The sequence below is a fragment of the Lipophrys pholis genome (genome assembly GCF_963383615.2).
Source record: "Lipophrys pholis genome assembly, chromosome: 18".
Lineage (NCBI taxonomy): Eukaryota > Metazoa > Chordata > Actinopteri > Blenniiformes > Blenniidae > Lipophrys > Lipophrys pholis.
In genome coordinates this window covers 13403578-13543603 of record NC_137646.1, presented here as the reverse complement: position 1 = coordinate 13543603, position 140026 = coordinate 13403578, and the positions used below count along the sequence as shown (strand labels likewise).

Below are 140026 nucleotides of genomic sequence, written 5' to 3'. Positions count from 1 at the left end.
GTAGTGGTTGGAGCAGATGTTGTGGTTGTTGGAGTTGTAGTTGTAGTTGTTGGTGCTGATGTTGTAGTGGTTGGAGCAGATGTTGTGGTTGTTGGAGCAGAGGTTGTGGTGGTTGGAGCTGTAGTTGTAGTTGTTGGTAATGATGTGGTAGTGGTTGGAGCAGATGTTGTGGTTGTTGGAGCTGTAGTTGTAGTTGTTGGTGCTGCATTTGTGGTTGTTGGAGCAGATGTTGTGGTAGTTGGAGCTGTAGTTGTAGATGTTGGTGCTGATGTGGTAGTGGTTGGAGCAGATGTTGTGGTTGTTGGAGTTGTAGTTGTAGTTGTTGGTGCTGATGTTGTAGTGGTTGGAGCAGATGTTGTGGTTGTTGGAGCAGAGGTTGTGGTGGTTGTAGCTGTAGTTGTAGTTGTTGGTGCTGATGTCGTAGTGGTTGGAGCAGATGTTGTGGTTGTTGGAGCTGTAGTTGTAGATGTTGGAGCTGTAGTTGTAGTGGTTGGTGCTGCTGTTGTGGTAGTTCCAGCTGTAGTTGTAGTTGCTGATGTTGTAGTGGTTGGAGCAGATGTTGTGGTGGTTGGAGCTGTAGTTGTACTTGTTGGTGCAGATGTGGTAGTGGTTGGAGCAGATGTTGTGGTTGTTGGAGTTGTAGTTGTAGTTGTTGGTGCTGATGTTGTAGTGGTTGGAGCAGATGTTGTGGTTGTTGGAGCAGAGGTTGTGGTGGTTGGAGCTGTAGTTGTAGTTGTTGGTAATGATGTGGTAGTGGTTGGAGCAGATGTTGTGGTTGTTTGAGCAGATGTTGTGGTTGTTGGAGCTGTAGTTATAGTTGTTGGTGCTGCTGTTGTGGTTGTTGGAGCAGATGTTGTGGTAGTTGGAGCTGTAGTTGTAGATGTTGGTGCTGATGTGGTAGTGGTTGGAGCAGATGTTGTGGTTGTTGGAGTTGTAGTTGTAGTTGTTGGTGCTGATGTTGTAGTGGTTGGAGCAGATGTTGTGGTTGTTGGAGCAGAGGTTGTGGTGGTTGTAGCTGTAGTTGTAGTTGTTGGTGCTGATGTCGTAGTGGTTGGAGCAGATGTTGTGGTTGTTGGAGCTGTAGTTGTAGATGTTGATGCTGAAGTTGTAGTGGTTGGAGCAGAGGTTGTGGTGGTTGGAGCTGTAGTTGTAGTTGTTGGTCTAGAAGTAGTAGTGGTTGGAGAAGATGTCGTAGTTGTTGGAGCTGTAGTTGTAGTTGTTGGTGCTGCTGTTGTGGTTGTTGGAGCTGTAGTTGTAGATGTTGGTGCTGAAGTTGTAGTGGTTGGAGCAGAGGTTGTGGTTGTTGAAGCAGATGTTGTGGTTGTGTGAGCTGTAGTTGTACTTGTTGGTGCAGATGTGGTAGTGGTTGGAGCAGATGTTGTGGTTGTTGGAGTTGTAGTTGTAGTTGTTGGTGCTGATGTTGTAGTGGTTGGAGCAGATGTTGTGGTTGTTGGAGCAGAGGTTGTGGTGGTTGGAGCTGTAGTTGTAGTTGTTGGTAATGATGTGGTAGTGGTTGGAGAAGATGTTGTGGTTGTTGGAGCAGATGTTGTGGTTGTTGGAGCTGTAGTTGTAGATGTTGGTGCTGAAGTTGTAGTGGTTGGAGCAGAGGTTGTGGTTGTTGGAGCTGAAGTTGTTGTTGTTGGTGCAGATGTGGTAGTTGTTGGAGCAGATGTTGTGGTTGTTGGAGTTGTAGTTGTTGGTGCTGATGTTGTAGTGGTTGGAGCAGATGTTGTGGTTGTTGGAGCTGTGGTTGTAGTTGTTGGTGCCCTTGTCGAAGTGGTTGGAGCAGATGTTGTGGTTGTTGGAGCTGTAGTTGTAGTTGTTGGTGCTGCTGTTGTGGTTGTTGGAGCAGATGTTGTGGTAGTTGGAGCTGTAGTTGTAGATGTTGGTGCTGATGTCGTCGTGGTTGGAGGAGATGTTGTGGTTGTTGGAGTAGATGTTGTGGTTGTTGCAGCTGCAGTTGTAGATGTTGGTGCTGAAGTTGTAGTGGTTGGAGCAGAGGTTGTGGTGGTTGGAGCTGTGTTTGTAGTTGTTGGTTCTGATGTTGTAGTGGTTGGAGCAGATGTTGTGGTTGTTGGATCTGTAGTTGTAGATGCTTGTGCTGAAGTTGTAGTGGTTGGAGCAGAGGTTGTGGTGGTTGGCGCTGTAGTTGTAGTTGTTGGTGCTGATGTTGTAGTGGTCTGAGCAGATGTCGTGGTTGTTGGAGCTGTAGTTGTAGTTGTTGGTGCCGATGTCGGGGTGGTTGGAGCTGTAGTTGAAGATGTTGGTGCTGATGTAGTGGTTGGAGCAGATGTTGTGGTAGTTCCAGCTGTAGTTGTAGTTGTTGGTGCTGATGTCGTCGTGGTTGGAGCAGATGTTGTGGTGGTTGGAGCTGTGGTTGTAGTTGTTGGTGCTGATGTTGTAGTGGTTGGAGCAGATGTCGTAGTTGTTGGAGCTGTAGTTGTAGTGGTTGGTGCTGCTGTTGTGGTAGTTCCAGCTGTAGTTGTAGTTGTTGGTGCTGATGTTGTAGTGGTTGGAGCAGATGTTGTGGTGATTGGAGCTGTAGTTGTACTTGTTGGTGCAGATGTGGTAGTGGTTGGAGCAGATGTTGTGGTTGTTGGAGTTGTAGTTGTAGTTGTTGGTGCTGATGTTGTAGTGGTTGGAGCAGATGTTGTGGTTGTTGGAGCAGAGGTTGTGGTGGTTGGAGCTGTAGTTGTAGTTGTTGGTAATGATGTGGTAGTGGTTGGAGCAGATGTTGTGGTTGTTGGAGCTGTAGTTGTAGTTGTTGGTGCTGCATTTGTGGTTGTTGGAGCAGATGTTGTGGTAGTTGGAGCTGTAGTTGTAGATGTTGGTGCTGATGTGGTAGTGGTTGGAGCAGATGTTGTGGTTGTTGGAGTTGTAGTTGTAGTTGTTGGTGCTGATGTTGTAGTGGTTGGAGCAGATGTTGTGGTTGTTGGAGCAGAGGTTGTGGTGGTTGTAGCTGTAGTTGTAGTTGTTGGTGCTGATGTCGTAGTGGTTGGAGCAGATGTTGTGGTTGTTGGAGCTGTAGTTGTAGATGTTGGAGCTGTAGTTGTAGTGGTTGGTGCTGCTGTTGTGGTAGTTCCAGCTGTAGTTGTAGTTGCTGATGTTGTAGTGGTTGGAGCAAATGTTGTGGTGGTTGGAGCTGTAGTTGTACTTGTTGGTGCAGATGTGGTAGTGGTTGGAGCAGATGTTGTGGTTGTTGGAGTTGTAGTTGTAGTTGTTGGTGCTGATGTTGTAGTGGTTGGAGCAGATGTTGTGGTTGTTGGAGCAGAGGTTGTGGTGGTTGGAGCTGTAGTTGTAGTTGTTGGTAATGATGTGGTAGTGGTTGGAGCAGATGTTGTGGTTGTTTGAGCAGATGTTGTGGTTGTTGGAGCTGTAGTTATAGTTGTTGGTGCTGCTGTTGTGGTTGTTGGAGCAGATGTTGTGGTAGTTGGAGCTGTAGTTGTAGATGTTGGTGCTGATGTGGTAGTGGTTGGAGCAGATGTTGTGGTTGTTGGAGTGGTAGTTGTAGTTGTTGGTGCTGATGTTGTAGTGGTTGGAGCAGATGTTGTGGTTGTTGGAGCAGAGGTTGTGGTGGTTGTAGCTGTAGTTGTAGTTGTTGGTGCTGATGTCGTAGTGGTTGGAGCAGATGTTGTGGTTGTTGGAGCTGTAGTTGTAGATGTTGATGCTGAAGTTGTAGTGGTTGGAGCAGAGGTTGTGGTGGTTGGAGCTGTAGTTTTAGTTGTTGGTCTAGAAGTAGTAGTGGTTGGAGAAGATGTCGTAGTTGTTGGAGCTGTAGTTGTAGTTGTTGGTGCTGCTGTTGTGGTTGTTGGAGCTGTAGTTGTAGATGTTGGTGCTGAAGTTGTAGTGGTTGGAGCAGAGGTTGTGGTTGTTGAAGCAGATGTTGTGGTTGTGTGAGCTGTAGTTGTAGATGTTTGTGCTGAAGTTGTAGTGGTTGGAGCAGATGTTGTGGTTGTTGGAGCTGTGGTTGTAGTTGTTGGTGCCCTTGTCGAAGTGGTTGGAGCAGATGTTGTGGTTGTTGGAGCTGTAGTTGTAGTTGTTGGTGCTGCTGTTGTGGTTGTTGGAGCAGATGTTGTGGTAGTTGGAGCTGTAGTTGTAGATGTTTGTGCTGAAGTTGTAGTGGTTGGAGCAGAGGTTGTGGTGGTTGGCGCTGTAGTTGTAGTTGTTGGTGCTGATGTTGTAGTGGTCTGAGCAGATGTCGTGGTTGTTGGAGCTGTAGTTGTAGTTGTTGGTGCCGATGTCGGGGTGGTTGGAGCTGTAGTTGAAGATGTTGGTGCTGATGTAGTGGTTGGAGCAGATGTTGTGGTAGTTCCAGCTGTAGTTGTAGTTGTTGGTGCTGATGTCGTCGTGGTTGGAGCAGATGTTGTGGTGGTTGTAGTTGTTGGTGCTGATGTTGTAGTGGTTGGAGCAGATGTCGTAGTTGTTGGAGCTGTAGTTGTAGTGGTTGGTGCTGCTGTTGTGGTAGTTCCAGCTGTAGTTGTAGTTGTTGGTGCTGATGTTGTAGTGGTTGGAGCAGATGTTGTGGTGATTGGAGCTGTAGTTGTACTTGTTGGTGCAGATGTGGTAGTGGTTGGAGCAGATGTTGTGGTTGTTGGAGTTGTAGTTGTAGTTGTTGGTGCTGATGTTGTAGTGGTTGGAGCAGATGTTGTGGTTGTTGGAGCAGAGGTTGTGGTGGTTGGAGCTGTAGTTGTAGTTGTTGGTAATGATGTGGTAGTGGTTGGAGCAGATGTTGTGGTTGTTGGAGCTGTAGTTGTAGTTGTTGGTGCTGCATTTGTGGTTGTTGGAGCAGATGTTGTGGTAGTTGGAGCTGTAGTTGTAGATGTTGGTGCTGATGTGGTAGTGGTTGGAGCAGATGTTGTGGTTGTTGGAGTTGTAGTTGTAGTTGTTGGTGCTGATGTTGTAGTGGTTGGAGCAGATGTTGTGGTTGTTGGAGCAGAGGTTGTGGTGGTTGTAGCTGTAGTTGTAGTTGTTGGTGCTGATGTCTTAGTGGTTGGAGCAGATGTTGTGGTTGTTGGAGCTGTAGTTGTAGATGTTGGAGCTGTAGTTGTAGTGGTTGGTGCTGCTGTTGTGGTAGTTCCAGCTGTAGTTGTAGTTGCTGATGTTGTAGTGGTTGGAGCAGATGTTGTGGTGGTTGGAGCTGTAGTTGTACTTGTTGGTGCAGATGTGGTAGTGGTTGGAGCAGATGTTGTGGTTGTTGGAGTTGTAGTTGTAGTTGTTGGTGCTGATGTTGTAGTGGTTGGAGCAGATGTTGTGGTTGTTGGAGCAGAGGTTGTGGTGGTTGGAGCTGTAGTTGTAGTTGTTGGTAATGATGTGGTAGTGGTTGGAGAAGATGTTGTGGTTGTTGGAGCAGATGTTGTGGTTGTTGGAGCTGTAGTTGTAGATGTTGGTGCTGAAGTTGTAGTGGTTGGAGCAGAGGTTGTGGTTGTTGGAGCTGAAGTTGTTGTTGTTGGTGCAGATGTGGTAGTTGTTGGAGCAGATGTTGTGGTTGTTGGAGTTGTAGTTGTTGGTGCTGATGTTGTAGTGGTTGGAGCAGATGTTGTGGTTGTTGGAGCTGTGGTTGTAGTTGTTGGTGCCCTTGTCGAAGTGGTTGGAGCAGATGTTGTGGTTGTTGGAGCAGAGGTTGTGGTGGTTGTAGCTGTAGTTGTAGTTGTTGGTGCTGATGTCTTAGTGGTTGGAGCAGATGTTGTGGTTGTTGGAGCTGTAGTTGTAGATGTTGGAGCTGTAGTTGTAGTGGTTGGTGCTGCTGTTGTGGTAGTTCCAGCTGTAGTTGTAGTTGCTGATGTTGTAGTGGTTGGAGCAGATGTTGTGGTGGTTGGAGCTGTAGTTGTACTTGTTGGTGCAGATGTGGTAGTGGTTGGAGCAGATGTTGTGGTTGTTGGAGTTGTAGTTGTAGTTGTTGGTGCTGATGTTGTAGTGGTTGGAGCAGATGTTGTGGTTGTTGGAGCAGAGGTTGTGGTGGTTGGAGCTGTAGTTGTAGTTGTTGGTAATGATGTGGTAGTGGTTGGAGAAGATGTTGTGGTTGTTGGAGCAGATGTTGTGGTTGTTGGAGCTGTAGTTGTAGATGTTGGTGCTGAAGTTGTAGTGGTTGGAGCAGAGGTTGTGGTTGTTGGAGCTGAAGTTGTTGTTGTTGGTGCAGATGTGGTAGTTGTTGGAGCAGATGTTGTGGTTGTTGGAGTTGTAGTTGTTGGTGCTGATGTTGTAGTGGTTGGAGCAGATGTTGTGGTTGTTGGAGCTGTGGTTGTAGTTGTTGGTGCCCTTGTCGAAGTGGTTGGAGCAGATGTTGTGGTTGTTGGAGCTGTAGTTGTAGTTGTTGGTGCTGCTGTTGTGGTTGTTGGAGCAGATGTTGTGGTAGTTGGAGCTGTAGTTGTAGATGTTGGTGCTGATGTCGTCGTGGTTGGAGGAGATGTTGTGGTTGTTGGAGTAGATGTTGTGGTTGTTGCAGCTGCAGTTGTAGATGTTGGTGCTGAAGTTGTAGTGGTTGGAGCAGAGGTTGTGGTGGTTGGAGCTGTGTTTGTAGTTGTTGGTTCTGATGTTGTAGTGGTTGGAGCAGATGTTGTGGTTGTTGGATCTGTAGTTGTAGATGTTTGTGCTGAAGTTGTAGTGGTTGGAGCAGAGGTTGTGGTGGTTGGCGCTGTAGTTGTAGTTGTTGGTGCTGATGTTGTAGTGGTCTGAGCAGATGTCGTGGTTGTTGGAGCTGTAGTTGTAGTTGTTGGTGCCGATGTCGGGGTGGTTGGAGCTGTAGTTGAAGATGTTGGTGCTGATGTAGTGGTTGGAGCAGATGTTGTGGTAGTTCCAGCTGTAGTTGTAGTTGTTGGTGCTGATGTCGTCGTGGTTGGAGCAGATGTTGTGGTGGTTGGAGCTGTGGTTGTAGTTGTTGGTGCTGATGTTGTAGTGGTTGGAGCAGATGTCGTAGTTGTTGGAGCTGTAGTTGTAGTGGTTGGTGCTGCTGTTGTGGTAGTTCCAGCTGTAGTTGTAGTTGTTGGTGCTGATGTTGTAGTGGTTGGAGCAGATGTTGTGGTGATTGGAGCTGTAGTTGTACTTGTTGGTGCAGATGTGGTAGTGGTTGGAGCAGATGTTGTGGTTGTTGGAGTTGTAGTTGTAGTTGTTGGTGCTGATGTTGTAGTGGTTGGAGCAGATGTTGTGGTTGTTGGAGCAGAGGTTGTGGTGGTTGGAGCTGTAGTTGTAGTTGTTGGTAATGATGTGGTAGTGGTTGGAGCAGATGTTGTGGTTGTTGGAGCTGTAGTTGTAGTTGTTGGTGCTGCATTTGTGGTTGTTGGAGCAGATGTTGTGGTAGTTGGAGCTGTAGTTGTAGATGTTGGTGCTGATGTGGTAGTGGTTGGAGCAGATGTTGTGGTTGTTGGAGTTGTAGTTGTAGTTGTTGGTGCTGATGTTGTAGTGGTTGGAGCAGATGTTGTGGTTGTTGGAGCAGAGGTTGTGGTGGTTGTAGCTGTAGTTGTAGTTGTTGGTGCTGATGTCGTAGTGGTTGGAGCAGATGTTGTGGTTGTTGGAGCTGTAGTTGTAGATGTTGGAGCTGTAGTTGTAGTGGTTGGTGCTGCTGTTGTGGTAGTTCCAGCTGTAGTTGTAGTTGCTGATGTTGTAGTGGTTGGAGCAGATGTTGTGGTGGTTGGAGCTGTAGTTGTACTTGTTGGTGCAGATGTGGTTGTGGTTGGAGCAGATGTTGTGGTTGTTGGAGTTGTAGTTGTAGTTGTTGGTGCTGATGTTGTAGTGGTTGGAGCAGATGTTGTGGTTGTTGGAGCAGAGGTTGTGGTGGTTGGAGCTGTAGTTGTAGTTGTTGGTAATGATGTGGTAGTGGTTGGAGCAGATGTTGTGGTTGTTTGAGCAGATGTTGTGGTTGTTGGAGCTGTAGTTATAGTTGTTGGTGCTGCTGTTGTGGTTGTTGGAGCAGATGTTGTGGTAGTTGGAGCTGTAGTTGTAGATGTTGGTGCTGATGTGGTAGTGGTTGGAGCAGATGTTGTGGTTGTTGGAGTTGTAGTTGTAGTTGTTGGTGCTGATGTTGTAGTGGTTGGAGCAGATGTTGTGGTTGTTGGAGCAGAGGTTGTGGTGGTTGTAGCTGTAGTTGTAGTTGTTGGTGCTGATGTCGTAGTGGTTGGAGCAGATGTTGTGGTTGTTGGAGCTGTAGTTGTAGATGTTGATGCTGAAGTTGTAGTGGTTGGAGCAGAGGTTGTGGTGGTTGGAGCTGTAGTTGTAGTTGTTGGTCTAGAAGTAGTAGTGGTTGGAGAAGATGTCGTAGTTGTTGGAGCTGTAGTTGTAGTTGTTGGTGCTGCTGTTGTGGTTGTTGGAGCTGTAGTTGTAGATGTTGGTGCTGAAGTTGTAGTGGTTGGAGCAGAGGTTGTGGTTGTTGAAGCAGATGTTGTGGTTGTGTGAGCTGTAGTTGTAGATGTTTGTGCTGAAGTTGTAGTGGTTGGAGCAGATGTTGTGGTTGTTGGAGCTGTGGTTGTAGTTGTTGGTGCCCTTGTCGAAGTGGTTGGAGCAGATGTTGTGGTTGTTGGAGCTGTAGTTGTAGTTGTTGGTGCTGCTGTTGTGGTTGTTGGAGCAGAGGTTGTGGTAGTTGGAGCTGTAGTTGTAGATGTTGGTGCTGATGTCGTAGTGGTTGGAGCAGATGTTGTGGTTGTTGAAGCAGATGTTGTGGTTGTGTGAGCTGTAGTTGTAGATGTTTGTGCTGAAGTTGTAGTGGTTGGAGCAGAGGTTGTGGTGGTTGGCGCTGTAGTTGTAGTTGTTGGTGCTGATGTTGTAGTGGTCTGAGCAGATGTCGTGGTTGTTGGAGCTGTAGTTGTAGTTGTTGGTGCCGATGTCGGGGTGGTTGGAGCTGTAGTTGAAGATGTTGGTGCTGATGTAGTGGTTGGAGCAGATGTTGTGGTAGTTCCAGCTGTAGTTGTAGTTGTTGGTGCTGATGTCGTCGTGGTTGGAGCAGATGTTGTGGTGGTTGGAGCTGTGGTTGTAGTTGTTGGTGCTGATGTTGTAGTGGTTGGAGCAGATGTCGTAGTTGTTGGAGCTGTAGTTGTAGTGGTTGGTGCTGCTGTTGTGGTAGTTCCAGCTGTAGTTGTAGTTGTTGGTGCTGATGTTGTAGTGGTTGGAGCAGATGTTGTGGTGATTGGAGCTGTAGTTGTACTTGTTGGTGCAGATGTGGTAGTGGTTGGAGCAGATGTTGTGGTTGTTGGAGTTGTAGTTGTAGTTGTTGGTGCTGATGTTGTAGTGGTTGGAGCAGATGTTGTGGTTGTTGGAGCAGAGGTTGTGGTGGTTGGAGCTGTAGTTGTAGTTGTTGGTAATGATGTGGTAGTGTTTGGAGCAGATGTTGTGGTTGTTGGAGCTGTAGTTGTAGTTGTTGGTGCTGCATTTGTGGTTGTTGGAGCAGATGTTGTGGTAGTTGGAGCTGTAGTTGTAGATGTTGGTGCTGATGTGGTAGTGGTTGGAGCAGATGTTGTGGTTGTTGGAGTTGTAGTTGTAGTTGTTGGTGCTGATGTTGTAGTGGTTGGAGCAGATGTTGTGGTTGTTGGAGCAGAGGTTGTGGTGGTTGTAGCTGTAGTTGTAGTTGTTGGTGCTGATGTCTTAGCTGTTGGAGCAGATGTTGTGGTTGTTGGAGCTGTAGTTGTAGATGTTGGAGCTGTAGTTGTAGTGGTTGGTGCTGCTGTTGTGGTAGTTCCAGCTGTAGTTGTAGTTGCTGATGTTTTAGTGGTTGGAGCAGATGTTGTGGTGGTTGGAGCTGTAGTTGTACTTGTTGGTGCAGATGTGGTAGTGGTTGGAGCAGATGTTGTGGTTGTTGGAGTTGTAGTTGTAGTTGTTGGTGCTGATGTTGTAGTGGTTGGAGCAGATGTTGTGGTTGTTGGAGCAGAGGTTGTGGTGGTTGGAGCTGTAGTTGTAGTTGTTGGTAATGATGTGGTAGTGGTTGGAGAAGATGTTGTGGTTGTTGGAGCAGATGTTGTGGTTGTTGGAGCTGTAGTTGTAGTTGTTGGTGCTGCATTTGTGGTTGTTGGAGCAGATGTTGTGGTAGTTGGAGCTGTAGTTGTAGATGTTGGTGCTGATGTGGTAGTGGTTGGAGCAGATGTTGTGGTTGTTGGAGTTGTAGTTGTAGTTGTTGGTGCTGATGTTGTAGTGGTTGGAGCAGATGTTGTGGTTGTTGGAGCAGAGGTTGTGGTGGTTGGAGCTGTAGTTGTAGTTGTTGGTGCTGATGTCGTAGTGGTTGGAGCAGATGTTGTGGTTGTTGGAGCTGTAGTTGTAGATGTTGATGCTGAAGTTGTAGTGGTTGGAGCAGAGGTTGTGGTTGTTGGAGTTTTAGTTGTTGGTGCTGATGTCGTCGTGGTAGGAGCAGATGTGGTTGCTGCTGTAGTTGTGGTGGTTGGCGCTGTAGTTGTAGTTGTTGTTGCTGATGTCGTAGTGGCTTGAGCTGTAGTTGTGGTGGTTGGAGCTGTAGTTTTAGTTGTTTGTGTTGATGTCGTAGTTGTTTGTGCTGATGTCGTAGTTGTTGGTGCTGATGTCGTAGTGGTCGGAGCAGATGTGGTTGGAGCTGTAGTTGTGGCTGTTGGAGCTGTAGTTTTAGTTGTTGGTGCTGATGTCGTAGTTGTTGGTGCTGATGTCGTAGTGGCTTGAGCTGTAGTTGTGGTGGTTGGAGCTGTAGTTGTAGTTGTTTGTGCTGATGTCGTAGTCGTTTGAGCAGCTTTTGTGGTTGTTGGAGCTGTAGTTGTCACTGTTGGTGTTGATGTCGTAGTTGTTGAAGCAGGTGTGATCATACGTGCTGATGGAGTTTTAGTTGTGGTTGCAGGTGTTGTGATTGCTGTTCCTGTTTTAGTGGTAGAAGTGGAGGGTGTTTTGGTAGTTTGAATCGCAGAACTTTGAGCGGTTTGTGTTGATGTTGTTGTGGCCGTAGAAGTCGTTGCAGCCTTGTAGGAAACCACCATCCTTGTTGTTGCTGAATTTCAAATTCATTTAAAATGCTAATGAGCAACAGTGAAACAGTTTGTGTTTTTTCAAATAAATGATATTCTTTAGCGTTAAATGACAATGAAAAGAGAATCTTACTATCAGTGTTTTTAAAATGAAGTTGCTCACCTGTTAGTATCAGGAACATTGATAGTAGTAATCGAGGATCCATTTTGGCATATCTTAAGTCTGTAAAAAAACATCAAAAACAAAAAAAACAAGCCACACAGGTTTGTTTTTTTCAATAACTTTTACAAAACATACTCTCCCATTGATTTTCTTTTTTTTAAATCAGTGCTGTTTCAGAATATAGCTCATTGTTTTTAACTTTTGATAAATTAAAGACTTTACATTCTTCTTTTTTGTATTACTTCATCAATATTTTGTGAATCTGCTTTATTTGATATATTTTTGTTATTTTTGAATTTGACACATTCTTAAGAAACCCGTTAAGTGTTCAGGATGTATTCCGCAATTCATATAAACCTGAAGCTATTCCATATTATACTGCGCTACAAAATGTATGTTGATGTCGTCACATATTCATACTTTTGATGCCACATACCAGTTTTACAATTGTTCTGCAATTTAACACACACACACACACACACACACACACACACACACACACACACACACACACACACACACACACACACACACACACACACACATATATATATATAAATATATATATATATATAATTATAATTATAATCATAATAAAGTATTTACTGAAACTATATATATAGTTGAAATATAGTATATATCAATAAATACTTTATTCAGCTTCAGGTTTATATGAATTGTGGAATACAACAATGAGCCATATTCTGAAACAACACTGATTTAAAAAAAAAGAAAATCAATGGGAGAGTATGTTTTGTAGAATTTATTGAAAAAAACTCAACCTGTATATATATATATATTTATTGAAACTATACACACACACACACACACACACACACACACACACACACACACACACACACACACACACACACACACACACACACACACACACACACACACACACACACACATAACCTAAAGGTGTCTTTCTTTGAAACCTTCAAAGAAAGACATAGTCACTGCAAGTATTTCTATATAACATCATAAATAACTCAAAGCAGTTACAATTGAAATCATTCAATCGTCACTAAAACATATATTTGTCACTGAAATGAGACGGTTAAAATGGTTTTCCTGAAGTATCTTAAAATAGAAATGGAGTGCTGCATTTCAATGGCGAGAGTCTTGTGGCATTTGATGAAAATCAACTACAGTTGTTAAGTAAAGGCCGACAGCCGAAAACCCTCTGTTCACTTCAAGACTTGAAATCACATTCACATTCCGTTCTCTTTTGTACAACGCTTTAATATCATTGTGGTATTGCATTGCTGTCCCATCAGTATTTCTTATGGTATTGAATTACAACAGTATTTTTCAGACAGTCAATCTGCAATAACATCAAGTATGATTTTTAAAAATAGAAACACTCAAGTAGAATGTTGTTGTGCCAGTAAAGAAGAGCGGCAGCGGAGCCTTTTGTTCACTGCTGTTTCAATAAATACTTTATTATAACTATAGACAAATAATAACTACCGCTGTCAAACTGTTTACGCTATTTGATAGGTCATTATTGTGCCATTGATACACAACAACAAAAAATGGACGCGCACTTTGTGTCTGATATAATACTGTATATAAACAGTGTTGGAGCTACTAATAACCATCTAGGTCATATTACACTTGTTATTCTGTAAAGTTGGAAAGACTCAGACGGTCCCTGCTGTGTGTCCAATGCGCAGGGACCGTCTGCAAATGACAAAACCGCTGCAATAGTGAAAACAGAAAAATAACGAATAACGTCACCAAAATCTCTGCAACATTCACGTGTCGTCACTTATAACTATAAGGATTTTTTTTTTTATCATGTTAACTGATTTTTGTTGTTGTTGTTGTTGTTAGTAATTAAATTCAATCTTTTTACTTTAATGTACAGTCGACCAATTAAAAACTCTGCTTAACCATCAGAGGTCCGGCTGATCCTACCACAACGCTTGGTTTGACAAAAAAAACTTTCTTTTATCAATTTGAACATTTTGGTTTAAATTAATTAATTAACACTAAAACCTTGTAAGAAAGTGGCTTTTTTTTTTTTTTTTTTTAAGTTATTTCCTCGCATTTGTCAGGACTGAGGGTGTCACTCTGAACAGTTTCTTGGTATGCAATATTCATGTGGTTTGCTTCTCCTTGTGGAGGAAGTCCTATTACTAGACAGTATTATGTATTTGATCAAACTGCTGACAGTAACTAATAATATATCATATATTATATTTTCGAAGTAACTTGCCTAAAATTGTATATGAATAGCAAATAAAATGTCAAATGAAATAAAAATGTGTATAGTATTGGAAGGAAATAAATCATTTATGTCAGATATTGTTTTACCACTCTTTGAATACATCTGTCTGCATGTTTCTGTAAAATGTAAAATTGTATTAGACTATCAACTGTATGTTTGAATATAGTGCCTTATTTGCACTTGTGTTTTATGGGACGTTTTTTAATGTCTACAATAATAAATCATGACATTTTCCAGATTATCATAACTGTAAAGCAGCATAATTATTTCACCATTGTCACTCTAATCTGATCCTTTATTCTGTGACTCTCATTAGTTTCCATTACATAGTTTTGTAAAAAATATGAAATTATGGCGGTTTCGCTTATAAAAGCCTGAAAATGATAAATTAACAACATATGAATAAAGTATACATATCGCAAAAGAAATGAAGTTATCTCTGCTCACCCATCAAGACAAAGTTTTGCTTTTTCCCGTATTACCAGTCGATGCGATTGTAAATCCACCTCATGTAATTCTGTCACTAAATGTCAAAGCTCAGGTGGGTGATTCCCTCTTATATTCATTTTGGTTACCGCCTGGTGACGTATCGAGGAGAGTCAATTTCTCAAAAGTTGTCAGTTTCTTGGCTGGGACACCGCCTACACCTTCTGTTGTCTGGTGGATTAAGGAACAGTAGGAGATTTTTGACAACTTAAGACAGATCTGAGGGTGTGAACTGAGCGAGCACAAAGTAAAAACATGTACAAGGAAAACAGAATTCCCAAAATATTCACAAAAATCAATGATTTTGGCGGGGGGAGGGGGGGGGGGGGGTTATGTGGCGATATGTCAATAGATATTTGATATTGAAGTATGAAGCAGCATTAGTTGTTGACTCATGTGGGAGGCATCCAGCCTCCAGGGAGTAAACAATAGAAATGACAGAATGATTTAGTGCCTTAAAGCTCTTCAAAGATGTTATTAAATAGGTCATCAAATTTCCATCTTTCCTGCTATTAATGTTTTCTTTTTCTGTTTACTCGGTCTCTGGTATTTCAAAGGCAAAGTTACTCTTTGGGCTTTAACAAAAGGTCATACACACTCATAGATAGTCCAACGTCGTCGGCAAGGCGAGTTACCTCAACGTTGCTTTAGTGTATTGTTGCTATCAAACAATGCCCAGACAGCGCAGATGATATTATGATTCATGCAAGTCTTTAATAGAATGGCTATTTCCTCATGTTGAGAAAAGGACAAGGTTGTTTTCACACTCCATGATAAAAAAAAAAAAAAACAACCAAAAAACCAACAACTTCCCTAAATTAGGATTCATACTTTTGTTGTTGTTGTTGTTTTTGTGGTAAAAGAGCTCGGTCACAATTTGGCCAGCGGAGAGTAAAGAAGACATTTTTGTGTCCCTGACAATGATTCCAGTTTACCACCCATCATCTTATAAACTCAATGTTTACCTGCTTCACAAATATTAACGTGTAATTCACAGCTGAAGATATATTGAATGGCAAATATCCGTTGATGACCCAACTAAAAACACCAAAATATTTGGATATGATCATTCTTTGATTATATTGGGTAGTTTTTTTGGTTGACTGATATACACTTGACAATTGTAATGATGTGAAATATTGAGTTTTCTTTGAAAATGTCGATATAGAAATACACATTTTAAAGGATCCAGACTATATTTTTTATGAAAGAATACTAGATGCTATAGAATATACGCATGCTTTATTTTGTGTGTTTACAAATTATGTGTTTTTTTGATTCCAGTGTTTTGTTGAAAGTGGCTGCCTTCATTTTCTTTTTGTTTCTGATGTTTCAGAGCTTCTTTTAGAGTTATGCGGCTCCACCTTCTGGTTTTCCCACTTCATGCAGTTCATCGCTCTCTCTCTCTCTCTCTCTCTCTCTCTCTCTCTCTCTCTCCTTACAGTACAGCAGTTGAGTCTTCTTCTGCTTTCTTTTGTTTCACTTTTCCCCTATTTAACCACAACCTCTACTACACACATCAGGTCAAGCCAATGAGATTTTCACTCCGAAAAACAAATGTGTGACCGACGCTAAATTAAAAAAGAAAAAGTTCACGACACACTAACGCTAAGATTTGTAAACCCAAAGCTGCACCGTTTAATTCAAACAGAAGAGTCTTCATTCATTCATTCATTCATTCATTCATTCATTCATTCATTCATTCATTTATTCATTCATTCATTTATTCATTCATTCATTCATCACATGGAGACGGAGTAGGAGCATTTTGAGAATGTTCCACCATGGGAGCCATTTTTGTATTTTTTTAAGTTGCTTTTTTTAACGGCTCCAATCATGGATATGGATTGTCTTACATAAAAATAAAACAAGCACCATCAATACGGTGCACATGCATATCCAAAAGTAATCTACTAATATACACTAGTTGTGGTTTGAGTCTCGCTCTTCACATCTATGCTAATACCATTTTCTTTCTGTGACAGTCACCTTTGGCTTTTTGATACACAGGAGTGAACAAAACATGTGTGCCGTTACTTTAAAGGTGGTGAATACTTCGCAAAAACTCCAACGCATTTATGAGCAGATTCCCGCAGTTTTGGACGAGCTCAGTGTTGGTCACATATCCACCAGTGTAACTGTTGAACTTACTGTACTTTTCCCCTTGTGACCAAGAGCCATTTTGTACGAACTAAAAGCCTCGTGTCGGTGTGACCAACTGTGCAAAACAGTAACTGTATTTCCGAAACGACCATTATCGCTTTGAGTCAATGGTTTGGTTTTAAAAGTGATGGTTGAGCCATTCTGAACAGAATAAAAATCACAGCAAATATCCTTGATGTAACAGCAATTTGTGTTTCTACTCCTTGTGTAATCATCTCCAGTGTTTATCACAAATACAGCTTGTAGTGAAGGGGCAGATATGTGAATATTTGAACAACTTTACCATTTTAAACAAAATAACCTTGGGCATATGGGCATAACGCTCGAGATCTTTTATTAATGTGAACACAATCAACTATTTCAGCGAGTCAACCCAGGAATTTCTTAAATGATTTGCACTTTGGCATCAGTTTCTGCCTCTTAGACAAACAAACACTATGTCAACTTCTGGCAGTATTTGTGTTATAATGAACTGCATCTTCAAAGTACTCGCTAAGATACTGTTACATAAGCCACCTAAATCTGTGACCTGGTTGATATCCGTGCCACACCAGATTGGCAACATTCTTGAGTTATTGGAAATATATTTTCAGAATTAAACTCGGTAAAGCATCTCACGAGAGACCAGTTTTCCAAGTGACCTGCTCTCTTACTTACTGAAGTCATCTGGGCTCGGCTTCCCTTTTTCATGGCTTTAAATTGGATAACGCAAAATAAAACGGCTGGATTTTGGAACTTTTGCAACCGTTCCCCTTACTTTGTTAGAAAGGATTTTCAAGTTTACAATCTGCTCTTGTGTGTGTCATGACACTGATTTAATGAGTCAGTAAAGCAGTTTCTAGAGTAGAAATACTTTAATAATCGTCTTTGCTTCTCAATTCACTTCTGTCACCCTCAAACAACCAAACATGTACATCCTGTGGAGACTGTATGTTCCCCGACCATTTCATTTAAGACAAACTGAATTCCAGATCAGAGGAGTGAAACCGGATGTTAGGCTGAATGATGCCTTCAACATGTTCTCTCATAGCTTGTTCTTTTGTGGAGAAGCCAAGAGAAGGTGAGGTTGCCGGGAGCAAGACTATGGCACGGTTAAAAACACGGTGAGGAGGAAAACTGAATCCAGCAAATTTAAGTTGGAAAGCAAAGCCTGGCCGTCTTCATCCCCCCCACACCTCCAAAGTACACAGAGAAAAAGCTCCCCAACATCTCAAGACATCACAATGGTTAAGTAAAACGTTTTGGTTTTTTTCCCCTCCCGGCTTTAAAATGTACGAACTCTGCTTTACATCTGTGTTTTTCAAAGTAATGAAACACAACATTTGGTGACTAGTGCACTTGCTGGTTCAACACAATCCTGGTTTGCAATGGAAGAAGACGAGGGGATCAACATGAGTGTCATGAAGGCTCGATGGATGATGATTGACCGTATTCCCAGCCAGCAGGTTCTCCGGGGTGGAAATGACTCGGTACTCCCGAGCTGAAATTGTAAACAGCAAAACCTGCTCATTTTGTTAAAGCCTGACTTTTTCTCTTTGCAGGGTTACCTTCATTTTTAAATAAAAAAAAAAAAAATTCTTTGTCAATGTAATATCTGTCTATGCAAGAAGATTCACTATTTTGACCTTGTCTAAACACTGATGTTGATTAACGTGTATTGTACCTAAATATGAAGAAAAACTCCTATTATGCAGGATTAATAAAGTCTGATCTTGTCTTACATAAAAATAAAACAAGCACCATCAATACGGTGCACATGCATATCCAAAAGTAATCTACTAATATACACTAGTTGTGGTTTGAGTCTCGCTCTTCACATCTTTGCTAATACCATTTTCTTTCTGTGACAGTCACCTTTGGCTTTTTGATACACAGGAGTGAACAAAACTTGTGTGCCGTTGCTTTAAAGGTGGTGAATACTTTACAAAAAATTCCAACGCATTTATGAGCAGATTCCCACAGTTTTTGACGAGCTCAGTGTTGGTCACATATCCACCAGTGTAACTGTTGAACTTACTGTACTTTTCCCCTTGTGACCAAGAGCCATTTTGTACGAACTAAAAGCCTCGTGTCGGTGTGACCAACTGTGCAAAACAGTAACTGTATTTCCGAAACGACCATTATCGCTTTGAGTCAACGATTTGGTTTTAAAAGTGATGGTTGAGCCATTCTGAACAGAATTAAAATCACAGCAAATATCCTTGATGTAACAGCAATTTGTGTTTCTACTCCTTGTGTAATCATCTCCAGTGTTTATCACAAATACAGCTTGTAGTGAAGGGACACATATGTGAATATTTGATCAACTTTACCATTTTAAACAAAAAAATGTTGCCTCAATGAGGAGTTCAGAGTTGTTATGGGCATAACGTTCAAGATTTTTTATTTATGTGAACACAATCAGATATTTCAGTGAGTCAACCCAGGAATTTCTTAAATGATTCGCACTTTGACTGACATCAGTTTCTGCCTCTTAGACAAACAAACACTTACTGCGTCAACGTCTGGCAGTATTTGTGTTATAATAAACTTTGAAGATGCACTTCAAAGTACTCGCTAAGATACTGTTACATAAGCCACCTAAATATTTGACCTGGTTGATATCCGTACCACACCAGATTGGCAACATTCTTGAGTTATTGGAAATATATTTGCACAATTTGCATGACCTCCACCTCTGGCTCTGCCTAGTGCCAGCGTTATTCCCTTCCCCCTCCCTCCTTTCCTTTTTCTCAGGTGGGCGGGTGCTGCAATGCTGTGTGAGGTGTGGAGTGCAGTCATCTGATAACCTGAGGGCACTCACCTGAGGCAGGGTATGGCTACACCAATCAATTCACCTCTCTCCCCATGAAGCTGGCTTCGGATCGAGACTCGGCGCCGGACCGTAGACTATTGACAGTTAGTTGCACCTTGCTCTGCTCTGCTCTAATCCTGTCCTCCCCCCTGCTGCAGTTTTGGACCAACATTGCCACACCAGGCCCCTGCTTGTGACTCATTTCAGTGGCACAGCTCAACGGAAGGCTCCCTGTTTACCCTCCATCAGACTGCAGCACATGCCCTCCGTCCTGCTTCCTCACCGCCGACCACGCCCTCCTAGTTACCCACTTCGTACCAGGCAGTGTGCTCCCCTCAGTCTCTAGCTGGGCCTGAATAGTTACTTTTGAGCGTTATCTTAGTAGTGGTATAGTTTCTGTGTTGTACTTTGGTTCTGAATTTTCCTGTCTTGGAGTATTTGCTTAGTTTGGCAGTTTCTTAGTTTGTTAGTGTTTGCTGAGTAGTTCAGTCACCCCTTCCCCTCTTTTTGTTCTCCGTCTTCTTACTTATCCTCTTGTAACAGCTCAGCTATCTTGTTTTTTGGGTTGAGTCCCTTGCCACCTTTGTTTATTAAAGTACTCTTGAGAGAACTCCTTGTACCGTTTCTCTGTCTGCACCTGGGTCTCTGAGTGTGAATCGTGACACAATTAGACTCAGTAAAACATCTCACGAGAGACCAGTTTTCCAAGTGACCTGCTCTCTTTCTTACTGAAGTCATCTGGGCTCGGCTTCACTTTTTCATGGCTTGGATAAATTGGATAACGCAAAATAAAACGGCTGGATTTTGGAACTTTTGCAACCGTTCCACTTCCACTTACTTTGTTAGAAAGGATTTTCAAGTTTACAATCTGCTCTTGTGTGCGTAAGGACACTGATTTAATGTGTCAGTGAAGCAGTTTCTAGAGTAGAAATACTTTAATAATCGTCTTTGCTTCTTCTCCACTTCTGTCACCCTCAAACAAACATGTACATCCTGTGGAGACTGTATGTTCTCTCACCATTTCATTTAAGACAAACTGAATTCCAGATCACAGGAGTGAAACCGGATGTTAGGCTGAATGATGCCTTCAACATGTTCTCTCATAGCCTGTTCTTTTGTGGAGAAGCCAAGAGAAGGTGAGGTTGCTGGGAGCAAGTCTATGGCACGGTTAAAAACACGGTGAGGAGGAAAAGCGGTCACCCGGGCCTTACTGAAAACCTCCTTCAGATCCCAGTAGACCCGAAGCACCAAGGACATATGCAGGATGCAGGTGGAACAGGTGCTGCTCGAAAAGAGTTTGCCTTGCAGGTGGTGCTCTCGGACTTTATTCTGCTTGTAGACCAGTTCATATAGGGCTCAGACATGGAAACTCTAGAATAAGAGTGTTTGCAGAAGCGGAGGTCACAGAAAATCATCAATGTTCAGAGTGACCATCCCCGAAAGTAAGTTTCACGGATTCTCTGTACTGGGTCTAGAGTTGGACTAAACCAACGTAGAGCGGATTCACCAGTGACTGGTCCATTATTTTGGAATTGGCCCCGGAATCAACAAGCACAACCTGTTGGAGAGACCAGTGAACAGGGTTACTGGAGTCAGATTATGTGTAGGGATCAAAAGAAGCTTGGTGTGCCTCCACTCTGGAGGTGGTGGTGATCAGGTCGCTGAGTTGTTTTGGAAGGTCCAGGGGAACCAGGTGGTTCGTTACAGGATCTGCCAGTCCATTAGGGAATGCAGTGGTGAGGGATTCCTCACTCCAGCCACTCTCCACCACCAGAGTGCTAAACTCCACGGCGTAATTGATGACATTTCTGGAATCCTTTTGCAAATTCACCAAGATCCGAGTTGCCTCGTGTTGCAGAGAGAGGTTTTGAAAAACCTGGATGAGAGTCCTTGAACTGCTTAAGGGGGTCCCAGACGGGGGGAGGGGCTGGCGAGGTACACAGAGGGACGTATGAAGACGAACTGGCGCAGATACACGAGTGCGCGGGGTTTTAAAACACAGGGGAAGGGAAGACACAGGTGTAAGGCATCGACACAGTCAGATCCATAGGGGGAGGGTTAGGGTTATGTGCGGAGATGAGGACCAGACAGATGAGTACAAAATAAGTATGAGATGCAGACTTTATACACACACAGAAGAGGATATGACAGTTTGTCCTGTGTTGGACTAGAGCCCTTGAAGGGATAGCAAATAATAAAAAAAACAACAACACACACAAACAGTTTCATCACACAAGGGATCGTCCGATTTCGGTTGGTAACAGACGTCAATACCAAACTGAACAATTGCGAAAAGACCAACCCAATGTCGGGGCGAGGCCTACGCCCAGAAGAAAACTGCCGATCCCGGGAAGTTCGACAGACTTATGGTATGCTCCTGTGTGAGTTCACCTGGTGTCCGCCGCTGCTCATTACATTTGGCTACATTTACTCAAATAAATGGTCAAACGCATCTTTGTTGTCTTGAGACCTTTTAAGACGACCAAGTTCAGGATCAAAGGACAGGGAGGAACCAGCAGGCCCAAAGCCAAGTTCCAACAACCTGCACCACACCCCATACTGTTTCTCAGAATTTGAACAATCGTGTGAAAACAAGCCTATCAACATTTTTCTGTCAGACTAAATGACTCACAAAATTTCTAGTAAGCAAATTCAGATACAATTTAAAGCATTCAGTACGGAGTCTCCATTTAAGTACTGTGTAACAACCAATTGTGTAAAATGAAAAATAAACATGATTCTCCTTTGCATAGGTCATTTATGTTTTTATTGTCATCAATGAACCTTTATCCCATTGTATTCAGTATGTGTGATAATTATTTGTATATGTTTTGCCAGTATCATGCCCTGAAATCTTCCTTTATTTACTGTTTTATAATGTTTAGGAACTCAGGAGACAGTGACAATTAACCTTTTTGGACTTTGTCATTTTGTTTCCTGACAAATGGGCTTGTCTTTCACACATAAATGCCTAAATGAGTTACAGCTTCTGCTGCTGAACTCAGTTAAGTTATGTTTGCTCTTAACCTCTTTAAAGGTAAACTATCTGACCATATCATCACACTGCACGCAGTATTACTTTGACCACTTTGAAAGACTCTGGGGGAACCCTGCTTTACATAAAAAGCATATCCATGTGTTACAATGGCAAAATCAATGTCCAGACCTTTATCCAATCAAAAATCTCTGGCATGACTTGGAAATTGTTCTTCTCAGATACTCTCAATCCAGTCTGACTGAGCTTGAATTATGTTGCAAAGAAGAACGGGCAAACATTCTAGTCTCCACATGTGCCAGTAGAGATATACCCCAAAAGACTTGCAGTTTTATCAGTCTGCCATCTGTTCTTCTTCTGAGTCATGACCCCCTGGCCATTTACATTTCGATTACCACCGATGCTGCTGTCAGCTTGATGTTAACAATGACAACAGCAGCAGGTGAGATGCGGTGCTGAAACTGATCCTGTGGGTTCCTCCTCTTGAAGATGTAGATGTGGAAACTGGTGATGTTGTTGCAGCAGTTGTGGTTCTGGTGACTGCTGGTGTTGATTCAGTAAATTCTGGACCTATAGTAATTAGTGCAATTATTCTATTTAAAGCTATAAATGAAAGAAAAGACATTTCAATATCAGCATTCCCAACACTCTACACATTTTACACATTTTACACAGCAGGACTTACATTCACCATCAATAATAAAGGAGCCCTTGTCCATGTCAAATCCAGAGATGTTTGGAGCTATACTCATCATAAAACGTCTGATTTCCATGTTGGTAGGAGCTGATGATTTAATAAAGGTGACAAGCACAATGTTGATGATTGATCCGTGTCTGCAAAACAAAAAGTCTTTCATGAAATGTCTCATTTAGGCAGTATTATTCACTTGCAACAAATTTACGTCGACATGAAATTACCTGAATGACACCACAATCAAGGCCATGAAGGTGGAGAACCGCACTTGGAAGAAGGGCGTTAGCTGCAAGAACAGATTGATGAATTTAGTAAATCCAATAACCTATTCATCTATGAAGCATCTTCCTCAAACCAACTGCTGTAAATTCAGCTGAACCAAGTCATTAGTCTGACCCACACAGATATTTGTTTGAGAAGGACAGTTGAAATTCTTTATTTGTGTAAAACTAGTAAGACAATGCTCAATCTTATCATTAATCAGTTAGTGGTTTATAGATACTTGCATAAACATTGTTCTTCTTGTGACTCATTATTTCATACCTGCAGCTTTTCACTGTAAATATTTTCAGGAATTTGGTAAATTCTTCCTTATAGATTTCTAGAAATTGTTCCTTTGCCATTCTGGCTACATACACTCACCAGCCTTATCTTACAATGGTGAACCAGCTTGGCCATAAATTCTAACTTTGCTGAGTTATTATTCATATCTGCTTTGAACAATAATAGATTCTTTCTGTTACATTATAACATCAGCAGCTGTAAGTTTGAAACTTACCTGATTCTCGATTATTGAAGTTCTTATTTTAAAGGCTACAGATGGTGAATTCAGCAAGTCCTCTGTAAATGTTTGTAAATGTGATTTCAAAGTCACATTTTTTGTGAGGACATCTTCAAATGTTCCTGTTGTTGCAGTGGTCAAACATGAAACAGTAGTTGTTTTAGAAATGCTCTGTGTAGATGGTGTGGCAGCAGTGAAGGGAGTTGTTGTAAGATAGGGTGAATTGAATTCTTCTGGAGTTGTTGGATCAGGCGTCGTAGATGCTGTTGTGAGTTTCGGTAGTGTGGTCTCTTCTTTTGAGGTTGTAGAATCAGGCATTGTCACAATTGTTGTAGCATCAGCTGTTGTGGTTTCCTCTGAAGTTGTATGATCAGGTGAAGTAGTTTCTTCTGGAGTTGTTGGGTCAGGTGTAGTGGATCCTGTAGTGGTTGTGGGTTTAAGTGTTGTAGATTCTTCTGTTTGGGTTGTAGGAGCAACAGTTGTTGTCATGATTGTTGTTGTAATATCCGCAGTTGTGGTTTCTCTACAGCTCCAGTGTTGTCGATACTGTGGTGGTTGTGGGATTAGGCGTTGTGGATGTTTCTGCTGGGGTTGTAGGATCAGGAGTTGTCAAAGTTGTTGTAATATCAGCAGTTGTGGTTTCCTCTCTGGTTGTTGTTTGCTCAGTTGTAGTGGACACTGTTGTCACAAGTTTTGCTGTTGTTTCTGTTATTGTAGGATCAGGAGTTGTCACAAATGTTGTAATATCAGCAGTTGTGAATTCCTCTGTAGTTGTAGTTTGCTCAGGAGTAGTGAATTTTGTGGTTGTGGGTTTAGGTGTTGTGGTTGTTTCTGTTGGGGTTGTAGGATCAGGAGTGGTTGTCACAATTGTTGTAATATCAGCAGTTGTGGTTTCGTCTCTGGTTGTTGTTGGCTCAGTAGTAGTGGGCATTGTGATGGTTGTGGGTTTTTCTGATAGGGTTGTAGGATCAGGAGTTGTCCAAATCGTTGTAATATCTGCAGTTGTGGTTTCCTCTGTTGTTGTAGTTGGCTCAGGAGTAGTGAATATTGTGGTTGTGGGTTTAGGTGTTGTGGTCTTTTCTGTTGCAGTTGTAGGATCAGGAGTGGTTGTCACAATTGTTGTAATATCAGCAGTTGTGGTTTCCTCTCTGGTTGTTGTTGGCTCAGTAGTAGTGGGCATTGTGATGGTTGAGGGTTTTTCTGTTATGGTTGTAGGAACAGGAGTTGTCACGATCGTTGTAATATCAGCAGTTGTGGTTTCCTCTGTAGTTGTAGTTGGCTCAGGAGTAATGAATATTGTGGTTGTGGGTTTAGGTGTTGTGGCATTTTCTGTTGCGGTTGTAGGATCAGGAGTTGTTACAACCGTTGTAATGTCAGCGGTTGTGGTTTCCTCTCCCATTGTTGTTAGCTCAGTTGTTGTCACAATCGGAATATCAGTGGTTGTGGTTTCCTCTTCTGTTGTTGTTGGCTCAGTTGTAGTGGATACTGCAGTGGTTGTGGGTTTAAATGTTGTGGTTCTTTCTGTTGTGGCCATAGGATCAGGAGTTGTTGTCACGATTGTTGTAATATCAGCAGTTGTGGTTTCTTCTCCAATTGTTGTTGGCTCAGTCGTAGTGGACACTGTGGTGGTTGTGGGTTTTTCCGTTATGGTTGTAGGAACAGGAATTGTTACAATCGTTGTAATATCAGCAGTTGTAGTTCCCTCGATAGCTGTTGTTGGGTCAAGTGTCGTGAATAATGTGGTGGTCGTGGGTTTAGGTGTTGTGATCTTTTCTGTTGTGGTTGTTGGATCAGGAGTTGTTGTCATGATGGTTGTTGTAATATCAGCAGTTGCAGTTTCCTCTCCCATTGTTGTTGGCTCAGCTGTGGTGGATACAGTAGTCGTTGTGAGTTTAGGTGTTGTGGTTGTTTCTGTTGGAGTTGTAGGATCAGGAGTCGTCATGATTGTTGTAATATCAGCAGTTGTGGTTTCCTCTCTGGTTGTTGTTGGCTCAGTAGTAGTGGGCATTGTGATGGTTGTGGATATTTCTGATAGGGTTGTAGGATCAGGAGTTGTCACAATCGTTGTAATATCAGCAGTTGTGGTTTCCTCTGTAGTTGTAGTTGGCTCATGAGTAATGAATATTGCGGTTGTGGGTTTAGGTGTTGTGGTCTTTTCTGTTGTGGTTGTAGGATCAGGAGTGGTTGTCACAATTGTTTTAATATCAGCAGTTGTACTTTTTTCTGTAGTCGTTGTTGGGTCAAGTGTTGTGGATAATGTGATGGTCGTGGGTTTAGGTGTTGTGGTTGTTTCTGTTGGGGTTGTTGGATCAGGAGTTGTCACAATTGTTGTAATATAAGCAGTTGTGGTTTCCTCTCTGGTTGTTGTTGGCTCAGACGTAGTGGACATTGTGGTGGTTGTGGGTTTTTCTGATAGGGTTGTAGGATCAGGAGTTGTCACAATCGTTGTAATAGCAGCAGTTGTGGTTTCCTCTGTTGTTGTTGGCTCAGTTGTTGTGGATACAATAGTCATGAGTTTAGGTGTTGTGGTTGTCTTTGTTGGGGTTGTAGGATCAGGAGTTGTTACAAACGTAATGTCAGCGGTTGTGGTTTCCTCTCCCATTGTTGTTAGCTCAGTTGTTGTCACAATCGGAATATCAGTGGTTGTGGTTTCCTCTTCTGTTGTTGTTGGCTCAGTTGTAGTGGATACTGCAGTGGTTGTGGGTTTAAATGTTGTGGTTCTTTCTGTTGTAGCCATAGGATCAGGAGTTGTTGTCACGATTGTTGTAATATCAGCAGTTGTGGTTTCTTCTCCAATTGTTGTTGGCTCAGTCGTAGTGGACACTGTGGTGGTTGTGGGTTTTTCTGTTATGGTTGTAGGAACAGGAGTTGTTACAATCGTTGTAATATCAGCAGTTGTAGTTCCCTCAATAGCTGTTGTTGGGTCAAGTGTCGTGAATAATGTGGTGGTCGTGGGTTTAGGTGTTGTGATCTTTTCTGTTGTGGTTGTTGGATCAGGAGTTGTTGTCATGATGGTTGTTGTAATATCAGCAGTTGTAGTTTCCTCTCCCATTGTTGTTGGCTCAGCTGTAGTGGATACAGTAGTCGTTGTGAGTTTAGGTGTTGTGGTTGTTTCTGTTGGGGTTGTAGGATCAGGAGTTGTCACAATCGTTGTAATATCATGGGTTGTGGTTTCATTTTCTGTTGTTGGCTCAGCTGTAGTGGATACTGCAGTGGTTGTGGGTACAAGTGTTGTGGTTCTTTCTGTTGCAGCTGTAGGATCAGGAGTTGTCATGATTGTTGTAATATCAGCAGTTGTGGTTTCCTCTCCAGTTGTTGGCTCAGTCATAGTGGACACTGTGGTGATTGAGGGTTTTTCTGTTATAGTTGTCGGAACAGGAGTTGTCACAATTGTTGTAATATCAGCAGTTGTAGTTCCCTCGATAGTTGTTGTTGGGACAAGTGTCGTGAATAATGTGATGGTTGTGGGTTTAGGTGTTGTGGTCTTTTCTGTTGTGGTTGTAGGATCGGGAGTAATTGTCACGATTGTTGTTGTAATATCAGCAGTTGTAGTTTCCTCTCGCATTGTTGTTGGCTCAGTTGTAGTGGATACAGTAGTCGTTGCGAGTTTAGGTGTTCTGGTTGTTTCTGTTGTAGTTGTTGGATCAGGAGTTGTTGTCACAATTGTTGTTGTAATATCAGCAGTTGTGGTTTCCTCTCTGGTTGTTGTTGGCTCAGTAGTAGTGGGCATTGTGATGGTTGTGGATATTTCTGATAGGGTTGTAGGATCAGGAGTTGTCACAATCGTTGTAATATCAGCAGTTGTGGTTTCCTCTGTTGTTGTAGTTGGCTCAGGAGTAATGAATATTGTGGTTGTGGGTTTAGGTGTTGTGGTCTTTTCTGTTGCGGTTGTAGGATCAGGAGTGGTTGTCACAATTGTTGTAATATCAGCAGTTGTACTTTTTTCTGTAGTCGTTGTTGGGTCAAGTGTTGTGCATAATGTGATGGTCGTGGGTTTAGGTGTTGTGGTTGTTTCTGTTGGGGTTGTAGGATCAGGAGTTGTCACAATTGTTGTAATATCAGCAGTTGTGGTTTCCTCTCTGGTTGTTGTTGGCTCAGACGTAGTGGACATTGTGGTGGTTGTGGGTTTTTCTGATAGGGTTGTAGGATCAGGAGTTGTCACAATCGTTGTAATAGCAGCAGTTGTGGTTTCCTCTGTAGTTGTTGGCTCAGTTGTTGTGGATACAATAGTCATGAGTTTAGGTGTTGTGGTTGTTTTTGTTGAGGTTGTAGGATCAGGAGTTGTTACAAACGTAATGTCAGCGGTTGTGGTTTCCTCTCCCATTGTTGTTAGCTCAGATGTTGTCACAATCGGAATATCCGTGGTTGTGGTTTCCTCTTCTGTTGTTGTTGGCTCAGTTGTAGTGGATACTGCAGTGGTTGTAGGTTTAAATGTTGTGGTTCTTTCTGTTGTGGCCATAGGATCAGGAGTTGTTGTCACGATTGTTGTAATATCAGCAGTTGTAGTTTCCTCTCGCATTGTTGGCTCAGTTGTAGTGGATACAGTAGTCGTTGTGAGTTTAGGTGTTGTGGTTGTATCTGTTGGGGTTGTAGGATCAGGAGTTGTCATGATTGTTGTAATATCAGCTGTTGTGGTTTCCACTCTGGTTGTTGTTGGCTCAGTAGTAGTGGGCATTGTGATGGTTGTGGGTTTTTCTGATAGGGTTGTAGGATCAGGAGTTGTCACAATCGTTGTAATATCAGCAGTTGTGGTTTCCTCTGTAGTTGTAGTTGGCTCAGGAGTAATGAATATTGTGGTTGTGGGTTTAGGTGTTGTGGTCTTTTCTGTTGCGGTTGTAGGATCAGGAGTGGTTGTCACAATTGTTGTAATATCAGCAGTTGTACTTTTTTCTGTAGTCGTTGTTGGGTCAAGTGTTGTGGATAATGTGATGGTCGTGGGTTTAGGTGTTGTGGTTGTTTCTGTTGCAGCTGTTGGATCAGGAGTCGTCATGATTGTTGTTTTAATATCAGCAGTTGCAGTTTCCTCTCCCATTGTCGTTGGCTCAGTTGTTGTGGATGCAGTAGTCGTTGTGAGTTTAGGTGTTGTGGTTGTATCTGTTGGGGTTGTAGGATCAGGAGTCGTCATGATTGTTGTAATATCAGCAGTTGTGGTTTCCTCTCCAGTTGTTGGCTCAGTCATAGTGGACACTGTGGTGGTTGAGGGTTTTTCTGTTATGGTTGTAGGAACAGGAGTTGTCACAATTGTTGTCATATCAGCAGTTGTAGTTCTCTCTATAGTTGTTGTTCGGTCCAATGTTGTGAATAATGTTGTGGTCTTGGGTTTAGGTGTTGTGGTCTTTTCTGTTGTGGTTGTAGGATCAGGAGTTGTTGTCACGATTGTTGTTGTAATATCAGCAGTTGTAGTCTCCTCTCCCATTATTGTTGGCTCAGTTGTAGTGGATACAGTAGTCGTTGCGAGTTTAGGTGTTATGGTTATTTCTGTTGTAGTTGTTGGATCAGGAGTTGTTGTCACGATTGTTGTTGTAATATCAGCAGCTGTAGTTTCCTCTCCCATTGTCGTTGGCTCAGTTGTAGTGGATACAGTAGTCGTTGTGAGTTTAGGTGTTGTGGTTGTATCTGTTGGGGTTGTAGGATCAGGAGTTGTCATGATTGTTGTAATATCAGCAGTTGTGGTTTCCTCTCCAGTTGTTGGCTCAGTCATAGTGGACACTGTGGTGGTTGAGTGTTTTTCTGTTATAGTTGTCGGAACAGGAGTTGTCACAATTGTTGTAATATCAGCAGTTGTAGTTCCCTCGATAGTTGTTGTTGGGACAAGTGTCGTGAATAATGTGATGGTTGTGGGTTTAGGTGTTGTGGTCTTTTCTGTTGTGGTTGTAGGATCGGGAGTAATTGTCACGATTGTTGTTGTAATATCAGCAGTTGTAGTTTCCTCTCGCATTGTTGTTGGCTCAGTTGTAGTGGATACAGTAGTCGTTGCGAGTTTAGGTGTTCTGGTTGTTTCTGTTGTAGTTGTTGGATCAGGAGTTGTTGTCACGATTGTTGTTGTAATATCAGCAGTTGTGGTTTCCTCTTCTGTTGTTGGCTCAGTTGTTGTGGATACTGCCGTAGTTGTGGGGTTAGGTGTTGTGCTGGTTTCTGTTGTTGTGGTAGGATCATCAGTTGTCACAATCGTTGTAATATCAGCAGTTGTGGTTTCCTCTTCAGTTGTTGTAGGATCAGCTGTTGTTTCTTCTGGAGTTGTTGTTGGGTCAGGTGAAGTGGATATCGCCGTTGTTTCAAACTCAGGTGTTGTAATGTCTTCTGTTGCTGTTGTCGGATCAGGAGTTGTTGACATTGTTGTAAAATCTGCTGTTGTTATATCTTCTGTAGTTGTTGTGAAATCAGAACTTGTTGCTTCTGGTGTTATGTCTGCAGTCAGAGCTGTGTTAAGAACAGGTGTTATGGTTACTGCACAGATAATTATGGGAGTAGTCACAGATACTGTAGCCATTTTCAAAAACATCATAATAAGCCACATGTGTATGGTGAAGTAAAAGGTGTATCCGCCCAACTTCAAAATGCAGAGATGCTCAACAATTGGCGACAAGTGCAACTACTGGTTCATGACATCATCTAATTATCCGTTTTTTGGGGCATTTACATTTCACAACAAATGCCAACTCACCTCTTAGCATGAGGGAAATTGTTATAGCGAATCCAACATCCATTCCGAACTCCTCTGAATCTGTAAAACAGAATAATAATCCTCTGTAACAGAGCTTTCAATCAGAATACTTACTTTCTACATGTAAGAGGATTTTCCACAAGCACATCAGTGTGTGCATTGTCTCATTGGTTGGTATAAATGAACAATTCCATTTGATGACACTATAATGTCATGGCAGTCCCCCGGCTAGCTCAGTTGGTAGAGCATGAGACTCACAATCTCAGGGTAGTGGGTTCGTGTCCCACGCCAGGCGCCACCTTCCCGTGGGCTCACCACCTGCAGGAAGGTTCTTAAATGGTGCATTGTGGTCTGGGTGATGGTGCTCAGACTGTCACCCCCGCGATCCGGAAACGGATAAGCGGAAGAAAATGAATGAATGAATGAATAATGTCATGGCTGTTTACAGTTACAATACAGACTTTACAATAAAATGGAGAAACAAAATCTGATAACTAAACTGCTCCTGGACAAGTACAGCCGGGAAGGAAAAAGTTATTTGAACTGCTGATAGAACAATATTCAGAAATTGGCAGCCATCTATGTTGTTGACTGACGAGGTTGGGGGACGTGTGCTCGGGCTCAGACCCTAACAAGTGAAACCTGGATCCCCTTCAATGTTGTAATCACTATTTAGTTTCACAGATAAATGCAGACCTTGAACTATTTTCCAAAACATTAGCCAGTTGACTTGAATCATCAGTGACTGGTGAACTAATTAGTCCAAAAAGTGAAAACAAATTTTGCTGCAGTAGCATAACAAAAAAAAAACCATTAAGCAGTGTTGCCACAGTTACTTTGAAAAAGTAATCCGATAACTGCTTACTAGTTACTCATTTAAAAGTAACTTAGTTACTTTTAAAGTAACAGCACGCCCCATCGTCTCAACATGAAAATGAGAAAACTGCTGATCACTGCCTCCTGCACCATGATTATACATATTTTAACCTTTGACCTTCATTCTTTGTTGTATTTATAGCTGACTCACGGTTTTATTATCAGATTTTTACTATGACTGGTATTTATTTACCCGGTGATGTAGTTGTTGTCTGTTGTTGCACTATTTATCTATTTATTTATTTGCACTGCCTGCTGTAAGCTACCATTTAATTACCCCCCCCCCGAGGACAATGATTGATTGATTAAAAAAATTGGGGGGGGGGGGGGGGGGCTTCCTTTTACAAAAATAGTGTAGCATCTCTGCAGTTGTGTTCTTGTTGCAATGACAACATTCATTGATTATGTTTGTTAGTTACAATTCTTTTGTCTTACCTGAACGCACCGTTAGAGCGAATTGACCTGTGATTGGCTGAGAGTGGAGAAAGGGGCGGGTCAGGTGAGCGTGAACTGCCTGCCTGTGATTGTGTGTGTGTGTCCGTTTGTAGGGGAACGAAGGAGAGGTCCGGTTCTATTAAATAATAAAGTGGCTTTACAGACAAAACTCATCCTGCTGGACACTACAATAGTAACGCACACTGACTTGGACACGAACTTTAATGTGAGGTGGTTTGGAGATAGTAACGCGGTAGATTACTCGTTACTGAATGAAGTGGTCATATGAGAGTAACGTGTTACTAATGAACACGTTACCGGCATCACATGCCAGTAAGGGCAGCATAGCCTGCAATGTTGTGTTCTACTCACGGTTTAACTCCTGCTCAGTCACTGTTTTTTTCTTTTCAATCCCAGTTTGCGTCAAAGAAGACCAGGGCATCAACAAGAGTGGCATGAAAGTTTGATGGATGATGACTGACAGCATTCCCATTCTCCATGGTGGGAATGATTTGTCACTTCCGAGCTGAAATTGTAGACAGAAAAAGCTGCTCATCTTGTTCAAGCCAACCTTTTTTTTTTTTCTCTTTGCAGGTTTACCCTCATTACCATGTCAAATCAATTGTGCTATATATTGTGTTATAAAGAAACAGCGAGAGGCCACTCAAAATTAAATTGGCGGGGGTGGTTACTCACATTCACACTGTGGGACAATTTAGGGTCATCAGTTAAACTCACATAAATGTCTTTGGACTGTAGGAGGAAACTGGAGTACCTGGAGGATACCCACGCACATGCAAACTCCACAAAGACAGGCTCCATGAGATATTAGAAACCATGATATTATTGCTGTGCTGCAAGAGCACAAACCACTGCACCACCGTGCGGCTCGGGCTGGGCCCTCAATACACCCCAAATTTTAACTGGGGTGTATTGCGTTGTATTGTATTAAACACACATAATGCATAGATGTCCAATTGTCTAGTTGTTCAATTGTAACTATAAAAATTCAATAAAAAAAAAAATTCCTGTTTCTATCTGTTAATATTATTTCGTTAGATTGAGGTGGCGATGCAGAAGACACGCCGTAACAGAGCTGCAGTACCTTTTGCATTCTTTACGTTGCACACATTACAGTATGCATAGCTGCAGTATGTTCAAATGTTACAATCATCTTGTCTGCATTCAAAGCACATTTCTCAGAGGCACAGTAATATGCATACAATTAAACAATGGTGACTATGAATCAGATAATCTGAATGTTTACAGAGCACTTTTCATCCATTGGGCTCCAAACAGTCCTCCTACCGAGTCGCTTTTTATAATTTGAGGATTAGCAGCTTGATTACATATGGTAAATAATACTTAAGTAGGAGTAAAATCACTTACTTTAATAAAAGGTACTCAAGGAATTACAGCATGTAAACATTGTGATTACTTACAGTTTGTTCTTTTACAGTGTGTTATTTTTTAAAGGATAAAAGAACAGTAGTGCTTCACTAGTTATGTCCCCTGACCTGATTCCAGGGGAAACTTGTTCAGTGGTTTTAAAAAGTACAACCAAGAAATGCATCCCCTCCAGCAAAAAGCTGCTCCCCAGCGATATGCAAATTAGCTTTCACAATCCAGTTACGTTATGTGACTTCAAAAATACTGACCATCTAAAAGCTCGGAGTAAATTAACTAGTTTTGACACACTTACGACTGAGGTGATACTGTACAGGCATTATCTTCCTATCTGTACATTATCTTCTACTTTGTGGTGTAATAGTACAATCCAGGCTGATTATTTTCTTCGTCACGCTTACATCGTCTTTTCATACTGAAAATTGTGATTATTTATTTAAGTGAAATGTTTATTTGCTTCAGATTTGAGTGAAGTCAGAATTTAGAAAGTATTACAAAATGAAAAACTGTGTGTAAATGTTGAGAAGCATCATCTCTGTGGATTTTATATTGCAACAAACTCAGCTGTTATGTGATGTGAACAAATATTGAGGAAAAATTGTTGAGGTCTTTGAAGTCAAAGTCAATGAGAACTGACTTTGACCATGTCTTTTGTTGTAGTTGGACCACTGTGACTCACGTTGAACGGCTGCGTCTTTTAAAGAAGACATGCATAATTGTTATTCTGTTCATTATTTTTAGTTAAAATAATTTAACGGATGTGACGTCTGACAACATCAACACTGCTGACATGATGTAAACATTCCCAGTGATGGTGATTAGTATAAATTCACCCCCAAAATTTAAAAAGTGAAAAAAATCAAATCTTCCAATACAAAGTAAGTATATTCAATATGATGCACATGCAAATCCAAAGTAGCTTACTTACCCAAATTAATATATATATATTTGAAGAAAGATGATAAAATCCACTCGTAAAATAGAGCAGATGTCCTTAATTTGAATCTGGATCAACGGTGATCAGTTGTCTTCAGCTGTTTAGCTGAGTCTAGTTCATCACATCCGAGCCATTGCCTTTTGCTTTTTATGACCCTCCCCTTCGGCTCTTCATGTACAGCAGTGAACAAAACTCGAGTGACATTACGTCAAAGGTGGTGAATACTTTTCAAAAATACCTGAGCAGTTTTCCAATTTTTTTTAGGTCAAGCTTAGTGTTTGTCACATTCCACCTATAATTTGCTCAAAGTCGTTTCCCCCTTTTGACAGAGTGATTTCACACAGACTAAAAGCCCCAACGCTCAGTGGCTGGCTGGCAAATCCCGACTGCCCACTTCCACTGGCAGACACATGGTCCTCCCCCCATTCCTCCGACAATGCTCTACCAGCTCCTGGTGCTTCTCTCGCTTCCTCTTGTGAGCCTCCACTATCCTTTCCTCCCAGGGAACTGTCAACTCCAGCAAGAGAAGTTGCCCTGTGGCCTCAAGAGCTCAAGATTAAATCAGATCTCACCCTGGACTGGCTGATGTGTGGTGGAACTTTCCGCCGCTTCAGTGATCACCCAGTCCCATGCCGTGGAGAGCAAACCGGGCTTCGCTCAGTGCCTTGGAACCTGCCTCGCAAGATGTTTCCATGTACCTCTTTGGGAACACAGAGGGCATTTAGGTGTTTCTGTTTTGTCCCTGATGCAGAGGTTTGATGGACTGAGTGGGATGCCATACACTACCTGGACTCTCCTTCACAGTTTTCTCAAATGACTTCATGGGAAGGGATGTGAAATCAACAAGTCCAGGGTCATTGAGAGACACTGCGGGGCTTCATTCTTTGGCAGAGTCACAATGATTGAGTCTTTCCAAGGACATGGAACAGTGTGGAGATGAAGAGACATACAAAACAAAGAAACAAACCGTCTGCCACTTGATCTGCGCAGTTTTCCCACAATATCACTGAGCGATGTTGTTGTTGCATGTGTGCACCAGGCACATCGTTTCACTATTTATGCATCTTAAAATGACTTAAAATAGCTCAGAATACAACAAAAATGGTCACCAGCTTTAATGCCTCTCTACAGAGCTGAGAATGTCTGTCCATGTCTGGGCAGTTGGTAGTTGAATGGTATTGGATAAGTTTACGTTGGGAGGGCGGGGCTTAGCCAAAGGTCAAACGGATGCTTCTCTGCCCAGTCGCAAGAATTCGTAGAAATAAACATCATTCGTTTCACTAAAATCATCTATGCCGTGAAATGATTATAAACATGATTATAAGATCATTGGCGAGCACAAAATCTGATATATCATAGAAATTAACTGGACTTCTTCTCGACGAGATCCCAAACATAGATTTCAACCAATCACATGACGGCTGCCTTGACTTATGTGTATTTAATGAAGCCAGATTGTGTTGGTGAAATGATTTCAAGCTGCAATATTTCAATTCTTTGACATAAGAGACAAACTAGTCAGTTGTAATCAGTTTACCAGTATCACTGAATGACAATTATCTAAAGCACATTTCCTGAAGACAGACATCAGCTCCATTTCATCCGAGAAGGGTCTTTAAAATGTAAATAACAATCTATCAGGTCCTGTGCTTCTATTTACAGTAGCATCACGTTCTTCTAAGGTTAATGGGAGACCTCACATCCGAGAGTCTCTTGGCTGATTTTGGGAATGAACAAATAAACTTTGGAGAATCGGAATTTAAAGACAGTGTTGTTGATAAATAGAACATAATTGTTCGCAACACCTACCTCAAAATTTCCACCACTTTGACCTTGATCTGATGAACGGCTCTTTTACTCTTTCTTTTTTTTTATTTTATTATTTTTTATTGAAAAATACCAATTTTTAATCACAAAATACAATTCAATGATTTTTTTTGCTTTTTCAACAACATGAGTGCACACGAACAGTCATATAAACAGTAAAACAAATACATGATATTAGATTACAGATTTCTGTGCAAACAATGAACACCCCCACCCACCCCCCCACCTTGGCTCCACAACACACATCCTATTGAATAATTGACCTATTTACACGATAACGGAAAGCTATAACAGGCACATACAGTTTGGGTATCAGCTGGGCAATACTTGTAAGTCTGTGAAATAGGAGATAAATGGTTGCCATTTTTGGAAAAAATTTCCCCGTACTCCCACCCAACGTATATTTTATTTTTTCAAGCTTTAAAAAAAACATACTCTTTTACTCTTTCTACATAGAACTGATTTATTCATTTTTTTCCGAACATGTCCAAAGAAAGAAAAGAAAAAACATAAACCTATAAAGAAAGGCCACCAGGGGGCGTCCTAATCAGATACCACCTCAGCCATCAGTATGACATTGCTGAGATAAGGCAACTATGAACAATGTAAACGAATTGTGGTACACAAGTGTCAACGTGATTACTGAAGATAGGTGGCAACAAAATCTATTCATAAATGTAAACAATATATTCCCTTAAATGTCGGCTCCCAATTGGTGGAGGCCTTTGAGTCTGGATGTGCTGTTGTCCATGACACTTTACGCTTTACCTGTGCCGTCATGCACTACCCTGGCTCTTTTCGTACAGAAATGAGTTCCTTTAAAACAGCTGTTCAAGAGTGGAATTAATTTATGATCTTTTGGCCATTTCCATTACAAATAACACAGATTCCACTGTCGGCCTGATGTGAACAACGACAGCAGCAGTAGACAAGATGCAGCGATGGAACTGATCCTCTGGGTTTCTCCTCTTGAACTCGTCGTCGTGGAAACTGGTGTTGTCGTTGTTGTTGCAGCAGTGGTGGTTGTGGTGACTGTTGATGTCAATTCAGTAGATTTTGGACCTGCGGTCGTTGCTGTGGTCCGATTTATTCCTACAGATGAAAGAAGACACAGCAGCTCACGCCCAACTCCCCAAATTTGAATAGTGACCGGTCACATGACACACGTCCGTACTTACCTTCGCTATCAATATAAAGGGAGAAGAGGTCGATGTCAAATCCAGAGATGTTTGGAGCGATGCTCGTCATAAACTCTCTTATTACAGTGTTGGTAGGAGCAGTTTTCAAAAATGTGGCAAACACAGTGTTGATGATTGATCCATTTCTGCAAAAAACAAAAAGTGTCGCATGATATAATCAAATTTAGACAGTTTAGTTCAACTGAAACAAAGTAAGTCTTGATAGGGTTACCTGAAGCACATCACAATCACAGACGTGAAGGTGGAGAACCGCGCTCGGAAGCGGGGCGTCAGCTGCAAGAAGATTATCGTTTATTTAATTATTTATACATGTAGGAAGTTTTCAGTTGAACTCGAGGCGCATTTGTCTTTCAACACTTTATAGATCCAAGTGCCTGAAACTGCCTGGGAGTGAATCAATCTCAGTACATTTTTCTCGCTGAAAGCCCTGAATGCCATCATCAGATTGATGTGTGTTGTGCACGGTTACCTTTCTAAAACATTTTGCTTTCTGATTTGAAATGCTATCTCATTATACTTGCACTACAGTTGTATTCAGAGTTGAATAACAATAGTTTAATTTGGTATGATTTGATGCAAAGTCCTAACCGTCTGACCCTGATGACACAGGTCCACAACTGTTTACATGGACTCTGTTTAGAAAAAAGGATCTATTAGATTTCTCTTTGAATTGACCTTATTGGCTCAGAATCTTTTGAGAGACATGCTTATGTGAAGCATTTTCGTTCTGATCAGGCTTTCATTCCAATCACTTGTGCCGGTATGAACATAATGGGTGACCAGGAAGGACCATCTTTTCTTGGGCCAAGGTTTACGGTGGCCTGCAAGTGCAAAACACTGCAAACTTCAGAAAACACTTCCCGATAGAGAAAACACTTCCCAACAAAGAAAACACTTCCCAATTCATCACAACACAACGGGAACGTGCGGTACCTGCTGACAGCAGGGTCGTCACTGATTGGACGCGCTGCCAATGATACGTTCACCGCTGATGAGACAGAAGCACAGTCCGTCTCTGTAACAGAAAGTCATTCCTGCTGGCTGAAGCACGGTCCGTTGATAAAAGACTGTCTTCCATAGTTAAGAGACAATACATTTTGTCCTCATTGTGGCCTACAGGTACTGACGGCTGGTGGAGGCTTTATTGAAGCTTTGGTGGTTCATTTCAAACAGGCTTCAATGACACCACAGAGCTCGAGGAGGACATCTAGTGGTCAATAAAATTAAGTGCAATGGAGACATGCTGTTGACGGCTCATGGATTGTTTTGGATTTGATTTAACATGCGCGTTGCTGTTTAACTGCACTAAATGATTGTATGGTTTGTTGTGGATACAATAATAATGAGTCACTAGCAGCAATCCAATCAATGACGACCCGTGACCGTGATCAATGACGTCGTCAGCAGGTACCACACATTTCTGTTTTTTCCCGGGTTTTATTATTAAACATCTTCCTCCAACTATCTTGTCACTTCAGTCAAACTCGTTCAACAGACTAAACTGATGTGTCACATTAACAATATATCATTAAAGTGATGAACACATTAATTAAGCACAATGCATGATTGAGAAAGACTAGTATAAAAGCTGCCATCACAAGTGATTTGTTCTATTTGCTGATATGGCAACTCGGCTCAATTTCAAAGTTTTGACTATAATCAGTTACTGGTTTTTAGTTACTTGCACAAACAACATTATTCCTCAGCATAACTCTGTATTTTATACCTGCGGCTCTTTGATTAATATTTTTAGGAACGTTAAAACTATCTCTTAGCGACATTCTTTAAGTCATAGAAAATAAATTGTATAAATCTGTCAATTTTAGACATACTGACCTGCACATATCGTGAAACATCTCGGTCATAAAGTCTAGTCTTACAGAGTCAATATTCAGGTGAGCTTGGAATTGTAAGACATTGTTTCAATTACTATGTGTTACCACGGTACACATCGACTGCACACGCATGAGATTGGGACTCACCTGATTATCGATCATTGACGCTCTGGTTTTAAAGGCTGGAGATGATGAATTCAGCAAACCCTCTGAAAATGTTTGTAAAACTGATCTGAAAGTCAAATTCTTTGCAATCACGTCCAGGATTGCTTGGTTAGTTGTTGATGCAACAGTGGAAGTAATTGTTGCCATGCTTGTTGTCGGAGCAAGAGTCAACAATGTAACTGTTGCAGCTGTGGAACTTGGAGCAGCCGCAGTTGTGGTCACTGTAGATCTTGTAGGGTCAAGTGTTGCTGTGATCCCTGGTTTTGTAGACTCAGTGTTTATGGGTTCTTCTGTCCTGGTTGCAACAGTCATAGTTGATGGTGCCAATTTTGTTGTTGTAGTTGACTTTGTTAGAGCAGGTGTTGTTTTCATAATAGTTGTTTTTTGGGCAGCTGTTGTAGTCAATGCATTTGTTGAGGTACCTTGTGTAACAGCAGTTGTAATAGTAGTTATCGTTGAAGGACGTTTTGTGCGAGTTGGCAATGCTGTTGTAGATTTAGGACCAGGTGCTGTTGCAGTAGAAGACAATGCACTTGTTTGAGAAGTGGATTTTGTAATCACATTTGTTGTGAAAGTAGCTGTTGTTGCAGTCGATTCATGGGATGTTGTTGTAGTCAGGGGGGCTGTTGTCGATTTAGGTCCAGGAGTTGTTCCTCCTGCAGTTGTTGTGGGTGCAGGTGTTGGGGTTTGAATTGTAGTGATAGGATCAGGAGTTGTTGTTTCTCCTGCAGTTGTTGTGGGTGCAGGTGTTGTGGTTTGAACTGTAGTTGCAGGATCAGTTGTAGTGGATACTGTAATTGTTGTGGGCGCAGGTGTTGTGGTTTGAACAGTAGTTGAGCGATCAGGTGTGGTGAATACTGTAGTTGTTGTGGGTGCAGGTGTTGTGGTGTGAACTTTAGTTGTAGTATCAGGAGTTGTTGTTCCTCCTGCCGTTGTTGTGGGTGCAGGTGTTGTGGTTTGAACTGTAGTTGAGAGATCAGGTGTGGTGAATACTGTAGTTGTTGTGGGTGCAGGTGTTGTGGTTTGAACTTTAGTTGTTGTATCAGGAGTTGTTGTTCCTCCTGCCGTTGTTGTGGGTGCAGGTGTTGAGGTTTGAATTGTAGTTGCAGGATCAGGTGTAGTGGATACTGTAATTGTTGTGGGCACAGGTGTTGTGGTTTGAACTGTAGTTGAGAGATCAGGTGTGGTGAATACTGTCGTTGTTGTGGGTGCAGGTGTTGTGGTTTGAACTGTAGTTGTAGTGTCAGGAGTTGTTGTTCCTCCTGCCGTTGTTGTGGGTGCACGTGTTGTGGATTGAACTGTAGCTGCAGGATCAGGTGTAGTGGACACTGTAATTGTTGTGGTCGCAAGTATTGTGGTTTGAACTGTAGTTGAGAGATCAGGTGTGGTGAATACTGTAGTTGTTGTGGGTGCAGGTGTTGTGGTTTGAACTTTAGTTGTAGTATCAGGAGTTGTTGTTCCTCTTGCCATTGTTGTGGGTGCAGGTGTTGAGGTTTGAATTGTAGTTGTAGTATCGGGAGTTGTTTCTCCTGCAGTTGTTGTGGATGCAGGTGTTGTGGTTTGAACTTTAGTTGTAGTATCAGTAGTTGTTGTTCCTCCTGCAGTTGTTGTGGGTGCAGGTGTTGAGGTTTGAATTGTAGTTATAGGATCAGGAGTTGTTGTTTCTCCTGCAGTTGTTGTGGGTGCAGGTGTTGTGGTTTGAACTGTAGTTGTAGTATCAGGAGTGGTTGTTCCTCCTGCCATTGTTGTGGGCGCAGGTGTTGTGGTTTGAACTGTAGTTAAGAGATCAGGTGTGGTGAATACCACACCTGTTGTTTGAACTGTAGTTGAGAGATCAGGTGTGGTGAATACTGCAGTTGTTGTGGGTGCAGGTGTTGTGGTTTGAACTGTAGTTTCAGGATCAAGTGTAGTGGATACTGTAATTGTTGTGGGCGCAGGTGTTGTGGTTTGAACTGTAGTTGAGAGATCAGGTGTGGTGAATACTGTAGTTGTTGTGGGTGCAGGTGTTGTTGCTTGAACTGTAGTTTCAGGATCAGGTGTAGTAGATACTGTTGTTGTGGGTGCAGGTGTGGTTTGAACTGTAGTTTCAGGATCAGGTGTAGTGGATACTGTAATTGTTGTGGGTGCAGGTGTTTTGGTTTGAACTGTAGTTGAGAGATCAGGTGTGGTGAATACTGTAGTTGTTGTGGGTGCAGGTGTTGAGGTTTGAATTGTAGTTGCAGGATCAGGTGTAGTGGATACTGTAGTTGTTGCAGGTGCAGGTGTTGTTGCTTGAACTGTAGTTTCAGGATCGGGTGTAGTGGATACTGTTGTTGTGGGTGCAGGTGTTGAGGTTTGAATTGTAGTTATAGTATCAGGAGTTGTTGTTCCTCCTGACGTTGTTGTGGGTGCAGGTGTTGTGGTTTGAACTGTAGTTTCAGGATCAGGTGTAGTGGATACTGTAGTTGTTGTGGGTGCAGGTGTTGTGGTTTGAACTGTAGTTTCAGGATCGGGTGTAGTGGATACCGTTGTTGTGGGTGCAGGTGTTGAGGTTTGAATTGTAGTTTCAGGATGAGGTGTAGTGGATACTGTAGTTGTTGCAGGTGCAGGTGTTGTTGCTTGAACTGTAGTTTCAGGATCGGGTGTAGTGGATACTGTTGTTGTGGGTGCAGGTGTTGAGGTTTGAATTGTAGTTATAGTATCAGGAGTTGTTGTTCCTCCTGCCGTTGTTGTGGGTACAGGTGTTGAGGTTTGAATTGTAGTTGTAGTATCAGGAGTTGTTGTTCCTCCTGACGTTGTTGTGGGTGCAGGTGTTGTGGTTTGAACTGTAGTTGAGCGATCAGGTGTGGTGAATACTGTAGTTGTTGTGGGTGCAGGTGTTGTGGTTTGAACTGTAGTTGAGTGATCAGGTGTGGTGAATACTGTAGTTGTTGTGGGTGCAGGTGTTGTGGTTTGAACTGTAGTTTCAGGATCAGGTGTAGTGGATACTGTTGTTGTGGGTGCAGGTGTTGAGGTTTGAATTGTAGTTATAGTATCAGGAGTGGTTGTTTCTCCTGCAGTTGTTGTGGGTGCAGGTGTTGTGGTTTGAACTGTAGTTGAGTGATCAGGTGTGGTGAATACTGTAGTTGTTGTGGGTGCAGGTGTTGTGGTTTGAACTTTAGTTGTAGTATCAGGAGTTGTTGTTCCTCCTGCCGTTGTTGTGGGTGCAGGTGTTGTGGTTTGAACTGTACTTTCAGGATCGGGTGTAGTGGATACTGTTGTTGTGGGTGCAGGTGTTGAGGTTTGAATTGTAGTTGTAGTATCAGGAGTTGTTGTTCCTCCTGCCATTGTTGTGGGTGCAGGTGTTGAGGTTTGAATTGTAGTTGTAGTATCAGGAGTTGTTGTTCCTCCTGACGTTGTTGTGGGTGCAGGTGTTGTTGTTTCAACTGTAGTTGAGAGATCAGGTGTGGTGAATACTGTAGTTGTTTTGGGTGCAGGTGTTGTGGTTTGAACTGTAGTTTCAGGATCAGGTGTAGTGGATACTGTTGTTGTGGGTGCAGGTGTTGTGGTTTGAACTGTAGTTTCAGGATCAGGTGTAGTCGATACTGTTGTTGTGGGTGCAGGTGTTGTGGTTTGAACTGTAGTTTCAGGATCAGGTGTAGTAGATACTGTTGTGGGTGCAGGTGTTGTGGTTTGAACTGTAGTTGTAGTATCAGGAGTTGTTGTTCCTCCTGCCGTTGTTGTGGGTGCAGGTGTTGTGGTTTGAACTGTAGTTTCAGGATCAGGTGTAGTGGATACTGTAATTGTTGTGGGCGCAGGTGTTGTGGTTTGAACTTTAGTTGTAGTATCAGGAATTGTTGTTCCTCCTGCAGTTGTTGTGGGTGCAGGTGTTGAGGTTTGAATTGTAGTTATAGGATCAGGAGTTGTTGTTTCTCCTGTAGTTGTTGTGGGTGCAGGTGTTGTGGTTTGAATTGTAGTTTCAGGATCAGGTGTAGTGGATACTGTTGTTGTGGGTGCAGGTGTTGTGGTTTGAACTGTAGTTGTAGAATCAGGAGTTGTTGTTCCTCCTGCAGTTGTTGTGGGTGCAGGTGTTGAGGTTTGAATTGTAGTTATAGTATTAGGAGTGGTTGTTCTTCCTGCAGTTGTTGTGGGTGCAGGTGTTGTGGTTTGAATTGTAGTTTCAGGATCAGGTGTAGTAGATACTGTTGTTGTGGGTGCAGGTGTTGTGGTTTGAACTGTAGTTTCAGGATCAGGTGTAGTAGATACTGTTGTTGTGGGTGCAGGTGTTGTGGTTTGAACTGTAGTTGTAGAATCAGGAGTTGTTGTTCCTCCTGCCGTTGTTGTGGGTGCAGGTGTTGTGGTTTGAACTGTAGTTTCAGGATCAGGTGTAGTGGATACTGTAATTGTTGTGGGCGCAAGTGTTGTGGTTTGAACTGTAGTTGAGAGATCAGGTGTGGTGAATACTGTAGTTGTTGTGGGTGCAGGTGTTGTGGTTTGAATTGTAGTTGTAGTATCAGGGGTTGTTGTTCCTCCTGACGTTGTCGTGGGTGCAGGTGTTGTGGTTTGAACTGTAGTTTCAGGATCAGGTGTAGTGGATACTGTAGTTGTGGGTGCAGGTGTTGTGGTTTGAACTGTAGTTTCAGGATCAGGTGTAGTAGATACTGTTGTTGTGGGTGCAGGTGTTGTGGTTTGAACCGTAGTTGTAGTATCAGGAGTTGTTCCTCCTGCCGTTGTGGGTGCAGGTGTTGTGGTTTGAATTGTAGTTTCAGGATCAGGTGTAGTGGATACTGTTGTTGTGGGTGCAGGTGTTGAGCTTTGAATTGTAGTTATAGTATCAGGAGTTGTTGTTTCTCCTGCAGTTGTTGTGGGTGCAGGTGTTGTGGTTTGAACTGTAGTTTCAGGATCAGGTGTAGTAGATACTGTTGTTGTGGGTGCAGGTGTTGTGGTTTGAACTGTAGTTGTAGTATCAGGAGTTGTTGTTCCTCCTGCCGTTGTTGTGGGTGCAGGTGTTGTGGTTTGAACTGTAGTTTCAGTATCAGGTGTAGTGGATACTGTAATTGTTGTGGGCGCAGGTGTTGTGGTTTGAACTGTAGTTTCAGGATCAGGTGTAGTAGATACTGTTGTTGTGGGTGCAGGTGTTGTGGTTTGAACTGTAGTTTCAGGATCAGGTGTAGTAGATACTGTTGTTGTGGGTGCAGGTGTTGTGGTTTGAACTGTAGTTGTAGTATCAGGAGTTGTTGTTCCTCCTGCCGTTGTTGTGGGTGCAGGTGTTGAGGTTTGAATTGTAGTTATAGGATCAGGAGTTGTTGTTTCTCCTGTAGTTGTTGTGGGTGCAGGTGTTGTGGTTTGAACTGTAGTTTCAGGATCGGGTGTAGTGGATACTGTAGTTGTTGTGGGAACAGGTGTTGTGGTTTGAATTGTAGTTTCAGGATCAGGTGTAGTGGATACTGTATTTGTTGTGGGTGCAGGTGTTGAGGTTTGAATTGTAGTTTCAGAATCAGGTGTAGTGGATACTGTAATTGTTCTAGGTTCAGGTGTGGTTTCTTCTGTAGTTGCAGGATCAGGTGTAGTGGATACTGTAGTTGTTGTGGGAACAGGTGTTGTTTGAATTGTAGTTTCAGGATCAGGTGTAGTGAATACTGTAGTTGTCGGTTCAGGTGTTGTGGTTTCTACTCTTGTATGATCAGGAGTGGTGAATACTGTAGTTGTTGTTGGTCCAGGTGTTGTCGTTTCTTCGGTTGGCATAGTTGAATGAGGAGTTGTTAAATCAGTCGTTGTGGTTTCCTCCGTAGTTTTTTGATCAGAAGTCGTTGCTGCCGTTGACGTGAAATCAGGCGTTGTTGATTCTTCTTCTGTTGTCTGTTCAGGGGTTGTCATGTCTTCAGGATCCGTTGTAAGAACAGGTGTTGTGGTTGCTGCAGGGGAAGTTTTAGGAGCCATTTTTGTTATTAATAACAATAATATAAGCATTGAAACACATCTGTTATGCCGTTAGGTGTTGTTTCTCCAACCATAAAATGTATGAACTCCATATCACACCATTGTAACACAAAGTAGAGGTGCTCAATATTTGGTGGCTATGGCACTGATGGGTGCCCTTGTACACTTGATTTATTTATTTTTTTAATCTGTATTTGTATTTCACAACAAATGACAACTCACCGCTAAGCAGAAGGAATATTGTTATAGCGAATCCAACACCCATTCTGACTTTTTCTGGATCTGTAAAACAAAATAAGCCTCTGTAACAGAGGTAGCGTGTCTGTTAGCCTCAGTGGTTGATTTCTGTTTTTCATTTCAGATGAATGGAAGTATTACACACCATCAATTCATGAAACTCTCTGATGACACTGTAATCTAATGGCTCGGTTTAGTTACACGGAGGTGAAAGCGAGTTCATACGACACCGGCGACTTAATCACCAGTGACGTTTGGGCCAGCAGAGTCAGCTGGATGTTGGTCATTCATTTTACTGCTCAGTGGATCCAGGAGGGTTTTACTTTGAGCCATGCTACATGCTACATGCTAAAGAGTTTTGGGGCTCACACACCAGCTATACTACATTCTTAACCTGATTAAAGTATGACTGTTGGTCCAAGCTTGCTCTAACTTGTTGTTACGTTGGAGTTGCGCACAGCATTGACACACAGGCTATGTGGAGGTGGTTCGCAGTGACTCACGTACGTATAAGTACGTATGAATTAGGCTTAAGTGATGCCGCAGCTTTTGGACAAAGAGTTGTTGGGCATTTTTATAACATTGAGCCGTAGCCTCCTCACTCCACCCCAACAGGGCATATAGACCTTTTATAAGAATGTACATTACATGCTCCAGTCACTCATTGAATAGAAAAAGAGCATTTTTGGTTTTGAGTACAAATTGCCAGACAACCTGGCCCATGGAACTGAAAAACTGCAATGCCAACAAAACCACACAGTGAATATTTCAGTTAAATCTTATCCGAACGAGGAAACACTGAGATGAGAATAAAATATTTTGAAAATAATTGTAATAGAATTGGTTCTTGTAACGGCAAGTAGCAAAAGGTTATTACTTGTACTCGTCCTTTAAAAAAAAGTGGTACGGATGTTTCCCTACTTAATTATAAACAATGGAAACTTACTTTAGCAGTAAACACCTCAAATAATACTTTATAATAGATGTTTAAAATTCAGTACCGGATACTATGGCTCACAATGTATGCAAAAAAACACAACTTTGATACAACTAAAAGACAAAAACAACTTAAACAAAACTCTAAAGGCGGCATAGCCTGCAATGATGTGGTACACTCACTGTTTCTTTTTCAAACTGGGTTTGTGTCTAAGAAGACCAGGGCATCAACTTGAGTGTCGTGAAGATTTAATAGGAGATGAATGATAGTTGTCCCAGGCAGCAGGTTCTCCGAGGTGGCGCCTTCATTACTGGAGAAAATCAATTGTGTTACTGCCACAAATTGCTTAATATGGCAACGCTGTTTTACACCACCCTGCAAAAATCGATTCAAAGAAATCTAAACAGTGATTTCAAGGAAAAGTCAAAAGCCAACGTCCGTATACCTTGGTTACTTGTTGATTGCAATATAGTGTGGGATTATTTCAAAACAAACTACGACAAATACTGATTTATTGTCCCATCACTTTTCTCATCTTTTGATGAATTACATTTTACATTTTAGACAAAATTAGGCAAATATTCACATCACAGTATGGCCCTGGACTGTCACACTTCCCCGTGGCCCCGTTTTGTGATTAATAATAATAATCAAAATAATAAGAATAAGTAGAAGAAGAAGAAGAAGAAGAAGAAGAAGAAGAAAGCAGTGGAACTGTATAAATGAGGGTTTCCTGTGTGGTTGAGGTGTTCAAAAATGCTATTTATGGATAATAACGTGGATATTTGTAGTTATTTACTTCCACCTCAGAAAATACTTCTAGTTTTACAGAGGCATTATTTTCCCATAGTTTCTTTACAGAAGAAAGATAAAAGAAAAGGACTTCACCAGGTATGTGGCCTGACTCGATTCTCAGGAGGCTTGTGGGTTTTTTTTTTAGAGAGAGCAACTGAGAAACGCATCCCCTGGAGCGGAGAGCTGCTGGCAAAAATGTTCAGCCTGTTATTTTCTGTGAATTCAAGAGTACGGAACATTTCCCATCCAAATTATTTGAAGGGAAACTGACTTGTTGAATTGCTAGCATTTCATTCATGTAGTAAATCTGAAAGATTCAATTTAATGACATTGAGGTGATACTGTACAGGTGTCAATAACTTGTATTCTACTATATGCTTTAATAGTATCTATATATAGTTGACTATATATATAGTATAGTTTTCTTCATTATCCTTAATTTGACTTACTGGACTTACTTACTTACTACGATACTGACATATCTAGATTATCTACAGGAGTAGAATTATTTTTTGCTTATAATCTATATAATAATAGCTCAGAATGAGAAAGTATCACAAACTAGAATATGTTTGATGTTGAGGGGTTTTTTTTGTACCTGTTTTTCATTATGTGAAATGTGGTTTTCTGTAGTTTCTATTCAGCAACACACTCAAATCTTGGTGTGATTGAGGAAAACGTCTTGAGGTCTTTCAAAGTCAAAATCAATCAAAACCGATCGCTTGTTATCTTGTAGTTGGACCACTTCAATCACATTGAACGGCTCCTTCATGTAAATAGGACAAAGCTCATCATTATTCTATGCATTCGCTCCCATTATTGGGTTAACATAATTTATTGAATGTGACACTCAGCAATGCAGCATTTCTGATATCAAGTAAACATTCACAGTGATGCTGATGAATCCAGAAAGCAGTTTACTTACCCAAAATATGAATATAGTTGAAGAAAAATGATAAATTCCTCCTATAAAATGGTGTCGGCGTCCCTATTTTTGCTCTTCATAAAAACAGTTGTGTTTGGTTTAGCTGTGCTATGGCCTTTTGTCTTGTGACAACCCTTAGGGTCTATATGTACTCGAGTGAACGAACCACGAGTGACGTTACTCAAAGGTGGCGAATTCTTTGCAAAAATACCAAAGCAGTTATGTGCAGTTTATCATGCTTTTTTTGGCCAAGCAAAGAAAAGCCTCGACGTCAGCATGACCCAGGATGCAAAACAGTTACTGTATTTGTGAAACGACCAATTAGCACTTCCAGCAGACATCCACAACAGCACACACACATAAAAATATTAGTATAACTAAAATAATGTTAGAACGTTAGTTGGGTGTCTGTATGATCCAGTGGGGCCAAATAGTAGTACAGTCCAAGCTGTCTTTACTCTGTCCAATTGTTATTCCGATTCCAGGTTATTTAACCTGGCAACCTGTGTCCACTGAGATTGGTCAATAGAAGGAGGCCAAGCAGGTGTAGAAGATCGAATGAGGAAATTAAACTCCAAAAATGCAATGCCGTGAAAAATAATATGTTTGGATAAAATCCATCTGAGGAAGAATTTAAGTGTGTGATAGCTTTCTATTGAGTTTGCTTTACCAGTTTATACTCAATCTTTAATATTTTTTCATAAGGCTGCTTCCAGGTATTTCTCCATCGAGTCAACAGTTTGTCTGTAATTTGCAAACGTCTGGTACTCGGTCCCTTGTCATGGTGAAGCGTGTTAAAAAGATCGAAAATTGAAACTCTGCATTTTCTTCCGGATAACATCTGGCTTTTCTTTTGAATCCTGAAAGAGACCGGTTTCTGCCACATTCCCGTCTGTGCTGGACTACGGAGATGTTTTGTACAGGTACATGTCAAAAAAATGTGAATATCGTGAAAATGGTCAATGTTTTTTGTCACTCATTTCACAAAGTCCAACCTATATATGATATAGGCTCATCACACATAGAGTGAAATATTTCAAGCCTTTATTTCTTGAAATGTTGATGATTATGGCTGACGGATGGTGAAAACCCAAAAGTCAGTGTCTCAGAAAATTAAAATATTGTGGAAATGTTCAGTTTTGGAAAGTCATGGTGTCACACCCTTATCATCTAATTAACTCAAAACACCTGCAAAGGTTCCCTGAGCCTTTAAATGGTCTCTTAGTCTGGGTCAGTAGGGGACACAATCATGGAGAAGACTGCTGACTTGACAGATGTCCAGAAGACAGTCATTGACACCGTCCACAAGGAGGGTAAAGCCACAAAAGGTCATTAAAGAAGCTGCTTGTTCACAGAGTGCTGGATCCAAGCATGTTCAGAGAAAGTTGAGTGGGAGGAGAAAGTGTGGTAGGGAAAGGTGCAAAGTCCTTTTTCTCACATGAAAGTACATTTTGCATCTGGTTTGTAAATGGAGTTCCCAGAGTGTGGAGGAAGAGCGGAGAGGCTCAGAATCCACCTTGCTTGATAAGTCCAGTGTGACGGTTCCTCAGTCTGTGATGATTTGTGCTGCCATGTCCTCTGCTGCTGTCGCTCCACTGGGTTTTCTGACGTCCACAGTCAACGCAGCCATCCAGCAGGGAACTTTAGAGCACTTCATGCTTCCTCCTGCTGACAAGCTTTATGGAGACGCTGATTTCATTTCCACGCTGCATTGGCGCAGTAATTCACGCAAAAGGAGCCCAACCAAGTCTTGAGTGCATCGAAATGAACAGACTTTTCAGAAGCCTTCCATTTTTATTCTTTTTGATCTTATCTAATATATACATTTTCTGAGACACTGAATTTTGGGTTTTCACTCTCTGTAAGAAATAATCATCAACATTTCAAGAAATAAAGGCTTAAAATATTTCACTCTATGTGTCATGAGCCTGTATATGGGTTTGACTCTCTGAACATTTTCATGATATTCTCATTTTTTAAGAGGCACCTGTATGTGCACGCCTCCTCTCGTAGTTTACAGTCCCTGGATTGGGTCCATCCTGGAGCTCTGAGGTTCGTCACCGATTTTAAATGTCTGCCGTATACTTGTGTTGGATGGTCTTCTTTATATGTTTTGGGGACTCAATCACAGGATTGTTTTATATTTCTAAGTGTATTTTAGGTCTGCTCCCATCCTACCTTCAGACCTACAGTACATCAGTCTCAGAAACACGGACTCTTATAGTCTTCGCTCGCAGGATCTTCTTTTATTGTCTCTTCCTAAAATCAGGACTGAACTGGGAGAAAAGGCTCCATCTGCTTGGAACCAACTCAAAAACCTGGTTTCACTGGACTCTTTTACAAAGTTGCTTAGCGACTTGGAGACAAACACATCTGTCTGCAGATGTTTTGAATGATGGGACTTAATTTTAATTTGTGGGCAACTTATATATATATTTATATGTGTATATATATATATATATATTTGTGGGCAACTCATATATATATATATATATATATATATATATATATATATATATATGAGTTGCCCACAAATTTAAACCCACACAAATCTAGCCCATATATATATATATGGGCTAGATTTGTGTGGGTTTAATGTTGTCTGGGCTGGAAACAGTGAGTCACATCTGGCAACCCTGTTGCTGACCGGCGTGTCATGCCAACCTAACCCTAACCCTAACCCTAACCCTAACCTGCGCCCGCGTTCTCTGGGGCCCCGAAAACATCTCCTCCGTTCACGTTCACACTGGAGGTCGCGTTTGAATTGATTACACAAAAAAAATGAGATCCCAGCAAGAAATTGGAATGTAGCCTCACTGGCTATAAAAATGTCTCACAGAAGTCCCATTTTGGCTTCTCTCCATTGGTTGCCAGTGATTTTGAGAATTCGTTTTGAACTTTTAATCTTAGCTCTCAGGGCCAACGTGGCCGAGCAATTCATTTTCTTAATTAACCTAATGTTTTATGTTGTATTAGGTTTTATTGTGTCTTATAAACTCGATTTCTGTCCGTGAGATGTGCTATATAAATAACATTTACACACTTCTTTGTTTGTCCGTCGCCGACAGATCCATTTACTAAGCAGACCCTAACTGCCTCTTCAAAGAACGTGCAAACAAACTGTTGCCTAACTTAACTATATATCCGAGCTGTCTCTCGCCTCCGCAACACCAGATTGGCAACATTCTTTGAGTGACAGGACAAATATATTCAAAAATAGATCCAGTGAGATAATGAGAAACGATCTTATTTTGTCATTTTAAGTCCACAATGGTTGCGTTGCAGCTGTATAATGCAATGAACGTACAAACATATATGTAACATACAATATTTAGTAGCAGTAACAATATTTACTGTATCGTACTGGAAGGAAATAAGAAAAAGATGTGATGAGAATATAACATTCAGTAACAATATAAGAGAATGTAATATTGTGAACAAATACTAAAATATCAATATTATATGACAGACAGGTTCAGAATTAAATGCTGCTTAGAAATCAAACTGCATTTGCAAAGAGCCACACAAAAAAACCCCAAAACCGACGGGCATTTATCGGCACAACGCGGAGCAATTCTTCCTTATTCAAGCAGTCTTTTCACACAAATCGTACAAATACAGCCAACCGTGGGTGATCTTGAATATCACAAGACTCAAGATCGGTGAATACTTGTGCTTCTCTTGATTTGTTCTATCGATATTTGCTGCTCAGTGGTGTTGGCGTTAAAGCCGCAGGTCAGACTTGGTAAACTTGAAATGGTAAACTTGCTAGATCGGCAACATGTCGGCCACATGCAACCCTCCTGTCAGATGACATAGTATCTTCATATTATTCTTTATATGAAGGTATATATAAAAAGCAACTATACAACAAGAGTAAGGGCAAAACTAAAATCAATATTGACATAGTCAAGTCGTGTCGGCCACACAGAGGGGAGTTATTGAGTTTTGTGTTGAGTGGAATGATTGAAGTCTGGTATCATACTTCATCACAGCTGAACTGTTTGAGTCTGTTGAACAATGGGCTCTGCTCTCCGTGTAACAGGTTGTGGAGGACGTGAGATGACAGTTTGCTCAGTGGTCGACGGCACTCGGAATCAGAAATGAGGATCCATAAATCAGTCACACTTTAGCCCCCAGGCAGTAGAAGAATACATTATTACGGCTCCTACAATCATCAAAGTTTCCCACCCTTCATTTATACATGATTCTATCAACAGAACATTTGTCATTTGTCTGGTTTGCAACGATAACCATGTAATTCACAGATAAAGATATATTGGCATGTCACTGTACACACTGAATAACTATCCATTGCTGAACCAACAAGAAATACTAAATACTGTGCAGTTTTTAGTAAATTGACACAACGTGAGGCCGATCGTGTACAATGTGTGATGAAGCTGCATGTCTCATTTTGAAGATGTATGAGCTCCCAAAATAGATGAACTTCTATATTTTCTCAAATGATCCAGATGATTGAAATCTGCAATCGTTACCCTCACTTGTCAGACCTTCTTTTATACTGTGTATGATGCCACCTTTTGGCTTTCAAACTTTATGGAGTTATTCTCTCTCTCTCTCTCTCTCTCTCTCTCTGACCAATGACCAATGACTTGATAAATTATCATTCTAATCACTGACTGAAACTAAGATAAAACCAGGTCCTGATATTTCCCAGGTGAAATTCAGGTCAATCATACTGAGAAGTGAGATTTGACAGTTTTTCAGAATAAAGGCATGTGAAAAGGCGACAACCATCTAAAATATCAGCAAGAGCCACGTTGTAAATGATAATTCAGGTAAAAGTTTCACAAACTATTGAGCACCACTTTATATTGTTTTAATCGTCAACTTTTTTTGTTTTTATTTACAATTGGTAAAAGTGACGCGAGTCATTCCCAGACCATCATCTTGGTTTTCTTCATACATAACTAATGTGTGCGTCTTTGATAGTGACTCAGTTATGTGGTGAGAGACAGTTAACCGAGAAATAAAAGAACTTGTAAAATTAACACGGAGATGCAACATCATCTACCTAGAAAAGACTTTTGTTGAAGAAAAATATAATTCTTTGGGAGTAATATCATTGTTTTGATTTATTTATCGATTCTTTATTATAGTGTATGTTGGAGTCTGTTTAAATGTGACATATTTATTGGAGAGAGTTGATTTGTTAGTTTTTTTTCCGGCTTGGCTCCCGTAATTATTGCCTGCATTGGAAGGAAGAAGGACAGGACGACATATCAGGGCTCTCTTGTGCTGGTTTGTTTGTGTTTTCCCCGTGATGTTCCCTGCGCTCAGGCGTTTCTGCTTGTACTCCAATTTGTTCGGGTTTTTGTATTCTTTCTGTTGCCTGGTATTCAATTAAAGGATTCGCTTGTCTTGCAACCTGCTCTGTTCAGCCCTACCTCTTAGCATTGTTTTGACACATAAATAGAAAATCTTAGTTTGGTGAGGAAGGAGCGAAAGTGATGAAAAGATTGCAGACCCCAGTCTAGTCGCTGGACACCTCAAGGAAACACTTTACATCATGTCACTGATATGTCGCACACCTTTTCCAGTCTCTTGATGAACTCGCCTGATTAGATGTATAACTTGCATCAAACTATTAGGATTTTATGGTGTTTTGATTGATTATCTATTTGAACAATGTCTCTGAGATTGTGAATTAGAACTTTGATTTATTTGTCATTTGGAATAATAATTAAAATAAAGTGAGCATACTTCCCTTAAAAAAAGGAAACTGAGTATAAAATGTGTATCCCTTCTGTGTTCTCACTTGAAGTTACGTTTTTTTTCTGTTAGAAAATCGCCTCTCTGGTATGTCCAGTACTGCACTAATAATGCTACCAAACTACCAAACTACCAAACTTTTTCAGATATTAGATAAATGCATTAATATAAGTTCCCAGACTGATATAAATGTCTCATTGTGTTGCATTGCTTGTTGTGTATGTTTTCTATACTGTGATTATAATGAGACAGAGGGCATGTTAGGCTATAGCTACCTTTCACAATAGAGGCCAGATATGATTCATGTTAGTGCAAATTAATGTATTTTTATAAGTTACTACTTGTGCACTGAAACTTTTTGTCTGTCTTACCAAACCTGAATCTTTCGTATTACGAAACCTGAGACTTTTAACAAATTAAGACACATCTCGCCAGCTTCCACATTGTGTTATCCAAGTAAGTGCTGCAGAAATCACGCATGCAGATTTGACTCTCCGTGCAGTTCAAAGGTGGGATTTCCCTCTGTGACTTTGGTATTCAATTAACGAAGACTTTTGTAAAACCACAAAAGGAAAAAAAGAATCACACACGAGTGAAATTCTTGCAAGAGTGTATTTTGACAGAATTTGTACAAAGTACAGGAAAGTTCAGAGAATACACCAAAGTATTATTGATAAATATAGCACATATAAATGCAATAGGTTGTCATTCCAGTTTGGAATACTACAAGATAGGTTTATATAAATACGGTACATAGATATTTACAGGATACATTATAAGATAATAGTTAAATTCTGAGTTAAATATATCTCTACGATGAATATATATTTTCTTTTGATTTACAATATTTACGATATGTTCTCGAACCAGAAACCCAGTAAGTGTTTGCTTGCGTTAAAAGCAACGGTACAATATCTATTTTGCATTCATGGTAGACAGAACATAGGTAAAGATGAATTACATGCAAAGTGAAGCCCCAGCTAGGATTCTTTGGATACATCAAAACATTCTCTGGGGTATTATTCCTGAGATAAACAAGCCACCACAATCTTTAACTTGGCAAGGGTTGTCATCCTGTCTTGTGCTTAATACTTCTCCCACAGATTATTATACTGTAAGTTTTACTTTCAAAATGTGTCTAATATAAGTAAAGATGGATTTGCTAATGTGTCAAAGCCGTAAATGTCATTAAAAACAACAATGGCGGTGTAGCCAAACAACAGAATTCATCAGAATACATATATTATTGCTGCGTTACCAGCAGCCATGACAGCAGTACCAGGCAGAGGGCAGTGATGAAACGGATTTCTTGGTGCACATGAGCTGAAGCTGCAAATACAGAGAAAAGAGGAGAAGTCATGAGGTGAACAAATATTTTTTCTTGATATGTTCTTATTTCGTTTTCTTACAGTAATGACCCTTAAAGACCAAAATAATGTGACTTACATGGGGTAGGGGTAGGGGTAGAGTCAGAGGTAGAGTCAGAGGTGTTGGTATTGGAGTTAACAGTGATGGAGCTGGCTTCAATGTCAAATCCAGTGACATTTGACGATAGAGACATCAGACTTGTACCAACCACATTGTCGGTCGGAGCAGATGGGGTTGTAAACGTCATATCCAAGTGGTTGATGATTGATCCAGGACTGCAAAAAAATAAACCCAACAGATGGTTTTGAGTATCATGTTTACAACAGGACTGATAATCAACAAAATCAGAAAATAAGATGAAATTACCTGAACTGGACCACATTTAAAGAGATAAAAGAAGATGGAAACAACGTCCGGAACAAGGGCTCAAGCTACAAAAAGACAATAATTGGCATTTTAAAAATCTTGCATTGTCATTATGATGAGATTGTCGTATGCAAGCTTTTTATTAAAAGAAAAGGGATAATGAATGAGATTTACCTGGGATTTGATCATGGCAGCTCGAACTTGAAACGCATTAGATGATGGATTCAACAGGTCAAACGTAAAGTTTCCGAACGCAGACCGGAATGTGACACGGAAGAGTGTTGGGTTGGCTGTCGATGTGGTAGTTGTAGTTGTTGGTGCAGATGTCGTCGTGATGGTGGGAACAGATGCTGTAACTGGTGCAAATGCTGTGGTTGTTGGCGCTCTTGTTGTAGTTGTTGGTGCTGTTGTCGTAGTGGTTGGAGCAGATGTTGTGGTTGTTGGAGCTGTAGTTGTAGACGTTGGCGCTGTTGTTGTAGTGGTTGGAGCAGATGTTGTAGTTGTTGAAGCTGTTGTTGTAGTTGTTGGTTCAGATGTGGTAGTGGTTGTAGCAGATGTTGTAGTTGTTGGTGCTGATGTTGTAGTGGTTGCAGCAGATGTTGTGGTTGTTGGAGCTGCCGTTGTAATTATTGGTGCTGTTGCCATAGTGTTTGGAGCATATGTTGTGGTTGTAGGAGCTGTAGTTGTAGTTGTTGGTGCAGATGTGGTAGTGGTTGGAGCAGATGTTGTAGATGTTGGAGCTGTAGTTGTGGTTGTTGGAGCTGTAGTTGTAGTTGTTGGTGCTGTTGTCGTAGTGGTTGGAGCAGATGTTGTAGTTGTTGGAGCTGTAGTTGTAGTCGTTGACGCTGTTGTTGTAGTTGTTGGTTCAGATGTGGTAGTGGTTGGAGCAGATGTTGTAGTTGTTGGAGCAGATGTTGTGGTTGTTGGAGCTGCCGTTGTAATTATTGGTGCTGTTGCCATAGTGTTTGGAGCAGATGTTGTGGTTGTCGGAGCTGTAGTTGTAGTTGTTGGTGCAGATGTGGTAGTGGTTGGAGCAGATGTTGTAGATGTTGGAGCTGTCGTTGTAGTTGTTGGCGCTGTTGTCATAATGGTTGGAGCAGATGTTGTGGTTGTGGGAGCTGTAGTTGTAGTTGTTGTTGCAGATGTGGTAGTGGTTGGAGCAGATGTTGTAGTTGTTGGAGCTGTAGTTGTGGTTGTTGGAGCTGTAGTTGTTGTTGTTGGTGCTGTTGTCGTAGTGGTTGGAGCAGATGTTGTGGTTGTTGGAGCTGTCGTTGTAGTTGTTGGTGCTGTTGTCGTAGTGGTTGGAGCAGATATTGTGGTTGTTGGAGCTGTCGTTGTAGTTGTTGGTGCTGTTGTCGCAGTGGTTGGAGCAGATGTTGTAGATGTTGAAGCTGTAGTTGTGGTTGTTGGAGCTGTAGTTGTAGTTGTTGGTGCTTTTGTCATAGTGGTTGGAGCAGATGTTGTAGTTGTTGGAGCTGTAGTTGTAGTTGTTGGTGCAGATGTGGTAGTGGTTGGAGCAGATGTTGTGGTTGTTGGAGCTGTAGTTGTAGTTGTTGGTGCTGTTGTTGTGGTTGTTGGAGCTGTTGCCGTATTGATTGGAGCAGATGTTGTAGTTGTTGGTGCTGTTGTCGTAATGGTTGGAGCAGATGTTGTAGTTGTTGGAGCTGTAATTGTAGTTGTTGGTGCTGTTGTCGTAGTGGTTGGAGCAGATGTTGTAGTTGTTGGAGCTGTTGTTGTAGTTGTTGGTTCAGCTGTGGCAGCTGTTGGAGCAGATGTTGTGGTTGTCGGAGCTGTAGTTGTAGTTGTTGGTGCAGATGTTGTAGTAGTTGGAGCAGATGTCGTGGTGGTTGGAGCTGTCGTTGTAGTTGTTGGTGCAGACGTGGTAGTGGTTGGAGCAGATGTTGTGGTTGTTGGAGCTGTGGTTGTAGTTGTTGCAGATGTGGTACTGGTTGGAGCAGATGTTGTAGTTGTTGGAGCTGTAGTTGTAGTTGTTGGTGCAGATGTGGTAGTGGTTGGAGCAGATGTTGTAGATGTTGAAGCTGTAGTTGTGGTTGTTGGAGCTGTAGTTGTAGTTGTTGGTGCTGTTGTCATCGTGGTTGGAGCAGATGTTGCAGTTGTTGGAGCTGTAGTTGTAGTTGTTGGCGCTGTTGTTGTAGTGGTTGGAGCAGATGTTGTGGTTGTTGGAGCTGTAGTTGTAGTTGTTGGTGCATATGTGGTAGTGGTTGGAGCAGATGTTGTAGTTGTAGGAGCTGTAGTTGTAGTTGTTGGTGCAGATGTGGTAGTGGTTGGAAAAGATGTTGTAGTGGTTGGAGCAGATGTTGTGGTTGTTGGAGCTGTTGTTGTAGTTGTTGGTGCTGTAGTCGTAGTGGTTGGAGCAGATGTTGTGGTTGTTGGAGCTGTCGATGTAGTTGTTGGTGCTGTTGTCATAGTGGTTGGAGCAGATGTTGTGGTGGTTGGAGATGTCGTTGCAGTTGTTGGTGCTGTTGTCGTAGTGGTTGGAGCAGATGTTGTAGTTGTTGGAGCTGTAGTTGGTGCAGATGTGGTAGTGGTTGGAGCAGATGTTGTAGATGTTGGAGCTGTAGTTGTAGTTGTTGGTGCTGTTGTCGTAGTGGTTGGAGCAGATGTTGTTGTTGTTGGAGCTGTTGTTGTTGTTGTTGGTTCAGATGTGGTAGTGGTTGGAGCAGATGTTGTAGTAGTTGGAGCAGATGTCGTGGTGGTTGGAGCTGTCGTTGTAGTTGTTGGTGCAGATGTGGTAGTGGTTGGAGCAGATGTTGTAGTTGTTGGTGCTGATGTTGTAGTGGTTGCAGCAGATGTTGTGGTTGTTGGAGCTGTAGTTGTAGTTGTTGATGCTGTTGTCATAGTAGTTGGAGCAGATGTCGTGGTGGTTGGAGCTGTCGTTGTAGTTGTTGGTGCAGATGTGGCAGTGGTTGGAGCAGATGTTGTAGTTGTTGGTGCTGATGTCGTAGTGGTTGGAGCAGATGTTGTAGTTGTTGGAGCTGTAGTTGGTGCAGATGTGGTAGTGGTTGGAGCAGATGTTGTGGTTGTTGGAGCTGTAGTTGTCGTTGTTGGTGCTGTTGTCGTAGTGGTTGGAGCAGATGTTGTGGTTGTTGGAGCTGTTGTTGTAGTTGTTGGAGCTGTTGTTGTAGTTGTTGGTGCTGTTGTCGTAGTAGTTGGAGCCGATGTTGTGGTTGTTGGTGCTGTTGTCGTGGTGGTTGGAGCAGATGTTGTTGTGGTTGTAGCAGATGTTGTAGTTGTTGGTGCAGATGTTGTAGTGGTTGGAGCAGATGTTGTAGTTGTTGGAGCTGTTGTTGTAGTTGTTGGTGCTGTTGTCGTAGTGGTTGGAGCCGATGTTGTGGTTGTTGGTGCTGTTGTCGTAGTGGTTGGAGCAGATGTTGTAGTGGTTGGAGCTGTAGTTGTTGTTGGTGCAGATGTGGTAGTGGTTGGAGCAGATGTTGTGGTTGTTGGAGCTGTAGTTGCAGTTGTTGGTTCAGATGTGGTCGTGGTTGGAGCAGATGTTTTAGTTGTTGGTGCTGATGTTGTAGTGGTTGCAGCAGATGTTGTCGTTGTTGGAGCTGTAGTTGTAGTTGTTGGTGATGTTGTCGTAGTGGTTGCAGCAGATGTTGTTGTTGTAGGAGCTGTAGTTGTAGTTGTTGGTTCAGATGTGGTAGTGGTTGGAGCAGATGTTGTAGTTGTTGGAGCTGTAGTTGTAGTTGTTGGTGCAGATGTGGTAGTGGTTGGATCAGATGTTGTAGTTGTTGGTGCTGATATTGTAGTGGTTGGAGCAGATGTTGTAGTTGTTGGAGCTGTTGTCGTAGTGGTTGGAGCCGATGTTGTAGTGGTTGGAGCTGTAGTTGTTGTTGTTGGTGCAGATGTGGTAGTGGTTGGAGCAGATGTTGTAGTTGTTGGAGCTGTTGTAGTGGTTGGAGCAGATGTTGTGGTTGTTGGTGCTGATGCAGTGGTTGCAGCAGATGTTGTGGTTGTTGGAGCTGTAGTTGTAGTTGTTGGTGCTGTTGTCGTAGTGGTTGCAGCAGATGTTGTGGTTGTTGGAGCTGTAGTTGTAGTTGTTGGTGCTGTTGTCGTAGTGGTTGGAGCAGATGTTGTGGTTGTTGGAGCTGTTGTAGTTGTTGGTGCTGTTGTCGTAGTGGTTGGAGCCGATGTTGTGGTTGTTGGTGCTGTTGTCATAGTGGTTGGAGCAGATGTTGTAGTTGTTGGTGCAGATGTTGTAGTGGTTGGAGCAGATGTTGTAGTTGTTGGAGCTGTTGTTGTAGTTGTTGGTGCTGTTGTCGTAGTGGTCGGAGCCGATGTTGTGGTTGTTGGTGCTGTTGTCGTAGTGGTTGGAGCAGATGTTGTAGTGGTTGGAGCTGTAGTTGTTGTTGTTGGTGCAGATGTGGTAGTGGTTGTAGCAGATGTTGTAGTTGTTGGTGCAGATGTTGTAGTGGTTGGAGCAGATGTTGTCGTTGTTGGAGCTGTAGTTGTAGTTGTTGGTGATGTTGTCGTAGTGGTTGCAGCAGATGTCGTTGTTGTAGGAGCTGTAGTTGTAGTTGTTGGTTCAGATGTGGTAGTGGTTGGAGCAGATGTTGTAGTTGTTGGAGCTGTAGTTGTTGGTGCAGATGTGGTAGTGGTTGGAGCAGATGTTGTAGTTGTTGGTGCTGATGTTGTGGTGGTTGGAGCTGTAGTTGTTGTTGTTGGTGCAGATGTGGTAGTGGTTGGAGCAGATGTTGTAGTTGTTGGAGCTGTTGTCGTGGTTGGAGCAGATGTTGTGGTTGTTGGAGCTGTAGTTGTAGTTGTTGGTGCAGATGTGGTAGTGGTTGGAGCAGATGTTGTAGTTGTTGGTGCTGTTGTCATAGTGGTTGGAGCAGATGTTGTGGTTGTTGGAGCTGTAGTTGTAGTTGTTGGTGCTGTTGTCGTAGTGGTTGCAGCAGATGTTGTGGTTGTTGGAGCTGTAGTTGTAGTTGTTGGTGCTGTTGTCTTAGTGGTTGGAGCAGATGTTGTGGTTGTTGGAGCTGTAGTTGTAGTTGTTGGTGCAGATGTGGTAGTGGTTGGAGCAGATGTTGTAGTGGTTGGTGCAGATGTTGTAGTGGTTGGAGCAGATGTTGTGGTTGTTGGAGCTGTTGTTGTAGTTGTTGGTGCTGTTGTCGTAGTGGTTGGAGCAGATGTTGTGGTTGTTGGTGCTGTTGTCGTAGTGGTTGCAGCAGATGTTGTCGTTGTTGGAGCTGTAGTTGTTGTTGTTGGTGCTGTTGTCATAGTGGTTGGAGCAGATGTTGTGGTTGTAGGAGCTGTAGTTGTTGTTGTTGGTGCAGATGTGGTAGTGGTTGGAGCTGTTGTCGTGGTTGGAGCAGATGTTGTGGTTGTTGGAGCTGTAGTTGTAGTTGTTGGTGCAGATGTGGTAGTGGTTGGAGCAGATGTTGTAGTTGTTGGTGCTGTTGTCATAGTGGTTGGAGCAGATGTTGTGGTTGTTGGAGCTGTAGTTGTAGTTGTTGGTGCTGTTGTCGTAGTGGTTGCAGCAGATGTTGTGGTTGTTGGAGCTGTAGTTGTAGTTGTTGGTGCTGTTGTCTTAGTGGTTGGAGCAGATGTTGTGGTTGTTGGAGCTGTAGTTGTAGTTGTTGGTGCAGATGTGGTAGTGGTTGGAGCAGATGTTGTAGTGGTTGGTGCAGATGTTGTAGTGGTTGGAGCAGATGTTGTGGTTGTTGGAGCTGTTGTTGTAGTTGTTGGTGCTGTTGTCGTAGTGGTTGGAGCAGATGTTGTGGTTGTTGGTGCTGTTGTCGTAGTGGTTGCAGCAGATGTTGTCGTTGTTGGAGCTGTAGTTGTTGTTGTTGGTGCTGTTGTCATAGTGGTTGGAGCAGATGTTGTGGTTGTAGGAGCTGTAGTTGTTGTTGTTGGAGCAGATGTGGTAGTGGTTGGAGCAGATGTTGTAGATGTTGGAGCTGTAGTTGTGGTTGTTGGAGCTGTAGTTGTAGTTGTTGGTTCAGATGTGGTAGTGGTTGGAGCAGATGTTGTAGTTGTTGGTGCTGATGTTGTAGTGGTTGCAGCAGATGTTGTGGTTGTTGGAGCTGTAGTTGTAGTTGTTGGTGCTGTTGTCGTAGTGGTTGCAGCAGATGTTGTGGTTGTTGGAGCTGTAGTTGTAGTTGTTGGTGCTGTTGTCGTAGTGGTTGGAGCAGATGTTGTGGTTGTTGGAGCTGTTGTTGTAGTTGTTGGAGCTGTTGTTGTAGTTGTTGGTGCTGTTGTCGTAGTAGTTGGAGCCGATGTTGTGGTTGTTGGTGCTGTTGTCGTGGTGGTTGGAGTAGATGTTGTTGTGGTTGGAGCTGTAGTTGTTGTTGTTGGTGCAGATGTGGTAGTGGTTGTAGCAGATGTTGTAGTTGTTGGTGCAGATGTTGTAGTGGTTGGAGCAGATGTTGTGGTTGTTGGAGCTGTTGTTGTAGTTGTTGGTGCTGTTGTCGTAGTGGTTGCAGCAGATGTTGTCGTTGTTGGAGCTGTAGTTGTAGTTGTTGGTGCTGTTGTCATAGTGGTTGGAGCAGATGTTGTGGTTGTTGGAGCTGTAGTTGTAGTTGTTGGTGCAGATGTGGTAGTGGTTGGAGCAGATGTTGTAGTGGTTGGTGCAGATGTTGTAGTGGTTGGAGCAGATGTTGTGGTTGTTGGAGCTGTTGTTGTAGTTGTTGGTGCTGTTGTCGTAGTGGTTGGAGCAGATGTTGTGGTTGTTGGTGCTGTTGTCGTAGTGGTTGCAGCAGATGTTGTCGTTGTTGGAGCTGTAGTTGTTGTTGTTGGTGCAGATGTGGTAGTGGTTGGAGCAGATTTTGTAGATGTTGGAGCTGTAGTTGTGGTTGTTGGTGCAGATGTGGTAGTGGTTGGAGCAGATGTTGTGGTTGTTGGAGCTGTAGTTGTAGTTGTTGGTTCAGATGTGGTCGTGGTTGGAGCAGATGTTGTAGTTGTTGGTGCTGATGTTGTAGTGGTTGCAGCAGATGTTGTCGTTGTTGGAGCTGTAGTTGTAGTTGTTGGTGATGTTGTCGTAGTGGTTGCAGCAGATGTTGTTGTTGTAGGAGCTGTAGTTGTAGTTGTTGGTTCAGATGTGGTAGTGGTTGGAGCAGATGTTGTAGTTGTTGGAGCTGTAGTTGTTGGTGCAGATGTGGTAGTGGTTGGAGCAGATGTTGTAGTTGTTGGTGCTGAAGTTGTAGTGGTTGTAGCAGATGTTGTAGTTGTTGGAGCTGTTGTTGTAGTTGTTGGTGCTGTTGTCGTAGTGGTTGGAGCCGATGTTGTGGTTGTTGGTGCTGTTGTCGTAGTGGTTGGAGCAGATGTTGTAGTGGTTGGAGCTGTAGTTGTTGTTGTTGGTGCAGATGTGGTAGTTGTTGGAGCAGATGTTGTAGTTGTTGGAGCTGTTGTCGTGGTTGGAGCAGATGTTGTGGTTGTTGGAGCTGTAGTTGTAGTTGTTGGTGCAGATGTGGTAGTGGTTGGAGCAGATGTTGTAGTTGTTGGTGCTGTTGTCATAGTGGTTGGAGCAGATGTTGTGGTTGTTGGAGCTGTAGTTGTAGTTGTTGGTGCTGTTGTCGTAGTGGTTGCAGCAGATGTTGTCGTTGTTGGAGCTGTAGTTGTAGTTGTTGGTGCTGTTGTCATAGTGGTTGGAGCAGATGTTGTGGTTGTTGGAGCTGTAGTTGTAGTTGTTGGTGCAGATGTGGTAGTGGTTGGAGCAGATGTTGTAGTGGTTGGTGCAGATGTTGTAGTGGTTGGAGCAGATGTTGTGGTTGTTGGAGCTGTTGTTGTAGTTGTTGGTGCTGTTGTCGTAGTGGTTGGAGCAGATGTTGTGGTTGTTGGTGCTGTTGTCGTAGTGGTTGCAGCAGATGTTGTCGTTGTTGGAGCTGTAGTTGTTGTTGTTGGTGCTGTTGTCATAGTGGTTGGAGCAGATGTTGTGGTTGTAGGAGCTGTAGTTGTTGTTGTTGGTGCAGATGTGGTAGTGGTTGGAGCAGATGTTGTAGATGTTGGAGCTGTAGTTGTGGTTGTTGGAGCTGTAGTTGTAGTTGTTGGTTCAGATGTGGTAGTGGTTGGAGCAGATATTGTAGTTGTTGGTGCTGATGTTGTAGTGGTTGCAGCAGATGTTGTGGTTGTTGGAGCTGTAGTTGTAGTTGTTGGTGCTGTTGTCGTAGTGGTTGGAGCAGAGGTTGTGGTTTTTGGAGCTGTAGTTGTAGTTGTTGGTGCAGATGTGGTAGTGGTTGGAGCAGATGTTGTGGTTGTTGGAGCTGTTGTTGTAGTTGTTGGTGCTGTTGTCGTAGTGGTTGGAGCAGATGTTGTGGTTGTTGGTGCTGTTGTCGTAGTGGTTGCAGCAGATGTTGTCGTTGTTGGAGCTGTAGTTGTTGTTGTTGGTGCAGATGTGGTAGTGGTTGGAGCAGATGTTGTAGATGTTGGAGCTGTAGTTGTGGTTGTTGGTGCAGATGTGGTAGTGGTTGGAGCAGATGTTGTGGTTGTTGGAGCTGTAGTTGTAGTTGTTGGTTCAGATGTGGTCGTGGTTGGAGCAGATGTTGTAGTTGTTGGTGCTGATGTTGTAGTGGTTGCAGCAGATGTTGTCGTTGTTGGAGCTGTAGTTGTAGTTGTTGGTGATGTTGTCGTAGTGGTTGCAGCAGATGTTGTTGTTGTAGGAGCTGTAGTTGTAGTTGTTGGTTCAGATGTGGTAGTGGTTGGAGCAGATGTTGTAGTTGTTGGAGCTGTAGTTGTTGGTGCAGATGTGGTAGTGGTTGGAGCAGATGTTGTAGTTGTTGGTGCTGAAGTTGTAGTGGTTGTAGCAGATGTTGTAGTTGTTGGAGCTGTTGTTGTAGTTGTTGGTGCTGTTGTCGTAGTGGTTGGAGCCGATGTTGTGGTTGTTGGTGCTGTTGTCGTAGTGGTTGGAGCAGATGTTGTAGTGGTTGGAGCTGTAGTTGTTGTTGTTGGTGCAGATGTGGTAGTTGTTGGAGCAGATGTTGTAGTTGTTGGAGCTGTTGTCGTGGTTGGAGCAGATGTTGTGGTTGTTGTAGCTGTAGTTGTAGTTGTTGGTGCAGATGTGGTAGTGGTTGGAGCAGATGTTGTAGTTGTTGGTGCTGTTGTCATAGTGGTTGGAGCAGATGTTGTGGTTGTTGGAGCTGTAGTTGTAGTTGTTGGTGCAGATGTGGTAGTGGTTGGAGCAGATGTTGTAGTGGTTGGTGCAGATGTTGTAGTGGTTGGAGCAGATGTTGTGGTTGTTGGAGCTGTTGTTGTAGTTGTTGGTGCTGTTGTCGTAGTGGTTGGAGCAGATGTTGTGGTTGTTGGTGCTGTTGTCGTAGTGGTTGCAGCAGATGTTGTCGTTGTTGGAGCTGTAGTTGTTGTTGTTGGTGCTGTTGTCATAGTGGTTGGAGCAGATGTTGTGGTTGTAGGAGCTGTAGTTGTTGTTGTTGGTGCAGATGTGGTAGTGGTTGGAGCAGATGTTGTAGATGTTGGAGCTGTAGTTGTGGTTGTTGGAGCTGTAGTTGTAGTTGTTGGTTCAGATGTGGTAGTGGTTGGAGCAGATGTTGTAGTTGTTGGTGCTGATGTTGTAGTGGTTGCAGCAGATGTTGTGGTTGTTGGAGCTGTAGTTGTAGTTGTTGGTGCTGTTGTCGTAGTGGTTGGAGCAGATGTTGTGGTTGTTGGAGCTGTTGTTGTAGTTGTTGGAGCTGTTGTTGTAGTTGTTGGTGCTGTTGTCGTAGTAGTTGTAGCCGATGTTGTGGTTGTTGGTGCTGTTGTCGTGGTGGTTGGAGCAGATGTTGTTGTGGTTAGAGCTGTAGTTGTTGTTGTTGGTGCAGATGTGGTAGTGGTTGTAGCAGATGTTGTAGTTGTTGGTGCAGATGTTGTAGAGGTTGGAGCAGATGTTGTGGTTGTTGGAGCTGTAGTTGTAGTTGTTGGTGCAGATGTGGTAGTTGTTGGAGCAGATGTTGTAGTGGTTTGTGCAGATGTTGTAGTGGTTGGAGCAGATGTTGTGGTTGTTGGAGCTGTTGTTTTAGTTGTTGGTGCTGTTGTCGTAGTGGTTGGAGCAGATGTTGTGGTTGTTGGTGCTGTAGTTGTTGTTGTTGGTGCTGTTGTCATAGTGGTTGGAGCAGATGTTGTGGTTATAGGAGCTGTAGTTGTTGTTGGTGCAGATGTGGTAGTGGTTGGAGCAGATGTTGTAGATGTTGGAGCTGTAGTTGTGGTTGTTGGAGCTGTAGTTGTCGTTGTTGGTTCAGATGTGGTAGTGGTTGGAGCAGATGTTGTAGTTGTTGGTGCTGTTGTCGTAGTGGTTGGAGCAGATGTTGTAGTTGTTGGAGCTGTAGTTGGTGCAGATGTGGTAGTGGTTGGAGCAGATGTTGTAGTTGTTGGAGCTGTAGTTGTAGTTGTTGGTGCAGATGTGGTAGTGGTTGGAGCAGATGTTGTAGTGGTTGGAGCTGTAGTTGTTGTTGTTGGTGCAGATGTGGTAGTGGTTGGAGCAGATGTTGTAGTTGTTGGTGCTGTTGTCGTAGAGGTTGGAGCAGATGTTGTGGTTGTTGGAGCTGTAGTTGTAGTTGTTGGTGCAGATGTGGTAGTTGTTGGAGCAGATGTTGTAGTGGTTTGTGCAGATGTTGTAGTGGTTGGAGCAGATGTTGTGGTTGTTGGAGCTGTTGTTTTAGTTGTTGGTGCTGTTGTCGTAGTGGTTGGAGCAGATGTTGTGGTTGTTGGTGCTGTAGTTGTTGTTGTTGGTGCTGTTGTCATAGTGGTTGGAGCAGATGTTGTGGTTATAGGAGCTGTAGTTGTTGTTGGTGCAGATGTGGTAGTGGTTGGAGCAGATGTTGTAGATGTTGGAGCTGTAGTTGTGGTTGTTGGAGCTGTAGTTGTCGTTGTTGGTTCAGATGTGGTAGTGGTTGGAGCAGATGTTGTAGTTGTTGGTGCTGTTGTCGTAGTGGTTGGAGCAGATGTTGTAGTTGTTGGAGCTGTAGTTGGTGCAGATGTGGTAGTGGTTGGAGCAGATGTTGTAGTTGTTGGAGCTGTAGTTGTAGTTGTTGGTGCAGATGTGGTAGTGGTTGGAGCAGATGTTGTAGTGGTTGGAGCTGTAGTTGTTGTTGTTGGTGCAGATGTGGTAGTGGTTGGAGCAGATGTTGTAGTTGTTAGAGCTGTAGTTGTTGGTGCAGATGTGGTAGTGGTTGGAGAAGATGTTGTAGTTGTTGGGGCTGATGTTGTAGTGGTTGCAGCAGATGTTGTGGTTGGAGCTGTATTTGTTGTTGTTGGTGCAGATGTGGTAGTGGTTGGAGCAGATGTTGTGGTTGTTGGAGCTGTAGTTGTAGTTGTTTGTTCAGATGTGGTAGTGGTTGGAGCAGATGTTGTAGGTGTTGGTGCTGATGTTGTAGTGGTTGCAGCAGATGTGGTTGTTGGAGCTGTCGTTGTAGTTGTTGGTGCTTTTGTCGTAGTGGTTGGAGCAGATGTTGTAGTTGTTGGAGCTGTAGTTGTTGTTGGTGCAGATGTGGTAGTGGTTGGAGCAGATGTTGTGGTTGTTGGAGCTGTAGTTGTAGTTGTGGGTTCAGATGTTGTAGTGGTTGCAGCAGATGTTGTGGTTGTTGGAGCTGTAGTTGTAGTTGTTGGTGCTGTAGTTGTTGTTGAAGACGTCGACGTAGATACTATTCCAGTTGTCATTCCAGATGTTGTGGTGGTTGTGCTCATTGTGTACGCAATAGGTGTCGTACAGGCTGACATGAAAATACCATTACATTGATTATTTCTCAATTTCAACCACTTTCAAAACATACATTATTTTTAAAAAATTCATTTATTCAATTCATTTCTCATTTTTTAATTAATTCCTGCACATTTACAATTTCAGTTGTTATCCCTTCAATTCTTTGCCTCCTACAACGGTTTTTCCATAATCCATAATTGAAAAGTTTAAAAAAGTTTTTCAACTCACCTGCGAGACACAGCAGTATTGATAGTTGTAATCCAGGATCCATCCTGGTCTCTTTTGAATCTATAAAATAGAAAAATTCTGAGTTTGTATGTCATACCAATAAAAGTCCAATTCATCCATGGTACATTCTCATTTTAATTTTTATTTGTTTGATTAATTCCAGGAGTTGTTTTTTTTCATATAAGCTTATTACTGGCATTTGGGTCAGTGATTATGCAACAGCTGTCAACAGGTACCAACGTGTGCTTCACGAATTGGTACGCTGGAAAAGACGAACCGCCACGGCAGGGATAAAAAACCCTTCCACTAATGGTTCCTTCCTCGCAAGCCAGGTGCTGCTGCCGCGGCGACACATGCCAAACACAACGGCCTTGCCCCTTGTCCCGTCCCGGGCATGGCAGCCGGGGACAAAAAGAGGCAGTGCAAACACTGGCCAGCCAAACAAAGGAGGAGCCATCAACAAAAAAAACAAAAAAAAAACACCTCCTGGACAGACCTCACCACGGACACGCCTTCAGTCCTGAATTGGACTTTTTCAGTCACTCGCACAGATACGTGCACACGCACACACACCCACCCACCCACACACACTATTTCTGTTCCCCTCTGTTGTAAATGAATGTTCTTGTTTTCTTTGTTTTCATTCGACTTGTTAAACCTGTATTTTCGCTTTTATCCTCTTGAGCAAATTAAAATGAGCTACTGTAAAAACTGAAGCGGCACAAGATTCATTTAAAAAAAAAAACATGTGAAAGCAAATTTATTTATTTTTTTTAAATATTGCAAACCAACTGGCTTTTAATGGGTTAACATCCTGAATAATCCGGAAAATATTGTTGTTCTAATGATAATTATATTTGTATTCAAAAGTGTATAATGGTGACGCAAAACAAAATCTGACATTGTACAAAAAAAATGTTTTATTTTTAAGTTGACGTTAACTATTGACATACCAGGCTGTGAAAACCCTCTTTGCGTTTAGTTTTTTAACTCTAATTCATCTGTGTGTGTGTTTTTTTTTTTATTTTCTCATCAAAATGACATTGGCATTTCAAAAAAACTAAACAAACTGGCATTTGGTGGGTTAATATCCTGAAAATGACGGTAAAATTGTGAAAAAGAAAGAAAAAAACTGAAAAAAAAAAACCTATCCGTGTTCATATGTGATACACAGAAATGTGCATCTGCAACAGTAGTAAATGTAACTTTGATACATACATTTATTTTTTATAAAAAAATCCAGTATTGTTTGATAAATAAATCACATATTGCTGCTGTAAATATGTGACAATAAACAATAATTCAAAGGAACTGGTGATGTTAATGTAACATCCACAGTCCAAAAACTGTAAACTTCATTTTTCTATTAACGGGCCGACACAACAGAAATAACTGAACCTTTAAAAGCACAATTGTACTCACTCAAGATGAAGGTGATAGTTTTCCCTCACGTTTTGTTAAGGCTGGATTTCTCTCTTGGAATTTGAGCCTGCCGCAGGTCTGTGATCCTTGGAACCTGCTCAGAGGGAATGTCGGCGCGTCTATGTGCTGATCACCTTTACACTGGATGCACAACTGTTGCTTGCACTTTTATCCAAGACTGTGACGCTCGTCAGCCCTGAACCGCAGACCGCTCCCTGCTATTGTCTTCTTTGATGATGACGTTCTGTCGGTGATCACAGAGGTATGCAGGAGATCCGAGAAAGAATGAAAACAGTATTAGATAAATAAATAAATATTTGGGAAGGTGAGGTTACGTAGACGTAGGTAGTTATTACTTTTACTAAATTACAAATGTGATTTGTTACTGGCTGTTTGCGAGCATTGAAGTTGAATTGATTCTTTCAATGGGTAACTTCTTAATGAAATGATTGCGTAACTGTTTGGTTCGTCTTCCTGTTCTGCAGCATCACAATGGTGACCAGTGGATACTGTTGTTGTGGGTGCAGGTGTTGAGGTTTGAATTGTAATTGTAGTATCAGGAGTTGTTGTTCCTCCTGACGTTGTTGTGGGTGCAGGTGTTGTGGTTTGAACTGTAGTTTCAGGATCAGGTGTAGGGGATACTGTAGTTGTTGTGGGTGCAGGTGTTGTGGTTTGAACTGTAGTTTCAGGATCGGGTGTAGTGGATACTGTTGTTGTGGGTGCAGGTGTTGAGGTTTGAATTGTAGTTGTAGTATCAGGAGTTGTTGTTCCTCCTGACGTTGTTGTGGGCGCAGGTGTTGTGGTTTGAACTGTAGTTGAGAGATCAGGTGTGGTGAATACTGTAGTTGTTGTGGGTGCAGCTGTTGTGGTTTGAACTTTAGTTGCAGTATCAGGAGTTGTTGTTCCTCCTGCAGTTGTTGTGGGTGCAGGTGTTCAGGTTTGAATTGTAGTTATAGGATCAGGAGTTGTTGTTTCCCCTGTAGTTGTTGTGGGTGCAGGTGTTGTGGTTTGAATTGTAGTTTCAGAATCATGTGTAGTGGATACTGTAATTGTTGTAGGTTCAGGTGTTGTGGTTTCTTCTGTAGTTTCAGGATCAGGTGTAGTGGATACTGTATTTGTTGTGGGTGCAGGTGTTGTGGTTTGAACTGTAGTTGCAGGATCAGGTGTAGTGGATACTGTAATTGTTGTGGGCGCAGGTGTTGTGGTTTGAACTGTAGTTTCAGGATCAGGTGTAGTGGATACTGTTGTTGTGGGTGCAGGTGTTGAGGTTTGAATTGTAGTTGTAGTATCAGGAGTTGTTGTTTCTCCTGCAGTTGTTGTGGGTGCAGGTGTTGTGGTTTGAACTGTAGTTGCAGGATCAGGTGTAGTGGATACTGTAATTGTTGTGGGCGCAGGTGTTGTGGTTTGAACTGTAGTTTCAGGATCAGGTGTAGTGGATACTGTTGTTGTGGGTGCAGGTGTTGAGGTTTGAATTGTAGTTGTAGTATCAGGAGTTGTTGTTTCTCCTGCAGTTGTTGTGGGTGCAGGTGTTGTGGTTTGAACTGTAGTTGCAGGATCAGGTGTAGTGGATACTGTTGTTGTGGGTGCAGGTGTTGTGGTTTGAACTGTAGTTGCAGGATCAGGTGTAGTGGATACTGTGATTGTTGTGGACGCAGGTGCTGTGGTTTGAACTGTCGTGGAGAGATCAGGTGTGGTGAATACTATAGTTGTTGTGGGTGCAGCTGTTGTGGTTTGAACTTTAGTTGTAGTATCAGGAGTTGTTGTTCCTCCTGCAGTTGTTTTGGGTGCAGGTGTTGAGGTTTGAATTGTAGTTATAGGATCAGGAGTTGTTGTTTCTCCTGTAGTTGTTGTGGGTGCAGGTGTTGTAGTTTGAATTGTAGTTTCAGAATCATGTGTAGTGGATACTGTAATTATTGTATGTTCAGGTGTTGTGGTTTCTTCTGTAGTTGCAGCATCAGGTGTAGTGGATACTGTAGTTGTTGTGGGTACAGGTGTTGTGGTTTGAATTGTAGTTTCAGGATCAGGTGTAGTGGATACTGTATTTGTTGTGGGTGCAGGTGTTGTGGTTTGAACTGTAGTTTCAGGATCAGGTGTAGTGGATATTGTCGTTGTGGGTGCAGGTGTTGAGGTTTGAATTGTAGTTTCAGAATCAGGTGTAGTGGATACTGTAATTGTAGGTTCAGGTGTGGTTTCTTCTGTAGTTGCAGGATCAGGTGTAGTGGATACTGTAGTTGTGGGTGCAGGTGTTGAGGTTTGAACTGTAGTTGAGAGATCAGGTGTGGTGAATACTGTAGTTGTTGTGGGTGCAGGTGTTGTGGTTTGAACTGTAGTTTCAGGATCAGGTGTAGTGGATACTGTAGTTGTGGGTGCAGGTGTTGAGGTTTGAATTGTAGTTGTAGTATCAGGAGTTGTTGTTTCTCCTGCAGTTGTTGTGGGTGCAGGTGTTGTGGTTTGAACTGTAGTTGCAGGATCAGGTGTAGTGGATACTGTTGTTGTGGGTGCAGGTGTTGAGGTTTGAACTGTAGTTGAGAGATCAGGTGTGGTGAATACTGTAGTTGTTGTGGGTGCAGGTGTTGTGGTTTGAACTGTAGTTTCAGGATCAGGTGTAGTGGATACTGTAGTTGTGGGTGCAGGTGTTGAGGTTTGAATTGTAGTTGTAGTATCAGGAGTTGTTGTTTCTCCTGCAGTTGTTGTGGGTGCAGGTGTTGTGGTTTGAACTGTAGTTGCAGGATCAGGTGTAGTGGATACTGTAATTGTTGTGGGCGCAGGTGTTGTGGTTTGAACTGTAGTTGCAGGATCAGATTTAGTGGATACTGTTGTTGTGGGTGCAGGTGTTGAGGTTTGAATTGTAGTTGTAGTATCAGGAGTTGTTGTTTCTCCTGCAGTTGTTGTGGGTGCAGGTGTTGTGGTTTGAACTGTAGTTGCAGGATCAGGTGTAGTGGATACTGTAATTGTTGTGGGCGCAGGTGTTGTGGTTTGAACTGTAGTTTCAGGATCAGGTGTAGTGGATACTGTTGCTGTGGGTGCAGGTGTTGAGGTTTGAATTGTAGTTGTAGTATCAGGAGTTGTTGTTTCTCCTGCAGTTGTTGTGGGTGCAGGTGTTGTGGTTTGAACTGTAGTTGCAGGATCAGGTGTAGTGGATACTGTAATTGTTGTGGGCACAGGTGTTGTGGTTTGAACTGTAGTTTCAGGATCAGGTGTAGTGGATACTGTTGTTGTGGGTGCAGGTGTTGAGGTTTGAATTGTAGTTGTAGTATCAGGAGTTGTTGTTTCTCCTGCAGTTGTTGTGGGTGCAGGTGTTGTGGTTTGAACTGTAGTTGCAGGATCAGGTGTAGTGGATACTGTAATTGTTGTGGGCGCAGGTGTTGTGGTTTGAACTGTAGTGGAGAGATCAGGTGTGGTGAATACTGTTGTTGTTGTGGGTGCAGCTGTTGTGGTTTGAACTTTAGTTGCAGTATCAGGAGTTGTTGTTCCTCCTGCAGTTGTTGTGGGTGCAGGTGTTGAGGTTTGAATTGTAGTTATAGGATCAGGAGTTGTTGTTTCTCCTGTAGTTGTTGTGGGTGCAGGTGTTGTAGTTTGAATTGTAGTTTCAGAATCATGTGTAGTGGATACTGTAATTGTTGTATGTTCAGGTGTTGTGGTTTCTTCTGTAGTTGCAGCATCAGGTGTAGTGGATACTGTAGTTGTAGGTTCAGGTGTGGTTTCTTCTGTAGTTGCAGGATCAGGTGTAGTGGATACTGTAGTTTTTGTGGGAACAGGTGTTTTTTGAATTGTAGTTTTAGGATCAGGTGTCGTTGATACTGTCGTTGTCGGTTCAGGTGTTGTGGTTTCTACTCTTGTATGATCAGGAGTGGTGAATACTGTAGTTGTTGTTGGTCCAGGTGTTGTCGTTTCTTCGGTTGGCATAGTTGAATGAGGAGTTGTTAAATCAGTCGTTGTGGTTTCCTCCGTAGTTTTTTGATCAGAAGTTGTTGCTGCCGTTGACGTGAAATCAGGCGTTGTGGATTCTTCTTCTATTGTCTGTTCAGGGGTTGTCATGTCTTCAGGAGCCGTTGTAAGAACAGGTGTTGTGGTTGCTGCAGGGGAAGTTTTAGGAGCCATTTTTGTTATTAATAACATTTTACTGCTCAGTGGATCCAGGAGGGTTTTACTTTGAGCCATGCTACATGCTACATGCTAAAGAGTTTTGGGGCTCACACACCAGCTATACTACATTCTTAACCTGATTAAAGTATGACTGTTGGTCCAAGCTTGCTCTAACTTGTTGTTACGTTGGAGTTGCGCACAGCATTGACACACAGGCTATGTGGAGGTGGTTCGCAGTGACTCACGTACGTATAAGTACGTATGAATTAGGCTTAAGTGATGCCGCAGCTTTTGGACAAAGAGTTGTTGGACATTTTTATAACATTGAGCAGTAGCCTGCTCACTCCACCCCAACAGGGCATATAGACCTTTTATAAGAATGTACATTACATGCTCCAGTCACTCATCGAATAGAAAAAGAGCATTTTTGGTTGGAGTTCAAATTGCCAGACAACCTGGCCCATGGAACTGAAAAACTGCAATGCCAACAAAACCACACAGTGAATATTTCAGTTAAATCTTATCCGAACGAGGAAACACTGAGATGAGAATAAAATATTTTGAAAATAATTGTAATAGAATTGGTTCTTGTAACGGCAAGTAGCAAAAGGTTATTACTTGTACTCGTCCTTTAAAAAATAGTGGTACGGATGCTTCCCTACTTAATTATAAACAATGGAAACTTACTTTAGCAGTAAACACTTCAAATAATACTTTATAATAGATGTTTAAAATTCAGTACTGCATACTATGGCTCACAATGTATGCAAAAAAACACAACTTTGATACAACTAAAAGACAAAAACAACTTAAAACAAAACTCTAAAGGCGGCATAGCCTGCAATGATGTGGTACACTCACTGTTTCTTTTTCAAACTGGGTTTGTGTCTAAGAAGACCAGGGCATCAACTTGAGTGTCGTGAAGATTTAATAGGAGATGAATGATAGTTGTCCCAGGCAGCAGGTTCTCCGAGGTGGCGCCTTCATTACTGGAGAAAATCAATTGTGTTACTGCCACAAATTGCTTAATATGGCAACGCTGTTTTACACCACCCTGCAAAAATCGATTCAAAGAAATCTAAACAGTGATTTCAAGGAAAAGTCAAAAGCCAACGTCCGTATACCTTGGTTACTTGTTGATTGCAATATAGTGTGGGATTATTTCAAAACAAACTACGACAAATACTGATTTATTGTCCCATCACTTTTCTCATCTTTTGATGTATTACATTTTACATTTTAGACAAAATTAGGCAAATATTCACATCACAGTATGGCCCTGGACTGTCACACTTCCCCGTGGCCCCGTTTTGTGATTAATAATAATAATCAAAATAATAAGAATAAGTAGAAGAAGAAGAAGAAGAAGAAAGCAGTGGAACTGTATAAATGAGGGTTTCCTGTGTGGTTGAGGTGTTCAAAAATGCTATTTATGGATAATAACGTGGATATTTGAAGTTATTTACTTGCATACTTGAATTCTTTGCAAAAATACCAAAGCAGTTATGTGCAGTTTATCATGCTTTTTTTGGCCAAGCAAAGAAAAGCCTCGACGTCAGCATGACCCAGGATGCAAAACAGTTACTGTATTTGTGAAACGACCAATTAGCACTTCCAGCAGACATCCACAACAGCACACACACATAAAAATATTAGTATAACAAAAATAATGTTAGAACGTTAGTTGGGTGTCTGTATGATCCAGTGGGGCCAAATAGTAGTACAGTCCAAGCTGTCTTTACTCTGTCCAATTGTTATTCCGATTCCAGGTTATTTAACCTGGCAACCTGTGTCCACTGAGATTGGTCAATAGAAGGAGGCCAAGCAGGTGTAGAAGATCGAATGAGGAAATTAAACTCCAAAAATGCAATGCCGTGAAAAATAATATGTTTGGATAAAATCCATCTGAGGAAGAATTTAAGTGTGTGATAGCTTTCTATTGAGTTTGCTTTACCAGTTTATACTCAATCTTTAATATTTTTTCATAAGGCTGCTTCCAGGTATTTCTCCATCGAGTCAACAGTTTGTCTGTAATTTGCAAACGTCTGGTACTCGGTCCCTTGTCATGGTGAAGCGTGTTAAAAAGATCGAAAATTGAAACTCTGCATTTTCTTCCGGATAACATCTGGCTTTTCTTTTGAATCCTGAAAGAGACCGGTTTCTGCCACATTCCCGTCTGTGCTGGACTACGGAGATGTTTTGTACAGGTACATGTCAAAAAAATGTGAATATCGTGAAAATGGTCAATGTTTTTTGTCACTCATTTCACAAAGTCCAACCTATATATGATATAGGCTCATCACACATAGAGTGAAATATTTCAAGCCTTTATTTCTTGAAATGTTGATGATTATGGCTGACGGATGGTGAAAACCCAAAAGTCAGTGTCTCAGAAAATTTAAATATTGTGGAAATGTTCAGTTTTGGAAAGTCATGGTGTCACACCCTTATCATCTAATTAACTCAAAACACCTGCAAAGGTTCCCTGAGCCTTTAAATGGTCTCTTAGTCTGGGTCAGTAGGGGACACAATCATGGAGAAGACTGCTGACTTGACAGATGTCCAGAAGACAGTCATTGACACCGTCCACAAGGAGGGTAAAGCCACAAAAGGTCATTAAAGAAGCTGCTTGTTCACAGAGTGCTGGATCCAAGCATGTTCAGAGAAAGTTGAGTGGGAGGAGAAAGTGTGGTAGGGAAAGGTGCAAAGTCCTTTTTCTCACATGAAAGTACATTTTGCATCTGGTTTGTAAATGGAGTTCCCAGAGTGTGGAGGAAGAGCGGAGAGGCTCAGAATCCACCTTGCTTGAAGTCCAGTGTGACGGTTCCTCAGTCTGTGATGATTTGTGCTGCCATGTCCTCTGCTGCTGTCGCTCCACTGGGTTTTCTGATGTCCACAGTCAACGCAGTCATCGAGCAGGAAACTTTAGAGCACTTCATGCTTCCTCCTGCTGACAAGCTTTATGGAGACGCTGATTTCATTTCCACGCTGCATTGGCGCAGTAATTCACGCAAAAGGAGCCCAACCAAGTATTGAGTGCATCGAAATGAACAGACTTTTCAGAAGCCTTCCATTTTTATTCTTTTTAATCTTATCTAATATATACATTTTCTGAGACACTGAATTTTGGGTTTTCACTCTCTGTAAGAAATAATCATCAACATTTCAAGAAATAAAGGCTTAAAATATTTCACTCTATGTGTCATGAGCCTGTATATGGGTTTGACTCTCTGAACATTTTCATGATATTCTCATTTTTTAAGAGGCACCTGTATGTGCACGCCTCCTCTCGTAGTTTACAGTCCCTGGATTGGGTCCATCCTGGAGCTCTGAGGTTCGTCACCGATTTTAAATGTCTGCCGTATACTTGTGTTGGATGGTCTTCTTTATATGTTTTGGGGACTCAATCACAGGATTGTTTTATATTTCTAAGTGTATTTTAGGTCTGCTCCCATCCTACCTTCAGACCTACAGTACATCAGTCTCAGAAACACGGACTCTTATAGTCTTCGCTCGCAGGATCTTCTTTTATTGTCTCTTCCTAAAATCAGGACTGAACTGGGAGAAAAGGCTCCATCTGCTTGGAACCAACTCAAAAACCTGGTTTCACTGGACTCTTTTACAAAGTTGCTTAGCGACTTGGAGACAAACACATCTGTCTGCAGATGTTTTGAATGATGGGACTTAATTTTAATTTGTGGGCAACTTATATATATATTTATATGTGTATATATATATATATATATTTGTGGGCAACTCATATATATATATATATATATATATATATATATATATATATATATGAGTTGCCCACAAATTTAAACCCACACAAATCTAGCCCATATATATATATATGGGCTAGATTTGTGTGGGTTTAATGTTGTCTGGGCTGGAAACAGTGAGTCACATCTGGCAACCCTGTTGCTGACCGGCGTGTCATGCCAACCTAACCCTAACCCTAACCCTAACCCTAACCCTAACCTGCGCCCGCGTTCTCTGGGGCCCCGAAAACATCTCCTCCGTTCACGTTCACACTGGAGGTCGCGTTTGAATTGATTACACAAAAAAAATGAGATCCCAGCAAGAAATTGGAATGTAGCCTCACTGGCTATAAAAATGTCTCACAGAAGTCCCATTTTGGCTTCTCTCCATTGGTTGCCAGTGATTTTGAGAATTCGTTTTGAACTTTTAATCTTAGCTCTCAGGGCCAACGTGGCCGAGCAATTCATTTTCTTAATTAACCTAATGTTTTATGTTGTATTAGGTTTTATTGTGTCTTATAAACTCGATTTCTGTCCGTGAGATGTGCTATATAAATAACATTTACACACTTCTTTGTTTGTCCGTCGCCGACAGATCCATTTACTAAGCAGACCCTAACTGCCTCTTCAAAGAACGTGCAAACAAACTGTTGCCTAACTTAACTATATATCCGAGCTGTCTCTCGCCTCCGCAACACCAGATTGGCAACATTCTTTGAGTGACAGGACAAATATATTCAAAAATAGATCCAGTGAGATAATGAGAAACGATCTTATTTTGTCATTTTAAGTCCACAATGGTTGCGTTGCAGCTGTATAATGCAATGAACGTACAAACATATATGTAACATACAATATTTAGTAGCAGTAACAATATTTACTGTATCGTACTGGAAGGAAATAAGAAAAAGATGTGATGAGAATATAACATTCAGTAACAATATAAGAGAATGTAATATTGTGAACAAATACTAAAATATCAATATTATATGACAGACAGGTTCAGAATTAAATGCTGCTTAGAAATCAAACTGCATTTGCAAAGAGCCACACAAAAAAACCCCAAAACCGACGGGCATTTATCGGCACAACGCGGAGCAATTCTTCCTTATTCAAGCAGTCTTTTCACACAAATCGTACAAATACAGCCAACCGTGGGTGATCTTGAATATCACAAGACTCAAGATCGGTGAATACTTGTGCTTCTCTTGATTTGTTCTATCGATATTTGCTGCTCAGTGGTGTTGGCGTTAAAGCCGCAGGTCAGACTTGGTAAACTTGAAATGGTAAACTTGCTAGATCGGCAACATGTCGGCCACATGCAACCCTCCTGTCAGATGACATAGTATCTTCATATTATTCTTTATATGAAGGTATATATAAAAAGCAACTATACAACAAGAGTAAGGGCAAAACTAAAATCAATATTGACATAGTCAAGTCGTGTCGGCCACACAGAGGGGAGTTATTGAGTTTTGTGTTGAGTGGAATGATTGAAGTCTGGTATCATACTTCATCACAGCTGAACTGTTTGAGTCTGTTGAACAATGGGCTCTGCTCTCCGTGTAACAGGTTGTGGAGGACGTGAGATGACAGTTTGCTCAGTGGTCGACGGCACTCGGAATCAGAAATGAGGATCCATAAATCAGTCACACTTTAGCCCCCAGGCAGTAGAAGAATACATTATTACGGCTCCTACAATCATCAAAGTTTCCCACCCTTCATTTATACATGATTCTATCAACAGAACATTTGTCTGGTTTGCAACGATAACCATGTAATTCACAGATAAAGATATATTGGCATGTCACTGTACACACTGAATAACTATCCATTGCTGAACCAACAAGAAATACTAAATACTGTGCAGTTTTTAGTAAATTGACACAACGTGAGGCCGATCGTGTACAATGTGTGATGAAGCTGCATGTCTCATTTTGAAGATGTATGAGCTCCCAAAATAGATGAACTTCTATATTTTCTCAAATGATCCAGATGATTGAAATCTGCAATCGTTACCCTCACTTGTCAGACCTTCTTTTATACTGTGTATGATGCCACCTTTTGGCTTTCAAACTTTATGGAGTTATTCTCTCTCTCTCTCTCTCTCTCTCTCTCTGACCAATGACCAATGACTTGATAAATTATCATTCTAATCACTGACTGAAACTAAGATAAAACCAGGTCCTGATATTTCCCAGGTGAAATTCAGGTCAATCATACTGAGAAGTGAGATTTGACAGTTTTTCAGAATAAAGGCATGTGAAAAGGCGACAACCATCTAAAATATCAGCAAGAGCCACGTTGTAAATGATAATTCAGGTAAAAGTTTCACAAACTATTGAGCACCACTTTATATTGTTTTAATCGTCAACTTTTTTTGTTTTTATTTACAATTGGTAAAAGTGACGCGAGTCATTCCCAGACCATCATCTTGGTTTTCTTCATACATAACTAATGTGTGCGTCTTTGATAGTGACTCAGTTATGTGGTGAGAGACAGTTAACCGAGAAATAAAAGAACTTGTAAAATTAACACGGAGATGCAACATCATCTACCTAGAAAAGACTTTTGTTGAAGAAAAATATAATTCTTTGGGAGTAATATCATTGTTTTGATTTATTTATCGATTCTTTATTATAGTGTATGTTGGAGTCTGTTTAAATGTGACATATTTATTGGAGAGAGTTGATTTGTTAGTTTTTTTTCCGGCTTGGCTCCCGTAATTATTGCCTGCATTGGAAGGAAGAAGGACAGGACGACATATCAGGGCTCTCTTGTGCTGGTTTGTTTGTGTTTTCCCCGTGATGTTCCCTGCGCTCAGGCGTTTCTGCTTGTACTCCAATTTGTTCGGGTTTTTGTATTCTTTCTGTTGCCTGGTATTCAATTAAAGGATTCGCTTGTCTTGCAACCTGCTCTGTTCAGCCCTACCTCTTAGCATTGTTTTGACACATAAATAGAAAATCTTAGTTTGGTGAGGAAGGAGCGAAAGTGATGAAAAGATTGCAGACCCCAGTCTAGTCGCTGGACACCTCAAGGAAACACTTTACATCATGTCACTGATATGTCGCACACCTTTTCCAGTCTCTTGATGAACTCGCCTGATTAGATGGATAACTTGCATCAAACTATTAGGATTTTATGGTGTTTTGATTGATTATCTATTTGAACAATGTCTCTGAGATTGTGAATTAGAACTTTGATTTATTTGTCATTTGGAATAATAATTAAAATAAAGTGAGCATACTTCCCTTAAAAAAAGGAAACTGAGTATAAAATGTGTATCCCTTCTGTGTTCTCACTTGAAGTTACGTTTTTTTTCTGTTAGAAAATCGCCTCTCTGGTATGTCCAGTACTGCACTAATAATGCTACCAAACTACCAAACTACCAAACTTTTTCAGATATTAGATAAATGCATTAATATAAGTTCCCAGACTGATATAAATGTCTCATTGTGTTGCATTGCTTGTTGTGTATGTTTTCTATACTGTGATTATAATGAGACAGAGGGCATGTTAGGCTATAGCTACCTTTCACAATAGAGGCCAGATATGATTCATGTTAGTGCAAATTAATGTATTTTTATAAGTTACTACTTGTGCACTGAAACTTTTTGTCTGTCTTACCAAACCTGAATCTTTCGTATTACGAAACCTGAGACTTTTAACAAATTAAGACACATCTCGCCAGCTTCCACATTGTGTTATCCAAGTAAGTGCTGCAGAAATCACGCATGCAGATTTGACTCTCCGTGCAGTTCAAAGGTGGGATTTCCCTCTGTGACTTTGGTATTCAATTAACGAAGACTTTTGTAAAACCACAAAAGGAAAAAAAGAATCACACACGAGTGAAATTCTTGCAAGAGTGTATTTTGACAGAATTTGTACAAAGTACAGGAAAGTTCAGAGAATACACCAAAGTATTATTGATAAATATAGCACATATAAATGCAATAGGTTGTCATTCCAGTTTGGAATACTACAAGATAGGTTTATATAAATACGGTACATAGATATTTACAGGATACATTATAAGATAATAGTTAAATTCTGAGTTAAATATATCTCTACGATGAATATATATTTTCTTTTGATTTACAATATTTACGATATGTTCTCGAACCAGAAACCCAGTAAGTGTTTGCTTGCGTTAAAAGCAACGGTACAATATCTATTTTGCATTCATGGTAGACAGAACATAGGTAAAGATGAATTACATGCAAAGTGAAGCCCCAGCTAGGATTCTTTGGATACATCAAAACATTCTCTGGGGTATTATTCCTGAGATAAACAAGCCACCACAATCTTTAACTTGGCAAGGGTTGTCATCCTGTCTTGTGCTTAATACTTCTCCCACAGATTATTATACTGTAAGTTTTACTTTCAAAATGTGTCTAATATAAGTAAAGATGGATTTGCTAATGTGTCAAAGCCGTAAATGTCATTAAAAACAACAATGGCGGTGTAGCCAAACAACAGAATTCATCAGAATACATATATTATTGCTGCGTTACCAGCAGCCATGACAGCAGTACCAGGCAGAGGGCAGTGATGAAACGGATTTCTTGGTGCACATGAGCTGAAGCTGCAAATACAGAGAAAAGAGGAGAAGTCATGAGGTGAACAAATATTTTTTCTTGATATGTTCTTATTTCGTTTTCTTACAGTAATGACCCTTAAAGACCAAAATAATGTGACTTACATGGGGTAGGGGTAGGGGTAGAGTCAGAGGTAGAGTCAGAGGTGTTGGTATTGGAGTTAACAGTGATGGAGCTGGCTTCAATGTCAAATCCAGTGACATTTGACGATAGAGACATCAGACTTGTACCAACCACATTGTCGGTCGGAGCAGATGGGGTTGTAAACGTCATATCCAAGTGGTTGATGATTGATCCAGGACTGCAAAAAAATAAACCCAACAGATGGTTTTGAGTATCATGTTTACAACAGGACTGATAATCAACAAAATCAGAAAATAAGATGAAATTACCTGAACTGGACCACATTTAAAGAGATAAAAGAAGATGGAAACAACGTCCGGAACAAGGGCTCAAGCTACAAAAAGACAATAATTGGCATTTTAAAAATCTTGCATTGTCATTATGATGAGATTGTCGTATGCAAGCTTTTTATTAAAAGAAAAGGGATAATGAATGAGATTTACCTGGGATTTGATCATGGCAGCTCGAACTTGAAACGCATTAGATGATGGATTCAACAGGTCAAACGTAAAGTTTCCGAACGCAGACCGGAATGTGACACGGAAGAGTGTTGGGTTGGCTGTCGATGTGGTAGTTGTAGTTGTTGGTGCAGATGTCGTCGTGATGGTGGGAACAGATGCTGTAACTGGTGCAAATGCTGTGGTTGTTGGCGCTCTTGTTGTAGTTGTTGGTGCTGTTGTCGTAGTGGTTGGAGCAGATGTTGTGGTTGTTGGAGCTGTAGTTGTAGACGTTGGCGCTGTTGTTGTAGTGATTGGAGCAGATGTTGTAGTTGTTGAAGCTGTTGTTGTAGTTGTTGGTTCAGATGTGGTAGTGGTTGTAGCAGATGTTGTAGTTGTTGGTGCTGATGTTGTAGTGGTTGCAGCAGATGTTGTGGTTGTTGGAGCTGCCGTTGTAATTATTGGTGCTGTTGCCATAGTGTTTGGAGCATATGTTGTGGTTGTAGGAGCTGTAGTTGTAGTTGTTGGTGCAGATGTGGTAGTGGTTGGAGCAGATGTTGTAGATGTTGGAGCTGTAGTTGTGGTTGTTGGAGCTGTAGTTGTAGTTGTTGGTGCTGTTGTCGTAGTGGTTGGAGCAGATGTTGTAGTTGTTGGAGCTGTAGTTGTAGTCGTTGACGCTGTTGTTGTAGTTGTTGGTTCAGATGTGGTAGTGGTTGGAGCAGATGTTGTAGTTGTTGGAGCAGATGTTGTGGTTGTTGGAGCTGCCGTTGTAATTATTGGTGCTGTTGCCATAGTGTTTGGAGCAGATGTTGTGGTTGTCGGAGCTGTAGTTGTAGTTGTTGGTGCAGATGTGGTAGTGGTTGGAGCAGATGTTGTAGATGTTGGAGCTGTCGTTGTAGTTGTTGGCGCTGTTGTCATAATGGTTGGAGCAGATGTTGTGGTTGTGGGAGCTGTAGTTGTAGTTGTTGTTGCAGATGTGGTAGTGGTTGGAGCAGATGTTGTAGTTGTTGGAGCTGTAGTTGTGGTTGTTGGAGCTGTAGTTGTTGTTGTTGGTGCTGTTGTCGTAGTGGTTGGAGCAGATGTTGTGGTTGTTGGAGCTGTCGTTGTAGTTGTTGGTGCTGTTGTCGTAGTGGTTGGAGCAGATATTGTGGTTGTTGGAGCTGTCGTTGTAGTTGTTGGTGCTGTTGTCGCAGTGGTTGGAGCAGATGTTGTAGATGTTGAAGCTGTAGTTGTGGTTGTTGGAGCTGTAGTTGTAGTTGTTGGTGCTTTTGTCATAGTGGTTGGAGCAGATGTTGTAGTTGTTGGAGCTGTAGTTGTAGTTGTTGGTGCAGATGTGGTAGTGGTTGGAGCAGATGTTGTGGTTGTTGGAGCTGTAGTTGTAGTTGTTGGTGCTGTTGTTGTGGTTGTTGGAGCTGTTGCCGTATTGATTGGAGCAGATGTTGTAGTTGTTGGTGCTGTTGTCGTAATGGTTGGAGCAGATGTTGTAGTTGTTGGAGCTGTAATTGTAGTTGTTGGTGCTGTTGTCGTAGTGGTTGGAGCAGATGTTGTAGTTGTTGGAGCTGTTGTTGTAGTTGTTGGTTCAGCTGTGGCAGCTGTTGGAGCAGATGTTGTGGTTGTCGGAGCTGTAGTTGTAGTTGTTGGTGCAGATGTTGTAGTAGTTGGAGCAGATGTCGTGGTGGTTGGAGCTGTCGTTGTAGTTGTTGGTGCAGACGTGGTAGTGGTTGGAGCAGATGTTGTGGTTGTTGGAGCTGTGGTTGTAGTTGTTGCAGATGTGGTACTGGTTGGAGCAGATGTTGTAGTTGTTGGAGCTGTAGTTGTAGTTGTTGGTGCAGATGTGGTAGTGGTTGGAGCAGATGTTGTAGATGTTGAAGCTGTAGTTGTGGTTGTTGGAGCTGTAGTTGTAGTTGTTGGTGCTGTTGTCATCGTGGTTGGAGCAGATGTTGCAGTTGTTGGAGCTGTAGTTGTAGTTGTTGGCGCTGTTGTTGTAGTGGTTGGAGCAGATGTTGTGGTTGTTGGAGCTGTAGTTGTAGTTGTTGGTGCAGATGTGGTAGTGGTTGGAGCAGATGTTGTAGTTGTAGGAGCTGTAGTTGTAGTTGTTGGTGCAGATGTGGTAGTGGTTGGAAAAGATGTTGTAGTGGTTGGAGCAGATGTTGTGGTTGTTGGAGCTGTTGTTGTAGTTGTTGGTGCTGTAGTCGTAGTGGTTGGAGCAGATGTTGTGGTTGTTGGAGCTGTCGATGTAGTTGTTGGTGCTGTTGTCATAGTGGTTGGAGCAGATGTTGTGGTGGTTGGAGATGTCGTTGCAGTTGTTGGTGCTGTTGTCGTAGTGGTTGGAGCAGATGTTGTAGTTGTTGGAGCTGTAGTTGGTGCAGATGTGGTAGTGGTTGGAGCAGATGTTGTAGATGTTGGAGCTGTAGTTGTAGTTGTTGGTGCTGTTGTCGTAGTGGTTGGAGCAGATGTTGTTGTTGTTGGAGCTGTTGTTGTTGTTGTTGGTTCAGATGTGGTAGTGGTTGGAGCAGATGTTGTAGTAGTTGGAGCAGATGTCGTGGTGGTTGGAGCTGTCGTTGTAGTTGTTGGTGCAGATGTGGTAGTGGTTGGAGCAGATGTTGTAGTTGTTGGTGCTGATGTTGTAGTGGTTGCAGCAGATGTTGTGGTTGTTGGAGCTGTAGTTGTAGTTGTTGATGCTGTTGTCATAGTAGTTGGAGCAGATGTCGTGGTGGTTGGAGCTGTCGTTGTAGTTGTTGGTGCAGATGTGGCAGTGGTTGGAGCAGATGTTGTAGTTGTTGGTGCTGATGTCGTAGTGGTTGGAGCAGATGTTGTAGTTGTTGGAGCTGTAGTTGGTGCAGATGTGGTAGTGGTTGGAGCAGATGTTGTGGTTGTTGGAGCTGTAGTTGTCGTTGTTGGTGCTGTTGTCGTAGTGGTTGGAGCAGATGTTGTGGTTGTTGGAGCTGTTGTTGTAGTTGTTGGAGCTGTTGTTGTAGTTGTTGGTGCTGTTGTCGTAGTAGTTGGAGCCGATGTTGTGGTTGTTGGTGCTGTTGTCGTGGTGGTTGGAGCAGATGTTGTTGTGGTTGTAGCAGATGTTGTAGTTGTTGGTGCAGATGTTGTAGTGGTTGGAGCAGATGTTGTAGTTGTTGGAGCTGTTGTTGTAGTTGTTGGTGCTGTTGTCGTAGTGGTTGGAGCCGATGTTGTGGTTGTTGGTGCTGTTGTCGTAGTGGTTGGAGCAGATGTTGTAGTGGTTGGAGCTGTAGTTGTTGTTGGTGCAGATGTGGTAGTGGTTGGAGCAGATGTTGTGGTTGTTGGAGCTGTAGTTGCAGTTGTTGGTTCAGATGTGGTCGTGGTTGGAGCAGATGTTTTAGTTGTTGGTGCTGATGTTGTAGTGGTTGCAGCAGATGTTGTCGTTGTTGGAGCTGTAGTTGTAGTTGTTGGTGATGTTGTCGTAGTGGTTGCAGCAGATGTTGTTGTTGTAGGAGCTGTAGTTGTAGTTGTTGGTTCAGATGTGGTAGTGGTTGGAGCAGATGTTGTAGTTGTTGGAGCTGTAGTTGTAGTTGTTGGTGCAGATGTGGTAGTGGTTGGATCAGATGTTGTAGTTGTTGGTGCTGATATTGTAGTGGTTGGAGCAGATGTTGTAGTTGTTGGAGCTGTTGTCGTAGTGGTTGGAGCCGATGTTGTAGTGGTTGGAGCTGTAGTTGTTGTTGTTGGTGCAGATGTGGTAGTGGTTGGAGCAGATGTTGTAGTTGTTGGAGCTGTTGTAGTGGTTGGAGCAGATGTTGTGGTTGTTGGTGCTGATGCAGTGGTTGCAGCAGATGTTGTGGTTGTTGGAGCTGTAGTTGTAGTTGTTGGTGCTGTTGTCGTAGTGGTTGCAGCAGATGTTGTGGTTGTTGGAGCTGTAGTTGTAGTTGTTGGTGCTGTTGTCGTAGTGGTTGGAGCAGATGTTGTGGTTGTTGGAGCTGTTGTAGTTGTTGGTGCTGTTGTCGTAGTGGTTGGAGCCGATGTTGTGGTTGTTGGTGCTGTTGTCATAGTGGTTGGAGCAGATGTTGTAGTTGTTGGTGCAGATGTTGTAGTGGTTGGAGCAGATGTTGTAGTTGTTGGAGCTGTTGTTGTAGTTGTTGGTGCTGTTGTCGTAGTGGTCGGAGCCGATGTTGTGGTTGTTGGTGCTGTTGTCGTAGTGGTTGGAGCAGATGTTGTAGTGGTTGGAGCTGTAGTTGTTGTTGTTGGTGCAGATGTGGTAGTGGTTGTAGCAGATGTTGTAGTTGTTGGTGCAGATGTTGTAGTGGTTGGAGCAGATGTTGTCGTTGTTGGAGCTGTAGTTGTAGTTGTTGGTGATGTTGTCGTAGTGGTTGCAGCAGATGTCGTTGTTGTAGGAGCTGTAGTTGTAGTTGTTGGTTCAGATGTGGTAGTGGTTGGAGCAGATGTTGTAGTTGTTGGAGCTGTAGTTGTTGGTGCAGATGTGGTAGTGGTTGGAGCAGATGTTGTAGTTGTTGGTGCTGATGTTGTGGTGGTTGGAGCTGTAGTTGTTGTTGTTGGTGCAGATGTGGTAGTGGTTGGAGCAGATGTTGTAGTTGTTGGAGCTGTTGTCGTGGTTGGAGCAGATGTTGTGGTTGTTGGAGCTGTAGTTGTAGTTGTTGGTGCAGATGTGGTAGTGGTTGGAGCAGATGTTGTAGTTGTTGGTGCTGTTGTCATAGTGGTTGGAGCAGATGTTGTGGTTGTTGGAGCTGTAGTTGTAGTTGTTGGTGCTGTTGTCGTAGTGGTTGCAGCAGATGTTGTGGTTGTTGGAGCTGTAGTTGTAGTTGTTGGTGCTGTTGTCTTAGTGGTTGGAGCAGATGTTGTGGTTGTTGGAGCTGTAGTTGTAGTTGTTGGTGCAGATGTGGTAGTGGTTGGAGCAGATGTTGTAGTGGTTGGTGCAGATGTTGTAGTGGTTGGAGCAGATGTTGTGGTTGTTGGAGCTGTTGTTGTAGTTGTTGGTGCTGTTGTCGTAGTGGTTGGAGCAGATGTTGTGGTTGTTGGTGCTGTTGTCGTAGTGGTTGCAGCAGATGTTGTCGTTGTTGGAGCTGTAGTTGTTGTTGTTGGTGCTGTTGTCATAGTGGTTGGAGCAGATGTTGTGGTTGTTGGAGCTGTAGTTGTAGTTGTTGGTGCTGTTGTCGTAGTGGTTGCAGCAGATGTTGTGGTTGTTGGAGCTGTAGTTGTAGTTGTTGGTGCTGTTGTCTTAGTGGTTGGAGCAGATGTTGTGGTTGTTGGAGCTGTAGTTGTAGTTGTTGGTGCAGATGTGGTAGTGGTTGGAGCAGATGTTGTAGTGGTTGGTGCAGATGTTGTGGTGGTTGGAGCAGATGTTGTGGTTGTTGGAGCTGTTGTTGTAGTTGTTGGTGCTGTTGTCGTAGTGGTTGGAGCAGATGTTGTGGTTGTTGGTGCTGTTGTCGTAGTGGTTGCAGCAGATGTTGTCGTTGTTGGAGCTGTAGTTGTTGTTGTTGGTGCTGTTGTCATAGTGGTTGGAGCAGATGTTGTGGTTGTAGGAGCTGTAGTTGTTGTTGTTGGTGCAGATGTGGTAGTGGTTGGAGCTGTTGTCGTGGTTGGAGCAGATGTTGTGGTTGTTGGAGCTGTAGTTGTAGTTGTTGGTGCAGATGTGGTAGTGGTTGGAGCAGATGTTGTAGTTGTTGGTGCTGTTGTCATAGTGGTTGGAGCAGATGTTGTGGTTGTTGGAGCTGTAGTTGTAGTTGTTGGTGCTGTTGTCGTAGTGGTTGCAGCAGATGTTGTGGTTGTTGGAGCTGTAGTTGTAGTTGTTGGTGCTGTTGTCTTAGTGGTTGGAGCAGATGTTGTGGTTGTTGGAGCTGTAGTTGTAGTTGTTGGTGCAGATGTGGTAGTGGTTGGAGCAGATGTTGTAGTGGTTGGTGCAGATGTTGTAGTGGTTGGAGCAGATGTTGTGGTTGTTGGAGCTGTTGTTGTAGTTGTTGGTGCTGTTGTCGTAGTGGTTGGAGCAGATGTTGTGGTTGTTGGTGCTGTTGTCGTAGTGGTTGCAGCAGATGTTGTCGTTGTTGGAGCTGTAGTTGTTGTTGTTGGTGCTGTTGTCATAGTGGTTGGAGCAGATGTTGTGGTTGTAGGAGCTGTAGTTGTTGTTGTTGGAGCAGATGTGGTAGTGGTTGGAGCAGATGTTGTAGATGTTGGAGCTGTAGTTGTGGTTGTTGGAGCTGTAGTTGTAGTTGTTGGTTCAGATGTGGTAGTGGTTGGAGCAGATGTTGTAGTTGTTGGTGCTGATGTTGTAGTGGTTGCAGCAGATGTTGTGGTTGTTGGAGCTGTAGTTGTAGTTGTTGGTGCTGTTGTCGTAGTGGTTGCAGCAGATGTTGTGGTTGTTGGAGCTGTAGTTGTAGTTGTTGGTGCCTTTGTCGTAGTGGTTGGAGCAGATGTTGTGGTTGTTGGAGCTGTTGTTGTAGTTGTTGGAGCTGTTGTTGTAGTTGTTGGTGCTGTTGTCGTAGTAGTTGGAGCCGATGTTGTGGTTGTTGGTGCTGTTGTCGTGGTGGTTGGAGTAGATGTTGTTGTGGTTGGAGCTGTAGTTGTTGTTGTTGGTGCAGATGTGGTAGTGGTTGTAGCAGATGTTGTAGTTGTTGGTGCAGATGTTGTAGTGGTTGGAGCAGATGTTGTGGTTGTTGGAGCTGTTGTTGTAGTTGTTGGTGCTGTTGTCGTAGTGGTTGGAGCAGATGTTGTGGTTGTTGGTGCTGTTGTCGTAGTGGTTGCAGCAGATGTTGTCGTTGTTGGAGCTGTAGTTGTTGTTGTTGGTGCAGATGTGGTAGTGGTTGGAGCAGATTTTGTAGATGTTGGAGCTGTAGTTGTGGTTGTTGGTGCAGATGTGGTAGTGGTTGGAGCAGATGTTGTGGTTGTTGGAGCTGTAGTTGTAGTTGTTGGTTCAGATGTGGTCGTGGTTGGAGCAGATGTTGTAGTTGTTGGTGCTGATGTTGTAGTGGTTGCAGCAGATGTTGTCGTTGTTGGAGCTGTAGTTGTAGTTGTTGGTGATGTTGTCGTAGTGGTTGCAGCAGATGTTGTTGTTGTAGGAGCTGTAGTTGTAGTTGTTGGTTCAGATGTGGTAGTGGTTGGAGCAGATGTTGTAGTTGTTGGAGCTGTAGTTGTTGGTGCAGATGTGGTAGTGGTTGGAGCAGATGTTGTAGTTGTTGGTGCTGAAGTTGTAGTGGTTGTAGCAGATGTTGTAGTTGTTGGAGCTGTTGTTGTAGTTGTTGGTGCTGTTGTCGTAGTGGTTGGAGCCGATGTTGTGGTTGTTGGTGCTGTTGTCGTAGTGGTTGGAGCAGATGTTGTAGTGGTTGGAGCTGTAGTTGTTGTTGTTGGTGCAGATGTGGTAGTTGTTGGAGCAGATGTTGTAGTTGTTGGAGCTGTTGTCGTGGTTGGAGCAGATGTTGTGGTTGTTGGAGCTGTAGTTGTAGTTGTTGGTGCAGATGTGGTAGTGGTTGGAGCAGATGTTGTAGTTGTTGGTGCTGTTGTCATAGTGGTTGGAGCAGATGTTGTGGTTGTTGGAGCTGTAGTTGTAGTTGTTGGTGCTGTTGTCGTAGTGGTTGCAGCAGATGTTGTCGTTGTTGGAGCTGTAGTTGTAGTTGTTGGTGCTGTTGTCATAGTGGTTGGAGCAGATGTTGTGGTTGTTGGAGCTGTAGTTGTAGTTGTTGGTGCAGATGTGGTAGTGGTTGGAGCAGATGTTGTAGTGGTTGGTGCAGATGTTGTAGTGGTTGGAGCAGATGTTGTGGTTGTTGGAGCTGTTGTTGTAGTTGTTGGTGCTGTTGTCGTAGTGGTTGGAGCAGATGTTGTGGTTGTTGGTGCTGTTGTCGTAGTGGTTGCAGCAGATGTTGTCGTTGTTGGAGCTGTAGTTGTTGTTGTTGGTGCTGTTGTCATAGTGGTTGGAGCAGATGTTGTGGTTGTAGGAGCTGTAGTTGTTGTTGTTGGTGCAGATGTGGTAGTGGTTGGAGCAGATGTTGTAGATGTTGGAGCTGTAGTTGTGGTTGTTGGAGCTGTAGTTGTAGTTGTTGGTTCAGATGTGGTAGTGGTTGGAGCAGATATTGTAGTTGTTGGTGCTGATGTTGTAGTGGTTGCAGCAGATGTTGTGGTTGTTGGAGCTGTAGTTGTAGTTGTTGGTGCTGTTGTCGTAGTGGTTGGAGCAGAGGTTGTGGTTTTTGGAGCTGTAGTTGTAGTTGTTGGTGCAGATGTGGTAGTGGTTGGAGCAGATGTTGTGGTTGTTGGAGCTGTTGTTGTAGTTGTTGGTGCTGTTGTCGTAGTGGTTGGAGCAGATGTTGTGGTTGTTGGTGCTGTTGTCGTAGTGGTTGCAGCAGATGTTGTCGTTGTTGGAGCTGTAGTTGTTGTTGTTGGTGCAGATGTGGTAGTGGTTGGAGCAGATGTTGTAGATGTTGGAGCTGTAGTTGTGGTTGTTGGTGCAGATGTGGTAGTGGTTGGAGCAGATGTTGTGGTTGTTGGAGCTGTAGTTGTAGTTGTTGGTTCAGATGTGGTCGTGGTTGGAGCAGATGTTGTAGTTGTTGGTGCTGATGTTGTAGTGGTTGCAGCAGATGTTGTCGTTGTTGGAGCTGTAGTTGTAGTTGTTGGTGATGTTGTCGTAGTGGTTGCAGCAGATGTTGTTGTTGTAGGAGCTGTAGTTGTAGTTGTTGGTTCAGATGTGGTAGTGGTTGGAGCAGATGTTGTAGTTGTTGGAGCTGTAGTTGTTGGTGCAGATGTGGTAGTGGTTGGAGCAGATGTTGTAGTTGTTGGTGCTGAAGTTGTAGTGGTTGTAGCAGATGTTGTAGTTGTTGGAGCTGTTGTTGTAGTTGTTGGTGCTGTTGTCGTAGTGGTTGGAGCCGATGTTGTGGTTGTTGGTGCTGTTGTCGTAGTGGTTGGAGCAGATGTTGTAGTGGTTGGAGCTGTAGTTGTTGTTGTTGGTGCAGATGTGGTAGTTGTTGGAGCAGATGTTGTAGTTGTTGGAGCTGTTGTCGTGGTTGGAGCAGATGTTGTGGTTGTTGGAGCTGTAGTTGTAGTTGTTGGTGCAGATGTGGTAGTGGTTGGAGCAGATGTTGTAGTTGTTGGTGCTGTTGTCATAGTGGTTGGAGCAGATGTTGTGGTTGTTGGAGCTGTAGTTGTAGTTGTTGGTGCTGTTGTCGTAGTGGTTGCAGCAGATGTTGTCGTTGTTGGAGCTGTAGTTGTAGTTGTTGGTGCTGTTGTCATAGTGGTTGGAGCAGATGTTGTGGTTGTTGGAGCTGTAGTTGTAGTTGTTGGTGCAGATGTGGTAGTGGTTGGAGCAGATGTTGTAGTGGTTGGTGCAGATGTTGTAGTGGTTGGAGCAGATGTTGTGGTTGTTGGAGCTGTTGTTGTAGTTGTTGGTGCTGTTGTCGTAGTGGTTGGAGCAGATGTTGTGGTTGTTGGTGCTGTTGTCGTAGTGGTTGCAGCAGATGTTGTCGTTGTTGGAGCTGTAGTTGTTGTTGTTGGTGCTGTTGTCATAGTGGTTGGAGCAGATGTTGTGGTTGTAGGAGCTGTAGTTGTTGTTGTTGGTGCAGATGTGGTAGTGGTTGGAGCAGATGTTGTAGATGTTGGAGCTGTAGTTGTGGTTGTTGGAGCTGTAGTTGTAGTTGTTGGTTCAGATGTGGTAGTGGTTGGAGCAGATGTTGTAGTTGTTGGTGCTGATGTTGTAGTGGTTGCAGCAGATGTTGTGGTTGTTGGAGCTGTAGTTGTAGTTGTTGGTGCTGTTGTCGTAGTGGTTGGAGCAGATGTTGTGGTTGTTGGAGCTGTTGTTGTAGTTGTTGGAGCTGTTGTTGTAGTTGTTGGTGCTGTTGTCGTAGTAGTTGTAGCCGATGTTGTGGTTGTTGGTGCTGTTGTCGTGGTGGTTGGAGCAGATGTTGTTGTGGTTAGAGCTGTAGTTGTTGTTGTTGGTGCAGATGTGGTAGTGGTTGTAGCAGATGTTGTAGTTGTTGGTGCAGATGTTGTAGAGGTTGGAGCAGATGTTGTGGTTGTTGGAGCTGTTGTCGTAGAGGTTGGAGCAGATGTTGTGGTTGTTGGAGCTGTAGTTGTAGTTGTTGGTGCAGATGTGGTAGTTGTTGGAGCAGATGTTGTAGTGGTTTGTGCAGATGTTGTAGTGGTTGGAGCAGATGTTGTGGTTGTTGGAGCTGTTGTTTTAGTTGTTGGTGCTGTTGTCGTAGTGGTTGGAGCAGATGTTGTGGTTGTTGGTGCTGTAGTTGTTGTTGTTGGTGCTGTTGTCATAGTGGTTGGAGCAGATGTTGTGGTTATAGGAGCTGTAGTTGTTGTTGGTGCAGATGTGGTAGTGGTTGGAGCAGATGTTGTAGATGTTGGAGCTGTAGTTGTGGTTGTTGGAGCTGTAGTTGTCGTTGTTGGTTCAGATGTGGTAGTGGTTGGAGCAGATGTTGTAGTTGTTGGTGCTGTTGTCGTAGTGGTTGGAGCAGATGTTGTAGTTGTTGGAGCTGTAGTTGGTGCAGATGTGGTAGTGGTTGGAGCAGATGTTGTAGTTGTTGGAGCTGTAGTTGTAGTTGTTGGTGCAGATGTGGTAGTGGTTGGAGCAGATGTTGTAGTGGTTGGAGCTGTAGTTGTTGTTGTTGGTGCAGATGTGGTAGTGGTTGGAGCAGATGTTGTAGTTGTTAGAGCTGTAGTTGTTGGTGCAGATGTGGTAGTGGTTGGAGAAGATGTTGTAGTTGTTGGGGCTGATGTTGTAGTGGTTGCAGCAGATGTTGTGGTTGGAGCTGTATTTGTTGTTGTTGGTGCAGATGTGGTAGTGGTTGGAGCAGATGTTGTGGTTGTTGGAGCTGTAGTTGTAGTTGTTTGTTCAGATGTGGTAGTGGTTGGAGCAGATGTTGTAGGTGTTGGTGCTGATGTTGTAGTGGTTGCAGCAGATGTGGTTGTTGGAGCTGTCGTTGTAGTTGTTGGTGCTTTTGTCGTAGTGGTTGGAGCAGATGTTGTAGTTGTTGGAGCTGTAGTTGTTGTTGGTGCAGATGTGGTAGTGGTTGGAGCAGATGTTGTGGTTGTTGGAGCTGTAGTTGTAGTTGTGGGTTCAGATGTTGTAGTGGTTGCAGCAGATGTTGTGGTTGTTGGAGCTGTAGTTGTAGTTGTTGGTGCTGTAGTTGTTGTTGAAGACGTCGACGTAGATACTATTCCAGTTGTCATTCCAGATGTTGTGGTGGTTGTGCTCATTGTGTACGCAATAGGTGTCGTACAGGCTGACATGAAAATACCATTACATTGATTATTTCTCAATTTCAACCACTTTCAAAACATACATTATTTTTAAAAAATTCATTTATTCAATTCATTTCTCATTTTTTAATTAATTCCTGCACATTTACAATTTCAGTTGTTATCCCTTCAATTCTTTGCCTCCTACAACGGTTTTTCCATAATCCATAATTGAAAAGTTTAAAAAAGTTTTTCAACTCACCTGCGAGACACAGCAGTATTGATAGTTGTAATCCAGGATCCATCCTGGTCTCTTTTGAATCTATAAAATAGAAAAATTCTGAGTTTGTATGTCATACCAATAAAAGTCCAATTCATCCATGGTACATTCTCATTTTAATTTTTATTTGTTTGATTAATTCCAGGAGTTGTTTTTTTTCATATAAGCTTATTACTGGCATTTGGGTCAGTGATTATGCAACAGCTGTCAACAGGTACCAACGTGTGCTTCACGAATTGGTACGCTGGAAAAGACGAACCGCCACGGCAGGGATAAAAAACCCTTCCACTAATGGTTCCTTCCTCGCAAGCCAGGTGCTGCTGCCGCGGCGACACATGCCAAACACAACGGCCTTGCCCCTTGTCCCGTCCCGGGCATGGCAGCCGGGGACAAAAAGAGGCAGTGCAAACACTGGCCAGCCAAACAAAGGAGGAGCCATCAACAAAAAAAACAAAAAAAAAACACCTCCTGGACAGACCTCACCACGGACACGCCTTCAGTCCTGAATTGGACTTTTTCAGTCACTCGCACAGATACGTGCACACGCACACACACCCACCCACCCACACACACTATTTCTGTTCCCCTCTGTTGTAAATGAATGTTCTTGTTTTCTTTGTTTTCATTCGACTTGTTAAACCTGTATTTTCGCTTTTATCCTCTTGAGCAAATTAAAATGAGCTACTGTAAAAACTGAAGCGGCACAAGATTCATTTAAAAAAAAAAAACATGTGAAAGCAAATTTATTTATTTTTTTTAAATATTGCAAACCAACTGGCTTTTAATGGGTTAACATCCTGAATAATCCGGAAAATATTGTTGTTCTAATGATAATTATATTTGTATTCAAAAGTGTATAATGGTGACGCAAAACAAAATCTGACATTGTACAAAAAAAATGTTTTATTTTTAAGTTGACGTTAACTATTGACATACCAGGCTGTGAAAACCCTCTTTGCGTTTAGTTTTTTAACTCTAATTCATCTGTGTGTGTGTTTTTTTTTTTATTTTCTCATCAAAATGACATTGGCATTTCAAAAAAACTAAACAAACTGGCATTTGGTGGGTTAATATCCTGAAAATGACGGTAAAATTGTGAAAAAGAAAGAAAAAAACTGAAAAAAAAAAACCTATCCGTGTTCATATGTGATACACAGAAATGTGCATCTGCAACAGTAGTAAATGTAACTTTGATACATACATTTATTTTTTATAAAAAAATCCAGTATTGTTTGATAAATAAATCACATATTGCTGCTGTAAATATGTGACAATAAACAATAATTCAAAGGAACTGGTGATGTTAATGTAACATCCACAGTCCAAAAACTGTAAACTTCATTTTTCTATTAACGGGCCGACACAACAGAAATAACTGAACCTTTAAAAGCACAATTGTACTCACTCAAGATGAAGGTGATAGTTTTCCCTCACGTTTTGTTAAGGCTGGATTTCTCTCTTGGAATTTGAGCCTGCCGCAGGTCTGTGATCCTTGGAACCTGCTCAGAGGGAATGTCGGCGCGTCTATGTGCTGATCACCTTTACACTGGATGCACAACTGTTGCTTGCACTTTTATCCAAGACTGTGACGCTCGTCAGCCCTGAACCGCAGACCGCTCCCTGCTATTGTCTTCTTTGATGATGACGTTCTGTCGGTGATCACAGAGGTATGCAGGAGATCCGAGAAAGAATGAAAACAGTATTAGATAAATAAATAAATATTTGGGAAGGTGAGGTTACGTAGACGTAGGTAGTTATTACTTTTACTAAATTACAAATGTGATTTGTTACTGGCTGTTTGCGAGCATTGAAGTTGAATTGATTCTTTCAATGGGTAACTTCTTAATGAAATGATTGCGTAACTGTTTGGTTCGTCTTCCTGTTCTGCAGCATCACAATGGTGACCAGTGGATACTGTTGTTGTGGGTGCAGGTGTTGAGGTTTGAATTGTAATTGTAGTATCAGGAGTTGTTGTTCCTCCTGACGTTGTTGTGGGTGCAGGTGTTGTGGTTTGAACTGTAGTTTCAGGATCAGGTGTAGGGGATACTGTAGTTGTTGTGGGTGCAGGTGTTGTGGTTTGAACTGTAGTTTCAGGATCGGGTGTAGTGGATACTGTTGTTGTGGGTGCAGGTGTTGAGGTTTGAATTGTAGTTGTAGTATCAGGAGTTGTTGTTCCTCCTGACGTTGTTGTGGGCGCAGGTGTTGTGGTTTGAACTGTAGTTGAGAGATCAGGTGTGGTGAATACTGTAGTTGTTGTGGGTGCAGCTGTTGTGGTTTGAACTTTAGTTGCAGTATCAGGAGTTGTTGTTCCTCCTGCAGTTGTTGTGGGTGCAGGTGTTCAGGTTTGAATTGTAGTTATAGGATCAGGAGTTGTTGTTTCCCCTGTAGTTGTTGTGGGTGCAGGTGTTGTGGTTTGAATTGTAGTTTCAGAATCATGTGTAGTGGATACTGTAATTGTTGTAGGTTCAGGTGTTGTGGTTTCTTCTGTAGTTTCAGGATCAGGTGTAGTGGATACTGTATTTGTTGTGGGTGCAGGTGTTGTGGTTTGAACTGTAGTTGCAGGATCAGGTGTAGTGGATACTGTAATTGTTGTGGGCGCAGGTGTTGTGGTTTGAACTGTAGTTTCAGGATCAGGTGTAGTGGATACTGTTGTTGTGGGTGCAGGTGTTGAGGTTTGAATTGTAGTTGTAGTATCAGGAGTTGTTGTTTCTCCTGCAGTTGTTGTGGGTGCAGGTGTTGTGGTTTGAACTGTAGTTGCAGGATCAGGTGTAGTGGATACTGTAATTGTTGTGGGCGCAGGTGTTGTGGTTTGAACTGTAGTTTCAGGATCAGGTGTAGTGGATACTGTTGTTGTGGGTGCAGGTGTTGAGGTTTGAATTGTAGTTGTAGTATCAGGAGTTGTTGTTTCTCCTGCAGTTGTTGTGGGTGCAGGTGTTGTGGTTTGAACTGTAGTTGCAGGATCAGGTGTAGTGGATACTGTTGTTGTGGGTGCAGGTGTTGTGGTTTGAACTGTAGTTGCAGGATCAGGTGTAGTGGATACTGTGATTGTTGTGGACGCAGGTGCTGTGGTTTGAACTGTCGTGGAGAGATCAGGTGTGGTGAATACTATAGTTGTTGTGGGTGCAGCTGTTGTGGTTTGAACTTTAGTTGTAGTATCAGGAGTTGTTGTTCCTCCTGCAGTTGTTTTGGGTGCAGGTGTTGAGGTTTGAATTGTAGTTATAGGATCAGGAGTTGTTGTTTCTCCTGTAGTTGTTGTGGGTGCAGGTGTTGTAGTTTGAATTGTAGTTTCAGAATCATGTGTAGTGGATACTGTAATTATTGTATGTTCAGGTGTTGTGGTTTCTTCTGTAGTTGCAGCATCAGGTGTAGTGGATACTGTAGTTGTTGTGGGTACAGGTGTTGTGGTTTGAATTGTAGTTTCAGGATCAGGTGTAGTGGATACTGTATTTGTTGTGGGTGCAGGTGTTGTGGTTTGAACTGTAGTTTCAGGATCAGGTGTAGTGGATATTGTCGTTGTGGGTGCAGGTGTTGAGGTTTGAATTGTAGTTTCAGAATCAGGTGTAGTGGATACTGTAATTGTAGGTTCAGGTGTGGTTTCTTCTGTAGTTGCAGGATCAGGTGTAGTGGATACTGTAGTTGTGGGTGCAGGTGTTGAGGTTTGAACTGTAGTTGAGAGATCAGGTGTGGTGAATACTGTAGTTGTTGTGGGTGCAGGTGTTGTGGTTTGAACTGTAGTTTCAGGATCAGGTGTAGTGGATACTGTAGTTGTGGGTGCAGGTGTTGAGGTTTGAATTGTAGTTGTAGTATCAGGAGTTGTTGTTTCTCCTGCAGTTGTTGTGGGTGCAGGTGTTGTGGTTTGAACTGTAGTTGCAGGATCAGGTGTAGTAGATACTGTTGTTGTGGGTGCAGGTGTTGAGGTTTGAACTGTAGTTGAGAGATCAGGTGTGGTGAATACTGTAGTTGTTGTGGGTGCAGGTGTTGTGGTTTGAACTGTAGTTTCAGGATCAGGTGTAGTGGATACTGTAGTTGTGGGTGCAGGTGTTGAGGTTTGAATTGTAGTTGTAGTATCAGGAGTTGTTGTTTCTCCTGCAGTTGTTGTGGGTGCAGGTGTTGTGGTTTGAACTGTAGTTGCAGGATCAGGTGTAGTGGATACTGTAATTGTTGTGGGCGCAGGTGTTGTGGTTTGAACTGTAGTTGCAGGATCAGATGTAGTGGATACTGTTGTTGTGGGTGCAGGTGTTGAGGTTTGAATTGTAGTTGTAGTATCAGGAGTTGTTGTTTCTCCTGCAGTTGTTGTGGGTGCAGGTGTTGTGGTTTGAACTGTAGTTGCAGGATCAGGTGTAGTGGATACTGTAATTGTTGTGGGCGCAGGTGTTGTGGTTTGAACTGTAGTTTCAGGATCAGGTGTAGTGGATACTGTTGCTGTGGGTGCAGGTGTTGAGGTTTGAATTGTAGTTGTAGTATCAGGAGTTGTTGTTTCTCCTGCAGTTGTTGTGGGTGCAGGTGTTGTGGTTTGAACTGTAGTTGCAGGATCAGGTGTAGTGGATACTGTAATTGTTGTGGGCGCAGGTGTTGTGGTTTGAACTGTAGTTTCAGGATCAGGTGTAGTGGATACTGTTGTTGTGGGTGCAGGTGTTGAGGTTTGAATTGTAGTTGTAGTATCAGGAGTTGTTGTTTCTCCTGCAGTTGTTGTGGGTGCAGGTGTTGTGGTTTGAACTGTAGTTGCAGGATCAGGTGTAGTGGATACTGTAATTGTTGTGGGCGCAGGTGTTGTGGTTTGAACTGTAGTGGAGAGATCAGGTGTGGTGAATACTGTTGTTGTTGTGGGTGCAGCTGTTGTGGTTTGAACTTTAGTTGCAGTATCAGGAGTTGTTGTTCCTCCTGCAGTTGTTGTGGGTGCAGGTGTTGAGGTTTGAATTGTAGTTATAGGATCAGGAGTTGTTGTTTCTCCTGTAGTTGTTGTGGGTGCAGGTGTTGTAGTTTGAATTGTAGTTTCAGAATCATGTGTAGTGGATACTGTAATTGTTGTATGTTCAGGTGTTGTGGTTTCTTCTGTAGTTGCAGCATCAGGTGTAGTGGATACTGTAGTTGTAGGTTCAGGTGTGGTTTCTTCTGTAGTTGCAGGATCAGGTGTAGTGGATACTGTAGTTTTTGTGGGAACAGGTGTTTTTTGAATTGTAGTTTTAGGATCAGGTGTCGTTGATACTGTCGTTGTCGGTTCAGGTGTTGTGGTTTCTACTCTTGTATGATCAGGAGTGGTGAATACTGTAGTTGTTGTTGGTCCAGGTGTTGTCGTTTCTTCGGTTGGCATAGTTGAATGAGGAGTTGTTAAATCAGTCGTTGTGGTTTCCTCCGTAGTTTTTTGATCAGAAGTTGTTGCTGCCGTTGACGTGAAATCAGGCGTTGTGGATTCTTCTTCTATTGTCTGTTCAGGGGTTGTCATGTCTTCAGGAGCCGTTGTAAGAACAGGTGTTGTGGTTGCTGCAGGGGAAGTTTTAGGAGCCATTTTTGTTATTAATAACATTTTACTGCTCAGTGGATCCAGGAGGGTTTTACTTTGAGCCATGCTACATGCTACATGCTAAAGAGTTTTGGGGCTCACACACCAGCTATACTACATTCTTAACCTGATTAAAGTATGACTGTTGGTCCAAGCTTGCTCTAACTTGTTGTTACGTTGGAGTTGCGCACAGCATTGACACACAGGCTATGTGGAGGTGGTTCGCAGTGACTCACGTACGTATAAGTACGTATGAATTAGGCTTAAGTGATGCCGCAGCTTTTGGACAAAGAGTTGTTGGACATTTTTATAACATTGAGCAGTAGCCTGCTCACTCCACCCCAACAGGGCATATAGACCTTTTATAAGAATGTACATTACATGCTCCAGTCACTCATCGAATAGAAAAAGAGCATTTTTGGTTGGAGTTCAAATTGCCAGACAACCTGGCCCATGGAACTGAAAAACTGCAATGCCAACAAAACCACACAGTGAATATTTCAGTTAAATCTTATCCGAACGAGGAAACACTGAGATGAGAATAAAATATTTTGAAAATAATTGTAATAGAATTGGTTCTTGTAACGGCAAGTAGCAAAAGGTTATTACTTGTACTCGTCCTTTAAAAAATAGTGGTACGGATGCTTCCCTACTTAATTATAAACAATGGAAACTTACTTTAGCAGTAAACACTTCAAATAATACTTTATAATAGATGTTTAAAATTCAGTACTGCATACTATGGCTCACAATGTATGCAAAAAAACACAACTTTGATACAACTAAAAGACAAAAACAACTTAAAACAAAACTCTAAAGGCGGCATAGCCTGCAATGATGTGGTACACTCACTGTTTCTTTTTCAAACTGGGTTTGTGTCTAAGAAGACCAGGGCATCAACTTGAGTGTCGTGAAGATTTAATAGGAGATGAATGATAGTTGTCCCAGGCAGCAGGTTCTCCGAGGTGGCGCCTTCATTACTGGAGAAAATCAATTGTGTTACTGCCACAAATTGCTTAATATGGCAACGCTGTTTTACACCACCCTGCAAAAATCGATTCAAAGAAATCTAAACAGTGATTTCAAGGAAAAGTCAAAAGCCAACGTCCGTATACCTTGGTTACTTGTTGATTGCAATATAGTGTGGGATTATTTCAAAACAAACTACGACAAATACTGATTTATTGTCCCATCACTTTTCTCATCTTTTGATGTATTACATTTTACATTTTAGACAAAATTAGGCAAATATTCACATCACAGTATGGCCCTGGACTGTCACACTTCCCCGTGGCCCCGTTTTGTGATTAATAATAATAATCAAAATAATAAGAATAAGTAGAAGAAGAAGAAGAAGAAGAAAGCAGTGGAACTGTATAAATGAGGGTTTCCTGTGTGGTTGAGGTGTTCAAAAATGCTATTTATGGATAATAACGTGGATATTTGAAGTTATTTACTTGCATACTTGAATTCTTTGCAAAAATACCAAAGCAGTTATGTGCAGTTTATCATGCTTTTTTTGGCCAAGCAAAGAAAAGCCTCGACGTCAGCATGACCCAGGATGCAAAACAGTTACTGTATTTGTGAAACGACCAATTAGCACTTCCAGCAGACATCCACAACAGCACACACACATAAAAATATTAGTATAACAAAAATAATGTTAGAACGTTAGTTGGGTGTCTGTATGATCCAGTGGGGCCAAATAGTAGTACAGTCCAAGCTGTCTTTACTCTGTCCAATTGTTATTCCGATTCCAGGTTATTTAACCTGGCAACCTGTGTCCACTGAGATTGGTCAATAGAAGGAGGCCAAGCAGGTGTAGAAGATCGAATGAGGAAATTAAACTCCAAAAATGCAATGCCGTGAAAAATAATATGTTTGGATAAAATCCATCTGAGGAAGAATTTAAGTGTGTGATAGCTTTCTATTGAGTTTGCTTTACCAGTTTATACTCAATCTTTAATATTTTTTCATAAGGCTGCTTCCAGGTATTTCTCCATCGAGTCAACAGTTTGTCTGTAATTTGCAAACGTCTGGTACTCGGTCCCTTGTCATGGTGAAGCGTGTTAAAAAGATCGAAAATTGAAACTCTGCATTTTCTTCCGGATAACATCTGGCTTTTCTTTTGAATCCTGAAAGAGACCGGTTTCTGCCACATTCCCGTCTGTGCTGGACTACGGAGATGTTTTGTACAGGTACATGTCAAAAAAATGTGAATATCGTGAAAATGGTCAATGTTTTTTGTGACTCATTTCACAAAGTCCAACCTATATATGATATAGGCTCATCACACATAGAGTGAAATATTTCAAGCCTTTATTTCTTGAAATGTTGATGATTATGGCTGACGGATGGTGAAAACCCAAAAGTCAGTGTCTCAGAAAATTTAAATATTGTGGAAATGTTCAGTTTTGGAAAGTCATGGTGTCACACCCTTATCATCTAATTAACTCAAAACACCTGCAAAGGTTCCCTGAGCCTTTAAATGGTCTCTTAGTCTGGGTCAGTAGGGGACACAATCATGGAGAAGACTGCTGACTTGACAGATGTCCAGAAGACAGTCATTGACACCGTCCACAAGGAGGGTAAAGCCACAAAAGGTCATTAAAGAAGCTGCTTGTTCACAGAGTTCTGGATCCAAGCATGTTCAGAGAAAGTTGAGTGGGAGGAGAAAGTGTGGTAGGGAAAGGTGCAAAGTCCTTTTTCTCACATGAAAGTACATTTTGCATCTGGTTTGTAAATGGAGTTCCCAGAGTGTGGAGGAAGAGCGGAGAGGCTCAGAATCCACCTTGCTTGAAGTCCAGTGTGACGGTTCCTCAGTCTGTGATGATTTGTGCTGCCATGTCCTCTGCTGCTGTCGCTCCACTGGGTTTTCTGACGTCCACAGTCAACGCAGTCATCGAGCAGGAAACTTTAGAGCACTTCATGCTTCCTCCTGCTGACAAGCTTTATGGAGACGCTGATTTCATTTCCACGCTGCATTGGCGCAGTAATTCACGCAAAAGGAGCCCAACCAAGTATTGAGTGCATCGAAATGAACAGACTTTTCAGAAGCCTTCCATTTTTATTCTTTTTAATCTTATCTAATATATACATTTTCTGAGACACTGAATTTTGGGTTTTCACTCTCTGTAAGAAATAATCATCAACATTTCAAGAAATAAAGGCTTAAAATATTTCACTCTATGTGTCATGAGCCTGTATATGGGTTTGACTCTCTGAACATTTTCATGATATTCTCATTTTTTAAGAGGCACCTGTATGTGCACGCCTCCTCTCGCAGTTTACAGTCCCTGGATTGGGTCCATCCTGGAGCTCTGAGGTTCGTCACCGATTTTAAATGTCTGCCGTATACTTGTGTTGGATGGTCTTCTTTATATGTTTTGGGGACTCAATCACAGGATTGTTTTATATTTCTAAGTGTATTTTAGGTCTGCTCCCATCCTACCTTCAGACCTACAGTACATCAGTCTCAGAAACACGGACTCTTATAGTCTTCGCTCGCAGGATCTTCTTTTATTGTCTCTTCCTAAAATCAGGACTGAACTGGGAGAAAAGGCTCCATCTGCTTGGAACCAACTCAAAAACCTGGTTTCACTGGACTCTTTTACAAAGTTGCTTAGCGACTTGGAGACAAACACATCTGTCTGCAGATGTTTTGAATGATGGGACTTAATTTTAATTTGTGGGCAACTTATATATATATATATATTTGTGTATATATATATATATAGATATATATATATATATATATATATGAGTTGCCCACAAATTTAAACCCACACAAATCTAGCCCATATATATATATATGGGCTAGATTTGTGTGGGTTTAATGTTGTCTGGGCTGGAAACAGTGAGTCACATCTGGCAACCCTGTTGCTGACCGGCGTGTCATGCCAACCTAACCCTAACCCTAACCCTAACCCTAACCTGCGCCCGCGTTCTCTGGGGCCCCGAAAACATCTCCTCCGTTCACGTTCACACTGGAGGTCGCGTTTGAATTGATTACACAAAAAAAATGAGATCCCAGCAAGAAATTGGAATGTAGCCTCACTGGCTATAAAAATGTCTCACAGAAGTCCCATTTTGGCTTCTCTCCATTGGTTGCCAGTGATTTTGAGAATTCGTTTTGAACTTTTAATCTTAGCTCTCAGGGCCAACGTGGCCGAGCAATTCATTTTCTTAATTAACCTAATGTTTTATGTTGTATTAGGTTTTATTGTGTCTTATAAACTCGATTTCTGTCCGTGAGATGTGCTATATAAATAACATTTACACACTTCTTTGTTTGTCCGTCGCCGACAGATCCATTTACTAAGCAGACCCTAACTGCCTCTTCAAAGAACGTGCAAACAAACTGTTGCCTAACTTAACTATATATCCAAGCTGTCTCTCGCCTCCGCAACACCAGATTGGCAACATTCTTTGAGTGACAGGACAAATATATTCAAAAATAGATCCAGTGAGATAATGAGAAACGATCTTATTTTGTCATTTTAAGTCCACAATGGTTGCGTTGCAGCTGTATAATGCAATGAACGTACAAACATATATGTAACATACAATATTTAGTAGCAGTAACAATATTTACTGTATCGTACTGGAAGGAAATAAGAAAAAGATGTGATGAGAATATAACATTCAGTAACAATATAAGAGAATGTAATATTGTGAACAAATACTAAAATATCAATATTATATGACAGACAGGTTCAGAATTAAATGCTGCTTAGAAATCAAACTGCATTTGCAAAGAGCCACACAAAAAAAACCCAAAACCGACGGGCATTTATCGGCACAACGCGGAGCAATTCTTCCTTATTCAAGCAGTCTTTTCACACAAATCGTACAAATACAGCCAACCGTGGGTGATCTTGAATATCACAAGACTCAAGATCGGTGAATACTTGTGCTTCTCTTGATTTGTTCTATCGATATTTGCTGCTCAGTGGTGTTGGCGTTAAAGCCGCAGGTCAGACTTGGTAAACTTGAAATGGTAAACTTGCTAGATCGGCAACATGTCGGCCACATGCAACCCTCCTGTCAGATGACATAGTATCTTCATATTATTCTTTATATGAAGGTATATATAAAAAGCAACTATACAACAAGAGTAAGGGCAAAACTAAAATCAATATTGACATAGTCAAGTCGTGTCGGCCACACAGAGGGGAGTTATTGAGTTTTGTGTTGAGTGGAATGATTGAAGTCTGGTATCATACTTCATCACAGCTGAACTGTTTGAGTCTGTTGAACAATGGGCTCTGCTCTCCGTGTAACAGGTTGTGGAGGACGTGAGATGACAGTTTGCTCAGTGGTCGACGGCACTCGGAATCAGAAATGAGGATCCATAAATCAGTCACACTTTAGCCCCCAGGCAGTAGAAGAATACATTATTACGGCTCCTACAATCATCAAAGTTTCCCACCCTTCATTTATACATGATTCTATCAACAGAACATTTGTCTGGTTTGCAACGATAACCATGTAATTCACAGATAAAGATATATTGGCATGTCACTGTACACACTGAATAACTATCCATTGCTGAACCAACAAGAAATACTAAATACTGTGCAGTTTTTAGTAAATTGACACAACGTGAGGCCGATCGTGTACAATGTGTGATGAAGCTGCATGTCTCATTTTGAAGATGTATGAGCTCCCAAAATAGATGAACTTCTATATTTTCTCAAATGATCCAGATGATTGAAATCTGCAATCGTTACCCTCACTTGTCAGACCTTCTTTTATACTGTGTATGATGCCACCTTTTGGCTTTCAAACTTTATGGAGTTATTCTCTCTCTCTCTCTCTCTCTCTCTCTCTCTGACCAATGACCAATGACTTGATAAATTATCATTCTAATCACTGACTGAAACTAAGATAAAACCAGGTCCTGATATTTCCCAGGTGAAATTCAGGTCAATCATACTGAGAAGTGAGATTTGACAGTTTTTCAGAATAAAGGCATGTGAAAAGGCGACAACCATCTAAAATATCAGCAAGAGCCACGTTGTAAATGATAATTCAGGTAAAAGTTTCACAAACTATTGAGCACCACTTTATATTGTTTTAATCGTCAACTTTTTTTGTTTTTATTTACAATTGGTAAAAGTGACGCGAGTCATTCCCAGACCATCATCTTGGTTTTCTTCATACATAACTAATGTGTGCGTCTTTGATAGTGACTCAGTTATGTGGTGAGAGACAGTTAACCGAGAAATAAAAGAACTTGTAAAATTAACACGGAGATGCAACATCATCTACCTAGAAAAGACTTTTGTTGAAGAAAAATATAATTCTTTGGGAGTAATATCATTCTTTTGATTTATTTATCGATTCTTTATTATAGTGTATGTTGGAGTCTGTTTAAATGTGACATATTTATTGGAGAGAGTTGATTTGTTAGTTTTTTTTCCGGCTTGGCTCCCGTAATTATTGCCTGCATTGGAAGGAAGAAGGACAGGACGACATATCAGGGCTCTCTTGTGCTGGTTTGTTTGTGTTTTCCCCGTGATGTTCCCTGCGCTCATGCGTTTCTGCTTGTACTCCAATTTGTTCGGGTTTTTGTATTCTTTCTGTTGCCTGGTATTCAATTAAAGGATTCGCTTGTCTTGCAACCTGCTCTGTTCAGCCCTACCTCTTAGCATTGTTTTGACACATAAATAGAAAATCTTAGTTTGGTGAGGAAGGAGCGAAAGTGATGAAAAGATTGCAGACCCCAGTCTAGTCGCTGGACACCTCAAGGAAACACTTTACATCATGTCACTGATATGTCGCACACCTTTTCCAGTCTCTTGATGAACTCGCCTGATTAGATGGATAACTTGCATCAAACTATTAGGATTTTATGGTGTTTTGATTGATTATCTATTTGAACAATGTCTCTGAGATTGTGAATTAGAACTTTGATTTATTTGTCATTTGGAATAATAATTAAAATAAAGTGAGCATACTTCCCTTAAAAAAAGGAAACTGAGTATAAAATGTGTATCCCTTCTGTGTTCTCACTTGAAGTTACGTTTTTTTTCTGTTAGAAAATCGCCTCTCTGGTATGTCCAGTACTGCACTAATAATGCTACCAAACTACCAAACTACCAAACTTTTTCAGATATTAGATAAATGCATTAATATAAGTTCCCAGACTGATATAAATGTCTCATTGTGTTGCATTGCTTGTTGTGTATGTTTTCTATACTGTGATTATAATGAGACAGAGGGCATGTTAGGCTATAGCTACCTTTCACAATAGAGGCCAGATATGATTCATGTTAGTGCAAATTAATGTATTTTTATAAGTTACTACTTGTGCACTGAAACTTTTTGTCTGTCTTACCAAACCTGAATCTTTCGTATTACGAAACCTGAGACTTTTAACAAATTAAGACACATCTCGCCAGCTTCCACATTGCGTTATCCAAGTAAGTGCTGCAGAAATCACGCATGCAGATTTGACTCTCCGTGCAGTTCAAAGGTGGGATTTCCCTCTGTGACTTTGGTATTCAATTAACGAAGACTTTTGTAAAACCACAAAAGGAAAAAAAGAATCACACACGAGTGAAATTCTTGCAAGAGTGTATTTTGACAGAATTTGTACAAAGTACAGGAAAGTTCAGAGAATACACCAAAGTATTATTGATAAATATAGCACATATAAATGCAATAGGTTGTCATTCCAGTTTGGAATACTACAAGATAGGTTTATATAAATACGGTACATAGATATTTACAGGATACATTATAAGATAATAGTTAAATTCTGAGTTAAATATATCTCTACGATGAATATATATTTTCTTTTGATTTACAATATTTACGATATGTTCTCGAACCAGAAACCCAGTAAGTGTTTGCTTGCGTTAAAAGCAACGGTACAATATCTATTTTGCATTCATGGTAGACAGAACATAGGTAAAGATGAATTACATGCAAAGTGAAGCCCCAGCTAGGATTATTCCTGAGATAAACAAGCCACCACAATCTTTAACTTGGCAAGGGTTGTCATCCTGTCTTGTGCTTAATACTTCTCCCACAGATTATTATACTGTAAGTTTTACTTTCAAAATGTGTCTAATATAAGTAAAGATGGATTTGCTAATGTGTCAAAGCCGTAAATGTCATTAAAAACAACAATGGCGGTGTAGCCAAACAACAGAATTCATCAGAATACATATATTATTGCTGCGTTACCAGCAGCCATGACAGCAGTACCAGGCAGAGGGCAGTGATGAAACGGATTTCTTGGTGCACATGAGCTGAAGCTGCAAATACAGAGAAAAGAGGAGAAGTCATGAGGTGAACAAATATTTTTTCTTGATATGTTCTTATTTCGTTTTCTTACAGTAATGACCCTTAAAGACCAAAATAATGTGACTTACATGGGGTAGGGGTAGGGGTAGAGTCAGAGGTAGAGTCAGAGGTGTTGGTATTGGAGTTAACAGTGATGGAGCTGGCTTCAATGTCAAATCCAGTGACATTTGACGATAGAGACATCAGACTTGTACCAACCACATTGTCGGTCGGAGCAGATGGGGTTGTAAACGTCATATCCAAGTGGTTGATGATTGATCCAGGACTGCAAAAAAAATAAACCCAACAGATGGTTTTGAGTATCATGTTTACAACAGGACTGATAATCAACAAAATCAGAAAATAAGATGAAATTACCTGAACTGGACCACATTTAAAGAGATAAAAGAAGATGGAAACAATGTCCGGAACAAGGGCTCAAGCTACAAAAAGACAATAATTGGCATTTTAAAAATCTTGCATTGTCATTATGATGAGATTGTCGTATGCAAGCTTTTTATTAAAAGAAAAGGGATAATGAATGAGATTTACCTGGGATTTGATCATGGCAGCTCGAACTTGAAACGCATTAGATGATGGATTCAACAGGTCAAACGTAAAGTTTCCGAACGCAGACCGGAATGTGACACGGAAGAGTGTTGGGTTGGCTGTCGATGTGGTAGTTGTAGTTGTTGGTGCAGATGTCGTCGTGATGGTGGGAACAGATGCTGTAACTGGTGCAAATGCTGTGGTTGTTGGCGCTCTTGTTGTAGTTGTTGGTGCTGTTGTCGTAGTGGTTGGAGCAGATGTTGTGGTTGTTGGAGCTGTAGTTGTAGACGTTGGCGCTGTTGTTGTAGTGGTTGGAGCAGATGTTGTAGTTGTTGAAGCTGTTGTTGTAGTTGTTGCTTCAGATGTGGTAGTGGTTGTAGCAGATGTTGTAGTTGTTGGTGCTGTTGTCGTAGTGGTTGGAGCAGATGTTGTAGTTGTTGGTGCTGTTGTTGTAGTTGTTGGTTCAGATGTGGTAGTGGTTGTAGCAGATGCTGTAGTTGTTGGTGCTGATGTTGTAGTGGTTGCAGCAGATGTTGTGGTTGTTGGAGCTGCCGTTGTAATTATTGGTGCTGTTGCCATAGTGTTTGGAGCAGATGTTGTGGTTGTAGGAGCTGTAGTTGTAGTTGTTGGTGCAGATGTGGTAGTGGTTGGAGCAGATGTTGTAGATGTTGGAGCTGTAGTTGTGGTTGTTGGAGCTGTAGTTGTAGTTGTTGGTGCTGTTGTCGTAGTGGTTGGAGCAGATGTTGTAGTTGTTGGAGCTGTAGTTGTAGTCGTTGACGCTGTTGTCGTAGTTGTTGGTTCAGATGTGGTAGTGGTTGGAGCAGATGTTGTAGTTGTTGGAGCAGATGTTGTGGTTGTTGGAGCTGCCGTTGTAATTATTGGTGCTGTTGCCATAGTGTTTGGAGCAGATGTTGTGGTTGTAGGAGCTGTAGTTGTAGTTGTTGGTGCAGATGTGGTAGTGGTTGGAGCAGATGTTGTAGATGTTGGAGCTGTCGTTGTAGTTGTTGGCGCTGTTGTCAAAATGGTTGGAGCAGATGTTGTGGTTGTGGGAGCTGTAGTTGTAGTTGTTGTTGCAGATGTGGTAGTGGTTGGAGCAGATGTTGTAGTTGTTGGAGCTGTAGTTGTGGTTGTTGGAGCTGTAGTTGTTGTTGTTGGTGTTGTTGTCGTAGTGGTTGGAGCAGATGTTGTGGTTGTTGGAGCTGTCGTTGTAGTTGTTGGTGCTGTTGTCGTAGTGGTTGGAGCAGATGTTGTGGTTGTTGGAGCTGTCGTTGTAGTTGTTGGTGCTGTTGTCGCAGTGGTTGGAGCAGATGTTGTAGATGTTGAAGCTGTAGTTGTGGTTGTTGGAGCTGTAGTTGTAGTTGTTGGTGCTGTTGTCATAGTGGTTGGAGCAGATGTTGTAGTTGTTGGAGCTGTAGTTGTAGTTGTTGGTGCAGATGTGGTAGTGGTTGGAGCAGATGTTGTGGTTGTTGGAGCTGTAGTTGTAGTTGATGGTGCTGTTGTTGTGGTTGTTGGAGCTGTTGCCGTATTGGTTGGAGCAGATGTTGTGGTTGTTGGAGCAGATGTTGTAGTTGTTGGTGCTGTTGTCATAGTGGTTGGAGCAGATGTTGTAGTGGTTGGTGCAGATGTTGTAGTGGTTGGAGCAGATGTTGTAGTTGTTGGAGCTGTTGTTGTAGTTGTTGGTGCTGTTGTCGTAGTGGTTGGAGCCGATGTTGTGGTTGTTGGTGCTGTTGTCGTAGTGGTTGGAGCAGATGTTGTAGTGGTTGGAGCTGTAGTTGTAGTTGTTGGTTCAGATGTGGTCGTGGTTGGAGCAGATGTTGTAGTTATTGGTGCTGATGATGTAGTGGTTGTAGCAGATGTTGTCGTTGTTGGAGCTGTAGTTGTAGTTGTTGGTGATGTTGTCGTAGTGGTTGCAGCAGATGTCGTTGTTGTAGGAGCTGTAGTTGTAGTTGTTGGTTCAGATGTGGTAGTGGTCGGAGCAGATGTTGTAGTTGTTGGAGCTGTAGTTGTTGGTGCAGATGTGGTAGTGGTTGGAGCAGATGTTGTAGTTGTTGGTGCTGATGTTGTAGTGGTTGTAGCAGATGTTGTAGTTGTTGGAGCTGTTGTTGTAGTTGTTGGTGCTGTTGTCGTAGTGGTTGGAGCCGATGTTGTGGTTGTTGGTGCTGTTGTCGTAGTGGTTGGAGCAGATGTTGTAGTGGTTGGAGCTGTAGTTGTTGTTGTTGGTGCAGATGTGGTAGTGGTTGGAGCAGATGTTGTAGTTGTTGGAGCTGTTGTCCTGATTGGAGCAGATGTTGTGGTTGTTGGAGCTGTAGTTGTAGTTGTTGGTGCAGATGTGGTAGTGGTTGGAGCAGATGTTGTAGTTGTTGGTGCTGTTGTCATAGTGGTTGGAGCAGATGTTGTGGTTGTTGGAGCTGTAGTTGTGGTTGTTGGTGCTGTTGTCGTAGTGGTTGCAGCAGATGTTGTCGTTGTTGGAGCTGTAGTTGTTGTTGTTGGTGCTGTTGTCATAGTGGTTGGAGCAGATGTTGTGGTTGTAGGAGCTGTAGTTGTTGTTGTTGGTGCAGATGTGGTAGTGGTTGGAGCAGATGTTGTAGATGTTGGAGCTGTAGTTGTGGTTGTTGGAGCTGTAGTTGTAGTTGTTGGTTCAGATGTGGTAGTGGTTGGAGCAGATGTTGTAGTTGTTGGTGCTGATGTTTTAGTGGTTGGTGCTGTTGTCATAGTGGTTGCAGCAGATGTTGTGGTTGTTGGAGAAGTAGTTGTAGTTGTTGGTGCTGTTGTCGTAGTGGTTGCAGCAGATGTTGTGGTTGTTGGAGCTGTAGTTGTAGTTGTTGGTGCTGTTGTCGTAGTGGTTGGAGCAGATGTTGTGGTTGTTGGAGCAGATGTTGTAGTTGTTGGTGCTGTTGTCGTGGTGGTTGGAGCAGATGTTGTTGTGGTTGGAGCTGTAGTTGTTGTTGTTGGTGCAGATGTGGTAGTGGTTGTAGCAGATGTTGTAGTTGTTGGTGCAGATGTTGTAGTGGTTGGAGCAGATGTTGTAGTTGTAGGAGCTGTTGTTGTAGTTGTTGGTGCTGTTGTCGTAGTGGTTGGAGCCGATGTTGTGGTTGTTGGTGCTGTTGTCGTAGTGGTTGGAGCAGATGTTGTAGCGGTTGGAGCTGTAGTTGTTGTTGTTGGTGCAGATGTGGTAGTGGTTGGAGCAGATGTTGTGGTTGTTGGAGCTGTAGTTGTAGTTGTTGGTTCAGATGTGGTCGTGGTTGGAGCAGATGTTGAAGTTGTTGGTGCTGATGTTGTAGTGGTTGCAGCAGATGTTGTCGTTGTTGGAGCTGTAGTTGTAGTTGTTGGTGATGTTGTCGTAGTGGTTGCAGCAGATGTTGTTGTTGTAGGAGCTGTAGTTGTAGTTGTTGGTTCAGATGTAGTAGTGGTTGGAGCAGATGTTGTAGTTGTTGGTGCTGATGTTGTAGTGGTTGTAGCAGATGTTGTAGTTGTTGGAGCTGTTGTTGTAGTTGTTGGTGCTGTTGTCGTAGTGGTTGGAGCCGATGTTGTGGTTGTTGGTGCTGTTGTCGTAGTGGTTGGAGCAGATGTTGTCGTTGTTGGAGCTGTAGTGGTTGTTGTTGGAGCAGATGTTGTGGTTGTTGGAGCTGTAGTTGTAGTTGTTGGTTCAGATGTGGTCGTGGTTGGAGCAGATGTTGTAGTTGTTGGTGCTGATGATGTAGTGGTTGCAGCAGATGTTGTCGTTGTTGGAGCTGTAGTTGTAGTTGTTGGTGATGTTGTCGTAGTGGTTGCAGCAGATGTCGTTGTTGTAGGAGCTGTAGTTGTAGTTGTTGGTTCAGATGTGGTAGTGGTCGGAGCAGATGTTATAGTTGTTGGAACTGTAGTTGTTGGTGCAGATGTGGTAGTGGTTGGAGCAGATGTTGTAGTTGTTGGTGCTGATGTTGTAGTGGTTGTAGCAGATGTTGTAGTTGTTGGAGCTGTTGTTGTAGTTGTTGGTGCTGTTGTCGTAGTGGTTGGAGCCGATGTTGTGGTTGTTGTTGCTCTTGTCGTAGTGGTTGGAGCAGATGTTGTAGTGGTTGGAGCTGTAGTTGTTGTTGTTGGTGCAGATGTGGTAGTGGTTGGAGCAGATGTTGTAGTTGTTGGAGCTGTTGTCGTGGTTGGAGCAGATGTTGTGGTTGTTGGAGCTGTAGTTGTAGTTGTTGGTGCAGATGTGGTAGTGGTTGGAGCAGATGTTGTAGTTGTTGGTGCTGTTGTCATAGTGGTTGGAGCAGATGTTGTGGTTGTTGGAGCTGTAGTTGTAGTTGTTGGTGCTGTTGTCGTAGTAGTTGCAGCTGTTGTTGTAGTTGTTGGAGCTGTTGTTGTAGTTGTTGGTGCTGTTGTCGTGGTGGTTGGAGCAGATGTTGTTGTGGTTGGAGCTGTAGTTGTTGTTGTTGGTGCAGATGTTGTAGTGGTTGGAGCAGATGTTGTAGTTGTTGGAGCTGTTGTTGTAGTTGTTGGTGCTGTTGTCGTAGTGGTTGGAGCCGATGTTGTGGTTGTTGGTGCTGTTGTCGTAGTGGTTGGAGCAGATGTTGTAGTGGTTGGAGCTGTAGTTGTTGTTGTTGGTGCAGATGTGGTAGTGGTTGGAGCAGATGTTGTAGTTGTTGGAGCTGTAGTTGTAGTTGTTGGTTCAGATGTGGTCGTGGTTGGAGCAGATGTTGAAGTTGTTGGTGCTGATGTTGTAGTGGTTGCAGCAGATGTTGTCGTTGTTGGAGCTGTAGTTGTAGTTGTTGGTGATGTTGTCGTAGTGGTTGCAGCAGATGTTGTTGTTGTAGGAGCTGTAGTTGTAGTTGTTGGTTCAGATGTGGTAGTGGTTGGAGCAGATGTTGTAGTTGTTGGTGCTGATGTTGTAGTGGTTGTAGCAGATGTTGTAGTTGTTGGAGCTGTAGTTGTAGTTGTTGGTGCTGTTGTCGTAGTGGTTGGAGCCGATGTTGTGGTTGTTGGTGCTGTTGTCGTAGTGGTTGGAGCAGATGTTGTAGTGGTTGGAGCTGTAGTGGTTGTTGTTGGAGCAGATGTTGTGGTTGTTGGAGCTGTAGTTGTAGTTGTTGGTTCAGATGTGGTCGTGGTTGGAGCAGATGTTGTAGTTGTTGGTGCTGATGATGTAGTGGTTGCAGCAGATGTTGTCGTTGTTGGAGCTGTAGTTGTAGTTGTTGGTGCAGATGTGGTAGTGGTTGGAGCAGATGTTGTAGTTGTTGGTGCTGTTGTCATAGTGGTTGGAGCAGATGTTGTGGTTGTTGGAGCTGTAGTTGTAGTTGTTGGTGCTGTTGTCGTAGTAGTTGCATCAGATGTTGTGGTTGTTGGAGCTGTAGTTGTAGTTGTTGGTGCTGTTGTCATAGTGGTTGGAGCAGATGTTGTGGTTGTTGGAGCTGTAGTTGTAGTTGTTGGTGCAGATGTGGTAGTGGTTGGAGCAGATGTTGTAGTGGTTGGTGCAGATGTTGTAGTGGTTGGAGCAGATGTTGTGGTTGTTGGAGCTGTTGTTGTAGTTGTTGGTGCTGTTGTCGTTGTGGTTGGAGCAGATGTTGTGGTTGTTGGTGCTGTTGTCGTAGTGGTTGCAGCAGATGTTGTCGTTGTTGGAGCTGTAGTTGTTGTTGTTGGTACTGTTGTCATAGTGGTTGGAGCAGATGTTGTGGTTGTAGGAGCTGTAGTTGTTGTTGTTGGTGCAGATGTGGTAGTGGTTGGAGCAGATGTTGTAGATGTTGGAGCTGTAGTTGTGGTTGTTGGAGCTGTAGTTGTAGTTGTTGGTTCAGATGTGGTAGTGGTTGGAGCAGATGTTGTAGTTGTTGGTGCTGATGTTGTAGTGGTTGCAGCAGATGTTGTGGTTGTTGGAGCTGTAGTTGTAGTTGTTGGTGCTGTTGTCGTAGTGGTTGCAGCAGATGTTGTGGTTGTTGGAGCTGTAGTTGTAGTTGTTGGTGCTGTTGTCGTAGTGGTTGGAGCAGATGTTGTGGTTGTTGGAGCTGTTGTTGTAGTTTTTGGAGCTGTTGTTGTAGTTGTTGGTGCTGTTGTCGTGGTGGTTGGAGCAGATGTTGTAGTGGTTGGAGCTGTAGTTGTTGTTGTTGGTGCAGATGTGGTAGTGGTTGTAGCAGATGTTGTAGTTGTTGGTGCAGATGTTGTAGTGGTTGGAGCAGATGTTGTAGTTGTTGGAGCTGTTGTTGTAGTTGTTGGTGCTGTTGTCGTAGTGGTTGGAGCCGATGTTGTGGTTGTTGGTGCTGTTGTCGTAGTGGTTGGAGCAGATGTTGTAGTGGTTGGAGCTGTAGTTTTTGTTGTTGGTGCAGATGTGGTAGTGGTTGGAGCAGATGTTGTAGTTGTTGGTGCTGATGTTGTAGTGGTTGCAGCAGATGTTGTGGTTGTTGGAGCTGTAGTTGTAGTTGTTGGTGCTGTTGTCGTAGTGGTTGCAGCAGATGTTGTGGTTGTTGGAGCTGTAGTTGTAGTTGTTGCTGCTGTTGTCGTAGTGGTTGGAGCAGATGTTGTGGTTGTTGGAGCTGTTGTTGTAGTTGTTGGAGCTGTTGTAGTTGTTGGTGCTGTTGTCGTGGTGGTTGGAGCAGATGTTGTTGTGGTTGGAGCAGATGTTGTAGTGGTTGGAGCAGATGTTGTGGTTGTTGGTGCTGTTGTCGTAGTGGTTGGAGCAGATGTTGTAGTGGTTGGAGCTGTAGTTGTTGTTGGTGCAGATGTGGTAGTGGTTGGAGCAGATGTTGTGGTTTTTGGAGCTGTAGTTGTAGTTGTTGGTTCAGATGTGGTCGTGGTTGGAGCAGATGTTGAAGTTGTTGGTGCTGATGTTGTAGTGGTTGCAGCAGATGTTGTCGTTGTTGGAGCTGTAGTTGTAGTTGTTGGTGATATTGTCGTAGTGGTTGCAGCAGATGTTGTTGTTGTAGGAGCTGTAGTTGTAGTTGTTGGTTCAGATGTGGTAGTGGTTGGAGCAGATGTTGTAGTTCTTGGTGCTGATGTTGTAGTGGTTGTAGCAGATGTTGTAGTTGTTGGAGCTGTTGTTGTAGTTGTTGGTGCTGTTGTCGTAGTGGTTGGAGCCGATGTTGTGGTTGTTGGTGCTGTTGTCGTAGTGGTTGGAGCAGATGTTGTAGTGGTTGGAGCTGTAGTTGTTGTTGTTGGTGCAAATGTGGTAGTGGTTGGAGCAGATGTTGTAGTTGTTGGAGCTGTTGTCGTGGTTGGAGCAGATGTTGTGGTTGTTGGAGCTGTAGTTGTAGTTGTTGGTGCAGATGTGGTAGTGGTTGGAGCAGATGTTGTAGTTGTTGGTGCTGTTGTCATAGTGGTTGGAGCAGATGTGGTTGTTGGAGCTGTAGTTGTAGTTGTTGGTGCTGTTGTCGTAGTGGTTGCAGCAGATGTTGTCGTTGTTGGAGCTGTAGTTGTAGTTGTTGGTGTTGTTGTCATAGTGGTTGGAGCAGATGTTGTGGTTGTTGGAGCTGTAGTTGTAGTTGTTGGTGCAGATGTGGTAGTGGTTGGAGCAGATGTTGTAGTGGTTGGTGCAGATGTTGTAATGGTTGGAGCAGATGTTGTGGTTGTTGGAGCTGTTGTTGTAGTTGTTGGTGCTGTTGTCGTAGTGGTTGGAGCAGATGTTGTGGTTGTTGGTGCTGTTGTCGTAGTGGTTGCAGCAGATGTTGTCGTTGTTGGAGCTGTAGTTGTTGTTGTTGGTGCTGTTGTCATAGTGGTTGGAGCAGATGTTGTGGTTGTAGGAGCTGTAGTTGTTGTTGTTGGTGCAGATGTGGTAGTGGTTGGAGCAGATGTTGTAGATGTTGGAGCTGTAGTTGTGGTTGTTGGAGCTGTAGTTGTAGTTGTTGGTTCAGATGTGGTAGTGGTTGGAGCAGATGTTGTAGTTGTTGGTGCTGATGTTGTAGTGGTTGCAGCAGATGTTGTGGTTGTTGGAGCTGTAGTTGTAGTTGTTGGTGCTGTTGTCGTAGTGGTTGGAGCAGATGTTGTGGTTGTTGGAGCTGTTGTTGTAGTTGTTGGTGCTGTTGTCGTAGTAGTTGGAGCCGATGTTGTGGTTGTTGGTGCTGTTGTCGCGGTGGTTGGAGCAGATGTTGTTGTGGTTGGAGCTGTAGTTGTTGTTGTTGGTGCAGATGTGGTAGTGGTTGTAGCAGATGTTGTAGTTGTTGGTGCAGATGTTGTAGTTGTTGGAGCTGTTTTTGTAGTTGTTGGTGCTGTTGTCGTAGTGGTTGGAGCCGATGTTGTGGTTGTTGGTGCTCTTGTCGTAGTTGTTGGAGCAGATGTTGTAGTGGTTGGAGCTGTAGTTGTTGTTGGTGCAGATGTGGTAGTGGTTGGAGCAGATGTTGTGGTTGTTGGAGCTGTAGTTGTAGTTGTTGGTTCAGATGTGGTCGTGGTTGGAGCAGATGTTGTAGTTGTTGGAGCTGTAGTTGTTGGTGCAGATGTGGTAGTGGTTGGAGCAGATGTTGTAGTTGTTGGTGCTGATGTTGTAGTGGTTGTAGCAGATGTTGTAGTTGTTGGAGCTGTTGTTGTAGTTGTTGGAGCAGATGTTGTAGTGGTTGGAGCTGTAGTTGTTGTTGTTGGTGCAGATGTGGTAGTGGTTGGAGCAGATGTTGTAGTTGTTGGAGCTGTTGTCGTGGTTGGAGCAGATGTTGTGGTTGTTGGAGCTTTAGTTGTAGTTGTTGGTGCAGATGTGGTAGTGGTTGGAGCAGATGTTGTAGATGTTGGAGCTGTAGTTGTGGTTGTTGGAGCTGTAGTTGTAGTTGTTAGTTCAGATGTGGTAGTGGTTGGAGCAGATGTTGTAGTTGTTGGTGATGATGTTGTAGTGGTTGCAGCAGATGTTGTGGTTGTTGGAGCTGTAGTTGTAGTTGTTGGTGCTGTTGTCGTAGTGGTTGGAGCAGATGTTGTGGTTGTTGGAGCTGTTGTTGTAGTTGTTGGAGCTGTTGTTGTAGTTGTTGGTGCTGTTGTCGTAGTAGTTGGAGCCGATGTTGTGGTTGTTGGTGCTGTTGTCGTGGTGGTTGTAGCAGATGTTGTAGTTGTTGGTGCAGATGTTGTAGTGGTTGGAGCAGATGTTGTAGTTGTTGGAGCTGTTGTTGTAGTGGTTGGTGCTGTTGTTGTAGTGGTTGGAGCCGATGTTGTGGTTGTTGGTGCTGTTGTCGTAGTGGTTGGAGCAGATGTTGTAGTGGTTGGAGCTGTAGTTGTTGTTGTTGGTGCAGATGTGGTAGTGGTTGGAGCAGATGTTGTGGTTGTTGGAGCTGTAGTTGTAGTTGTTGGTTCAGATGTGGTCGTGGTTGCAGCAGATGTTGTCGTTGTTGGAGCTGTAGTTGTAGTTGTTGGTGATGTTGTCGTAGTGGTTGCAGCAGATGTTGTTGTTGTAGGAGCTGTAGTTGTAGTTGTTGGTTCAGATGTGGTAGTGGTTGGAGCAGATGTTGTAGTTGTTGGTGCTGATGTTGTAGTGGTTGTAGCAGATGTTGTAGTTGTTGGAGCTGTTGTTGTAGTTGTTGGTGCTGTTGTCGTAGTGGTTGGAGCCGATGTTCTGGTTGTTGGTGCTGTTGTCGTAGTGGTTGGAGCAGATGTTGTAGTGGTTGGAGCTGTAGTTGTTGTTGTTGGTGCAGATGTGGTAGTGGTTGGAGCAGATGTTGTAGTTGTTGGAGCTGTTGTCGTGGTTGGAGCAGATGTTGTGGTTGTTGGAGCTGTAGTTGTAGTTGTTGGTGCAGATGTGGTAGTGGTTGGAGCAGATGTTGTAGTTGTTGGTGCTGTTGTCATAGTGGTTGGAACAGATGTTGTGGTTGTTGGAGCTGTAGTTGTAGTTGTTGGTGCTGTTGACGTCGTGGTTGCAGCAGATGTTGTGGTTGTTGGAGCTGTAGTTGTAGTTGTATTTGTTGGTGCTGTTGTCATAGTGGTTGGAGCAGATGTTGTGGTTGTTGGAGCTGTAGTTGTAGTTGTTGGTGCAGATGTGGTAGTGGTTGGAGCCGATGTTGTAGTGGTCGGTGCAGATGTTGTAGTGGTTGGAGCAGATGATGTGGTTGTTGGAGCTGTTGTTGTAGTTGTTGGTGCTGTTGTCGTAGTGGTTGGAGCAGATGTTGTGGTTGTTGGAGCTGTAGTTGTAGTTGTTGGTGCAGATATGGTAGTGGTTGGAGCAGATGTTGTAGTGGTTAGTGCAGATGTTGTAGTGGTTGGAGCAGATGTTGTGGTTGTTGGAGCTGTTGTTGTAGTTGTTGGTGCTGTTGTCGTAGTGGTTGGAGCAGATGTTGTGGTTGTTGGTGCTGTTGTCGTAGTGGTTGCAACAGATGTTGTCGTTGTTGGAGCTGTAGTTGTTGTTGTTGGTGCTGTTGTCATAGTGGTTGGAGCAGATGCTGTGGTTATAGGAGCTGTAGTTGTTGTTGGTGCAGATGTGGTAGTGGTTGGAGCAGATGTTGTAGATGTTGGAGCTGTAGTTGTGGTTGTTGGAGCTGTAGTTGTAGTTGTTGGTTCAGATGTGGTAGTGGTTGGAGCAGATGTTGTAGTTGTTGGTGCTGATGTTGTAGTGGTTGCAGCAGATGTTGTGGTTGTTGGAGCTGTAGTTGTAGTTGTTGGTGCTGTTGTCGTAGTGGTTGGAGCCGATGTTGTGGTTGTTGGTGCTGTTGTCGTGGTGGTTGGAGCAGATGTTGTGGTTGTTGGAGCTGTAGTTGTTGTTGTTGGTGCTGTTGTCATAGTGGTTGGAGCAGATGTTGTGGTTATAGGAGCTGTAGTTGTTGTTGGTGCAGATGTGGTAGTGGTTGGAGCAGATGTTGTAGATGTTGGAGCTGTAGTTGTGGTTGTTGGAGCTGTAGTTGTAGTTGTTGGTTCAGATGTGGTAGTGGTTGGAGCAGATGTTGTAGTTGTTGGTGCTGATGTTGTAGTGGTTGCAGCAGATGTTGTTGTTGTAGGAGCTGTAGTTGTAGTTGTTGGTTCAGTTGTGGTAGTGGTTGGAGCAGATGTTGTAGTTAATGGAGCTGTAGTTGGTGCAGATGTGGTAGTGGTTGGAGCAGATGTTGTAGTTGTTGGTGCTGATGTTGTAGTGGTTGTAGCAGATGTTGTAGTTGTTGGAGCTGTTGTTGTACTTGTTGGTGCTGTTGTCGTAGTGGTTGGAGCCGATGTTGTGGTTGTTGGTGCTGTTGTCGTAGTGGTTGGAGCTGTAGTTGTTGTTGTTGGTGCAGATGTGGTAGTGGTTGGAGCAGATGTTGTAGTTGTTGGAGCTGTTGTCGTGGTTGGAGCAGATGTTGTGGTTGTTGGAGCTGTAGTTGTAGTTGTTGGTGCAGATGTGGTAGTGGTTGGAGCAGATGTTGTAGTTGTTGGTGCTGTTGTCATAGTGGTTGGAGCAGATGTTGTGGTTGTTGGAGCTGTAGTTGTAGTTGTTGGTGCTGTTGTCGTAGTGGTTGCAGCAGATGTTGTGGTTGTTGGAGCTGTAGTTGTAGTTGTTGGTGCTGTTGTCATAGTGGTTGGAGCAGATGTTGTGGTTGTTGGAGCTGTAGTTGTAGTTGTTGGTGCAGATGTGGTAGTGGTTGGAGCCGATGTTTTAGTGGTTGGTGCAGATGTTGTAGTGGTTGGAGCAGATGTTGTGGTTGTTGGAGCTGTTGTTGTAGTTGTTGGTGCTGTTGTCGTAGTGGTTGGAGCAGATGTTGTGGTTGTTGGTGCTGTTGTTGTAGTTGTTGGTGCTGTTGTCGTAGTGGTTGGAGCCGATGTTGTGGTTGTTGGTGCTGTTGTCGTAGTGGTTGGAGCAGATGTTGTAGTGGTTGGAGCTGTAGTTGTTGTTGTTGGTGCAGATGTGGTAGTGGTTGGAGCAGATGTTGTAGTTGTTGGAGCTGTTGTCGTGGTTGGAGCAGATGTTGTGGTTGTTGGAGCTGTAGTTGTAGTTGTTGGTGCAGATGTGGTAGTGGTTGGAGCAGATGTTGTAGTTGTTGGTGCTGTTGTCATAGTGGTTGGAGCAGATGTTGTGGTTGTTGGAGCTGTAGTTGTAGTTGTTGGTGCTGTTGTCGTAGTGGTTGCAGCAGATGTTGTGGTTGTTGGAGCTGTAGTTGTAGTTGTTGGTTCTGTTGTCATAGTGGTTGGAGCAGATGTTGTGGTTGTTGGAGCTGTAGTTGTAGTTGTTGGTGCAGATGTGGTAGTGGTTGGAGCCGATGTTTTAGTGGTTGGTGCAGATGTTGTAGTGGTTGGAGCAGATGTTGTGGTTGTTGGAGCTGTTGTTGTAGTTGTTGGTGCTGTTGTCGTAGGGGTTGGAGCCGATGTTGTGGTTGTTGGTGCTGTTGTCGTAGTGGTTGCAGCAGATGTTGTCGTTGTTGGAGCTGTAGTTGTTGTTGTTGGTGATGTTGTCATAGTGGTTGGAGCAGATGTTGTGGTTATAGGAGCTGTAGTTGTTGTTGGTGCAGATGTGGTAGTGGTTGGAGCAGATGTTGTAGATGTTGGAGCTGTAGTTGTGGTTGTTGGAGCTGTAGTTGTAGTTGTTGGTTCAGATGTGGTAGTGGTTGGAGCAGATGTTGTAGTTGTTGGTGCTGATGTTGTAGTGGTTGCAGCAGATGTTGTGGTTGTTGGAGCTGTAGTTGTAGTTGTTGGTGCTGTTGTCGTAGTGGTTGGAGCCGATGTTGTGGTTGTTGGTGCTGTTGTCGTGGTGGTTGGAGCAGATGTTGTGGTTGTTGGAGCTGTTGTTGTAGTTGTTGGAGCTGTTGTTGTAGTTGTTGGTGCTGTTGTCGTAGTGGTTGGAGCCGATGTTGTGGTTGTTGGTGCTGTTGTCGTAGTGGTTGGAGCAGATGTTGTAGTGGTTGGAGCTGTAGTTGTTGTTGTTGGTGCAGATGTGGTAGTGGTTGGAGCAGATGTTGTAGTTGTTGGAGCTGTTGTTGTGGTTGGAGCAGATGTTGTGGTTGTTGGAGCTGTAGTTGTAGTTGTTGGTGCAGATGTGGTAGTGGTTGGAGCAGATGTTGTAGTTGTTGGTGCTGTTGTCATAGTGGTTGGAGCAGATGTTGTGGTTGTTGGAGCTGTAGTTGTAGTTGTTGGTGCTGTTGTCGTAGTGGTTGCAGCAGATGTTGTGGTTGTTGGAACTGTAGTTGTAGTTGTTGGTGCAGATGTGGTAGTGGTTGGAGCCGATGTTGTAGTGGTTGGTGCAGATGTTGTAGTGGTTGGAGCAGATGTTGTGGTTGTTGGAGCTGTTGTTGTAGTTGTTGGTGCTGTTTTCGTAGTGGTTGGAGCAGATGTTGTGGTTGTTGGAGCTGTAGTTGTAGTTGTTGGTGCAGATGTGGTAGTGGTTGGAGCAGATGTTGTAGTGGTTGGTGCAGATGTTGTAGTGGTTGGAGCAGATGTTGTGGTTGTTGGTGCTGTTGTCGTGGTGGTTGGAGCAGATGTTGTGGTTGTTGGAGCTGTTGTTGTAGTTGTTGGTGCTGTTGTCGTAGTGGTTGGAGCAGATGTTGTGGTTGTTGGAGCTGTTGTTGTAGTTGTTGGTGCTGTTGTCGTAGTGGTTGGAGCAGATGTTGTGGTTGTTGGAGCTGTAGTTGTAGTTGTTGGTGCAGATGTGGTAGTGGTTGGAGCAGATGTTGTAGTGGTTGGTGCTGTTGTCGTAGTGGTTTGAGCAGATGTTGTGGTTGTTGGTGCTGTTGTCGTAGTGGTTGGAGCAGATGTTGTAGTGGTTGGAGCTGTAGTTGTTGTTGTTGGTGCAGATGTGGTAGTGGTTGGAGCAGATGTTGTAGTTGTTGGAGCTGTTGTTGTGGTTGGAGCAGATGTTGTGGTTGTTGGAGCTGTAGTTGTAGTTGTTGGTGCTGTTGTCGTAGTGGTTGGAGCAGATGTTGTGGTTGTTGGAGCTGTTGTTGTAGTTGTTGGTGCTGTTGTCGTAGTGGTTGGAGCAGATGTTGTGGTTGTTGGAGCTGTAGTTGTAGTTGTTGGTGCAGATGTGGTAGTGGTTGGAGCAGATGTTGTAGTGGTTGGTGCAGATGTTGTAGTGGTTGGAGCAGATGTTGTGGTTGTTGGTGCTGTTGTCGTAGTGGTTGCAGCAGATGTTGTCGTTGTTGGAGCTGTAGTTGTTGTTGTTGGTGCTGTTGTCATAGTGGTTGGAGCAGATGTTGTGGTTATAGGAGCTGTAGTTGTTGTTGGTGCAGATGTGGTAGTAGTTGGAGCAGATGTTGTAGATGTTGGAGCTGTAGTTGTGGTTGTTGGAGCTGTAGTTGTAGTTGTTGGTTCAGATGTTGTAGTGGTTGGGGCAGATGTTGTAGTTGTTGGTGCTGATGTTGTAGTGGTTGCAGCAGATGTTGTGGTTGTTGGAGCTGTAGTTGTAGTTGTTGGTGCTGTTGTCGTAGTGGTTGGAGCCGATGTTGTGGTTGTTGGTGCTGTTGTCGTGGTGGTTGGAGCAGATGTTGTAGTGGTTGGAGCTGTAGTTGTTGTTGTTGGTGCAGATGTGGTCGTGGTTGGAGCAGATGTTGTGGTTGTTGGAGCTGTAGTTGTAGTTGTTGGTTCAGATGTGGTAGTGGTTGGAGCAGATGTTGTAGTTGTTGGTGCTGATGTTGTAGTGGTTGCAGCAGATGTTGTCGTTGTTGGAGCTGTAGTTGTAGTTGTTGGTGCTGTTGTCATAGTGGTTGGAGCAGATGTTGTGGTTGTTGGAGCTGTAGTTGTAGTTGTTGGTGCAGATGTGGTAGTGGTTGGAGCCGATGTTTTAGTGGTTGGTGCAGATGTTGTAGTGGTTGGAGCAGATGTTGTGGTTGTTGGAGCTGTTGTTGTAGTTGTTGGTGCTGTTGTCGTAGTGGTTGGAGCAGATGTTGTGGTTGTTGGTGCTGTTGTTGTAGTTGTTGGTGCTGTTGTCGTAGTGGTTGGAGCCGATGTTGTGGTTGTTGGTGCTGTTGTCGTAGTGGTTGGAGCAGATGTTGTAGTGGTTGGAGCTGTAGTTGTTGTTGTTGGTGCAGATGTGGTAGTGGTTGGAGCAGATGTTGTAGTTGTTGGAGCTGTTGTCGTGGTTGGAGCAGATGTTGTGGTTGTTGGAGCTGTAGTTGTAGTTGTTGGTGCAGATGTGGTAGTGGTTGGAGCAGATGTTGTAGTTGTTGGTGCTGTTGTCATAGTGGTTGGAGCAGATGTTGTGGTTGTTGGAGCTGTAGTTGTAGTTGTTGGTGCTGTTGTCGTAGTGGTTGCAGCAGATGTTGTGGTTGTTGGAGCTGTAGTTGTAGTTGTTGGTTCTGTTGTCATAGTGGTTGGAGCAGATGTTGTGGTTGTTGGAGCTGTAGTTGTAGTTGTTGGTGCAGATGTGGTAGTGGTTGGAGCCGATGTTTTAGTGGTTGGTGCAGATGTTGTAGTGGTTGGAGCAGATGTTGTGGTTGTTGGAGCTGTTGTTGTAGTTGTTGGTGCTGTTGTCGTAGGGGTTGGAGCCGATGTTGTGGTTGTTGGTGCTGTTGTCGTAGTGGTTGCAGCAGATGTTGTCGTTGTTGGAGCTGTAGTTGTTGTTGTTGGTGATGTTGTCATAGTGGTTGGAGCAGATGTTGTGGTTATAGGAGCTGTAGTTGTTGTTGGTGCAGATGTGGTAGTGGTTGGAGCAGATGTTGTAGATGTTGGAGCTGTAGTTGTGGTTGTTGGAGCTGTAGTTGTAGTTGTTGGTTCAGATGTGGTAGTGGTTGGAGCAGATGTTGTAGTTGTTGGTGCTGATGTTGTAGTGGTTGCAGCAGATGTTGTGGTTGTTGGAGCTGTAGTTGTAGTTGTTGGTGCTGTTGTCGTAGTGGTTGGAGCCGATGTTGTGGTTGTTGGTGCTGTTGTCGTGGTGGTTGGAGCAGATGTTGTGGTTGTTGGAGCTGTTGTTGTAGTTGTTGGAGCTGTTGTTGTAGTTGTTGGTGCTGTTGTCGTAGTGGTTGGAGCCGATGTTGTGGTTGTTGGTGCTGTTGTCGTAGTGGTTGGAGCAGATGTTGTAGTGGTTGGAGCTGTAGTTGTTGTTGTTGGTGCAGATGTGGTAGTGGTTGGAGCAGATGTTGTAGTTGTTGGAGCTGTTGTTGTGGTTGGAGCAGATGTTGTGGTTGTTGGAGCTGTAGTTGTAGTTGTTGGTGCAGATGTGGTAGTGGTTGGAGCAGATGTTGTAGTTGTTGGTGCTGTTGTCATAGTGGTTGGAGCAGATGTTGTGGTTGTTGGAGCTGTAGTTGTAGTTGTTGGTGCTGTTGTCGTAGTGGTTGCAGCAGATGTTGTGGTTGTTGGAACTGTAGTTGTAGTTGTTGGTGCAGATGTGGTAGTGGTTGGAGCCGATGTTGTAGTGGTTGGTGCAGATGTTGTAGTGGTTGGAGCAGATGTTGTGGTTGTTGGAGCTGTTGTTGTAGTTGTTGGTGCTGTTTTCGTAGTGGTTGGAGCAGATGTTGTGGTTGTTGGAGCTGTAGTTGTAGTTGTTGGTGCAGATGTGGTAGTGGTTGGAGCAGATGTTGTAGTGGTTGGTGCAGATGTTGTAGTGGTTGGAGCAGATGTTGTGGTTGTTGGTGCTGTTGTCGTGGTGGTTGGAGCAGATGTTGTGGTTGTTGGAGCTGTTGTTGTAGTTGTTGGTGCTGTTGTCGTAGTGGTTGGAGCAGATGTTGTGGTTGTTGGAGCTGTTGTTGTAGTTGTTGGTGCTGTTGTCGTAGTGGTTGGAGCAGATGTTGTGGTTGTTGGAGCTGTAGTTGTAGTTGTTGGTGCAGATGTGGTAGTGGTTGGAGCAGATGTTGTAGTGGTTGGTGCTGTTGTCGTAGTGGTTTGAGCAGATGTTGTGGTTGTTGGTGCTGTTGTCGTAGTGGTTGGAGCAGATGTTGTAGTGGTTGGAGCTGTAGTTGTTGTTGTTGGTGCAGATGTGGTAGTGGTTGGAGCAGATGTTGTAGTTGTTGGAGCTGTTGTTGTGGTTGGAGCAGATGTTGTGGTTGTTGGAGCTGTAGTTGTAGTTGTTGGTGCTGTTGTCGTAGTGGTTGGAGCAGATGTTGTGGTTGTTGGAGCTGTTGTTGTAGTTGTTGGTGCTGTTGTCGTAGTGGTTGGAGCAGATGTTGTGGTTGTTGGAGCTGTAGTTGTAGTTGTTGGTGCAGATGTGGTAGTGGTTGGAGCAGATGTTGTAGTGGTTGGTGCAGATGTTGTAGTGGTTGGAGCAGATGTTGTGGTTGTTGGTGCTGTTGTCGTAGTGGTTGCAGCAGATGTTGTCGTTGTTGGAGCTGTAGTTGTTGTTGTTGGTGCTGTTGTCATAGTGGTTGGAGCAGATGTTGTGGTTATAGGAGCTGTAGTTGTTGTTGGTGCAGATGTGGTAGTAGTTGGAGCAGATGTTGTAGATGTTGGAGCTGTAGTTGTGGTTGTTGGAGCTGTAGTTGTAGTTGTTGGTTCAGATGTTGTAGTGGTTGGGGCAGATGTTGTAGTTGTTGGTGCTGATGTTGTAGTGGTTGCAGCAGATGTTGTGGTTGTTGGAGCTGTAGTTGTAGTTGTTGGTGCTGTTGTCGTAGTGGTTGGAGCCGATGTTGTGGTTGTTGGTGCTGTTGTCGTGGTGGTTGGAGCAGATGTTGTAGTGGTTGGAGCTGTAGTTGTTGTTGTTGGTGCAGATGTGGTCGTGGTTGGAGCAGATGTTGTGGTTGTTGGAGCTGTAGTTGTAGTTGTTGGTTCAGATGTGGTAGTGGTTGGAGCAGATGTTGTAGTTGTTGGTGCTGATGTTGTAGTGGTTGCAGCAGATGTTGTCGTTGTTGGAGCTGTAGTTGTAGTTGTTGGTGATGTTGTCGTCGTGGTTGCAGCAGATGTTGTTGTTGTAGGAGCTGTAGTTGTAGTTGTTGGTTCAGATGTGGTAGTGGTTGGAGCAGATGTTGTTGTTGTTGGAGCTGTAGTTGTAGTGGTTGGAGCCGATGTTGTGGTTGTTGGTGCTGTTGTCGTAGTGGTTGGAGCAGATGTTGTAGTGGTTGGAGCTGTAGTTGTTGTTGTTGGTGCAGATGTGGTAGTGGTTGGAGCAGATGTTGTAGTTGTTGGAGCTGTTGTAGTGGTTGGAGCAGATGTTGTGGTTGTTGGTGCTGATGTTGTAGTGGTTGGAGCAGATGTTGTAGTTGTTGGCGCTGTTGTTGTAGTTGTTGGTGCTGTTGTCGTAGTGGTTGGAGCCGATGTTGTGGTTGTTGGTGCTGTTGTCGTAGTGGTTGGAGCAGATGTTGTAGTGGTTGGAGCTGTAGTTGTTGTTGTTGGTGCAGATGTGGTAGTGGTTGGAGCAGATGTTGTAGTTGTTGGAGCTGTTGTAGTTGTTGGAGCAGATGTTGTGGTTGTTGGAGCTATAGTTGTAGTTGTTGGTGCAGATGTGGTAGTGGTTGGAGCAGATGTTGTAGTTGTTGGTGCAGATGTGATTGTGGTTGGAGCAGATGTTGTAGTTGTTGGGGCTGATGTTGTAGTGGTTGCAGCAGATGTTGTCGTTGTAGGAGCTGTAGTTGTAGTTGTTGGTTCAGATGTGGTAGTGGTTGGAGCAGATGTTGTAGTTGTTGGAGCTGTAGTTGTAGTTGTTGGTGCAGATGTGGTAGTGGTTGGAGCAGATGTTGTAGTTGTTGGTGCTGATGTTGTAGTGGTTGGAGCAGATGTTGTAGTTGTTGGAGCAGATGTTGTAGTTGTTGGTGCTGTTGTCGTAGTGGTTGGAGCAGATGTGGTTGTTGGAGCTGTAGTTGTAGTTGTTGGTGCAGATGTGGTTGTGGTTGGAGCAGATGTTGTAGTTGTTAGAGCTGTAGTTGTTGGTGCAGATGTGGTAGTGGTTGGAGAAGATGTTGTAGTTGTTGGGGCTGATGTTGTAGTGGTTGCAGCAGATGTCGTGGTTGGAGCTGTATTTGTTGTTGTTGGTGCAGATGTGGTAGTGGTTGGAGCAGATGTTGTGGTTGTTGGAGCTGTAGTAGTTGTTTGTTCAGATGTGGTAGTGGTTGGAGCAGATGTTGTAGTTGTTGGAGCTGTAGTTGTAGTTGTTGGTGCAGATGTGGTAGTGGTTGGAGCAGATGTTGTAGGTGTTGGTGCTGATGTTGTAGTGGTTGCAGCAGATGTTGTCGTTGTTGGAGCTGTAGTTGTAGTTGTTGGTGATGTTGTCGTCGTGGTTGCAGCAGATGTTGTTGTTGTAGGAGCTGTAGTTGTAGTTGTTGGTTCAGATGTGGTAGTGGTTGGAGCAGATGTTGTTGTTGTTGGAGCTGTAGTTGTAGTGGTTGGAGCCGATGTTGTGGTTGTTGGTGCTGTTGTCGTAGTGGTTGGAGCAGATGTTGTAGTGGTTGGAGCTGTAGTTGTTGTTGTTGGTGCAGATGTGGTAGTGCTTGGAGCAGATGTTGTAGTTGTTGGAGCTGTTGTAGTGGTTGGAGCAGATGTTGTGGTTGTTGGTGCTGATGTTGTAGTGGTTGGAGCAGATGTTGTAGTTGTTGGAGCTGTTGTTGTAGTTGTTGGTGCTGTTGTCGTAGTGGTTGGAGCCGATGTTGTGGTTGTTGGTGCTGTTGTTGTAGTTGTTGGAGCAGATGTTGTGGTTGTTGGAGCTATAGTTGTAGTTGTTGGTGCAGATGTGGTAGTGGTTGGAGCAGATGTTGTAGTTGTTGGTGCAGATGTGATTGTGGTTGGAGCAGATGTTGTAGTTGTTGGGGCTGATGTTGTAGTGGTTGCAGCAGATGTTGTCGTTGTAGGAGCTGTAGTTGTAGTTGTTGGTTCAGATGTGGTAGTGGTTGGAGCAGATGTTGTAGTTGTTGGAGCTGTAGTTGTAGTTGTTGGTGCAGATGTGGTAGTGGTTGGAGCAGATGTTGTAGTTGTTGGTGCTGATGTTGTAGTGGTTGGAGCAGATGTTGTAGTTGTTGGAGCAGATGTTGTAGTTGTTGGTGCTGTTGTCGTAGTGGTTGGAGCAGATGTGGTTGTTGGAGCTGTAGTTGTAGTTGTTGGTGCAGATGTGGTTGTGGTTGGAGCAGATGTTGTAGTTGTTAGAGCTGTAGTTGTTGGTGCAGATGTGGTAGTGGTTGGAGAAGATGTTGTAGTTGTTGGGGCTGATGTTGTAGTGGTTGCAGCAGATGTCGTGGTTGGAGCTGTATTTGTTGTTGTTGGTGCAGATGTGGTAGTGGTTGGAGCAGATGTTGTGGTTGTTGGAGCTGTAGTAGTTGTTTGTTCAGATGTGGTAGTGGTTGGAGCAGATGTTGTAGTTGTTGGTGCTGATGTTGTAGTGGTTGCAGCAGATGTGGTTGTTGGAGCTGTCGTTGTAGTTGTTGGTGCTTTTGTCGTAGTGGTTGGAGCAGATGTTGTAGTTGTTGGAGCTGTATTTGTTGTTGGTGCAGATGTGGTAGTGGTTGGAGCAGATGTTGTGGTTGTTGGAGCTGTAGTTGTAGTTGTGGGTTCAGATGTTGTAGTGGTTGCAGCAGATGTTGTGGTTGTTGGAGCTGTAGTTGTAGTTGTTGGTGCTGTAGTTGTTGTTGAAGACGTTGACGTAGATACTATTCCAGTTGTAACTCCAGATGTTGTGGTGGTTGTGCTCATTGTGTACGCAATAGGTGTCGTACAGGCTGACATGAAAATACCATTACATTGATTATTTCTCAATTTAACCCACTTTCAAAACATACATTATTTTTAAAAAATTCATTTATTCAATTCATTTCTCATTTTTTAATTAATTCCTGCACATTTACAATTTCAGTTGTTATCCCTTCAATTCTTTGCCTCCTACAACGGTTTTTCCATAATCCATAATTGAAAAGTTTAAAAAAGTTTTTCAACTCACCTGCGAGACACAGCAGTATTGATAGTTGTAATCCAGGATCCATCCTGGTCTCTTTTGAATCTATAAAATAGAAAAATTCTGAGTTTGTATGTCATACCAATAAAAGTCCAATTCATCCATGGTACATTCTCATTTTAATTTTTATTTGTTTGATTAATTCCAGGAGGGTTTTTTTTTTCATATAAGCTTATTACTGGCATTTGGGTCAGTGATTATGCAACAGCTGTCAACAGGTACCAACGTGTGCTTCACGAATTGGTACGCTGGAAAAGACGAACCGCCACGGCAGGGATAAAAAACCCTTCCACTAATGGTTCCTTCCTCGCAAGCCAGGTGCTGCTGCCGCGGCGACACATGCCAAACACAACGGCCTTGCCCCTTGTCCCGTCCCGGGCATGGCAGCCGGGGACAAAAAGAGGCAGTGCAAACACTGGCCAGCCAAACAAAGGAGGAGCCATCAACAAAAAAAAAAAAAAAAAAAAACACCCCCTGGACAGACCTCACCACGGACACGCCTTCAGTCCTGAATTGGACTTTTTCAGTCACTCGCACAGATACGTGCACACGCACACACACCCACCCACCCACACACACTATTTCTGTTGTAAATGAATGTTCTTGTTTTCTTTGTTTTCATTCGACTTGTTAAACCTGTATTTTCGCTTTTATCCTCTTGAGCAAATTAAAATGAGCTACTGTAAAAACTGAAGCGGCACAAGATTCATTTAAAAAAAAAACATGTGAAAGCAAATTTATTTATTTTTTTTAAATATTGCAAACCAACTGGCTTTTAATGGGTTAACATCCTGAATAATCCGGAAAATATTGTTGTTCTAATGATAATTATATTTGTATTCAAAAGTGTATAATGGTGACGCCAAACAAAATCTGACATTGTACAAAAAAAATGTTTTATTTTAAAGTTGACGTTAACTATTGACATACCAGGCTGTGAAAACCCTATTTGCGTTTAGTTTTTTAACTCTAATTCATCTGTGTGTGTGTTTTTTTTTTAATTTTCTCATCAAAATGACATTGACATTTCAAAAACACCAAACAACAAACAGGCATTTGGTGGGTTAATATCCTGAAAATGACAGTAAAATTGTGAAAAAGAAAGAAAAAAAACTGAAGAAAAAAAACCTATCCGTGTTCATATGTGATACACAGAAATGTGCATCTGCAACAGTAGTAAATGTAACTTTGATACATACATTTTTTTTAAATAAAAAATCCAGTATTGTTTTATAAATAAATCACATATTGCTGCTGTCAATATGTGACAATAAACAATAATTCAAAGGAACTGGTGATGTTAATGGAACATCCACAGTCCAAAAACTGTAAACTTCATTTTTCTATTAACGGGCCGACACAACAGAAATAACTGAACCTTTAAAAGCACAATTGTACTCACTCAAGATGAAGGTGATAGTTTTCCCTCACGTTTTGTTAAGGCTGGATTTCTCTCTTGGAATTTGAGCCTGCCGCAGGTCTGTGATCCTTGGAACCTGCTCAGAGGGAATGTCGGCGCGTCTATGTGCTGATCACCTTTACACTGGATGCACTATTGTTGCCACCACTTTTATCCAAGACTGTGACGCTCGTCAGCCCTGAACCGCAGACCGCTCCCTGCTATTGTCTTCTTTGATGATGACGTTCTGTCGGTGATCACAGAGGTATGCAGGAGATCCGAGAAAGAATGAAAACAGTATTGGATAAATAAATAAATATTTGGGAAGGTGAGGTTACATAGACGTAGGTAGTTATTACTTTTACTAAATTACAAATGTGATTTGTTACTGGCTGTTTGCGAGCATTGAAGTTGAATTGATTATTTCAATGGGTAACTTCTTAATGAAATGATTGCGCAACTGTTTGGTTCGTCTTCCTGTTCTGCAGCATCACAATGGTGACCAGTTGGATTTGAGGTTCGGTGACCTAGAGGGAAGTCTGACACCATCGATTTCCCGTTATGAGCCAACAGGAGACGGACCGAGAGATGGAACTTAAATCCCACTCAGTCGGTTCCAGCCGTCTCGACCGTTTCCATTCAGTAGGGGGCATCCATTGTCAGACCCATCTGCCAATCCACTGCGCTTTATTGCCGGTGCTCATCCGTTAAACTGTTCTTGGTCTGGCGTTGTGCATTCAGAGATGCTCTCTCTGGTTTCGGTGACAATGACACCAGCAGCGGGTGTGAGTCAAACATCTTTTCTGACTCTGGAGCTAAATCATGTGGAAAAACGACTGATGACTGATCCTTATCGAGAGAATCGTGAGCAACAGTTGGGGAATTCATGAGTCACGGCCATGTTTTAGTCAATGGCTATGACCAATCACTTTTAAACTGGTTTAAATTATACTAATAGTATTTCATTAATCTTGTTGGGAAATTAAGGTCCCACAAAATATTACAGTTTTGTTTGAATATATGTATACTGTATATTTCCTCAAAGTATTGTAACTACACTTAGTAATTTCAGGCTGTATCCGACGCACTGTGTCGGCGAAGTGAAGTCCATTTACAATTTCATTTGAAGCAGAAAGTTCAAACTTCCCCGTGAGGACTTTATCAGTCTTGTCGTGTCCAGCCGGCGACTGAGTAGCAGTCAAAATGTGATTATTTATTTATAAAAGTATTGGTAATATACTGAAAATAACCAAATGAATGTGACTTTGACGATTTCATCCCGCAGGCCGTACAGAACACGAGCAGTTCAGATTTACAGTCACTGGTACGACACATCGAAAAACAGCCGTTGCACATTTTGGAAGCGATTTGTTTCTCTAAGTGAGAACAGAAAACATTTGTTTTACGACAGCGGTTCTGTCTTGATCTTATTAGTGAATGGCTGAACACTGAGTACTCGTTTTGATTTTCCGTGGTCACTCCACCCAACTGTTTTTAAGGTATTGTTCTCTGCACGCATGCGTGTGGTTCCATTAGAAAAACAAGTCCCAGCGCCGTGCACCGTGAGCACCGTGAACCGTGTAAATGGACGTCGGTTCCAAAATGCTGCTGTGAAAATGCATATAGTCTCACGATATACTTCAACCGTCAAGGTATGTTCAGAAAGGCATGATGTTTTCTTAAAGTGATGAGAGGAGTAATATTAATGTCTTAAACTGTTTATTATTTCTTATACCGACTGAACGAATCAGACTAGATAATTACTATCATTACCTAGTTGTTCTTTTTTGTTTCGTTTCTTTGGAAGGCTTGGCTCCTCGTAAACATTGTCTGTATGACATGACAATAAAAAAGTCAATAGGGAAACACCTGCATGTTATTGAGCGAAACAGTTGAAAGAGATTTACAATTTGGCCACCTTGATCCAGTTTCTGGGTCCGTAGGCGTGTTTGCATTTATGGACAATGTAAAACAAAAATAAGGTCATTCTACTATGGCCTATCATTTCAGGACATTGGACGTAGAAGCACGAAATGATCATTTCCTCATCTCACACAATTCATTGAAACAAAAGCCGACAACAGCGGGTTGGTGTCCCACAACTAAGTCAAACGTCTCAGTGACTCGTTTTGTGAACTCGAGCATCGATTACAGCCCGACAACGACGTCTCCGGCTGTTCGGAGGTATCAAGCTCTCTCTTGAAGGGCGTACCTTCGGGCCACTGAAGTTCTGGGACACAGAGACACCGGAATGCAGTCGTCCTTTCACATTCACACAGTGTGCAGCGGTTCTGTACGGACCAGACTTGCTTGCCCACACTGTAACACCGACGTGAATAAAGGCTCATCTGGTGACAAATATGGCTGACGTACAGCGCTCGTCCCGACGTTTCCCAACGTGGTCGGCAGCCATTATCATAGGTAAGAAAGACAGCATAGGGCAATATAGAAGATGAATGGATGGATGGAGTCTTCATATCTGTTTTTTTTTTTTAGATAGATAGATAGATAGATAGACAGATAGATAGATAGATAGATAGATAGATAGATAGATAGATAGATAGATAGATAGATAGATAGATAGATAGATAGATAGATAGATAGATAGATAGATAGATAGATAGATGCAGTCATTGGGTAGCAACGCAGTAAACTGTGTTGTTATGTCATGTCTTTGACTGGAACAGAAAAGCAATAAATCAGAATGCGTGTCAGTGACCACTTTAATCGAGCGGTGCTCTAATGTGACAACAATATATGATCTTGATTTCTGGCCAACTAGTTTACGCCCATGGCAGTCCTCCCCTAATATATCATTTTGTGTCCCAGCAACAACTTCAAGGTGCTGCGCAACTCTGAAAATCCTGGCTGACGCCAACACTCTTCAGGCTGACGTTTGTTGTAGAACCTCTTTCGGGGTGTGTCACAGAGACATCGTGGAGAAGTGTATTCATAAGTATAACAAAAGGGGGAATGGTGACAGAGGGTGCGATCAGTCAAATATCTTCCAGTCGAACTCAAAGTGCAAACAAAAACAAAGCGATGAATTCCAAAACCTTTATGGAACTTTTCCTGTTGTTCCTGTTACAATGCATGCTCTGCCATGCATGACAATAAGCATCACCAAACCTTTTGAAATGCTGTCTCTTATCGCGCCCGCATCGGCATCGCAAGTACAAAATGGAAGTACACTCTCCTAACTTAAATCAACATTTCATGCATAATCCTTCTAAGCCGCACAGAAGTTACACTATCGTAGTCACAACGTCATTTCTCGTAGACCAAATTGTGGAAGCAAACTGCGTGAAGCACATAATCGACGCAACGTAATCACGCACATTGTTTTGGAATAACGCCAATATGAAATTCATTTTGAATACATGCAGTAAGTGCCTATGATGGTTGTGTATCAGAACGGGAGGATTCGCGAATCTTTCACGCAGCTCATCTCTTTGTCCGACGCTCTGGTACGAGCACATTCCTGCCGACATGAAAGAAGCCCCTCGTTTATTTTTAGGGACAGTCAGGATGTTATCGGTACGGCGTCACTCAACTCGCCACTTAACTCTGATTCTAATCTTGCTCAGGCATTTATTTTCAGTTTGTTCATAAGTCTCAGTCGAACAGTGGCGCACATTTCCACCTGCGCTTCAATCTCTGCTCCGGGTGCCTCTTTTTTCAATGGATCGACTTCAAAATCGGACTTCTGCTCTAGAAAGCTTTGAACGGTCTCGGGCCTTTATAGCTCATATTTACTAGTAGAATATGAACCATCCAGAACCCTGAGGTCCTCAGGAAGAGGTTTACTGAGTAACAAGAAACAAGGTGGAGGAGCTATTAGTTCCTATGCTCCTCACCTGTGGAACAAACCCGCTGCTTTTGTTCAAGCTTTTCATTAATCAATCCGGCGTAATAAAGTTTTTACTTTATCTAATCCTCCTTTCCGTGCCTTTCTTATTTGCCTTGTTTTGCTTTGCCTTCATGTTGAGCTGAGGAGTTGTGGTTCGACACATTCTGCTGGTGAAATGAGATTAAGTCAGCATTTTTAAACAGTATATTCCACAAGAGGTTTTCCTGCTCCAGTTCAATTTACTTTTAAGACTTCCTTAAAATCTCTGTGGCTTCGATTCAACAATCTCATGGAAACTGTCTTCAGAGAATTTGGTCCAAATTGACCTGACGGTATCCCACAGTTTAGGCGGCTGCACATTTGTGACGTCTGCACAAATCTATTTTGCGTGTTGTTTTTACCTTCGTTGTGGTTTCCTCGCTGTTATTTGACCGTAAAGTCTCCTCTGAACAGTTGACATAGAGATGTGTCTGCTACCGGAACTCTGTGTGGCATTAATCTGGGCTGTAATCTCAGGTGCTGTTAACTTGTGATTCCGGAGGATGGTGACTTTGGTGGAAGTTTGGAAGCTTCCTGACTGATTGTGACCTTCACTTCTTAATCTTACTTAACTGATGGCTTCTTGCCATAATATGAATTCTAACATTTGCCAAATGGGATCGTCCGCATGAAACCCATTGGGGAATCTAAAATATAAAACGTGTTTTGAGTTATTTCGCACGGTTGTCTTTACTACTTCATTCTAATTGTGTTCATTCATAGTTGTGATGCCCTCAGTGAGAATCGACAATGAAAACAGGCAAGAAAATAAAGAAAAAAACATTGAAGGAGAAGGGAGCAGGCTTAGGAGAAATCACATCTGAGACTACGTGTACAAAACTGACTTATAAAGATTCAGAGCCACAGTTGAAGTAAATGATATTTACAAAAGTGATTAATCAGATTTCTCTCATATTATAATGCTACTGAACGATACAATGTAATACTGGTCATAAACTGTTTTCACCAGTATTATAGGTTGTTCTGCATTGTGGATTGCCACAATGCAGAACAACCTATAATTTTGCCCTGCCTGTTTATTTATTTAACTTGGGCTTTATTTTAATTTTTCTTCTTTTTTTTTTTCTTCTTTTTTTATATAAAAACATCTCAGCAAATAAAATATGAAAACAACACATCTAATCGTTGGGACGATGATGTAACTAGTGCAAAAATAAAGTTATTTTGTTGCCCATTGCTGCTGAACTATTAGGGTGTGTGTGCGCGCGCGTGTGTGTGTGTGTCTCACACATATTTGCTATTGTGAAGGGCGGACGTCAACACGCCCGACTTGGCTGTGGGTGTGATGTGAAGCGCAGCAGACTTCACCCTTTGCAAAACTTGAACGACACAACACTACGAATATGAAACTGTTTTTGACTCCGTCAAAAGAGTGTGATAATAAATAAAAATTCAACAGATATGTTCATTTCAAATCTATGAAGGAACATCCATCCGTCCATCCATCCATCCATCTTCTATACTGATTAATCCTGTGCAGTGTGCAGTGTGCAGGGCCACCGGAGCCCATCTGGGTGGGCGAAGGCTACCATATATTTTCTGAAAGCTAAAAGTCTCAGGTGTCTGGAAATGCATGATAACCTTTTTCAGCTTGGTGGCTTTTAGAAATCACAGCTCGGCAAAGTTTGGAAATATTACCGCGTATTACACATTCCCTGAAAGCCCAGAGCCTTGTCTTCAAGATGACACTACCTTTGGAGCTATCCAATCTATTTAGTGGTATATCGAGCATGTTAAATGAATTCATAGCCTTAATTTTGACCTTGGAGCATGACCTTAACCTTTAAATACATAAATGTATTCCCTCATATCAAATAACCTATATGTAGGCAGTGCAATTGTATATCACCTTTGCATGCCTTGCTGATTATTGGCTTTATGGATATGTATATATATGCACCTCTAATTATTCAGGAATGTTGTAACAGGTAGACTTATGTATTACTCATATCACTTTCATAAAGACTTGTCACATGTTTTTGTAATCTCCCTGCTTTTCTTGAATAATTGGTGGTTAGCTAGTTTAATTACCTCCACATGCATCTGTCAAGCTGAATAATCAAGGCTTTCTGTTTACGTATTATGTGACATTCATGGAGCTTTCACTGATGTGTATTACTGGTAGTGGTTGTTGTGGCAGTTGTGGTAGATTCCAGGGGCATGTGTTGCGGGAAAACATGGAAACAAACATGTATAATTTATGTCGTATTTTAGTGGTTGAGGCTTTCATATGAGTGAATTGATGGTTTGGATATTTTCCATGAGGGTTCTGAAAAAAAAAATAACTTGGCTCGAGACGTACGTGTTTTTGACGCAGGTACAGGCGTGACACAAGTTCACAGTGATCAAAATGAAGGATAAGAATAAACCAGTAGCCGTTCCTTGGAAAGAGTCATGATTATTACCTTTGGAATGCCACCCCTGCTGGTCAGTTTATTGATAGACATCTTTTAGAAACATTTTCAAACAATGGCTGTCTTACTCTAGAACTATTTATGGACGCCAGTTTGGAATGACATTCTTTTATTCGTTTTCTGATCTTTAAATGGTCTTACACTCTTGCTCAGTGCTTCCGGTCTGCCTATCAGCAGAGGCTCCTCTATTGGGCTTTCAATCTCCACATCTGCTCCAGCGCTTCCTCAAACCCTTGGTTCCTCTCAACCTTTTTGTGTCCTTTCCTTCTGATGTCGCCGTCAGCTGGTCCTGCCACATCCGTCATTGTTCCCTTCTTCCTTTGTTAGTCAACCGCCACAGTTGGTTAGCCAGCAGCTGTTTGTCAGACTGCAAACTGGTAACTTTTCAAAGGACATCTGAATACATCAGACAGCCAGTGAAAGGAGGAATATATTGGTGTGGTTAAAAGAGGAGGGGAGGCTTGCTGACTCCAAAATGAATTGCATTAAAGTCGTGTAGCCCAGACACTGTAAAAGCACAGATTGCACGGTGTTGCCATAGAAAGATGGGCTTCACCTTCACTGCACTGTAAACCTTCAATTTAGTGCCTGGACCCAGTCTTCTGCACTCAGAATAGGTTGAGGTAGTGTTGCATCTCATTTTGAGTGTTTGCATTCAGCGCACAGTGAAACAGGAATATTCCTGGTTACAGTCTTGTGGATTTTGGCGACAGATTGTGCAATGGCATAGGTTGGATGTGATGAGAGAGACATAATGAATGTCAGGAAAATTCCCGGTGAAACCTCAGGAGACATTCCCGAGAAATAAGACTGAGAGCAATTGAAAAAAAATTCAAAAAGCATTTAATAAAATCTTGAGGCAGACAAGTCTCAATACAACCTCATCTAAGAGTTTGCTTGGAGTTCATTTTTGTGAGGCCCATTTTTAAGGAGTGAGAACAATTGAGTCTATGTGCAGGAAAAAAAGACATTTATGAGCTGATTCTCTTGGCAGACAAGGATAAAACTGTCCTAAATTCCAAATCCTCTCTGAACTCCTCTGGTTCTGCCTCATCTAAGAATTCCAAGGTGCTCTTCGATAATGGCGTGAATGACTCTGCTGCACAGGCAGAGAAAAACACCTCATCTTAAATAAATAGCGACATCACACCATCAAATTTTGTATAGCAAACCGATAATTTAGCCTGACGGTTTAGTTTCCTTTTAATCGTTACCTGAGTTGAACTGATAGGACTGCCACTGTCCTCCAGAAACAACATTCCAACACGGCGTGCAAATTTTCACTCTCTGATCTGAACTTTACTCTTAATTTAGTCAGACAGCAGATGACCTGGGATTGTGCAACATTAATTGATGGGTTAGCTGAAGGAGTACCAACTAAACTATCAACAATTACAAATTAAATCCATTCATATATCCATCCATCCATCCATCCATCCATCCATCCATCCATCCATCCATCGTGCTTGTTCTAAATTTGGATTGTTATCATTATTTGTTTTGTACCATGAGAGAATGAACCAGAGACATAGAGTCTGTTTTGCCAACAAAGGAATAATCGGCATGCTTGTTATGTTCCATTCACTTTATTGTGCCATGATTCTACACATTCAGTATGTAAGCCTTAATGCTAAGACATATTGGAATGTTCCTTTGTATTATTCTTTGCCCATGTGACACAAGCTTGTGCGTCACAAGTTTGAAACGAGATCTTCTGGGTTCATTTGATTCTTCCGATTCATTTTACTCGCGCATTTCTGTTTGCTTTTAGAATTAGAAGTAACATCTCTATGAGTCAGCTTAAAAACGCAGGTGGATTTATTGTCTATTTCCAATATTCTTAGCTAAATCTTTCCTAATGAAAAAAAGTTTGGGTACAACAACAAAGAAGGAAGTATAATTTATTCATCCATTGGGGAAATTATCGATGTATCTAATCCAAGAGGCTTATCTGCAGGTAAGAATAGGAGTTAAAGGTTAAGAAAACACAACAGCTCATCTGCACGCATTACTCGTCTGTGAAACAAAGACTTGTACTGTATGCAGCATCACAAAAGAAACTATTTGTTATTTTCAAACACCTAATCACATCAAAAACTCTGCCTTCTCACATGTGATGAGTGATATATGGATTCACTTCATTTAAAAACTTTTGGCATTCACATTTTGCTATTTTTAATGTGCAGAGTTTGGCTGCATTTCTACCACTGTGACGAGGATAACGGGGTTCAAGATGTACTGAAGAGCTGTATACATATGGATATGATGACATTATATATTGTTTTCTTAAGGTTTCATGTGTGTAATTACAAATCGATATGGTTGGACCAGTGTAATTTAAACCAAACCGAAAGTAATGGACCATCAGTCCAGCCAGTTCAAAGTAAAACCTGTCTAACAGTGACCTCTAGTGGAGCTCATCGTCACATCTCCAGATACAAGGTGAAGCTTTCTGGTGAAGCAGCGAGATCTGAGGACACATAAAGGCCTGGACGAGCTGTCATTTTCTGCTTCTGAACTTTTGAAGAGAAATGATCCAAACATCCTTCCCTCCTCTTCTATCCTCTCACCGAACCAGCACAGCAGAAAGTCTGTTATGATTGAGTTTTTCCTTTCCACTGTCACTTATACTTGAGGCAAAAATCCGACAGCCCTGGATTACTGGACTACAATATTCCCGATACTTCTTAAAAAGTAAAAGTGGAGCGGGGATAGTGAACGAAAACTCACGAGACAGGCAGAGCTCGATGCAGTACAGTTTATTCACACAAAGACAATAAACCTGTGAGACCTCCCAACTCCTCACGGTGAGGACAATAATATGCTCCCCCTCCCCCCACATACACACACACGCGAAAAGAGAGAATCTGCCGGAATCATAACCTCTGTATTTATTCTTCACTTTCATTTAATTACGCATTGTCATGATTAATTACATTGTGTTATTAAAGTGTTTTTCATTTCCTATTATTGAGCTCTTTCTCGTCATATCTTTCATGTTGCACCTCCTTTCGAGAGGCAATGACGAGCATTAGATCACACAAAGAATCACAAACAAACGAGATTGTTATAATCAGATACTCCAGAAATAAACTGAAGTTGGTTTCATCAGTGTGGTCAGTTAAATCAATTTAATTCAACGGACTGATCCATATTCACTGTTTCCTACATCGGAGTGACCAGAAAACCACTGAACGTTGTGTGGGATTTGGAATCCCAAACATGTGAGTGTGCACCCATCACCACATACACTTGCTCGAAACGTTGCAGCTGCAGGAACACGGCATTCCCTCCATTATCGGCCGTGTCAAATTTTGTCTGGTGATCCTCTGTCATGACAATCAGCTCACTGTTCTTGTACAGATACAGAATCATGGGATGCTCTCCTCCAGCATGGCAGAAGAAGGTGAAGTAATAAACACCTGCAACAGGTGCTGTGAAGATACCTGCAGAAAAAGAAGAACGTTTGTAACATATATTTAGAGTAAAACCCACAAACACACTGTTCTTACCTGTGTATTGATTGTAGGCTTCAGCGATGTTGGTAATCACACTTTTGAAGATTAAAGTTGTGTCTGTGTCGAACGGTCCGATGGGTGCAAAATCACCTCCTGTTACAGCACTGAATATCACCTCTGTTTCACCTGGAAAAAAGAAATAAGAAACCCATGTCATTACTGCTTCTATGGGATCATCAAAGATCTACTTTTTTTTTTTAATCACTAAAAACTATTCCAATTATGCAAATAAATTAGTTTATACCTCTGTGCTCCACGGCCCCAACCCTCTTTTCGAAGTCCGCCAGGGTATTTTCAACGCTTCTCAGTCTGGTTTCACCACGCTGCTTTCTGATCTCACACTGCGACAGTCTCATTTCATCCAACTGAAGTCGAGTTTCCACAGATCTGAGTTTTTCCCTCAATGCACCAAAGTCCTCCAGGAGCTTGCACATGTTGGGATGACATTCCTCAGAGAAATCCCCATAATCTTGAGCTGAAATCAAGCTGCAGATCAGCAAACTCAAGCAGAAAATTGCTGAATTCATCTTTCAGGTTGAGTCATATACAGTCACGAACAACTGAAATCCAGACCGCTCCTCCGGCTCCTTTTATACACTTTGTGTGTTCAGATGTTAATTTTCTAAGAATTTTGTTTAAAGGTCAGTAAGCAGAATGAGGAAGAATAATAAGGAAATAAACCCATGTTACTAAATTGGTGGGACATGTTGAAGCCTCAGTTATCTGGTTCACTTACTTCTCAGAATTCATCATCAGAAACTTTTGGATCAGAGTTTATGTTGTGTTGCAAATTCTGCAATCATGTCACAGCTGTTGCAATTACGTCGTTTATACATTTTTTATCCTTTTTATAATCTTTGTGTTGCGAGTGTGGTATCTGTGCTTCATGTTTAACAACCGAGACTCTTTTGGTTCACCTGTCATGACAAAATATGGCATGTTCAATGTCACATTTTGTTTCTTGTGTTCTTCTTGAGATTCTGGGTCCCGTGGAGCCAACAATGTTTCAAGTGAGTCGCTCTTCCATAAATTATTGGGTCTCAGCTATAAAACTACCAAGTCCCAGGCGAACATGGATTCGGAGCCATGACACAACAACGTCGTTGTTAAACGGATCCCAAAAATGCAACAAAAAAATTTCCATTTTCACTTAAAAGATGTTGCCGTGGAGACGGAGGCCAATGTTGGAGAAACAAATTATGTAAAAATGTGTGACGGTTGTTTTTCTAGGTGTCGCTGTTCTATTTGTCGCCCTTCTATTGAAAAGCCTC

At 42.6% G+C, this 140026-nt stretch overlaps 3 protein-coding genes and 2 long non-coding RNA genes across 5 annotated transcripts; all 5 read right to left on the bottom strand.

Moving 5' to 3' along the window:
• Window positions 1–53692: 53692 nt before the first annotated feature.
• On the bottom strand, window positions 53693–55281 carry LOC308123511. The gene is made up of 4 exons (XR_013936218.1): window positions 54998–55281; window positions 54824–54888; window positions 54536–54732; window positions 53693–54418 (listed from the first exon to the last, which is right to left on the bottom strand). It is a non-coding gene; the product is annotated as an uncharacterized lncRNA (long non-coding RNA).
• Window positions 55282–63532: 8251 nt separating this feature from the next.
• Window positions 63533–76345, bottom strand: LOC308123950 (uncharacterized protein; the record flags this gene model as incomplete). Its single annotated transcript, XM_080486700.1, has 3 exons — window positions 63533–64047; window positions 76191–76243; window positions 76335–76345. Coding segments are annotated over 3 exons (579 nt in total), but the record flags the coding sequence as incomplete, so codon positions are not given.
• Window positions 76346–79826: 3481 nt separating this feature from the next.
• Window positions 79827–106915, bottom strand: LOC308123949 (uncharacterized protein; the record flags this gene model as incomplete). The annotated part of the gene is made up of 6 exons (XM_080486699.1): window positions 79827–80555; window positions 80673–80869; window positions 80961–81025; window positions 81135–83482; window positions 106250–106320; window positions 106901–106915. 3 exons carry the CDS (start codon window positions 106913–106915, stop codon window positions 82708–82710), a joined length of 861 nt encoding a protein of 286 aa, XP_080342825.1. The 3' UTR covers window positions 79827–80555; window positions 80673–80869; window positions 80961–81025; window positions 81135–82707.
• Window positions 105619–129059, bottom strand: LOC308123948 (uncharacterized protein). The gene is made up of 8 exons (XM_080486698.1): window positions 128917–129059; window positions 127500–127559; window positions 124976–127281; window positions 108809–108831; window positions 106901–108663; window positions 106727–106791; window positions 106438–106634; window positions 105619–106320 (listed from the first exon to the last, which is right to left on the bottom strand). Exons 2-5 carry the CDS (start codon window positions 127540–127542, stop codon window positions 107697–107699), a joined length of 3339 nt encoding a protein of 1112 aa, XP_080342824.1. The 5' UTR covers window positions 127543–127559; window positions 128917–129059; the 3' UTR covers window positions 105619–106320; window positions 106438–106634; window positions 106727–106791; window positions 106901–107696.
• Window positions 129060–137980: 8921 nt separating this feature from the next.
• On the bottom strand, window positions 137981–139323 carry LOC308123663. The gene is made up of 3 exons (XR_013936243.1): window positions 139000–139323; window positions 138750–138881; window positions 137981–138683 (listed from the first exon to the last, which is right to left on the bottom strand). It is a non-coding gene; the product is annotated as an uncharacterized lncRNA (long non-coding RNA).
• Between the last annotated feature and the right edge of the window lie 703 nt (window positions 139324–140026).

What these genes read in the sequence shown, in the direction of transcription:
- LOC308123948 (XM_080486698.1), bottom strand. Translation starts at nt 127,542, where the DNA reads ATGGATCCTGGATTACAACTATCAATACTGCTGTGTCTCGCAG. An exon ending in AATACTGCTGTGTCTCGCAG is followed by an intron (nt 127,282 to 127,499) that starts GTGAGTTGAAAA and finishes TTTTCATGTCAG; the next exon opens with CCTGTACGACACCTATTGCG. An exon ending in CTCCAACCACTACCACATCT is followed by an intron (nt 108,832 to 124,975) that starts GCACCAACAACA and finishes CTACAACTACAG; the next exon opens with CTCCTACAACAACGACATCT.